Source organism: Cyprinodon tularosa, unplaced genomic scaffold (assembly GCF_016077235.1).
Source record: "Cyprinodon tularosa strain WSP-4 unplaced genomic scaffold, ASM1607723v1 ctg540, whole genome shotgun sequence".
Classification (NCBI taxonomy): domain Eukaryota; kingdom Metazoa; phylum Chordata; class Actinopteri; order Cyprinodontiformes; family Cyprinodontidae; genus Cyprinodon; species Cyprinodon tularosa.
Genome location: NW_024039275.1, coordinates 451777 through 570392, shown reverse-complemented (window position 1 = coordinate 570392; position 118616 = coordinate 451777). Strand labels below are relative to the sequence as shown.

General features: G+C 38.6%; 1 protein-coding gene across 2 annotated transcripts; it reads left to right on the top strand.

The window, feature by feature from the left end:
- The first annotated feature begins 44872 nt into the window (after window positions 1-44872).
- Window positions 44873-114963, top strand: fbxo41 (F-box protein 41). 2 transcript variants are annotated; one of them, XM_038304758.1, is made up of 14 exons: window positions 44873-44991; window positions 65585-66346; window positions 71605-71834; window positions 85050-85257; window positions 91466-91539; window positions 103557-103936; window positions 108140-108378; window positions 108469-108584; window positions 109038-109190; window positions 109841-109936; window positions 110029-110147; window positions 111119-111277; window positions 111456-111571; window positions 112660-114963. In XM_038304758.1, exons 2-14 carry the CDS (start codon window positions 65798-65800, stop codon window positions 112720-112722), a joined length of 2502 nt encoding a protein of 833 aa, XP_038160686.1. In that variant the 5' UTR covers window positions 44873-44991; window positions 65585-65797; the 3' UTR covers window positions 112723-114963. The 2 variants fall into 2 exon arrangements, with proteins under 2 accessions (XP_038160686.1, XP_038160687.1); XM_038304759.1 differs by lacking the exon at window positions 44873-44991 and adding an exon at window positions 45055-45147.
- The last annotated feature ends 3653 nt before the right edge of the window (window positions 114964-118616 follow it).

Sequence of the window (118616 nt, the reverse complement as noted above, 5' to 3'; positions counted from 1 at the left end):
GGATGCCAGAGTACACAGTATGTAGCCGTCTAATATTCTGTAACCTTCCTTTTGATAGTTCAGCCACTTCTATTGTCATCACCTGTTCTATTCAGTAAAAACAAAATTCTAATTTTCTTGGTGTATATCATGGTAAGATGGATCAATAACTCTAATGTTTAACTCTTTCTTTGTGTAAGCTGTCATCCATGTTGAGATGATTGCTAATAATTGCTCCACTCTTAAACTAGTGTCTGTTGTCTCTTTCCAATGACCTGGCTAAAGTGGTTCTGGTGTTTGGAGACAAGCAGCAAAACAAAACATAACCTTCATTTGTTCAGTAGTTGATTTTAACCTTTTGCAGCTGGCTTTAAAGGGCTCATAGAGTGCAAAACCGAGTTTACATTGTCATAGATGAATAACGATAGTTCAGTGGGTAAAATGGACGTACAGAGAAGTTCAAACCCCATCAACACCTCCTTTCTAATGCAAATCTCAAAATTCTAAACTTCCACCATAAAACAGGCAAATTCAAATGAAGCACCGAGTTGACGTCAATTTGGGGACATTGCCTTATTTGTTGCCTGTACTTTTGTCACACCCTGAAATTGACATACAGACCAACCCGCTGAATTACTTGCCCAAAAACATGAATAGAGGTAGAAGACACCAGTTTAGCTGTTTAGCCTACAGTTGGGTTAACTTCTACAAGAATTAGAAAGCAGGCAGTTTCTCTATTGAAAATGAGCCAGAACCACGGGCTGCTGGGCCGCTGACTGAACCGGTGCGACCGAACCCGACCCAGTGACGGCAGCCTGGACAACGGTGACCCCCGTGGCTTCCACCCGCCTGCACGGTAAGGCAGTCCAATATTGTCCAGCCTTTTGAGTTAAGGATGAGGAAAGATAAGGTGGTGAAAAAGCTGTCAGACCAAAAAACTGTCAACTTGAAGAGTAACAGGAAGTGATGTCTTTAGGAAACAGGCAAAACTCAACATACCTGCCAGCGGACCTGGGAAATATATCATCTGTCTGTCAGTCATATGACACATGCCATGTTTTCAGCATATAGAGCTTTAGAAAACCCCTTCTTGAAACTAAAACTCTTTCTTTGCTTTGTATAAAAGTATAACAGACATAAATTGTATCTTTATGGCTAAAAAAAAGAAAGTGTTAAAAAGATAAAATGTTGATAAGATTCCTTGAGGTACCTGTTGTGGTTCAATGTGATACTACTTCATCCATTGAATGGAGGAGAATTTCTATGCCTGAATGGTTTATAAGTCAGATTAAACTGCTTTCACAAACACAGACCTCCAGATACGATTTAAATCACTACTAAGGTCAATAGATAATATTAAAAAGAACTTTTGAACCCTTGAAAACTTAACAGCATTGCAGGAAAATCTGGCTAACTTGAAAGTTAAATGCACACACATTAGTTCCTTTAAAACTTGCACAGCACTCTCAGTGTAAACCACTGAATTGTTGACAGAAATAACTTTGACGGAAGTTTGTGCTTGCATGAAAATGTCCACAGTGCCATTATTTGTTGTAAATATCTAGAAATTTGCTGTCAAATTAGCATTCATCTCAAACAAACAATAAAAAAGTCTCTCGTCCACCTACCTATATTATTACAATTTTTCCATACTTGCCACTGTTAACCCCTTTTACCATTGAATAAATTACTACTGTATGTGACCGTGCATCCTGTAGGACTGTGAGTGATTACTTTAGTGCTTTGACATTTGCAACAGCTGTAATGAGGCATGTCTCTGACAGTCATGTCACCACCAGCAGCCTATGTCTCAGCTGCTCAGTTCAACACTGAGTAGGGAAGCATAGTGTGGCCAAACACTGGCATTCTTTCTAGATAATGATGGCTCACCCAGTGGAGAAGAAGAGGGAATGTGTTGAAGTCTCAGACAACTGTGCGCATGTGTGTTTTAGAAAGGAAGTGAGTGAGCGAGGCCCATCGAGAAGCCTATATGACTTTTTTAGTGTGTGTGTGTATACTCATGCCTGTCATTGCCAAGATGGAATCAGAGACTGGAAGAGGAGGCTGGCTTGGGACATAAAGACTAGGAGTATAAAAATGAGTGGGCCGAACTCGCTCATACAGTCCACCCTCCTGTCAAGCAGGGCGATGATTTGCATGTGCACACCAGCCAGAACAGCAGCCTCAGCGTCTATTCTGCATCTAAATTAACCAGGAAAAAATCAAGCGCCGGCTCTTTGGAGTTCTCTGAAATGTATGCAAAATGTAGCTACTTCAGGAGCAGATTGTTTCCGCCGCCACAACTGTTGTTTCAGTTCCAGCCAAATTACGACAGCTGTGAAGTGGAAGAATTGGTGAAGATTAACTCAGAATGGGCTCATTAAGAAAAAAATCACACACTTTACAGTACCTATAAAAAGGATTTTTTTGCACCTTGAATTTTATCTACATTTTGACATTCTGCGACAACAAGCTTCCTTGTGTTTTATTGATATTTTATGTGCTTGAACAAAGTGGAAGAAAAAAACTGCAAAGTTTTCAAATCTTTTGTTGTAAGAAAAAAAAAATCTGAATTTTATTTATTTTTTCATTTACAGAATATTCTTCCCCCTGAGTCAATACACTGTAAATCAAACTTCTGCTGTGACTATATTGTCTAAAAGTTCTGGACACTTGATAATAAAATTATTACTTATTCTTCTTCAAAAAACAGCTCCAGGTAAGTCAGAATAGCGAAAGGGAATCTGAAAATCTATGTTTGCAAGTCTTGTCATAGTTTCTCTGTGTTTTAGGTCTACAACCGTCCAATCCTGGCGCTGGCTGTATGTTTATAGGGCTGGCACTGTTAAAAACTGAACCTCTATATCATTCTTAAAGTTTTCTCAGCAAAAAGCGAGAACTTTGTTCTTGTACTTGAGGTGGCAAGAACAATTAAAAAGTTGTTTATTCTTTTTAAGTTTTCATATTTCATGAGAAGCTCAGCTGCCAAACTCACAGAAAGCCCCACCCGCTGTGGCTTGTATCACATCAACAAAAGAAGACAACAACAACAGAGGAGGTATTTTTTTTTTAGAATGCAAAATGCTTTATATTAATTAGAAGATGTATCATATAAATGTTTATCATTTCTCACCACCTCTGCCAGCTGATCCTCAAACTATCTATCACATAACTTTGTGGGGGATTGGCGGCTTAGTGGCGTAGCGGTTATGGCATTGCACACGGAACCCAGAGTTTTGGAGTTCAAGCCCCACTTCCACAGACTGCCACTTAGGGTCCCTGAGCAAAGACCCTTAACCCCACACTGCTCCCCGGGCCCCGCACAATGGCAGCCCACTGCTCCCCAAGGGGATGGGTTAATGCAGTGGTTCATTTCATGGCTCTGTACAAACAAACAAAAAACTAATCACTTGAGATTTTTGCATCTGAAGTAAGGGGGTGAGTTCAACCTAAAAACAACAAAGGTTAATCCTCTCTGCTTTCCTACATAATGCCCAGACAATTTTCGAGAACAAGTAGCGAGAACTACAAAGATGGGCCTAAGAGAACAAAATTATTTCATTTTGACTTCAAATTAAATAATCAGGAGCTGATCTCCTTTCTGGTTTTCTCTAATACTGGCACTCAAATGGTTTTGGTTTTCCCTGGCGCAATCCAAATACACAATCCCCATATAAATTGGCAAGAAGCTTATGTGGAAACCTGGAGTTTATCCTGTCATAGAAACTGTCTGCAATCAGCCAAACCTTTTTAAAATCCCCTGCATCTATTTACTCCTGATCATACTGGACCATCTAACATCCCTGAAATATATCATGACCTACAACAAATTTCCAGTAAAGATCTCACCCTCTCTCTGCCTCTGCATCATCCTTATGATTGCACCATATACCTTCTACAGGAGGTGGCACTACTATTAGGTCGACTTTTCAATCTTTCCAAAGATAAACGTAATGCCATAGGAAAGTATGTAAAGGACTTGTTAAATGCTTGTTTTATCTGTCCCTCAACCCTGTATCGATTATAGGGGTTTAAACAAGATAACTATTAAAAACACTTATTTGCTTCCTCTGATAACATCTGTTTTTGAACCTGTTCAAAAGGACACCATCTTTTCAAAGTTGGACCTGAGAAACACCTATCATCTCATCCGTATACAACATATTCTCATTATCAGTTCGTATGAAATCGTACGAAAAGTAATGCACACTATTTCGTACGTTTTGAACGTTTTTCCTCAAAAAACCAGATAAGTGCGCATGCGCAGGCAGACAGTCAAAAAAAGCAGATCCGCGGACGGACGTAAAAATGGGAAAAACACTGCAATAATCACTTCTTCATGTCTCTAACTACGTTGCTTGCTGTTTTATATCTTAGGGTCAGGGTTAGGGTCAGGGTTAGGGCTAATTGTATTTTAAATTCTACGTTCTTCAATGGTGCGTAAGATGCGCATACGACGAAAAAAAAGTCCAAAACGTACAAAATTACGGTGCATAACTTTTCGCACGATTTCATACGAACTCATAATGAGAATACGCTGCCATATAGGGGAAGGACATGAATTGGAAATGGCTTTCAAAACTAATTTAGGACATTTCAAGCTGCATTTGGTCTATGTAACACTCCTGATGTTTTTCAACATCTAGGTAATGATGTGCTAAGAGACTGTTTGAATGTTTTTGTCCTAATCTTTTGAAACAACATGGATGAATATTGTCAGGTAAGATTAGTCCTTGAGAGCCTTTTGGAAAACTGTCTTTTTGTAAAGGCTGAAAGGTGTCACCCCACAGTTCAGTTCACCTTTGAAGTCTCGGCCTTAGAAATCAGGGTTGGAGTTGTTCTCTTCCAAAGGTCCCAGTCAGACAACAAGTTACATCCTTGCGCTTTCTTTTCCAATACATATTCCCCTACTGAGCAGAATTATAATGTCAAGGACAGAAAGCTATTGGCCATAAAACTCTCTTTGGAGGAATGGAGACACAACGGCTAGAGGGCACTGATCTTCCCATCATCTTCTGGACCATAAAAATTTATCACACCTTAAAACAGCTAAATGTTTGAACCACCATCAACATCACAGGTCCCCTTTTGTCTTCCAGATCCAATCTCACTATTAAATATCATCCCAGCTCCAAGAATGTAAAACCTAGGCTCTCTCTCCAGACAGTATTCTTCTAAAAGAATGCCACTACTATTATCCTGCCTTCTACCTTCATCGTTGGCTCTTTTACAAGGCAGCTAGAAAATTCCATCAATCGAGCCTTCTCAGTTAAAGCAGATTCTAGTGGGGGACTTCTTCACAGGTCTTACCATCTCCAAAAATACAAACATTATCATAAGCCTCAATGATAGGTTCTCCAAGTCCTGTCATCTCATAGCTCGCTCTTATCTCCCATCTTAGAAACTGCTAAACTCCCATTTTCCATGTCTTTTGCCTCCATGGCATTCCCACTGATATAGTCTCAGACTGAGGCCACAGGTCACCTCCCTCCACAGTCCTGTCCACCCTCCAGCATTTCCTCACCCGCTGACAGCATGCCACTCAGCGAGACCGCAAACCTTACTTTCTCATGCCGGATCTTATTTCCTAAAATCATAAGTAAGCCAAACCAAACCATAGAACATTCTGTTTTACCTTCCACCAACTTACCTTCATCTCTTCCACAGTGCTGAAAATTCACAAGTGTCTTCTCATTCTGGTTTCCCTTTAGGAATTGTCTTCATTAATTTTATCAAAAGAGAGAATGTTTAATTTGTCTCCCAGCTTGTTGTGCTGATTTAAGGTCAAATTACTTTCCCTAGATCATGACAGTTAAAAAACTTGCTGCCTGTTGTAGAGTAGGGAAGAAGCTTAAAGGAGCAATAAGCAATAATTTGTTATTTTAGATATAACTAAAAAGTAGCGCAGTGGGTAACACTGTAGCCTTGCAGCAAGAAGGTTCCAGGTTTGATTCCCGGGCTGGGGTCTTTCTGAATGGAGTTTGCATGTTCTCCCTGCATGCGTGGGTTCTCTCCAGGTACTCCGGCTTCCTCCCACAGTCCAAAATACATGACTGTTAGGTTAACTGGCTTCTCCAAATTCTACTTAAGTGTAAGTGTGTGCATGAATGGATGTTTGTCCTGTATGCCTCTGTGTTGCCCTGCAATGGACTGATGACCTGTCCAGGATGTACCCCGCCTCTAGCCAATTGACAGCTGGATAAAAAAATAGTAACATGAGGCACACTTTTTAGTGGAAATATGGTGGGACGTCAGACACTTTCTCTATGTGATCCATAAAAACTCAAAAAACAATGGATAAACACAATGTTTATCACCCTGAAACTTAAATAAACTTAAATTTAAAACTTAAATAAATAAAATTTTATCATTTTTGTTTTTATTTATCTTGACTATTCATATTTGTTCCTAATTGAAACTTCGTTTGCATTAAAATAAATCCATTCCTGTCAGTTGCTGCTTGTTATATTAAAGCTTATACAGTATCAATAGACCCTGAAAGCCATCCGCATTCTTACAAGGCTTTGTTTTGGAATTCTCAGAAAATGTAAACACAACATTTTGAATACTGATGCAGTGTAATGATGACTCAGAACAGAAGAGGCAAAGACAGACGGACTGATACAGAAGGTGAAGAAAGCAACATTGCTTTAAAGTTAAAACACCTGTAGTAGAGAAAGAAACCTAGGATATGCAGCAAACGTTTGTTTTGGTCTGTTTACAGCTTGTTTCAGAGGTCCAAGTAAGGAATCCCACCACAATAATTAGTGGCAAGTGCCAGGAGGGGAATCACAGTGTGTTGAATAGAGTTGACCTTGTTATTTTATCAAACAGGCTCAAGGTAGCCAGATCTAAATTGACCAAATGCAAGTTACTTACATTTGATCCATGCTTATCTTCCAAAGTGCCTTTTCCAACTCCTAATGCACAAAAGAAGATAAATTTTAAGTAGGTTCAATCTTTAATTAGCATATCATACAATACATTTGTACTCTATATTACCTTTATAATCATGTATGCCTCATAAATCACAGAAATATATACATTTGTCTATAGCCTATAAGTGTTTTTAGGTATGTATATATTTATACATACAGATCAGATTGTTTTTTGCATAGTATGCAGTTAGGGCTCGTTGACTAAAGAGAAAATGCAATAATCCAGTTAAAATTTGCAATACAGGACAAATATTAAATATCACAGCAGAGGGAAATGCTTTCTTTAAAAAGCACTTCATGTCCTGTGCAGGTCTCCATACATCCTTCTTCTAACAGTGTAGCAGAGCTGTTGCTTCTCACAGCCTCCTTCTTCTCTCCTTAGTTCTCACTGCCCCCCATCTCCCCCAGCTGTTCATAATAGCCAGCTCACCACTTCTCCAACAAGGTGGCTTTTAGCTGGTGATTGACTGTCACTCTCCCCAGCGGTGGGGGCCAGGGGAGAACAACGTCCCTCCCTGTCTGAGTGTATAGGAGCCATGCTGAGGTTACACAGGGGTGTATCAGATACAGTATGTGTTCCCGAGCCTTGAAGAGCTGGTGGTATCAGACAGGAGCTGTCTCTGATCTCAAACCTGCAGAGTGTTTGAAATCTAAAGAGATGTGTCTTTCTCTCTGATTTTTTTTTCTTTTTTTCCTTCTCTCCTGTGATTCTTAATGCTTTAAATGCAGGCTTTCATATGGATGAGTCAGATCAGCACGGCACATTTAAAAATCAAAACAGTTTCCCTCACTGTGGGTCCCCAAGTCCCCTTGTCTTCTGCGGCGAGCAATCACTGCATGAATATGAAATGGGATTCAGCGTTTTTTAGAAATTCATTTGTTGCTAATAGCTATACAAGACTTTCAAAACTGCAAATTTTCAAATAAACATTTTTTAAAGTTACCTTTCCTCTGATTTAAAAAAGGTCATACATCATGTTGTAAAGACTTAGCAGGAGAAACTCTCAGGTAAAAGCAGCAGAAGGGGAAAGAAAAGGAGTGAGTGCTGCTGTTGTTAGTCATCTACGATCCTGTCACTCAGCACTGCTGTGGCATAGGGTCTGCTTCCTGTTAACAAGATATGTTTACAGCATCAGCACAGGGCTCCCACCGTCTGCGGGTTTGCGAGTTTATGCTCCTTGTCACTCCTGAAGATTGACGCGTCCAGATGTCTGTTAACCATTAACTGGTCAGGAACTGCCATCTTGTTGAGGAGACAGATAGTGACAGGGTCCCTGTTCCTCCACAGCACTCCCTGGCTGAGGCGGACCTTCTTTTGTCGGCATGTGGAGGGATGCGGTCGTCTAACCATTAACTGTATTCCTGACACCAGGCCTTACTACTGCGGTGACAAATCACAAAGTCTCTGCAGAACTTTTAGGACGGAGAAATATTAACCCCACCTCAGCTGGGGCTCTTCCTCTATCGGCCTGTAGATAAATGAAGAGATGCTGATCGTTCCATCACCATCAACTTCTCCTTCCTCCCACTCATTCACTCACAGCATTTGTGTCTCTTCAGGCACTTCTGACAGAGTGGTGTCTTGTAAAGGAGGAAGAGATTGGTATGAAGAGAGGTTCATGTGCTGCTTCCTGGCTATGGATAAGAGAATGATAATTTATGGACTCATCACTTTGTAGGTCATAAAAACAGCATTTTTTTAACAAAGAGAAGCCCTCAAAGAAATTACCATTATGAACGAATGCACAAGTGTGATTGAAGTTGAACAATCACTTAAATAGAGCCGACACAATCAAGGGTTTTAATTCATGGAGCAGATCCTCTACATTTGTGTCTCCTGCTTCCATTGAATGTCCTCTACAAGTCTTTTATATTTTATTTATATAGTGCAGCAGGAAATAATTTCCTTAAATGCCTCAAAAAAAAAAAAAAATGTCACGACACAACCGCAAATTCTAGTTTAATGTGACTTGTAATGATAATTTTGAAGTGGAACAAAAATCAATCATCTTTTTAAAATATTTTAGAAATAAAGACTTGAAATTATAAACAAGAATTCAACTTGCTCTGCAACACAAAGGAGAAAACATGCTGACAGGACAGCTCTGCAAACCTGGCCTTCATGGGAGAGTGGAAGGAAGAACGTCTTTGTTAAAAAAAGAAAAAAACATTGCAAAGCTGTTGCAAAAGAAAAATTATATAATATATTAACTCGCTAGAACATGCTCTGCAAATGGACCATTAATGAATCAGAGGCGTATTTATTCAAAAGGCTGACGGTAACTCTTGAGGAGCTTCCTATATCAGGAGGGAACATCCATTCACTGGACAAGAGTTAGTTAGGGACTGTTTAAATCGGACTTTTATGGAAGAGTGGCAAGAAGCAAATCACGGCTGAAAGAATAGCTTCAAAATGTTATTTAATGTTTACCACGAGATGGTTAAGGTACAAAATAAATGTGTGGAAGGTGCTCTGATCAGATGAAACCAAAACAGGAAACTATCACTGCACATTTCCCTGACACCATTCCGACAGGGAAACATCAGTGAAACCATTACGATTTTTAGATGCGTTTATTTAGTATGGAGGGCAAAGCTGGTCAGAAATGATGCAACGATGGATGGAACAACAAACAGAGTAGCTAATCCTGGAAGACAAAACCGTTGGACGCTGCAGTTGAAATACGACAAGAGAATTATATCTGTAACTGCAGCAAAGATAGGAATCTGCAAAATATTGACTCAGAGAGGTTGAATTCAATGTGCACACTCAAACTTCACCCACTAGACAGGACTATCACATCAAATTCCAACAAAATAAACTGAAGTCTGTATTTGTAATGTGACAAATGTGAGAGAAGTTCAAGGGGCATAAATTCTTTCGCCTGCACTGTAATTTACAGTATTTATAACCATTGTAGGTCTCTCTGTGTTTTCACACCAAAATTTTTTATCCCTCCTTCAACCAGATGTTAAAAGGGTAAAAGACTCAGCTGTCGCCTCCATCATTAAATCCGGCACCCCTTCATGAAGTCAGCACACCTCTGTTGCGTCTCGGCGCCTGTTCCGTAATGGCCGCTCAAAGCACAAATGGACTGAGGGGCTTTCATGTGTCCTGAACAGTCTACTCCTCTCATTATGGCCCATAGTGGTCACACATCAAAAGGCCTCATTATTTTCAACAAGGGAGGGAGTGCAAATGCGTGACCAGTTGGAGCTATAAAGTAACTTCCAAGTTCAAATAATACTAAGAAATAGAAAATAGAAGATCAGCACTTTGTACTATTCAAGCAAAAGTCTGCAATGATGAAAGTGTTGTGTATTGTTAAAGAAAAATGATTATTTTTTAGACTTTATTACAGTTAATCTTATGGCATGTGTAAACACTCTCACTTGAACATATTTCTTAATTTTGAACAAGGCTGTGTTAATGATTTAAAACTACTAATGGGTAAGTATTCAAAGCACAGGAGGCCTTAAAATGAGTATCTCCTGGGGGGTGAATAACAGTTAAGCCTGCAGGAGAGATTTCTGCTTGGTTTACAGAAGGTCAAAGGTCTTCCAGAATAAACATCTGAGATGCTGTGATACTGAATAAAATGTAGAATGTTAAAACACTAACATTTAGTTTTTAAGACATTTTTCTAAGTATTAATATCATGTTTTTTAATTGAAAGTTGTACTATCTGTGTGAATATCAGAATCAAATTGAAATTGTTTGAATGAAAATGTTTTGTTTACTATTAGAAAATTGCTCAGGATATATGTTTAATGGGGTAATTGAATATTATAGATTGAATATTATGTTTTATATGTGAGAAAAAGGAATTGTATCTCATGTTCTGTTGATTCTATGTGGTTTAAGGCAGGATTCAATCTTTTGGGGTGGAATGGTGCAAAAGAGCAAGATTGAGCTGTGAAGATAACCTTTCCCTGAACCAAAATACTGAATTTAAGTTTGTTCTTGAGATTTATGGCAGGAAAGGGGCCCTCAACATTCCACATCGATTCTGTTAAACTTTATCTCATGACAGCCAGATGACCTTAGAATCCAGGGGGGGCCCGGCCGTAAATTAGTTTCTCTGAGTGTCCAAAGTAGCTTCCAATTGGTCAAGCTGGACGACCTTATACTAAAGGGAAGGACTTATCTACATTATAAAATTTTGTGCACAGGGGCAAAAATTCAGATAGCTGCCACTTTTTTGCTTTTGCACCAGCTCTCTCCAAAGACGCGTCTTTGCCTCTCTTTTTTTCTATTTTTCTCTATGTCAGGTAATGGAATGTATGTCTCTGTTGTTCTGCAGTTTCTGGTGTAGGTTTGTGCATTGTCTTATTTCTAAAGTGTATGCATTGTCTTATATTGGATTAAACTCTGTAATTCTGTGACGTCAACACGCCTTGCTGATTTTCATATTACCAAACGCAGCTCGCCGAGTGGACCTGGGGAAGGGAAGAATCAGAAGCCAATCTTTTTCCAAAGTTAACTATGTTAGAATATTTTCTTCCTTTACAATTGGGGGCTCGTGCCGGTTCTGGAGTCTCGGCGCGCGGCTGTTTGGTCCTGATTGATCCGTTTCGGCCCGACGCTTCGGTGTGGTAAGACAGTATTTGATTATTTTTTTGTTGTCTGAAGCGCCGTGTGTCGTCGGACCGGGGCTGATTTGCTGTGTGCGGCCTCACAGAATTCAGATGCTGCAGAGGTAGATAAAATCCCTTCTAAAAGAGTCAGTTGTTTAAGGATTTGAATAAATACACATTACAGGGAACTGTGGCTAGTTCAAAACAGAGCCTTTACGTTAACTCTGACTTAAGCTGGGTTTTAAAAAATGTATATTCTTTTTACCCTGAGGAGCAATGCCTGGGCCTCTAAAAAAGTATTTTGGAAATTTGTGTATTGGTTAGTTTTGGCTTGTATCAGCCGGAGATTTCGACTCATCTCCAGTGGACTTATAATTATTTGGGTTAATTGGATCGAGTTGTATCACTCATGGAAAAGGACTAATAGCAGGTTAATTGGACCGAGCTGTATCACTCGTGGAAAATAAAGGACTAATAGCAGGTTGGATCACCTTTCTTTGGCACCCTTAAGCGGGTTGCTTATAGTATAAAGGACTAAAATAAATTATTTGATTTAATACGGGTTCAATCGCTCTCCCCAGCTGAAAAAGAAAAAACCTTTTGTCACTGGGCGGATTGAGTGATCGAATAAACTAAATTGAGGCTTATTTTCGCCTCGAGCTTGACCCAGCTCTGAAGTGTAGGACTGAGAAGTTGAAATGAGAATAAAAGGGATTTGTAAAATTGAAATTGGACAATTAAAAGATGCGTCATACATTCTTTTAGCCGGCTCCTGACGTTTTCTTTTCTTTTTTTTCTGTCTTTTCTTGACTGAACTACAACGTTGTCTGTGTTTCTGTGTTTTGTATGTTTCTTTGTGTTTGTGGCTGTGTGTCTGTCTTCCCCCGTTATACTGTAGCCTATGTCCCACCACGCGCTGCTGTCTATTCGTCTGTCTGTGTCTGAATTGTGCTGAGATTGTGCGGAAGTGATTTGTGTTTCAAGATTGTGTTCTGAAATATTGTTAAATATTTTTGCTGGATGTTGTATTACTAACTTTCTGTTAAAATGTGCTTCTGTGGGACAGCGGTGTCTCCGTTTTGGATGCAAGTTTTGTTTCACAGCGGGGGGACTGATTGACCCCCCTTATTTGCATTTTGGGAGTGCTTCAGTTCTGTGCTATTTCCAGCTCACGCTTTCAGGATTCTTGGATTTTGATGTGAATTGCTTTAGGACTGTGTTTTGTGTTGAAATGAAAAGTACAAAATAACAGATTTACAGATGTTTTTACTTTCTCAGCGGGTGAAATGTGTTGCATCAGTTCCAGGCTTGAGCACTGGAATGATCCAATTGTTTATTATAATACTGTAACATTGACAATCACTTAAATTTCTAGGTTTCCTGACAGGATGGAACACCCTCACTGATTGTAAGAGAACAAAAATGAGAACATATGGATGTTTTTCTGCGTAACAGTGTTTTCTACACTGTTAATGTGGGACATGTTGAAACGCTAATGAATGACTTTGTTTCTTGTAGGACGATCTTCGTGTGCAGCCCATTTTGCATATTACATGACCACATGAACGGTTTTTGGGTTTTCCTACAGGGGGTATAGGTAGCCATTTAATAACAGTGGGCTATCATGAAATACGGTTGTGTGTATAATTTGGAGTTTTTAAAAAGGTTCACTCAAAACTGAACAATATTAGAACTATTGGATAATAATGTCTTTTTATTATTTTTTTTCAACCATGGTGTTATAATAATTGTGTTTAAGACTTTTACAGGATGAATTTTGGTTTGAAATCTGGGGTAACATCCTGCATCTTTCTTACAATGGGGTGTTGATGAGTGCTTGAGTGTGAATGAGAGTGAATGTGTAGGCAGATGGCCTTTGATGGGTTTTAGGATGCTCTATGTAAATATGACCTCAGTTTAGTGTGTAGCTGTGTGATATTTTTCTTATTTTAAACTATTTAGGTACACTGAAGGTTTTGTTTCATAAATATGTTTTTATTACTGCTTTAAGGGACAATTTTAAGGTAATGACGATTTCAAATTTTGGTGTCACAATCTGGTTGAAGCTGAATCTTCTGCTTGTGCAGTGAAATTAATATGAAACGAGAATTCAGCCTTGGCTTAAAGCAGATAGATGTAGTTATTAGGAAATTGTGTTATCCACTTTGACTAACAACACTAACAAACTAACCTAAATTCTAACTAAATAAACTTGGTTTATATTTCATATGGGTGACTGATTGGACATGTTGAAATTTTAGCATAATGGGGGTGAGTTCTTCCATTTTTGTTTTTCCACCTCTAAATTGTTTTTCTTTTGGAAATAAGAAAACACAGGGGGATGTTATAAAGATAAGACATTACAGATGGAACTTTGAAATTTACATAATCTCAGTCTAGTTTGAATACTAGATGGAAGATTTGGAGAAATGGTGGAACATCTTATGATATTTTGGTTTTTCAGCAAATTATTATATAAAAGTGACATAGATTCCAAATTGTTTTCAAAATGAGAATTTTATTATATCAACAGGGGGAGAAGCAGAAGTAGACCCTAATTCCTGGTAAATTTTTGGATATGGTTAATAGTAAATTAGTTAATCAATAATTTTGATTTTTTCGATTCAACAATAGTGAATTATGGATTTCTTTAATGTAGAGTCATATGGCCTTCCTGCTTTACTACAATATGGTGTATGTGATATAGAAGCTTCTACTAAATTAGATTTGATCATCTCAAATTGAACGGCTTCAAATAACATCTATGCCATGTCTATTTACATTTAAAATTGTTGATAGATTTTTGCATCACTGCTGACTTTGATTATATACAGTTGGGTGTAAATTGTTAATTTTGAGGAAAATTTTGGTTAAAACTGCTATGAAATTCAGATAAAATGTAAAGGATTTCTGAAATTTTGAAATAGGACTTTGTCTTGAAGCGTGGGACAATGATAAGGATGTTTGGTATTTAGTAGAACAATATGCAATTCATAATTATTTGACCAAGGGCAATTCCATCACAACTTTTATAAGTATCAGTACTTGGACATTCTAGAGTTTGTTCTAATTCTTTAATGAGTTTGTGAGGTTGTGATTTTAGAATTTGTAGTTGATATTTGGCACAAGCAGAGTGAATGTCATCGAGGTATTGACGTTTATTGATTTTGAACAGTAAGTGTCATTATTTTCTGAATTCTGGCACATCCGATCGTGGACTATTTTAACAAATTTCTATCTATTCTTTTTGCAGTTCAGGATTTGGGGCAGTTGGCCATTTGTGCTATAACAACAACAAATCTAGCGCCACACGGGAGGAGGCATCACAAGATAAATTTTATTTATAGTAGTGAAAGTAACAAAATGTGGCAAATATAAGTTTTGCTTTTTAATTACTTTGTATTATTTTTTCTCTGGCAGTTCTCCTTCCTTCTGACTTGATGGCGATCTTGGGGGAAGGGTCTTTTGAGCTCAGAGATCATGGGAAGATGTATTTGAAGGGATCTTCTTGATTACCGCATCAGGCCGCTGTTGTTGCTGAACAAAGACATGATGATGCTGAACTAGGCCCATCTTCTGCTGGACTGTTGTATGAAAGCCGAACGCTGTTGAGCGATTACGAAGGTCAGTGAAGGCGAACTGTTCTCCTGCTGTACCTGGCAACAGATTTCTCCTTTGACTGTTGCTTTTCATGCCTGGCTGAAAACAAAAGGGACTCAGGCGTTATCTGTGGGAGTCTTCTATGGCTGGAAATCAGCAGTGAGTCGGGACCACAAAGATCATAGACAAACCCGGACGGGGGCTTCAGTAGATGACTGGTCTGCTGGTTTCTATGTCCTGCTCTGTCGACCACGAAAGGCTGACCAAAGTTCATCAAAGCGGGACTGTATCCAGATGTTTCTGCACTGCTGGAATGACTGCTTCTCTAGACACGTTCTGATTCAGCAGATACAGAATTGGGGCATGGCAAGTCGCTCAGCGGTGGTCCTGTTGTGTGTTCTCATGTTTGATCCTGGATTCTCACCTCTTATCATGTGACCTGGGCGCCAAGGCCCACTCCTGGGGTTCCCTTCAGTCTGCAGGTTGGAGACGAAATGGGTGCCAACACAACTTGGTAGTGGTGAATAAGTTCTTTTCTTTAAATTTTTGTAGTGTGTGATGCCATTGTTCTCTTCTTATTTTAGATATAGCACTGAGGCGCCCTGTTTTCTTCACGTCCTGCAGCCCTGCAGTGTAATTCTAGGTGTTGAGGACAACCCCATCTCCTGGGGTCAGAGGTTTTACGATGCAGTTAGGGGTTGGTGTGCACCAACTGTTATGACACTGCATTCCTCCATGATTCACTCTGTTTGTCTCACAAAATGCTAGTGTGTTTTTTTTCCTTTCCTGCCTGAAAAGAATGGGCAGGGACTAACGATTGCAATTACATTCTTTTTTAACTATAGCTGAATTGCATTGTGTGTTACGCTTCATCTACTAAGGAAGATGATCTAAATTTGTATTTGCATAGTACAGTGGCTACCATTCAGTAAAACTAAATTTAAATTTAAATGGAATTTGAAATTAAGGTGTTAAAGTGGATTGGGTGTCTATAGACTGACTTACTGAGCAAATGACACCAAGTTCTGTGTTGATTTCATAAATTTAATCAAACATTAAATTCTTTGCTTGAGGTGTGCAGATTGTAACAGCATCTGGGACACCGTGTTTGAATTGCATCCACCTGTGTTACATGAGGCTAAAGTTAGTGGTGATAGCGGATTTCATAACATTTGTTCTGTTATAGAAACAGGGGGACATGAATGGAATTGATCTGATAGGCAAATTTTTAGTTTGGATCTCTGCATTTACTTTTCGGAAAAAGAGGTTATTGAAGTTAAATCAAAATACATTAAATGTTTTACGGTGTATTACCAGCATTAAAGATGAGCTAACTATTTGGATATGAAATAAGTAAAATGTATAAATTGAATATACTAAACAAAATATTGACTATCAAATAATTTACATAAAATAGTGTTCTTAAACTAAGGAAGGTGATCATTGGATTGTTGTATCTCTATTCATATGTTTTAAAATAAGTTGTTTAACTAAGACATCCAGGAAGGTCTAAACTAAAGATTTACATCATTTAATAAATTTAGCTGTATTGAATCTCTCTCCAAAACTGAAAAGGCATTGATAATTGATAAACAATATAAAAAGGGTAATACATTATTCAATTAAATATTTTATAAATAGGTTTTCAAATGAATAAATGGATCAAAGGTAAAAATGGTTGAAATTTTTGGGATTTAAAATATGATTGGAATAAAGTAGGTCATTTTTGATATTTAGTGACTCATGTAAAGCAGGCTGATCATTCTTTAAGGTTTTAAAAAATAGAAAATATGATGATTGAAATTAAATTGGTCTAAATTGGAAATTTACAAATTAACAGTTATGGAACTGCTTCTAAAATACAGTTAAGTTTTGGGTTTAACATGATAGGAAACTTTCATTTCTCATGTAGGCCTTATATAAAAAGAGGGTCAAAGGATTGATAAAATACAACTCCAAAGTAGCAGATTTATAATACAAAAGGAAGACAGTGAAGCTGTCATAAAGTGTAGGATCAAATTATTAACCAATCAACAGGGTTCTCTCCATATGAGCTCCAGACAGGACGGATGTTTCCAGGACCTGCTACCCGCATTCCAGGATGGAAAGGTAAGCTTGCACATTTATCTCATAAAGATTTCTTCAATGAGTTACAGGTCCTGGCAGCAGAATTTACAAAATACCAGACGTCACAGGAACGTCCAGGCTCGGGATCAGTTCGGGGAATCGACTGGGTGCGCCTGATGGTCATCAAAAGAAAGTGGTCTGAACCTCGCTTCGCCAGACCATACCGAGTCGTGGAGAGTACATCTCAGGCTGTCCGTCTACAAGAGAGAAGGAGACACGTGGTTCCATTGGAGTCAGTGCACATCAGCTGAGGAGCCACGGCGCACGCTGCAGGGCATACAGGAGAATCTACAGTCTCAACCTGCGGTCGAGGAGTGTCTGAGGGCCATCACAGCGCGGAGGAGGATCTGCATTTCCGGGCAGAAGTCTGCCAAAACCACTTCATTTTCCTGAATTACAAGGCTTAAAAGGCCCAGACAGGCACAATAATCCTGTTCCGGTGTCCTTCCATTGAGAAAAGGAGATTGCACCCTCTCCTTAAACTCACTGTTAAATTGGCATAATACTCCAATTTTCAGTGAGCAACGGACACTCAGGTGGAAAACCTGAGGTTTACAACCGAGGAGGAACACGTGAAGGATCCAGCTACAAGATCATCATTAACTTATCTTCTCTTTATTGCGTGTTTTCGTTTTTTGCGAACTCTTCAAGAACATTCGTTTCTTTTTGCGCGTATTTTTGGATCGTTTCCTGACGAAGAATTCATATTCATTTTTGAAAGACTATCGAAGGAGCATAGAGACGAACTCTAACTTCTTATTATTGAATTGTGAAAAAAAAAAAAAAAAAAAAACTATTTTGTAATTTTTATGTGTTTATGTTATTTTGTAATTTTTATGTGTTTATGATGTATTTCTTGATGTTGTTATTGTTTTTTATTGACAAATTGTAGTTTTTGTGGTGAATATTGTCTTTTAAGTCTGCTGAGCATTTTTTAGTAATTTTGAGATATCTTACTTTTATTTTTTATTTTTTATTTCATATTCTGGGCTGATATTCCTATTGTGTGTTTGCTTCTCTTTCAGATAACTGAGTTTTATGATTTTTCATATTTGATAAGTGAAATGTATTTTTAGTTTAGTTTTTACTGGTTAAAATTTTGTGGTTCATCAGGTGAGTATTAAATTGTTGGACAGCGCAAGATACATTTGATAAGTTTAGATTATGGAGTTCAGCTTTAGACACATGGCCTGGCAGGGGACCTAGGAGGTGCTGTTTAAAAAAGGGGACTGTTATAAAATTGGGCTAATGTTTTAGTTTTTAGTATACTAAATAATTTTTTGGTTCCTCTATTAGAAGGCTTAATCATTTTATTTGTGAGGTCTGTATGTCTCAGACCTCAAAACGGGGACTGTTAAAGAAAAATGATTATTTTTTAGACTTTATTACAGTTAATCTTATGGCATGTGTAAACACTCTCACTTGAACATATTTCTTAATTTTGAACAAGGCTGTGTTAATGATTTAAAACTACTAATGGGTAAGTATTCAAAGCACAGGAGGCCTTAAAATGAGTATCTCCTGGGGGGTGAATAACAGTTAAGCCTGCAGGAGAGATTTCTGCTTGGTTTACAGAAGGTCAAAGGTCTTCCAGAATAAACATCTGAGATGCTGTGATACTGAATAAAATGTAGAATGTTAAAACACTAACATTTAGTTTTTAAGACATTTTTCTAAGTATTAATATCATGTTTTTTAATTGAAAGTTGTACTATCTGTGTGAATATCAGAATCAAATTGAAATTGTTTGAATGAAAATGTTTTGTTTACTATTAGAAAATTGCTCAGGATATATGTTTAATGGGGTAATTGAATATTATAGATTGAATATTATGTTTTATATGTGAGAAAAAGGAATTGTATCTCATGTTCTGTTGATTCTATGTGGTTTAAGGCAGGATTCAATCTTTTGGGGTGGAATGGTGCAAAAGAGCAAGATTGAGCTGTGAAGATAACCTTTCCCTGAACCAAAATACTGAATTTAAGTTTGTTCTTGAGATTTATGGCAGGAAAGGGGCCCTCAACATTCCACATCGATTCTGTTAAACTTTATCTCATGACAGCCAGATGACCTTAGAATCCAGGGGGGGCCCGGCCGTAAATTAGTTTCTCTGAGTGTCCAAAGTAGCTTCCAATTGGTCAAGCTGGACGACCTTATACTAAAGGGAAGGACTTATCTACATTATAAAATTTTGTGCACAGGGGCAAAAATTCAGATAGCTGCCACTTTTTTGCTTTTGCACCAGCTCTCTCCAAAGACGCGTCTTTGCCTCTCTTTTCTATTTTTCTCTATGTCAGGTAATGGAATGTATGTCTCTGTTGTTCTGCAGTTTCTGGTGTAGGTTTGTGCATTGTCTTATTTCTAAAGTGTATGCATTGTCTTATATTGGATTAAACTCTGTAATTCTGTGACGTCAACACGCCTTGCTGATTTTCATATTACCAAACGCAGCTCGCCGAGTGGACCTGGGGAAGGGAAGAATCAGAAGCCAATCTTTTTCCAAAGTTAACTATGTTAGAATATTTTCTTCCTTTACAGTATCCTCTATCTTTTTGTGTCATTATCAAATGCAATAGTGACCCCGCCCATGAGAACCCGGCTAAAGTCGCAACGTCTAATTATTCAATAAAGGTCGTCAAAGCTGTCATATCGACAAAAATGTCAAAATTGTGCTATATGAGATTATTGCTGTAAATGATAGATTAAGTACTGAGGTTTATGGATGGCTTGTTTAAAAGTCAATTTCTAACATGATAAATAGCGTATTTTGCGATTTTATACACCTTACATCGTGTTGTTTTTGCTAAAAATTTCCGGAAGTTTGATGCATTCGCGCTGCTTTTTCTATGATCTTTGGGATTATTTTATGTGTACAAACAACGGTTAAATTGGGTGTGGTTTGGTTTAGGCACTGCATTTCTATCGAAAGACTTGTGTTTTCTATCATTAAAAAGTGTACAAACTTGTGTGGTAAAACTCCTCAAGTTAGTCAAATCAGTTCGCTAGTTTGGTTTCAGTCACTGTCTACTCCCTGCTTCCATTCCTCTGCTCGTTGTTTCCCCTGACCCCATCTTATGACTCTCCATGACTTGAGCAAAATGCAAAGTGACATTATGTGATACTATTAAATTACTACTACTACTACTACTACTACGACTACTACTGTTGCGGCGAACGCCCCTTTTGTTTACATCAGCTGTTTAAGCGTGAGCGCGCAGTTTACCTGTGTGCAATCAATCAGTCAATCAAAAGGTGAGACAAACTTCCTAGTTCAAGCAGAGGATCGCAGCATGAAAATAAAAAGCCCCCGTTTACTCGGGCAGTGGAAGAAGCTGTGCAAAATGTGTATTAAGGAAGCAAAGGACTGAACAGACAGCCGGTAAGCTTGCATTTCTGTTGTGAAAAGAATGTATGCGCCGCGCTGATGAGGCGTTGAGACGTGCGGGAAATGTTTGTTTGTAGTTTTAAGCTTATAAATACTCACACGGCACGTCATGAAAATTTTGGCTTGTAAGTCTTGCTTGCTTGCTTTATTTGGTTGGAAAAAATGCTGGTGTAACTTTTTTTTTCAGTGATTTAACATTGCGGTTGAACAATCCAAATTAATGTGTTTGTGAAACTGTTGCACGGGGTAATTTTTGCATCTTTCTTCTGTGTGTGATTAAAATAGACTTCTAACAGTTAAAATGAAATTTCATAGTCTATGTTATGCATATTTAAAACAAACTAAAAATCACTCACTGGTTATTTATTATTGCTATTTAAGAATTCATGTAAACTATGGAGTTAAATAACCTCCATAAATCTGCTTCGGTTAAAATGCGTTAATACGTTTTTTGATGCATTTTTTATGATAATTAAAAACTAAATGGTCTTAATTTAAAGTTAAAAACATAGTCTATTTCCATAAATATATTTAATGTTGCATTTCTCAGAACTATTACAATTTGCTATATGGTAAATGCTTTGTTTGGTTTCATTTCTTTCAAAGGTTTTTCACCTGCTTAATTAAATGATTCTGTAAACCTGTAAACAACACAAGAAGAAGAATAAAAAAGGGAAAAATGAAACAACAGTTTGGTCATTGAGTGGAATCCAGTTTAATGTTCAGCTTAATAACACCCTTCAATGGTGGGAATAGCACAGCAAAGATCAAATCACTTGACAACTACTACTAATAAAATAATAATAATAATAATAATAATAATGAAATAACATGACTACATGATCTGATAGTAACATCATGGTATTGTGTTATGCAACTGCTTACATAATCAGCTTCATCTGGTACCACCTAGACATTCATTTAGTGTAATTTGTATGCTTTTTCGCCATTATCATCATACTAAATAGATCCATTTTTATTAAACATGAACATTTTTATATACATCTGTTGGATATTACTTGAAAAAGCAGAATCTAAACTTGAATTTGGTGTATGACACACTGCCAGGATAATTGTGATTCCAAGATGCATCAGTGTTGAAAGTATTTTTAGTTTAGAATTTTGAGTTCCAAATCTTTACATTGGAATTTCTCAAAAGTCAGTTTTTCTGAACCCGTATGCAGCACAATCTTTGATATGGCCCTACTCTGTGAATTTTAGAGATATAAATCTGAATTTTTCAGAATACATTCTTAACATTGTGTAGAATGGTTTTATACATTAAGTTGAGATTCACCAAAAAATGACTTTAGCTGGGTTTTCATAGGCAGGGTCACGATCATCTTTATTTGTTTCAGCTGAACATTTTAAGCATTTAAGGAACTGAAAACACATGAGCATGAATACGCTGTACAAGATTAACATTTAACCCCAGCACCTCTGAGCAGCATACATCATAAATAGATTTGAACAATCTGACCGTTAAAGTGCACCAACAATGTTGTGATATCCCAGCGACCATCGCATCAGCTCTCAGCTGAATTATGCCTATTTATAGTTTTCAAAGTATTTTACATCATTTACATAAAAAGGTCTAATTTAATATAAGCTGACAACAATTTGACAAGGCAAGATCAAAGGTTAAGCTAACACACAATGGCTGTTAAGTCTATTAGCATGGAAATGAATGCAACACCTTCTAATAGCCTGTTGTCATACCTACAGTGAACAGCCGAAATAAGTTGCAGTGAAAAAAAAGAAAAAAAAAAAAAAAACAAGGGCTGTACTTGATAAGACATACTCGTGTTTCTATGACAACATCCATGGGTCAAGCTAAGAATGCAGAGATTTTGATAATCGTTGTCACTGTGATGCATTAAATGTTTGTGCTTGGACGATGATGCCGTTTGCAGATCACAAGACCACATTCCATTCAGAAATTCAAAATGACTGCAGGGATGTGCAGAACAGAGCTGCATGCAATACTTTCATCCTATCAGTATACTCTGATTTCCAAAAATTAATACAGATTCTTAATTGTGCAGGTATAAGCTTGAAGTCTGCGTACAATACAGATTGCTTTGAAGCCTGCCTCGGGTATATTTTTCTGAGGCACTTTTTCTGCAGCACAGGAAAAAAACATGGTTTTAATATATACATACAACATAGAAAGAGATTAAACCATTTTTATACATTTTAATCCATCAGCATTATAAAATCAACTAACTGTGATATTTCTGTATTATAAAAATTGTACTGTTATATTCCTCCTGAATGTTTTATTGAATTGATTTTATTGGAAAGAATTTAGTTGATTTCTGCACAACTTTTGATGTACTGGATCTGGCTATAAAGTGCTTTTATATTATTGCAATTTGATGCTGGATAAATCAACTGAACTTAATTAAGGATTACACTTTAAACATGAAGTACATTCAACAGGTGACAATTGCTTTAAAAGAAATCCCACCTTTCAGGTTCAAAGAATCTGATAATGAGTGGGAGAAAAAAACACATCCAAGCCAAGCATAGATCCAAATCCACCAAGGAGAAATCCTTCAAACCTACTTCACTCGTGCAAAGTTAAGGATTTAATTTGTTAGTATTTGAATATACTTAAGTCTTAATGATGGAAAATATGCTATGAGAAATTACTCTGGCAGAAAAAATTTAGAGATTTATCGTGTTTGACCACTTGCTTCAGATTTCACATTTTACTAGTTGAACTGCTTTGGTAATACACAGCATACTAACAGTGAACTGGTATTGTTGTGCGGTGAATGTGATAATGACTTTCAAGCTGTTAGCCTGCAGTTTCATCACATTTTATCCCTTTAATGACTATAATTGCCTCTTGAGGTGATGTATTGATATTGGCCGAGCTCCCACAGGCTGTGTGTTATTACATTGTGTTACTCTGAGTGTTAACAGACAGCAAAAAAGCCCATTTGACCTCATGATGAAGCAAGAATTTTCTCTTGCGCTGAGGAAGCCAAACAGGCTGTCATTTTGCACAGTGTGTGGTCCAGGAGTACAGTCAACGTGTTGATTTGTAAAGAAAAATATCTGTTCCACACTAACAGCTAATGAATATTGAAGTCAAGGCTTTCATACAAAGTGAATAAACATTATTTTATGACTATATTGCTAGATATCTTCTCAGTGTTTCATAATGTTATCATTTGTAACCTGGTACTGATAACTGAAATGTATTTTCTTTCTCTAGTGGTAACTGATATATTACTAGTGCCCTCTGCTGTTCACAGCACATAACTTTTTTTAGTAACAGCTCAGTGGGGAGTGAAGTATGTGTTCTCAGTGCAACTTATCGGTGAATTTATGCTGCCTGTTTAGGACTAAATTATGACTACTGACTTTTCTTCCAGGACCTTAAGCAAGAAACACCTGCACAGGTTACATTAGATTCAATGGCTAATAATAATAATAATAATAATAAAAAGCTCAAGATGATAATATGGGAATATAACTTTAGGAACAAGGACAGAACAAACAGAAGCATTTCCTAGCACTGGATTTAATTTAGTGGCGTCCTCATAAAGGGTGCGAATACAACTGTCTATTTCATTTAATTAGTATAATCGGCAGTTACCTTAAATCAGTGTTGTCGTTGTTTAACAGTCTAATGAAGAAGTTCACAGTTCATTGTATGAAAAATTTTTTCTTTGTGAAATCCTCTCCAGAAAGGTATTTTAGGGGGTCCTAAAATATATTTTAAGATCTCCTTAAGTGTGCTGTGGTGTTCAGAGTTCCATCCATCAATTTCTCTTCTAGATCAGGGGGACACCAAAATGGGGTCTGCAGCCTCTAAGGGGTCCTCCAGAACCACATGGGGTGCCCTCAGTGTCTTCCAAAAACACAACTTACCAGTGGGCTGTGTTTGAAATTTTATTTTATTCTTTTGCTCTTCTTTTTGAATATTTTATAGAGCATTTAAGTATTTAGTCAGATTTAAAAATCTGAGTAAATAGCAGTACCTGAAGGAAAATTAAAAATAAACAGAAACAAAAGAGATATATATATATATATAATGTATGAAGCTTAGCTGAATGCTGAACCCTCCAGTTCATGGGTCAATATAGGTGTCCCTTCCTATGATTCACCATAAATGAAGTAGTCCTCAGCCTTAAAAAGGTTTGTCACCCCTTTTCTAAAGTTTGTTTTTCAGGTCACAGGTGGCTGGTTTCCCATCTTCAGAGATCAAACGGCGTGGAACACCTTGGACAGCTCCAGTCCATCATATGGCACATTTAGAGGTCAAACAAATAAAGTAACAGTTATTATGCCTTCTCTATTGCAGCCCCAAAAATCTATTTAAAAGTTCTTCTTCCATATAAGAACGGCACATAAAATTTGAGACTTGACAACCTTTCCTCTCTGGATTTCGAAATAAATAGAGATTGCCATTTGGAAACTTTAACTCCTTAAAAATACTTTATTAAGATATGTCTCCCTGATTTTTATTTTTTATTTTTCACCTATTCTTTAAGTAGTGTATTGTTCTTGTCTTGTGTATAAAGAGCAACACTTGTTATAAAAGTTCAAAATAAAGTACAAAAATAAAGTGGGTATTGATATGAACCTTGACAATGGACAGAAGCATAAAGTGCTTTAGACACCACTGCCTGCAGATGACCCCAAATCTTCACTACTTGAGGCTTTAAACTATTCATCAATCATATTAGAGTCTTTGTCTCTCCACTGAGCAAGAGTGCAGTTCACTTTTAACTTGGTTCTGGTAAGGAAATTACCACTGATGTCTCTACCTCAGTGGTAAATGAAAAAACAAGAAATATAACGGTTGCAGATCATGGTCTACATATTATTTACAAGAATAACAGAAAAAGATAAAACATACCATAATTAGTCTATTTAAAAAGTGAGCCAAGGGTTTTTAAATCAAACTATTGAGACAAATTACATTGATGAAACACATTCTGATGTGTAAAGTTGCATCTGCACACCGCAAATAGTCCAAACGTTTAGTTTTAAAGGTTACTTTCTTCTGAATGTATAGTTATCCTTTTCTTCATGTTGGTCTATCAGAAATCAGAACTCAGAGTAAAATATATTTCCATTTGTGGTTTTAACAATACAAAATGTAAAAAGAAAAAGGTGCTGGATGAATGGATAATATGGAATTTTTGCAATGCACTGCACAAATGAGTTGGTGAAATAAGAACAAGCTATTTCAATTTAAAAAAAGCAATACAACAACAATGATAATGATGATTAATAATAATCTATCTTTTTTTATATTCTGTCTTCTCACAACCAAAATAAAATAAGCCCCAGGCGAAACATTTTCATTGTACAACAATTGCAGACATGTGCTGTGGTTGCTAAGCAAACAGTGACTAATAATATCTACACAGGAGAGGTTTGCATTAGTGCAGCAAGCCAAAGCACAGCATGTCTCAGTCTCTACCAATCTAAAGACAATGAAGGTTCACCACACTGTAATTACCCAACAATAAGTTTGTCAGTCACCTCTCATACATATGAATGAGGGGGGACGGGTAAAGGTGTTCAGTCTAAATTTGCAAGGGTTTTTTTTTTTTTTTGACAAGAAAGCGAAGAAAAACGGCCCAGCATCACATTCATATCAAAATCTCCAAAGAGAAAAAAATGTTTAAGCTTTTGTGTGTCAGTCTTTCTCTGGCATGGCTGGATGAGTGCAGCATGTAGAGGGTGTAGAGGGCTAAGAGAGAGATGTAACCGATTTAGATGTTCAAAATAAAAGATAGAGAGGTCAATAAAGAATTGTGCAGGGATAAGTTTTCAGGTTTGGTTGTGCATTGCAGGAAATTATATGCAGTCATAGCAAAAGTGTCATGGTTTCTGTTTAAGTTTTATCTTTGAGCTTTCATTGGTTTTATTCCCCTTTTGTGTTATTCTACTTATTTTTGATTGCATTTGAGTTCTTATGTGTTTCTTGTGTACCCTCTGTTGTATTCTTGTGTCAGTCTCCTTTCCACTTTCTAGAGTCCTCCTTCCACACCTGCTCCCAATTTGCTGATTAGCCTGGTCTTTGTTTCTGTCTCCTATACAGGTGCTGGTCATAAAATTAGAATATCATGAAAAAGTAGATTGATTTCAGTAATTCCATTTAAAAAGTGAAACTTGTATATTATATTCATACATTACATACAAACTCATATATTTCAGATGTTTATTTTGTTTAATTTTGATGATTACAAATGACAACAAATGAAAATCTCAAATTCATCATATCAGAAAATTAGAATATTGTGAAAAGGTTCAAAATTGATGGCCCCTGGTGCCACACTCTAATCAGCTAATTAACTCAAACCACCTGCAAAAGCCTTTAAATGGTCTTTCAGTCTAGTTCTATAGGCTACACAATCATGGGGAAGACTGCTGACTTGACAGTTGTCCAAAAGACGACCATCGACACCTTGCACAAGGAGGGCAAGACACAAAAGGTCATCGCTAAAGAGGCTGGCTGTTCACAGAGCTCAGTGTCCAAGCACATTAATAGAGAGGCGAAGGGAAGGAAAAGATGTGGTCGAAAAAAGTGTACAAGCAAGAGAGATAACCGCACCCTGGAGAGGATTGTGAAACAAAACCCATTCAAAAATGTGGGGGAGATTCACAAAGAGTGGACTGCAGCTGGAGTGAGTGCTTCAAGAACCACCACACACAGACGTATGAAAGACATGGGTTTCTGCTGTCGCATTCCTTGTGTCAAGCCACTCTTGAACCACAGACAGCGTCAGAAGCGTCTTGCCTGGGCTAAAGAGAAACAGGACTGGACTGCTGGTGAGTGGTCCAAAGTCATGTTCTCTGATGAAAGTAAATTTTGCATTTCCTTTGGAAATCAAGGTCCCAGAGTCTGGAGGAAAAGAAGAGAGGCACTTCATCCACGTTGCTTGAAGTCCAGTGTAAAGTTTCCACAGTCAGTGATGGTTTGGGGTGCCATGTCATCTGCTGGTGTTGGTCCATTGTGTTTTCTGAGGTCCAGGGTCAACGCAGCCACATACCAGGAAGTTTTAGAGCACTTCATGCTTCCTGCAGCTGACCAACTTTTTGGAGATGCAGATTTCATTTTCCAACAGGACTTGGCACCTGCACACAGTGCCAAAGCTAACAGTACCTGGTTGAAGGACCATGGTATCCCTGTTCTTAATTGGCCAGCAAACTCTCCTGACCTTAACCCCATAGAAAATCTATGGGGTATTGTGAAGAAGAAGATGCAATACACCAGACCCAACAATTCAGAAGAGCTAAAAGCCACTATTAGAGCAACCTGGGCTATCATAACACCTGAGCAGTGCCACAGACTGATCGACTCCATGCCACGCCGCATTGCTGCAGTAATACAGGCCAAAGGAGGCCCAACTAAATACTGAGTGCTGTACATGCTCATACTTTTCATGTTCATACTTTTCAGTTGGCCAACATTTCTATAAATCCTTTGTTTTTATTGGTCTTCAGTAATATTCTAATTTTCTGATATGATGAATTTGAGATTTTCATTTGTCGTCATTTGTAATCATCAAAATTAAACAAAATAAACATCTGAAATATATGAGTTTGTATGTAATGTATGAATATAATATACAAGTTTCACTTTTTAAATGGAATTACTGAAATCAATCTACTTTTTCATGATATTCTAATTTTATGACCAGCACCTGTATATACAGACAAAACCATGCAATTTGGATAAAAACAGCAGTACAGCAAAGAGAAATACCTCTCAGAGAAAATATAGCAATACAATAAACAACTAAAATCTCATATTATGTTTACTGATATGACATACTTTCTGATATGAATTATGTAATTTATTTTTAACATTAATAAATTAGGGTCTAAAATAAACTGAATAGCTAAATGAAATGCCATACGACTTGCAATATAACAGCATAACATATTTCAAATAGAAAAACTAATTTGTATGACTTATTAAGTCATACAAATTAGTTTGTGGACATAAAAATGTTTTTAATCCTATTGGCCTAATAAGTACTATTTGAATTCTGTACAAAACTTTGGTCCAACTTGCATTATTCTATATATAAGAGAAAACGGCTATTTACTGACTGAATATAGTTACAATATAGTTACATTTTCCTTAGGTCCTAATAACCCTCAAAAAGCAAACTTTTGTCTTCTTCAATGTCAGGGCAATAAGCCTGACTAATATTAGTTACTACTTAAAGACACAAAGCCAGGATTTCAATCCCATTTAAACTGTTGGATTAGGGCTGACCACAACGGTTACCTACAAACCAGATCCGATTACGGCAGTTCTTTCAGGAGATCTAGGTAGAAGTTCAAACTATTGTGAGAAGCTTGTGATAGGACACCAAAAAGATATGAGCCAAGGAACATAGTTTAAAAGACTATTCTACTCATATGTATGTAAATGTTCTCTGGAAAAACAAACAAACCCAAGAACAACTATGATTGTTCTTGATATAGTCAATAGAAATAGAAATCCAAGACACCATTGCCATGGGCTGTTTAGTGACACAGTGGGAAGCACTGCTCCCTTGCAGCAAGAAGGTTCCGGGTTTGACTCCTGGCCCGGGGTCTTTTTGCATGGAGTTTACATGTTCTCCTTGAGCATGCGTGGGTTCTCTCCGGGTACCTCGGCTTCCTCCAACAGTCCAAAAACATGACTGTTAGGTTAATTGGCTTCTCTAAAATCTCCTTAGATGTGAGTGTGTGCGTGAATGGTTGTCATTTTTGTCTCTGTGTTGCACTGCGATGGACTGGTGACCTGTCCAGGTTGTACCCCGCCTCTCACCAATGGACAGCTGGAGATAGGCACCAGCACCCCTCGTGATCCCACTTGGGATTAAGCGTGTCAGAAGATGGATGGACACCATTGCCATACAGAAGTAAAAAATTGCCAATATATGCCGGATTTTACAAAAAAAAAAAATTCACACTTTGTCAAATTAAAATAATGATTAATTTTTGAGTAACTTTTAAGAAAACATCCACCCAGAAAAATACTCAAGGGCACTCAAGCCAGTTCATCTAAGTAGAATCATTTCATTTTTGTTATAATTGCTGTTAAAAAAAATGTAAGTTTAACCATAATGATGCTAATGATGTCATAGAAGTAGTTTAGTAGAGCATACAGTGATTAATTAGAGGACTTAGTGTAAGAGATTATATAATCATCTGTACAGTAGGCTACTTCAAATCAATATAAGTTTTGTTGTTTGTTTTTTTGTTGTTGTTTTTTTGTAAAATCTATTATATATGTGAAACTCTTGAGTAAAAAAGTAATTTCAAAAAGAAAACAAGGATTCAATTAAGAGCATCCCTGTTTGGAGGGAACATCTTACATGTCCTCACTCCTTTTGTAAATCCACAGGAGTCCATAAGGTTTAGCTCTGGAATCTCCTGGACTCATCACAGCATGCACTAAAAAACTGCTGCTTATTTTAGCCACTAGTTTATTGCATGTTGGTAACAAATAAACTTACCCAGTACAGATCAAAGGACTCACTACATATTAAAAATACAAACGTGCATACTCCCTTCTTTGTGAAACACAGGGACATGGTTTATAACTTGGACATGTGATAAAAAAGGAACTCTAAGAACATACTTACATAAAAATGCTCAGTAATATTTGCATGTCTTATTTCTAAACAAATTTTTTTTTTATTGTTAAAGGTTTTAAATGCACTGTATGAATAAAATGGAATTACATACTTCTTAATGTACTTCTTCTTGACATCTAGATTTGATATTGGGGCCTATACTGCATTTTATATGGTTTGTATTTTTTCAGTGAGCGTTGTAATGCTTCCCTTTGACCAGGAAGTGGTGCTTAAGGGCCTACATAGGATTTCTGTGGATGGGAATGTCCCTCGCCCTTAACTCTGCAGCCATATTTATTATTGCTAACTCTCATTCCAATAAAATACCCCACCTGGAGTTTGTTTTAAACCTTGCCCAAAGCTGTTAACTAAGACCAACAAATAAAGCAGGGTTTTTTTTCAGTAAAGGGGGAGTGGCTTACTAGCGGTTAAGGCATAGAGCTTAAAATCCTGAGGTTATGAGTTTGAGCCCCACTCCTACAGACTGCCACTCTGGTTCTCTGAGCAAGACCCTTAACCCCAGATTGCTCCCTGGATGCCCCTCGATGGCAGCCCACTTCTCCCCAAGGGGATGGGTTAAATTCAGAGGTAATTTTCCCAATGTGAGATCAATAAAGTTCAATTATTATTATTAAGTGTTTTGCACCAAAGTGGATGAAATTGTACATACAGAATGATGTTAGTTTAAAAGAGACAAAAAAAAAAAAAAATAAAACATGTTAAATGAGTTTGGGGCAAAACAAAAACCCAGAGACCGGAAGGAGCGGGAAAATAAACATGATGATTTTCTATAAAATGAAAAAGCGAGATTAAATATAAACTAATCTTTAGAATAAAACAAAGAAACCACCCCCCGGAGTCTGAGAGCAAAAGATGAGAAATTGCTGAACCACTAACCTAATTAATTATTTGAAATTAATTAAATTCAATAATAATATAATAATCTAATATAATTATATAATAATATTGTAACAATCTTGGTTCTGTTGTTTTTCTTTAAGTTTTCTGTTTCAAGTTTAGCCAGGTTTTTCATTGTTTTCTAGCTTTTTTGGTGTGTCTGGATTCATTTAAGTTGCTTAGGTTTTTCTGTCTGTCCTCTGCTGCCTCCTTGTTTTCTTTTCCCTTGGCTTCCTCGTCAGTTCTAATCACACCTGTTCCCTATCAGCTCATTAGCTCTACCTTTATTCAGTCAGCCATAAATACACTCCCTCTGCAGTCCCTCTTTGCTGGTTCCTCGTCTTACCTTTCCTCACCCTGGCTCCTTGATGGTTTTCCCCTGATGTCTCCATGGTTCTGGTTAGTGTTTGATTTTTACGTTGGATTTTTGGATTACTGTTTTTGTTTAACATTTTTAAGTTGGATTTTTGGATACCTGTTTTTTGTTTGCCTGATCTCTCATTAAACCCTCCAAGAACTCACCTCTGCCTCTCAGCTTCTGCTTTTGGGTCCAATCAAAAACCTTTAAACCAAATCTTGACAAATATATAATTATTATAATATAATAATAATAATCCCAAAGGGAAATTAAACGTTGTAGTAACTCATTGGTTATTTTTTACTAGGTGTTGATAGCTGTAGGCTGGAAAGATATTCTGTAGTAGTCTGTCTTGCACCCTATCTGGAAAAGCCTCTGACTGATGACATTATGTTGTTGTTTAAATTTTTTCTGAAGAGGATGCTCACTGCTGTCCATAATATTCTTCACTTAATGAAGGACTCTTTTTTGTGAAATAATCTCCAGACGTTCTGGAGGAGTTCCTAGAACTGAGCTGTCCTTCGTTATTAGGTTGTTGAGCTTTTTAAAGTCATTAGCTATAATACGGATAACTATACAAGAGGCAGGATGAAATAAATCTTAATACAGCCTAATATGAGAAAAGAGAAGAAGGAATCTTGGTCTTCTGGCTTAACATAGATACTGGCTCCCAGTTTGAACATATACAGTATGGGCATGCAATAACTGTACCTCAAAGTGAACATTATACAGCGATATACAGTTCTGTGACATTATAACCCTGCACTTTCACTGCCTATATTTAAGACTAGGTTGGAAACTTGTTTTCATTCTTTGGCCTTTAACATTGACTTTAACAGCAGATTTACCCTGATTGTTTTAAATTGCTTTTTTTGTTCTTTTTAATTGTTTTTATGTCTTATCTATATATTACTATTCCTTCCATACATGTCTGCAGATATATGTTCAGCACTTTATTTCAGCTCTAGCTGTTTTTAGAAGCTTTATGAATAAAAGTAGTAAGTTACTGTTTGGTACGGTACGCTATGGTAAATGGCATGTACTTGTATAGCGCCTTTATTCAAGTCAGGAGACTTGACCAAAGGGCTTTACACTACATTCATTCACCCATTCACACACGCACTCACACACTGATGGTGGCAAGCTATATTGTAGCCACAGCTGCCCTGGGGCTCACTGACAGAAGCGGGGCTGCCGTACACTGGCGCCACCGGGCCCTCTGACCACCATCAGTAGACAATGCAGGTGAAATGTCTTGCCCAAGGACACAACGACACTGAAAGTCGGAGTCGGGGCTTGAACTGTCAATCCTTCAATTTCAGGGCAAACTCCTACATCCAACGACACTGTCTCCCCTACAGTAAACTATAGTACGGTATTGTACAAGCAGTACGGTATGGTATAATGTTGTTCGTTACCGTGCACTACACTATGGTACGGTTCGGTACAGTTCTCTAGGGCAGGGATTCCAAACCAACCTTAATATGCATCGCAGGGGGTACATGAAAACATTTAATATATTACTTACCAGAGAAAGAAATACAATAAAAGAGGGCAAAATAAACCAAGATTTTATCAACCAAAAAGATAAAAAGAAAATGTCCTAATCAACATTTACATGAAAGACTAGAATGGGTATTAGTGCTGTGCACCTGCACTACTGCTCTCAGGGGCAAAGACAAAAGTCACAAGAGAAGAATGCAATAAAGCAGCTGCAGTCAAGGGTAAATGCCTGAAACATCCCATTGTTGGGGACTCAGTTGAGACCAGGTGTCTCATTAACACAGTGAATGATGAAAACAAAGTAAAAATGACATGGTGGATCTGAATATTATTTTGTAATTATAATTTTTTTTCCTGATATATCAAGTTTAGATGTGTGTTTAGGGGGTCTTATTCAGATGAACTCCAATTTGTAGATTTGTAAGTTAATTAGATTTTTTTCAATTTATTTATTAATTTTCCAGGCACCATATTTATATAATTTTTTTATTCTAATTTAAAATAATGAAATGTCGGAGCATTAAATGTTCAAGTGAAGGGAATTAAATAAATATTTTAATTTAATAATCAGTTGTACTTCGTATTTTTGGAAAATAATTAATATGTTTGACCCAGGGCTAGTCATGGTATGATAAATTGGCCAAGTGGGTACACAAGTCAAAAAAGGTTGGAAACCACCGCTCTGGGGTTTAGTACACTATGGTATGGTACGGCACGGTATGGTGCAGTACTCTAAGGTACGGTCCACTATGGTACAGTACGGTACGGTACAGTGCAGTACTCTAAGGTACGGTCCACTATGGTACAGTAAGCTATATAATGGTACGGTACGGTATATTATGTTATGTTAGGTTATGTTATGGTATGGTACGTTTCGGTACGGTGCAGTACACTAAGGTACGGTTCAATTCAGTACTGTAGAGTAGCGGTCCCCAACCTTTTTTGCACCACGGACCGCTATACAGGTGCTGGTCATAAAATTAGAATATCATGAAAAAGTAGATTGATTTCAGTAATTCCATTTAAAAAGTGAAACTTGTATATTATATTCATACATTACATACAAACTCATATATTTCAGATGTTTATTTTGTTTAATTTTGATGATTACAAATGACAACAAATGAAACTCTCAAATTCATCATATCAGAAAATTAGAATATTACTGAAGACCAATAAAAACAAAGGATTTATAGAAATGTTGGCCAACTGAAAAGTATGAACATGAAAAGTATGAGCATGTACAGCACTCAGTATTTAGTTGGGCCTCCTTTGGCCTGTATTACTGCAGCAATGCGGCGTGGCATGGAGTCAATCAGTCTGTGGCACTGCTCAGGTGTTATTATAGCCCAGGTTGCTCTAATAGTGGCTTTTAGCTCTTCTGAATTGTTGGGTCTAGTGTATTGCATCTTCTTCTTCACAATACCCCATAGATTTTCTATGGGGTTAAGGTCAGGAGAGTTTGCTGGCCAATTAAGAACAGGGATACCATGGTCCTTCAACCAGGTACTGGTAGCTTTGGCACTGTGTGCAGGTGCCAAGTCCTGTTGGAAAATGAAATCTGCATCTCCAAAAAGTTGGTCAGCTGCAGGAAGCATGAAGTGCTCTAAAACTTCCTGGTATGTGGCTGCGTTGACCCTGGACCTCAGAAAACACAATGGACCAACACCAGCAGATGACATGGCACCCCAAACCATCACTGACTGTGGAAACTTTACACTGGACTTCAAGCAACGTGGATGAAGTGCATCTCTTCTTTTCCTCCAGACTCTGGGACCTTGATTTCCAAAGGAAATGCAAAATTTACTTTCATCAGAGAACATGACTTTGGACCACTCACCAGCAGTCCAGTCCTGTTTCTCTTTAGCCCAGGCAAGACGCTTCTGACGCTGTCTGTGGTTCAAGAGTGGCTTGACACAAGGAATGCGACAGCAGAAACCCATGTCTTTCATACGTCTGTGTGTGGTGGTTCTTGAAGCACTCACTCCAGCTGCAGTCCACTCTTTGTGAATCTCCCCCACATTTTGAATGGGTTTTGTTTCACAATCCTCTCCAGGGTGCGGTTATCTCTCTTGCTTGTACACTTTTTTCGACCACATCTTTTCCTTCCCTTCGCCTCTCTATTAATGTGCTTGGACACTGAGCTCTGTGAACAGCCAGCCTCTTTAGCGATGACCTTTTGTGTCTTGCCCTCCTTGTTCAAGGTGTCGATGGTCGTCTTTTGGACAACTGTCAAGTCAGCAGTCTTCCCCATGATTGTGTAGCCTATAGAACTAGACTGAAAGACCATTTAAAGGCTTTTGCAGGTGGTTTGAGTTAATTAGCTGATTAGAGTGTGGCACCAGGGGCCATCAATTTTGAACCTTTTCACAATATTCTAATTTTCTGATATGATGAATTTGAGATTTTCATTTGTTGTCATTTGTAATCATCAAAATTAAACAAAATAAACATCTGAAATATATGAGTTTGTATGTAATGTATGAATATAATATACAAGTTTCCCTTTTTAAATGGAATTACTGAAATCAATCTACTTTTTCATGATATTCTAATTTTATGACCAGCACCTGTATGTCAGACAATATTTTCGCGGATCGGGGGGGGATGGACCGGCCGGGGGGGTGGTGGACCGTTTTTTACTTGATCGTGTTCAAATCCCCCCCCCTGCGGACCGGCCGGGCGGGTAAATACGATCAAGTAAAGTGATACGACTGGCATAAAATCAAATACAAACAGCATAAAAATAAAACAAGCCGGTCCCATCGAGGCGTAATCGGAGACAATGACACACGAAGTGTGCTCCTGATGTCCAGTCTGCTCCGTAGCTTTGTTTTGGTCGCTGTAACCACAGAAAATCCCGCTTCACAAAGATAGGATGTTATAGATAGGATAAGTCTTAACCTGTGTCAAGAGGCACAGATGCACCGACTGATGTAATTGGGAGAGAATACCGCAATTTTTTTATATTTTTCAAAATAAAACATCACTCAGACTCTGATCGTCAATAAATTATTCTGTGCGGCCCGGTACCAAATGACCGACGGACCGGTACCGGTCAATGGCCCGGTGGTTGGGGACCGCTGCTCTAGAGCAGTGTTTCTCAACAGGGGGTACTTGTACCCCTAGTGGTCCGCGAGTACATTGAAAGGGGTACATGAAAATATTTAATTTCTTAGGCAGTAACATAAAATAGGGCAAGGATCTATTTTGGTTGGTGAGGACCCAATTGAAAAATTAAACAAGCTTTTATTAATCAAAGAGTAAAATTTTCTTATAAGTTTAAGTTCACCTACAGCTGTGACAAACATCAAAACCAAGCAGAGGAACATGTAGAGAACAGCCTGAGATCAGCTGTTTTTCACACCGAGCTATCGGAGCTCATCAAAGCAGCTCAGGTGTCTCGATGAAAACCAAGTAAAACTAATTAAGTCAGTCTGACTATAATTTTTGTTTTGTATTTTGTATCCAATGCATCAAGTTTTAATGTGGTTATACGGGAGCTACAGTTTTATAAATACAGGTTTACAATATGATTTTATTTAGTATTTATTCCATTCCTTACTAACTTCTGGCATTTTGTGCTTTCCATCTAAAATAAAAAACAACATATTTATGTTGTTTTTTATTTTAGATGGAAAGCACAAAATGCCTGGGAATAACAGTGGGTACGGTGCGCTGCGATACAGTAGGATGCAGTATGGTATGGTATGGTTTGTATAGTACAGTATGACATGGTGTTAGGGATCCAGTTTGTGTGGGTTGTTTGTGTGTTTCGCCTCTCTCCACCACCAGGTGGTGCCCTGTCCTCGTTGAGCCTCCCTGCACACCTGCTGCTTGTTGGTTCATTACTGGAGGAGTATTTGAGCTGTGGGCTGTCACTACCTCGACGCCAGAGTGTTTGCCAGTTTTGGAAAGCCTTCCTTTAAAAATTGGATACCTGGACTTCTCCAACTGGAAGGAATTACTGAGTTTACACTGAGCAGGGGAAAACCTCCACATGATCCGTTCAAGTCCCCATCGGAAAACCAAGTGACAGTCCGCTCCAGTACTCCTCTGGGTCCAACGTAAGTCTAACTGTTCACTCTCCAATGAGTTCCCTCTTCCCTGGATAATCCCACACAGAATGGATTGAAGGATTGACAAGAGCCCCCTCAAATGTGAGTCCCTCTCCAGCATAATTCAAGCTGCAGTCTCATTTCCCATGGTCCCTGAACTTATCTCTGTGATCTCCCCTTCAGACTTTCCAGTTCCGGTTCACCAGTTCACTGAGTTCCAGATCCAACCTCTGTTTACATTACATCAAATAAACCTGTTAAACTTTTCCCCGTGTTCTCTGAGTGGTTTCTCTGCATGTGGGTCAGATTCCTTAAATCAATCATGACACATGGTACAGTACCGTATGGTATGGTATGGTATGGTATAGTATGGTACAGTTCAGTACACTATGGTACGGTTTGGTTCGGTACAATATGGTAAACTATGGTACGGTATGTTATGGTACGGTACGGTAAAATACGGAATGCTATTGTATGCTATGCTATTCAAATACTAGGTTGTAGGGAAGAATATGCAATGTGGATTGTATATGTGTGTTTTAATTGTTCCTTGCTCAAATGTAACAATATATAACTCTTAAAACTATTTTTGTGTCTTCTGCATAGAGCATATAATGGAACTGGAAGCAAGTGATCCACTGCATAACTTCATATGCATGATGTTATATGAAGTATTTGTGTGCATTGTTTCAAAAGGTACACATATTGCTTTGCAAATGTCAACGATGATTTGAGAAATGTTCCAAAGCAGCGAGAAAAATGACATAAGATGTATGACAGTTTAATGTGCAAATTTTGACCAATAAAGCACATCTCATTCAGGCTCACATTTGAACATTATATGCCTTATAGACATGGCAACAGGTAAAAAGTTTGTTTGCTTTCAGTGAGATCTTTCCTGTTGGATATACACTGCCTGGCCAAAAAAAAAGTCGCCACCTGGATTCAACTAAGCAAATAGGTACGAGCCTCCCATTGGATAATTACTGCATGGGCGATTATCTTTCAGCTGGCAACAAGTTATTCAACCCCAACTGGTGCAATGACTTGCTTCTCATTTCCTAAACGACCATGTCGAAAGACACATCCTGTGGTCGTGGAAATACACTCACCGGCCACTATATTAGGTACACCTGTCCAACTGCTCGTTAACACTTAATTTCTAAAAAGCCAGCCAATCACATAGCGGCAACTCAGTGCATTTAGGCATGTAGACATGGTCAAGACAATCTCCTGCAGTTCAAACCAAGCATCAGTATGGGGAAGAAAGGTGATTTGAGTGACTTTGAACGTGGCATGATTGTTGGTGCCAGAAGGGCTGGTCTGAGTATTTCAGAAACTGCTGATCTACTGGGATTTTCACGCACAACCATCTCTAGGGTTTACAGAGAATGGTCCGAAAAAGAAAAAACATCCAGTGAGCGGCAGTTCTGTGGGCGGAAATGCCTTGTTGATGCCAGAGGTCAGAGGAGAATGGCCAGACTGGTTCGAGCTGATAGAAGGGCAACAGTGACTCAAATAACCACCCGTTACAACCAAGGTGGGCAGAAGAGCATCTCTGAACGCACAGTACGTCGCACTTTGAGGCAGATGGGCTACAGCAGCAGAAGACCACACCGGGTGCCACTCCTTTCAGCTAAGAACAGGAAACTGAGGCTACAATTTGCACAAGCTCATCGACATTGGACAATAGAAGATTGGAAAAACTTTGCCTGGTCTGATGAGTCTCGATTTCTGCTGCGACATTCGGATGGTAGGGTCAGAATTTGGCGTCTACAACATGAAAGCATGGATCCATCCTGCCTTGTATCAACGGTTCAGGCTGGTGGTGGGGGTGTCATGGTGTGGGGAATATTTTCTTGGCACTCTTTGGGCCCCTTGGTACCAATTGAGCGTCGTTTCAACGCCACAGCCTACCTGAGTATTGTTGCTGACCATGCCCATCCCTTTATGACCACAATGCACAATGTACCCAACTTCTGATGGCTACTTTCAGCAGGATAATGCGCCATGTCATAAAGCTGGAATCATCTCAGACTGGTTTCTTGAACATGACAATGAGTTCACTGTACTCAAATGGCCTCCACAGTCACCAGATCTCAATCCAATAGAGTATCTTTGGGATGTGGTGGAACGGGAGATTCGCATCATGGATGTGCAGCCGACAAATTTGCGGCAACTGTGTGATGCCATCATGTCAATATGGACCAAACTCCCTGAGGAATGCTCCCAGCACCTTGTTGAATCTATACCACCAAGAATTGAGGCAGTTCTGAAGGCAAAAGGGGGTCCAACCCGTTACTAGCATGGGGTACCTAATAAAGTGGCCGGTGAGTGTATGTTAGTCTGTTTGAGAAGGATCAAATCATTGGCATGCATCAAGCAGAGAAAACATCTAAAGAGATTGCAGAAACTACTAAAATTGGGTTAAAAACTGTCCAACACATTATTAAAAACTGGAAGGATAGTGGGGACCCATCATCTTCAAGGAAGATATGTGGCCAGAAAAAAATCCTGAATGATCGTGAACCGCGATCACTTAAATGTGTGGTGAGATCAAATCGAAGAAAAACAACAGTAGAACTCAGGGCTATGTTTAATGCTGAAAGTAAGAGCATTTCCACACGCACAATGCGAAGGGAACTCAAGGGACTGGGACTGAACAGCTGTGTAGGTGTAAGAAAACCACTAATCAGTGAGGCTAACCGGAAAAAAAGGCTTCAATTTGGTAGGGAGCATAAAGATTGGACTGTGGAGCAATGGAAGAAGGTCATGTGGTCTGATGAGTCCAGATTTACCCTGTTCAAGAGTGATGGGCGAATCAGGGTAAGAAGAGAGGCAGGTGAAGTGATGCACCCACCATGCCTAGTGCCTACTGTACAAGCCTGTGGGGCGGTGTTATGATCTGGGGTTGCTGCAGTTGGTCAGGTCTAGGTTCAGCAACAGTATGTGCTCAAAGAATGAGGTCAACTGACTATCTGAATACTGAATGACCAAGTTATTCCATCAATGGACTTTTTCTTCCCTGATGGCACAGGCATATTCCAAGGATTCATCGGGCTCAAATTGTGAAAGACTGGTTCAGGGAGCATGACACATCATTTTCACACATGGATTGGCCACCACAGTCCAGACCTCAACCCCAATGAGAATCTTTGGGATGAGCTAGAGAGGGCTTTGCGCAGCGGTCAGACTTTACCATCATCAATGCAAGATATTGGTGAAAAATTAATGCCACACTGGATGGAAATAAATCTTTTGACACTGCAGAAGCTTATCGAAACAATGCCACAGCGAATGCGTGCTGTAATCAAAGCTAAAGGCGGTCCAAGTATTAGAGTGAGTGACCTTTTTTTTTTGGTGGCAACTTTTTTTTTGGCCAGTCAGTGTATAATCGGTAGTGAGGACCGAGCTTTACTCATGGCAGCAGCTTTTCATAATTAAAAAAAAATATTTGGACCTAAATGATTTTCTGCTCTTACCCACCTTATTCAATGGCAATGACAAAACACAATCAATTCTCCATTGTATCTATAATACAGCTACAATGGACAATCAATTGTCCATTGTAGCTGTATTATAGACAATGTTTATCTAGAATAAGTGAAATGTGCAATTCAATGGCTCAATGCAAACTGCTGGTTTTCCTTAGAAAATAAAACCCTTTGCCACCATGCCCCTGTTGTAGAAAATATGGTTGTCTTTGTATACTCAACCATGAGGTTTACCCCTGGTTTAAAGAAAATGAAGTCAGTTGATCAACTGCTTCAGAGTGCTTCTTATCCCCTTGTTTGCCAATCCACAAGCTGTCAGGGGGACCAGAAAATGTATCCAAAGTCCGTCGAAGAATCTTCATCTCTATTTTTTTATCAATAATTTCAGATAACCCTTGTAACTCTAACCCTGACAAGCATTTCATTAAAGGAGTGGGATCGTTTCGCCTTGTGTTCAATCCCAGAGGTCTGTGAAAAAAAGTGGTTGAGGCCACTTTCATTGCCCAGGAACCATCTACATGTGCTTTTGACCCATTCACATCAGTCCTGGTCCTACATCACCTCCATTAGTGTTCTGAAGAGCTCCATGGTGAATCAGTCCCTACAATCTGCCGCTATTTTATCTATTTCTTCACTTCTCATTCTTCTCTATGTGTCTCTACAGGTGCTGGTCATAAAATTAGAATATCATGAAAAAGTAGATTGATTTCAGTAATTCCATTTAAAAAGTGAAACTTGTATATTATATTCATACATTACATACAAACTCATATATTTCAGATGTTTATTTTGTTTAATTTTGATGATTACAAATGACAACAAATGAAAATCTCAAATTCATCATATCAGAAAATTAGAATATTGTGAAAAGGTTCAAAATTGATGGCCCCTGGTGCCACACTCTAATCAGCTAATTAACTCAAACCACCTGCAAAAGCCTTTAAATGGTCTTTCAGTCTAGTTCTATAGGCTACACAATCATGGGGAAGACTGCTGACTTGACAGTTGTCCAAAAGACGACCATCGACACCTTGCACAAGGAGGGCAAGACACAAAAGGTCATCGCTAAAGAGGCTGGCTGTTCACAGAGCTCAGTGTCCAAGCACATTAATAGAGAGGCGAAGGGAAGGAAAAGATGTGGTCGAAAAAAGTGTACAAGCAAGAGAGATAACCGCACCCTGGAGAGGATTGTGAAACAAAACCCATTCAAAAATGTGGGGGAGATTCACAAAGAGTGGACTGCAGCTGGAGTGAGTGCTTCAAGAACCACCACACACAGACGTATGAAAGACATGGGTTTCTGCTGTCGCATTCCTTGTGTCAAGCCACTCTTGAACCACAGACAGCGTCAGAAGCGTCTTGCCTGGGCTAAAGAGAAACAGGACTGGACTGCTGGTGAGTGGTCCAAAGTCATGTTCTCTGATGAAAGTAAATTTTGCATTTCCTTTGGAAATCAAGGTCCCAGAGTCTGGAGGAAAAGAAGAGAGGCACTTCATCCACGTTGCTTGAAGTCCAGTGTAAAGTTTCCACAGTCAGTGATGGTTTGGGGTGCCATGTCATCTGCTGGTGTTGGTCCATTGTGTTTTCTGAGGTCCAGGGTCAACGCAGCCACATACCAGGATGTTTTAGAGCACTTCATGCTTCCTGCAGCTGACCAACTTTTTGGAGATGCAGATTTCATTTTCCAACAGGACTTGGCACCTGCACACAGTGCCAAAGCTACCAGTACCTGGTTGAAGGACCATGGTATCCCTGTTCTTAATTGGCCAGCAAACTCTCCTGACCTTAACCCCATAGAAAATCTATGGGGTATTGTGAAGAAGAAGATGCAATACACCAGACCCAACAATTCAGAAGAGCTAAAAGCCACTATTAGAGCAACCTGGGCTATCATAACACCTGAGCAGTGCCACAGACTGATCGACTCCATGCCACGCCGCATTGCTGCAGTAATACAGGCCAAAGGAGGCCCAACTAAATACTGAGTGCTGTACATGCTCATACTTTTCATGTTCATACTTTTCAGTTGGCCAACATTTCTATAAATCCTTTGTTTTTATTGGTCTTCAGTAATATTCTAATTTTCTGATATGATGAATTTGAGATTTTCATTTGTTGTCATTTGTAATCATCAAAATTAAACAAAATAAACATCTGAAATATATGAGTTTGTATGTAATGTATGAATATAATATACAAGTTTCACTTTTTAAATGGAATTACTGAAATCAATCTACTTTTTCATGATATTCTAATTTTATGACCAGCACCTGTATGTGTACATAGCCTTTAAAACCGCATCTTTCCCTGGGGCCTACACTGCCCCGTAGGGCCTACTGGCACTCCCCAGAATTGGTTTCAATCATACATGCTAGGTCACTGAGCCAATTTGGTGATGTGCCCTAGTGATCTTTTCCGGGACTCAAAGTTAATTTGTCATGCTTACAAATCTCAGCTATCTGAGGCCCCCAGCCACCCATCTCCATCATCAACCTGTCCCACTGTCTTCACTATCCACAGTCACAGCATACCTGAAAGATAGAAGGGGAAAGATGTAGGAAAACATTCTCCTTTTTAATGAGTAGAAACATGAGTAATTCATTTTTTAATTTAATATCAATCCAAAGACAAAAAAACATTATAAGTATTACTTTCTCGAGGCAGAATACTTTTCTTTGCAGGGCAGCCACCAATCTTGTTGGGCTTTGTGATCCACAACTCACCTTCAGAAACCCAAACAAGCAAAAGTGTAAAATAAAATGTTCTAACTCCAAATAATTACAAAACTCCAGCAAACATTTTCCCTATCTGAAAAGCTTGTCCATGCCTTTGTCTCCTTCAGAATGGTCTATTGCAATACATTTCTCATTGGAATCGCTGACAGGAACATGACTCTTTCTTTAAAATTTTGATAAGATGTAGATTTAATAATTTTATTATTATTATCAATATAAAATTAAAGACTTCATTATAATTCTTTTTCTGTGTTTTTCCTGTGTCTCATTAATGTGATGTCTGTTTAATTTTGGCCTTTTTTCTATCTTCCTAGTTATGTATCTCTTTGGCATTATCCCTCCTCAAGTATGCATGTTTTTTTTCTTGTTTTCTCTTCTAGTTTTTTTCTCTTTCTAGTTTTACAATTTGTAAAGACTATAAATTTATTATTATCATCTTAGAACACCAGACAACAAGTTTATCATCCCTTAAACAGAAGTTCAAACTGCCTTTATTGCTCAATCTTTATTATATAAGTATAGAAAACCGTCCAGACAACACCAGGCTGTCTTATTTGTAATGTAATGCAATAGAAATTTCAGTCTGCATTTTTCCCTCTATCTGTAGCTGACGTTATGTACAGATGTAATCCATCTATCTTCAAATATCCTCCTTATTAAGGAAAGCTGAATTGCTTTTAAGCACTCTGCTTTCTTACTCTGCCTTTCCTAAAAGCCTAAAAGACTATGGCAAGCTGTTTTATATTATATCTCTTAAAGCAATCTTAAAAGCATGTAATCGTCAATCTACTTTTTTAGGTCAAAGCAAAAAATGTTGCTTCCATTTGTTCTGTCTACATTAAACATTTAAGATATCTGAACTTTAGCCATTTGAAACCAAAAAGCTTTGAGTAGGTTGTAAACCATGTTTCCTTAAGGCTTTATTTATGCTGCAATTTTATTGTTGCTCTAATTTAAATATGCTGGTCTCATCAGTAGTGGGTGGAAATTTGTAATGAACAAAAATTAAGTTTCAAAAACACATTAGTCTATTAGCAATTAATCAACATAAGGAGAATCAAAAGTGAATAATTTACAAAAATAAACATTTCAATACAAACATATATCTTAATTATTCTTATTACTTATTTTTGTGCAGTATATATAATACACAAATAATAATGGGAACACGTAAAAAAACACTAGAACTTCTGTGAAAGCAAACTGTCTACTTAGGAAGCAGCACTGATTGAAAATCAATTTCACATGCTGTCGTGCAAATGGAAAAGACAACAGGTGGAAATTGATGGCAATTAGCAAGACATGCTTAATGAATGGGGTTCTGCAGGTGAGGACCACAGACCTCTTCTCAGTACCTATACTCTGGATCTGTCCTCCCTTGGTCCGAAGAGTATTGTCTCAGTTTTGTTTTTATTTAATTGGAGAAAATTATGGTGTATCCACGTTGCATCCACCTCATATATGGACTGTTGCCATTTGTGGAATAGTAAAAACTAGAACCTTTAAGGATTAACTTTTATTTATTCATTTTTTTCAATTAAAGTTCTTTGGGTGAATGGAGTGTGTTGTTTGATTAAATACAATAATGCTCTGCCTTACTTGGGTCTGGTCCTCCTCTGCAGGCCTACCGCTCTCTGCAGCAGAGAGGGGTTTCGTGACGTCACTGGCGGCTCCAGCGGCTCGTTGATTGGAGTGAGAGAGAGAAAAAAAAATGGAAAGAAGACTGTAAGGTGAGTAAGATGCACGTTTCTTTCTTGCTTTTTTTTTTTTTTATGAAGCCTCGTTTCCTCCTCCATCATTAACACCGCTGAAGGTTTTGTTCCTGCCTCGTGCAGAGGTTTGATTTGCGGCGTCCTGCTCAGCGGACAGGATCGGGAACACGGCAGGTTGTCGCCCTTCCTTTTCCCCCTCTCTCCTCTCTCTCCTCACAGGGGAGCTCAGCTGCTGAGACCAGCATGGGGGTGCATTTAACCTGCCCCCCTCCCGGCCTTCCGTGCTTTCTGTCACCACGGCGGCTGTAGCATCAGTTTAGTGAGTCCCATGGTCCACACCCACATGATCCGCTGCCTTTGATTGATCTATGTGCAGTGCAGATATGAGGGGCGATTATTATTATTAATATTTAACTGCTGGATGCACCAGTGTTTACTGTGAGTCCTTTGCTCAGAGGGGACTGGTCGGCCTGTGTGCTGGACAGGGACCAACTCCTCCTGCTGTATGTAAAATAATCCACCTCTTCTGTACATTGTGTGAAATAACTTTAATTTATCAGATTGTCATTGAATTGCAAACAGTGATTTTTTTTAGCCCAGTATATGCTGAGATGGATCATAAAATAAATGAGGAAATAAAAGACTGCTTGTGATATTCACACTGTAATAATAATAATAATAATAATAATAATAATAATAATACTCTCATGGGACTTCCCACACTGTCCCAAGCTTTGGCTCCTGAGGGCAACACGTTATTGAAAAAAATAAGAATTTTTGGAAACCATCATGTCTCTACAGTGGGCTTTTAAGCCCTCATAGGAAATCATATTTAAAAAAAGGAGAAATGCTGTAAAGTCTTTGACAAATGGACTCAATTTACACAGCTCCTTTCATACTGTATGCCATCCTGGCCAATCAAAGCACTTTACACTATAATCCATTCAAGCCAGTCACTCCTTCAAACCACATATTTATACACAGATAGGGTATAGACAACCAAAAGCAGAAACATTTCCCACTGAGTCACAATCATTGCAGTGCAATTGTATTTAAAATAAAGAATGTATCTGTTAGTTGCAGATTAAACAAGTTTGCAATGCATTAATTGACAATCAATGGAGTTCAGTCATACCCTGCCTTCTAGAATGCATTTTATTTTATCCAGCTCCAGATAATAGATAATCTCCTGTATTTTGATTAATCTGAGGACGGCAAAAAGAGGGCCAAGGGTGCAGACCCTCATTTAAACAATTCACTGGCCTCAGATGGATTGGTTTGTGCTGCTCCATCAAAACTTGTAAATTGCAATGTTGATAGTACAGGAAGTGATTTCTCTCCTCTGACTTTACCAACCATTTAACACCTGGATGTCTTACGATTAGCTACATAAATTGAATTGTGAAGGAGCCTTTAAGATGTACAACAATCATCCAAGCATGTTTAATATAGTTACCTGGTTTTGTTTTGAAAAAAAAAAGAAGCTTTATTTTGTTTGTTTTTTAAACAAGTTGCTGCACTGGATCTGGTGAAGCCTTTTACTGAAGACCCTGTTGTTATTTAACAATCTCCTGAAGAGGATGGTTACTTTTGTCCATAATGTTCTTCATCTTATGAAGAATTCATCTCCATATGTTCTATGTTACTGGAAGAGAGCTGTCCTTCTTTATTTGCTTTTTGAGCTGCTTATAGCCATTTGCTCTGATGCCGTTACTTCAGCAAGTGATGGAAGAATAGATCATATCTCCACAACAGACAGTGGAAGATCTGCAGCATCTTGTTGCAAACACCATAGTACTTAAGCGTCCTTAGGAAGCACTATCTGCTCTGTCCCTTCTTGTAGAAAGCTTCACAATTGTGTCTCCAGTCCAGTTTGTTGTCCAGGTAAACACCGAAGTATTTATACTCCTCCACCTCCACTTCTTCTCCTAATTTGTTATCAGGATTTAGCTTGTTAACTTTTCTTCTAAAATCTACAATAATCTCCCTTGCTTTTTTGATATTCACGATCAGATGATTGTTTCCACACCATGCCAAAAACGGTTCACTAGCTCTTTGTACTCAGTTTCTTTGCCATGTTTCATGCAACCAAAGAATGTAGAGACATCCAGGTATTTCAGCTGGTGACAGAAATCAGTCTGGTACTGGATGTTAGAGGAGTTAAAAGGTATGGTGAGAGTACCGTCCCCTGTGGTGCTCCCGTGCTGCTAACTACTTGACTAGACAGTTAACCCTTCAATCTAACAAACTGTGGTCTATTTGTCAGGTAGTATTTGATCCAGGTGATTATTGATGCCTCCATCTGAGGCTCTGTTTGAATTCATGGGCTGCGTCCTCCGAAGGCCAGATTAAAAGGTCGATTAAGTCATACGTGGCGCTGAGGTCTGGTCGGATTCCAAGGGTCCTCGTTATGCGGCCTACAAATGCGTCCTTCTTTTAGCCCGATTTGAAGGATAGGTCCGATGTATCCAAGCTGTCCTTGGTTATCCCAAGGATAGCTTGGGATAACCAAGCCGGCTTGGTTATCCCAAGGATAGCTTGGGATAACCAAGCCGGCTTGCTTATGAGACCAAGCAAGCCGGCTGCTCCATTATAAGAGGAAATGGTCTTGAAGCGGAGTGGTGAATATTGGAAGTTCAGTTTAATATAATACAAGTATGTGAATAGAGCGTATGGTGGAGAAAGCCGCAGAGAAACAGGTAGACCCGTTTGAATTCACAGCCAAAACTCTTCCGGCCTCCTTATTTTCAAGGACTTTTCAAGAGTAAGTCAGGCTAATTCTTGTTTAAAACAATGATCAGTTAAAGCTGCAGTCTGTAACATTGAGGAGAGAGCAGACTTCAACTGAAAATTTGAAGAAAAACAGGTTTCACACCACTCCCCCACCCTCTCTGCTTCACTCAAGCTCCACCCCTCTCACAGCATCTGCGCGGCTACCGCATGCCACCAGAAAGGGGGGGGGGGATTCAGCGTGTGTGAGCTGTGATTGACACTCCATCAGACGCTCCTCTGGCTGTGATTGGTTGTTTGACTCGTCCCGAATTATTCTTTCCAGATTGAAATACAGGCAGTAGGCGGTACCAATTGAAGCATTTTTTTTTACAGGTTACATATCACATGTACTGCTGTCTGGGCATAGGGACAGTTTTAGCCAATATGACAAAAAAGTGATTTTTAAAAACTTACAGACTCCAGCTTTAATTTGCTCTGTCTAGACTTCCATCTGTCTGATCATCCTTCTGCTGGAAGCCTGTAATCTACTTCAACCCTGACAACAGATCATTCTACTGGAGCTTGCTTTCCATCTTCCTCCTGTACAGTATGCCCACTTGCATTGTCTTATCTTGACATTAAGTTGCTTCTGTATACTCCTCAATAATTCCCTGTCTATCTTCCATTGTTTTGAAGCTGGACAGAGTTGATAGATGCCTGGATATAGAAAAAAAACAAGCTAAAATCTGTCAGTGGCTTGGAAAAGAGAAAAAAAAAAAAAGCCTTTATCAATCTTTGGCATTTATTCGTATGTGATGCCCTTTATCCTGTCTGAATGAGTCTAGCATGTTTTGCAAATGAGAACAGGCAACTGATGTCCTGTCTAGATCTGCTAATATGATAAAGACATACACTCAAAAAAATTGCACCTGTAACTGCAACTCTTTCAGGGGGCTAATTACAAATGGAGAGCACACTTTACAGATTTACAGTTTATTATTATGCTCTCCCAATTATTTTAAGTTATTAAACTTTAATTAACCTGGAAAAAAAATCCCATTGAGTTGAAAAAAAAAACTCTTTTTCAAGGGAGTCCCCGTCAAGAGGCGACAAAGTTGCATAAATGCATTTACCAAAATTAATATACGGTCGTTTGTGGTTGGAACTTATAAAAGATGTGAAAAAGCTTAACATTGTTTAATTATTGCCAGACACTGTAACCTGAATACCTGTCTGTTGCCCAGTTGGATGTAAATATCATGTTGCAGACATTGTCCACTAACAAGACCTGAGTAGTTTTCACTGGAAATTGTGATTTTTGTTTCTAATGGTTTATCCCCAAGACAGAGAAAACCAGAATTAGAAGATCTGGACCACTAAATCACACATTATTTTGTTTTATCGCTGCTTGTCATCAATTGCTTCCTCTTAGAGCAGGGGTCGGCAACCCAAACTGCTCAAAGAGCCATATTGGACCAAATAAACAAAAAATAAATCTGTCTAGAGCCGCAAAAATGTAAAAGTCTTATACATGCCTCGTATGGAAACACGGGCTCTAAGTGTATTAACCAACTATAGAAAATGACTATGTGGGCTTAAATATATAATAAGCATTCACGATTAAATCTTTATCCTGGAGCAAATGTCACATAGCAGCATGAGGTGAGGGACGAGCAGTGAACGCTCTCACCGCATGGTTTAAGTTTTGTTGCATCTCTTATTCCTTGATCTTATAGAAACAAGATCAAGGAATCTTTCTATGGTGGACGTGTTTCTGTTGGGAGGAGTTGATTGAGTCATGAGGAACCAAGCAGGAACTGACACCCATCAGAGCCGAGCTCTCTAACCCTGAAATCCCCCATCCCAGCACTCCTTGGTGTGATTTATAGTTAGGATTTGGGGGAAAAATGCAAGAAAGTTCCCATCTCTGCATCAGAGCTCCACCTGTTGATATCTGTGGACGGTTTTCCATCCTTGCAACAAAACTAGCAGCAGTAGTGGAGTTTGGAGATGTAATCCACTTCTTAAATCTACATTTGCTCTCCTCTAATTTATCCAGAAGTTCTGCAATCACCATTTTTCTCTCCCTCCCAGCTTGGTTGTTGGCTGCATATTTAGCTTGCCTTCCCTGGAAATGCCTTTCCAAATTTTTATTTTTATTTTTTGCCAACCTCTCATTACAAAGCAAAAATGCAGGCAATCGTTCCGCATTGATAATGAAAGAAAATAATTCGGTCCATCCTATGAATCCTCTTTTCTCATCAGCTATCTTCCTTTTTTTCCCCTTTGGGATCCATGGTCCGAGACACTTCAGCAGCCTGGCACTGCACAGCGCTGGTTGCAAGTTATGACCACTGATCTCTATGGCTATGACGCAAATTACTGTTTAAATTTATTTATTATACAAATGTTTACAGCTTTGGAAAACATAATAATTATTATTTTTTTACCTCCTGCACACCATATTAAAACAAAAGAAAAAAAAAAATCGATTTTCTGAAATTTTTGAAAAAGCTCCCGCGGCAACTGCTGACCCCTGTCTTAGAGTTTACTTTGAGGATTTTTTTTGCATAGCTGCCTTTTGTGTCCCCTGACTGACTGTTCCTTGAGTGTGGCATCAGGCTGTGAGACTGTCCACAAGCCATCATGTAAAGATGAGCGATCCGGCTCCTTAGTCAGCCCTTGGTTATTCAAGATCTGAAACTATTCCCATCTTGTAAGAGGTTTTTCATGAAATATGCATCTTTCAAATAACATATTGAATATTCCCCTAATTCAAACTGGCATATTTTATTCATGTAAACAGAACTGCATGCATGTATCTTCCCCAATGCCCTCTGCCAGTCACTACAGTGTTACACCAACACAAGCCCAGGATTAAAGAACACAAGGGCCGAGGAGATGTTTGTTTTTATGCAGATCATAGAAGCTATTTACCGCATTGTTTCAATCCACTGTTCTCTGCTGGCTCTTTTCTCATCTTGATCTGGCTTTAGCACACAGGGCTTAATGTACAGTAGCTAATTAAGAAGCCTGCCGCCTCATTTTAAACACTGAGGCGGCATGTCACCCTGCTCTGAAAGAATGAGGGGATAAATCTGCAACAAAGCATGTGCAGCTTAGAAAAAAAATGTGTGGAATATTGAAATATATACTTCTCTAATAGGTGTAATGTCTTTCTTCATGGAAATTATTCAAGCAGGGACCACGGGCCCTTGAACTTTGCAAATCTTTGATTATGTGGTAATAATAATAATGATAATGGTTTAAAATACAAATGTTGAAAATGTTTACTCATTAAATATTGTCTATTCTCTTTTGTAGTTATTTTTATCAAAGCAAGTATCAAGTTAGAACTTACTATATGTTATAGGTGGTTGACCTCCTGTAGAAGCCAATCACCATCCCCTTAGTTTTGTTGATGTTGATGTGCCGATGGTTCCCTGTCCACCAACAGACAAAAGTCCATGGATATGATATAAAAAGTACAAAATGCTAGAAAAAATATTTAAAACTCCTGAAAAGTTATACAAAAAGTTTCTACCAAACTATTAAAGTGATTGTAAGACAACTAAATCTTTGTACATAATTAATAGTTAATGGTTTACAAGCATTTAGATGATTAAAAGCTTTAAATGTTCTCTTTAGATCACTAAAATACTGATATTGCTTTAGTGTAGAGCTGCATCGATCCAATACATGGATCTGATGTCGACTCCGAATATTGACTAATTATCTGGATTGAATATCTGAGATTCATTCCAATGCACTTTACAGTGAACTGTTATTTATTTCTTTTTGCTGCTTATCTGTTAATAAATAACATAAAGGACATTTATATCTTTGTTGATTTATCCTTTTTTACTAACTTTTATATCAAGGCTAAAGCCTTCACTCAAATGGAAAGATATATGGTTCATCCATTGACCAGTTGAATCGGATCAGATATGGGATATCAGTCGATATACTCTGCCCAGGTATCATATAGTATCGGGAGAAAAAATTATCTCTATGTAATGCATCTCTGTTTTAGCATCCACCGCTCACAGCTTTGTCATCAAATTCTAAATACATAAATAAATAAACGTCTTGTTTTGACAATGTCCCCAAATAAATAGAATTATGGTGGAATAGTTTACATCAAGCCATAGTTTTTGTATATTAGTGTCACCTTGTCAAATTCCAAGCCTGTAAATTCATAGCACCATTTTTTATTACTTAAAAAAATTTGTGAAAAAGAAAAAGCACATCAGGTTAGGAAGTGAGCTGTATCTCGAGAATTTCTATTCGGATCAACTTCCATTCAAAATATAAGAATTAAGTAACAAAAATCCTTCTTCTCCAAGTCCAACATGACTCTGTTAAAAACTCTTAGCTGAACTATTGAAAGTCAATTTACTAAGCTACTTTGTTCACAAGAAGAAGGAATGAAAAATGGTTGAAAACTATAATCAATAAACTGATACAACAATATCATGGTTCATCATGGATTTTATGTTTTGGAACCAAATTTGATCTTGAAGAGGTTAGAATGAATCAGATTAGGTTTAACTAATTTAGAGCAATTGAAATGTATTGAAACAAATTCACAATGCAAATCCAAGAGGTAAATAAACATTATTTGGTAATATTTATTCAAATCGCCTCAATTTAGTAATCAATTACCTTTAGATAAATCATTGTGATTGTTCCTGAGGGAATAGTTAAAGGTAAGACCCACCAAGCTTCTTTAGGTTTGGCTTATGATACAATGAAACTACACATGAGGGCAAAATGTTTTGTATCACCCACTGACAGTTACAGGGATAGTTTTATTGCAGAGATGGCCTCACAAGGTCAAGGACGACAAAATATTTAGATGAGGGTACCATCATCTGAGAGTTTTTATTTTATTTTTTTCTGTTGAATCATAGTTAAAAAGCAATGTATGACTTTCATTTCATTTTCATAGAAATGTGATTTTTTTTTTGTCAGATTCTAGTTATTTCTGTGACCACTGTGAGTTTTTAATTCATTAAACGATTGGTATCAATATTTTTGTCCACATGTGTAGCAGCTATTGTCGACTCTTCTTAAAGGTCTCTGGTCACATTTGGGCAGTCAAATGTATTACATTATCATATCAAGGAACATATAGAAGTTTAGTTAACGTTAAATTAGTCTTAGAACTCTGAGTATAAAGCACAATTTCTGCAAAAGTAAGCAAAAAATTCTGCCTTTTTAAACAGAAGTCTCCAGATATGCAATTGTTATTTGAATATTTTTTCATTAGTTTAGACCCATTTCTTTGTTTTGTTTCAGCTTTGCCTCCAATTTTTTTTGTGTTGGTGCACAAAAATATTGGTACACTTTATTCACGTTTAACACTGCAGCTTTTTTTAATCTGTTGTTCATATAGACAATATAGAACAAAGGAACTAACTAATCTGCCTATAATTGTTTATTTACAGCACAATTCTACAAGAACTTAGTTTGTGACTTTTGGTGCTGAAAGTGTTTAACTGAGCACTTAAAAACTTTCTGGATAAATAAGTATAAAAGAGCTTAAGAAAAAATAAAGTTTAAATTAAAAGTCCATGTGTTTTATTAAGCAGTTACATACTCCTCAGGTGCCAAAGTCCTGTACTTTGTCTTTCTTTTCATTGGCCTTACTCTCTCCAGCATCAAAGACTTCCAGACATTGTAAAATTATTTGTAATAAAGAGAGTTAATCAAACCACAAACAAGCTTTAATATCTTCTAAATTATTAGTTCATCTTGATGTGTTACCTCCTTAGACATCATTGGACATCTGATAATTTCCTGCAGAATTTCAATAACATTTTCTCCCTGAAATGATGACGGATGACAAATCTGTCACAATATATCTTTTAATAAATATGTAATAAAAAAATCTTAAAAAACTGTATACAAAAATAGGGTTCAACTCTTTTTATTTTTTTTAGAATTTTATGTCCAACTGCTGGTCACACTGGTGCGACCAAAGAAATGGTTTTAATCTGCACCATTGAGAAACTGTTCTCATGAGTGATCACACTGGTCCTACTCTAGATCCTTGTATTGCCAATCCAAATGTATGTTTTGAAGATTTTGATAATGATGACATGCAAATCGGCTCTAAAACATCAGTTTTATTTGATACATGCAGAGTGGAACAGTGGGTAGAACTGCTGCTTTGCAGCAAGAATGTCTGATTTCTGGCACAGGGTCTTTCTGCAAGAAGTTTGCATGTTCTCCCTGTGCATGTGTGGGTTCCTTCCGGGTACTCTGGCTTCCTTCCACAGTCCAAAAACATGACTGTTAGGTTAATTGGCTCCTCTAAATTCTCCTTAGGCAGCTGGAGATAGGCATCAGCACCCCTCGCGACCCCAGAAGGGATAAGCATAATGGAAAAATGCATGGATGATTAGCCCTTTGGATCTTGTACTAATTATTTCTGTAATTTTTCACTGGTCTTGTTTCATCTAAATTGCTGGTTTACAATAAAGTTAAACATTTGAAAAGTGTTGCTTTTCAAATGTTTATCTTTGCTTTGTAACTTGAAATAACAAAAAGGACTTTATTAATGCTTTGTGGTCTCAAGAACTGCCCTCTGCAATACATCAAAATAAGAGTTTAGTATTCAGAATTATATTTTACACTTCTTTCAACTAGAAAGTGTTCTGTAGGTCACGTAAAATTAGTAATATGCGGTTTAAAGGTGGGCAAAGAGCTGTAGCTGTCTGACTATCCTGAAGCTTTGTTAAATGATAATCACCCTAAAGATTAGTTGTATCCTCAGTCAAGACAATTGCTCCCAAGTATTTTGTTTCTAATTACTGGCAATGGATTGATAATTTCCCATAATTTAAAGTAAAGTTTATTTCAGCCACCTCAGGGTGGTATAAACATGGATGGTGTATTCATGGTCATGAGGCAGCATATCTGCAGCAGATTTAGGTCTGAACTTTGACTAAGCTAGTCCAGAACCTTAATTTTTTGGTGTCAGCCTGATGCGCTTTAAATAACCTCATTGGTTATCAGTTTTTTTCTTTCTTTCTTTTTCTTGCAACGGTAAATTCTGCCAAGCCTCTTTCTTATTGTTGAATGCAAACCTTACCTGACGCAAGTGAGGTCTGCAGTGCTTAAGATTTTGTTCCTTTTGGTTCTTTTAAAACCTCTTGGATGAGTGACTCATGTGGTCTTGGTGCTGTGTTGTTTAGAGCTGCAAATAACGATTTTTTGTAAATTGATTCATCTGTCAATAATGTTTTTTGATTAATCAATTAATAATCGGATACCCAAAGGTTGCTGTGGAGTACAAAAAGCACTGAGAGTAAGAAAGAAAAAGATTTAATTCTCTCTGCATAGGAGAATGACACAGAACAGCCAAAGACAGTTCCCTGTGTGATTCTGACTAGGTCCTGCCGCACCTCAGCATTATAAAGACTCCTTACACACGAACATTCAGTCTTTCCAAGAGAAACACTTAATGAAAAGACATAAATATACGATCGGATACCCAAAGGTTGCTTAAAGAAGATTTTTTAGGACATTAAACCAGGTGAAACAAAAAAAGTTCCACTTGAGGAGTTCTGTTTAAAGCATAAATGCAAAATTCTGCTCCAAGTGTGTTACTCTGTCAGGTAGAGGCATATTTTAGAGTCTCTACAATCCATTTAACGATTAAACGTTTACTAAATTAGTTGACCATTATTATTTTAATAATTGAATTATCACAATTAATCTGATTAATAGTTTCATCCCTTGTGTTGTTGGGATTGCTACTTTATTTGTGTATGGTGGAGCTGTTTGTAGCCCTTTCCATTCAGGTAGACATGATGGACCCATCCATTCTTGCTTTTTTTGCTTAAATCAGGATATGATTTGTTGCCTTTTAAGATCTTTTCATTTATTTCATGCCATCAGACTATTTTTGTGATTCCCTACAGTAAACATGCCGATAAGCAGCAGACCTGTGTATGTATGAGATCAAACTCCAGTTTATTTAAAAAATACAGTAGCACATCACTGATCATTCTTAGTTTGAAAGTAGTGGGAGAAGTATAATCTCTTTAAAAATGACATTTCACATAGAAGTGACTTTTGTTTTGTTTTTAATACATTAATTATGCTTAATAATGAAAGGGGGCAAACTTTTTTTTAGCACAGTAGTAGAAATATTTGGTGTTTGTTCATCGTTACCTTATAACCATCCTTTTTTGAGCTATGAATGTGTTTTTTTACTTAAAATAATACTTTTTATTCTATCATAATAACAACTTATATGCTATGAGTTATATTGGTTTTTACAAAACAATAAACCTGTAAAAACTCAAAACAGTTGCATATATACTCCTCAGAGTTTATATGCAACTGTACACAGGAGAATATAAATAAGAGAATTTAGAAGACATTTGTTTAGCCATTTCTTAGCCACTGCTGACTGATTGGTTTCAGACATTGACTATGGAAACAAACGCGTATATTTTAGAATTAATTTCAAAATTATTTTATTTGCATCACTGACTGGTTTTTCCCCACCGTACCTCTCTGAGCTTCAACATCCTTATATACCTACTCTCTCTCAGGTCAGCAGGTCAGCTGCTCCTGAGAGAGCTTAAAACCAGCCGTAAGCTCCGAGGGGGCCGCGCTTTCGCCATTTTAGCTCCAAAGCACGACCTGCCTCAGTACATCAGACAGGCCTCCTCTCTGACTGATTTTATTCTGTCATAATCAACTTTTCGCTTTGGCTTTTGACACCTAGCAAGACAGTGGTCTTTATTTTATCCCCTTTATTCCTTTTATCTTTTACCCCAATTAATTCTTTTGATCTTGTTACTTTTACCCATAAAAAAACAACAAAAAACATAAAAGTTGTTTTGTTTTTATCTGTATAGCACTTTGTTCAGCTGTGGTTGTTTAATAAGTGCTTAACAAATAAAATTGCATTGGATTGTGAGGGGCGTCTTTTTCACACTGAAAGTGCCAGCTGAGAAAAAAACCCCGGCTCCATTTGTGGGACAGTGGTCGTGTCGCACCTCTCATAAACACCAGCCACCTCCAGTGTTGCACTGCAACGTGCCAGTTGAGAGCTGCAGCATGTCTCGGTGAAGCTTTTCAGGGGCCTGGCATTCTCACTGAGATGCACCTTGAGTCATGCTCCTTCTCACACCTCCAAACAAAACAAATTTGTGTCAGAGAGAGCTGGCTCACGGAAATAAATCTCACCTGACTGCATGATAGTGCTCTAGAGAGAGAGAGAGAGAGAGAGCTGATGTAGTTTTACAACATTTATTTGAAACCAAAGCCTCAGGCTGTTGGTGAAAAGACAGGGATGCTAAATAAATATAGCTTTTAATGAAACGCTATTTTTATTATTGTGGGTTCGCTTAATATACTTAATATATATGCATACTAATTGGCTTTATAGAACATATTCACTTAAGACTATTAGAGTATTGGTTATAAAAAAAATGCACTGACCTAGACTCAGAAACAGTTGATCTCCCTTTATTATCTCTACTGTATAGAGTAGAGATATTTTTGGTAGGACTATTTTCAACAAAGGTACAAAGGGCTGCCTCTAAATAGGGTTTATTAGAAGAGAATATCATAGACCTCTAAATACAGATCCAAATTATTGCACTTCAACCGTAAACATGAAGGAATCACCCTGCGGGGCTCAGTGGCTTGATCCAAATACTTAAAATCAGAGCTCCTAGCTTCTGTTCTTACCTATAATCCCTTAACCTTTCATGTGTTCAGCTGTAAGAACTCTATCCAGGGTTGGAAAGGAGACCCAGATTATTGTGCTGAAACTTGACAGCCCCTTACAGATGTCATTACATGAGAGAGAAACGCATGAATAGTTCTGGTCAAATTACTCCATTATAAAAACCAAAACATATAAAGGTGAGGATATTAGTGTGTGTCACACAAAGTACATGCACAGTACAAACTGTTTAATAGTTAAACTCCATGAGGTGGACAGTGCTTATAGGGTCGTCATGCAATGGATTGTGGGCAAACATATAGCTGCTAGAGAAGGCCAAGAGCATCAGGAGATTCCTTTTCTATGTCAACACTACTGTATAAATTTAGTGTAAAAATACATCCCTTACATTCAAGCATTAGGCTACTCCACTCTGCATTTGTTTGCGAATCCCTCCACTATCTGCATTTGCAAAAAAAGCTCAGCTATACTTTACGTAACCATTTACAAAATGTTATATATTAACATTCAGGACACAATTGAGCATTTCCTGCTGATAAGCTACAGTATTGCTGAGCTTTTAAGATGACACTGGTCTAAAGACTCAAAAGACTGATGTGGTATTTATTATTTTCATTTAACTTTTCAGGATTCTCTTTTTATGGGATTTTCACACTGAAACATTTTTTTTTTCAATTTCACCAATCCATCCAATCATAGTAAACAAAGTGAAGAAATAAACAAGATATAAAGTGATTTTCTCTTTCAACCTATAGGGTATGACCATGTTATTTTTTTTTACTAACTGATTTAAATCCCATCTAAAGGGTACAAATCCATGTAGCTCATAACACCTTTTCATTATCGGCTGAACAAATGACAAAAATAATGAAGAAACTATTTAGTAAAAAGAAAGTCGATGGAATTTTATGGTGAACTTAACAGAGATCCAGAAGTCTGTGGCACAACTTGACTGACTCCCAAGGTGCATAGAAAGGGACAGAGATGTGGTGAGCAGAAGACAGCAGTGTAATATTAACTTGTCTGCATTTTACTGTGCAGCTCTGGGAGTGAACTATTTTAAGATGTGAAGTTATTTCCTCTCTAAATCTGAAGTGGCTCAGCCCAGAGCGACCTATTTCAGCCTATTTCACCATCATTTGAATGCTGTTTGGTCAGCATTCATGTATAAATTTGTGATTGGTTAGTCAACATGTCTTCTGCAGCATAGGCATGCGATCATTGCAGAGAGTGGGCAAGAATAATTTTTTTTCTTTGCTTAATTAAAGGAGAATTTGTTTTAAAACCACCATAGGGCACTCTGGGTTCATTTGAGAAAAGCATTTCCTTGTGTTTTACATCAGAGTTAGAATAGTTAATGCCTGCATCGTCTACGTCTGTTACATATATCTGTGCAAGAATGATTAAAGCAGTTAGGGAAAATATAAAAAGAGCTGCTGATGCATCATTTGCCACAATATAAAGGAATAAAGTGAATAATACAGCTCTGTAAGGGTTTGGGGTGGTAATATCTGCTGCTGGCAGTTCGGTGAAGGGGTCGGTGTAATTCTGTCTGTTTAATACTTGGGCACAGCTTGCCAGTCGGCTTCCTGATCCAACCTTACCAGACGTCTAATAACAGCCTTGGTGATTTCAGGGGGATTTCCAGTCCATGAATGCTTTGCATCTGTGACTTGTCATTAAACTCCTAATAGGGGCTGTTTTCCTCATTCACAGCTGCTCTATGATGTTGAAAAAAAAAAAAGAAAAAACTTATGAAGGCTCCAGTTTAAGGTTTTGGTTTCCACCCAAATGTAAAATGGGTAAACTTAAGATTAAAAATACTGCATGCTGCACTATTTGGGTAGCAGTTCACAGGCAGACCAACTGAGGTCAGATATATTATGTTGAAACAGTTCTGGGTATTTGTAGGAAAAATTATCCTTTTGGTTCTTTAGTTTATTCATTTCCAAATTAGCCTTTAGGACAAGGGCGTAGGTTTGATCTCAAGTTTGATAGGGACACTATTGGTCTTAAGTTGAATTGGTCTGATGTCAGTTGTGCTTGATGTGAGCATCAGGACGCATTTTGTTTAAAGAGAAAACTGTATTTTTTGCTAAATTTATACAAATCTTATAAGCACTACACACACAAGATGCTGTTTATCAATGTTTGAAGCATGAGTGGCTCGGAATAATATGGGACAACTTAACACTTTGAGAAGGGTTACATTTGAACTTACCAGTGACTAAGACGGAAGGTAAATATGTGCCTTTTTAACCAAATATAGTCTAAATATGTCTGTTGTTTGTGTATTTATTTATTTATTTTGTGTATTTATTTATCTTAGGAACTGACACAGCATTTAAAATATTAACTTCAATATACAAGTTGTGAGAAGAAGCAACTGCTGCAACAACGCTGTATTATAAATTATAAACATGTTATTTACGTAGAATTATTGGTGGTGACATGTCTCTTTGATCCCTATGCAAACCTACGCCCATGCTTTAGAATGAGTCCACCTCGTATTAGAAAGGCTATTGCATATTCAAAAAACGTTGCAATAGGGATGTTCTTCTCTTCTGCAAAGTAAAGCAAAGATTAATTTGTGCAATAAACAAAACATATTGTTAGAAATAAACTTGATAATTCATTTAAACGCCTTTGAAACAGTTCAGTAGTTAAAAAATGTTTGCCCCTTGCAGATTTTCACTCTTGATACGTTTTATAGCTGCATCTTTCAGACCATTAAACAAATCTAACAAATGTTGATATTTGACAAAGACAACATGTATAAGTAGGACTTTTTTTTTATCATTATGGCAAAATCTATTATCATCGTAAAGAACATAGTGGACATTGCTTATAAGCAGTCCGTTACGGTCCCGTATTTCACTGACAAATATGGTTTGATAAATTTTTCGAGTTGCGTAAACTAAGGAAGGCATGGCAGCCAACAGAGGACAGCTCCTCTTTTATACATGTGGACAAAATTGTTGGTAGCTCTTGTTTGATGAAAGGATAAGCCACAATGGTCACAGAAATAACTTAAACGAGGCAAAAGAATACAAGTCAGACATTGCTTACAACCATGCTTAAACAGAATGATTAAATAATAAATCAATTATTGAAATAGGCCTGTACAAAAAAAAAAAAAAATGCTTAGAAAAGCCAGACTTGGATTCCCAAGTCTGACTCGACTCAGGCTCAAGATGTTAAGCTGTGATTACTGGGTTTCACCTCTCTTGCTCATAATGGCTCTATTGCATCCAAGGTGCAACTAATCAATGCTGCTGTGCACTTAAGCAGACTTTGCAGTCGATCTTTGAGTCAACTGAGAAACTAATGGTGAAAAATGAACATAATTTGAGCATAGATAGTTCAAAATCATTTAATTTCTTTACTCTGAAACCAGGAAATGGCTGCATGGTGCTGCAGTGGGAAGCGCTGCTGACTGGCAACAAGAAGCTTCTTGGTTCAAGTCCCAGTCAATTCTTTCTGCATGGGGTTTGCATGTTCTCCCTGTGCATGCTTGGGTTCTCTCCGAGTACTCCAGCTTCCTCCCACAGTCCAAAAACATGACTGTTTGGTTAATTGACTTCTCTAAATTGTCCATAGGAGTGAGTGTGTGTTTGCATGGTTGTGTCTTTTTGTTGGGTGGAGACCGGCCCCACAGCAACTCTAACTGAATAAATGGGAGAAGATGGATTAAACCAGCAAACTGAAAAATAATCCAAATTGTTGGTTTGGGGCTCTAAGCCGCAGCTTATGCCACTTATGCCTTCGGTTGGACTATTGCACTACTTCTAAAACTGCTTGGCATATTCCAGTAGGTTTTGGAAGTTTTTCATGGGTGTAACCCGCATACTTGGCTCTGCAGTTACACCCACTACTGCTTTTTACTGACAAATGTGCAACAATTATGCTATTAAAAAGATACATTCAATGGAATAAAACAAAATAAATTGTCCTTTATTACTCTGAAGTGAGGAATTTAAGTTGTATTAGTACCAGACACAAGCAAGGAAAGAGTTTACAACAGAAAAAAAATACAGTAGTTTTCCAAAATGGCAGACGGATTAAATGACAACTGAGTGTAGTGATTTTGAAAGGTCACAAAATGTACATCGTGTATAAAAAAAGCAATAGATTATCTTTGAAAAGGCAAATAACTGCATATATAATGACCTAAGTTTATAAATACCTAGACTACAATAAAAACACATGGTTTTATACTCAGCAGTTTATTTATATGCTTGTTTTCAACTGGACTCTCTGAACCCGGCTGACTGGATGAACCATTATTCATAGTAATGTAAATAAATGTAAAGCATAAAGATTCTGTAGACACTTGCTCAACATTGTTTTTTTTGTCTCCGGCTTAAAAATGGCTCTGTGACTACTCCTACAGTGCTTAGAGAATGAAATCTATTTATAAAACTTTAACAAGATCACTGATGTCAGGCTAAAGTAATAATTCATACTAGTAGATCTAACTACTGCAGCACCACCTGTCCCAACCATCAGGAAAACAATTCAGTATTATTGCATCAGAAACCGAGGTGGGTAGTAAGTAGTTATATTTACTCAGTTACATTTACTTGAGAAACTTACTTGAGTAGTTTTAAAGCGTTGCACTTTTTACTTTTACATAAGTACAAATATAATAAAGTTTCACTACTCTTATTTGAGTAAAATGTCTGGCTGCTCCCCCCATTGTGTTTTAAACAAATCTGCACCATTAAGAGAAATACTTTCTTCCTTTTTGTAATCATGGCTTAGTAGTTTAATGCTATTTATACTGCAATTTAACCTGTTCTTACATACTATAAGTATTGATTTTCCAAATTTCATAAATCGAAATGTACTTTGAAGAGTGTTCGTTCCACCCAATTTGTTTGTGTGTGTAATCACTGTATGTTATGTTTACTTTTATGCTTTGAACACCAGAAATTGTATATCAATTGATAATTTGTTAAATTTTACATAATTTTGTAAAGTATTAAAGGTATACTATGCAACCGGTGTTGATTTTCCAGCGAGGCTTCCCCCAGAGGTCGAAAGTAAAAGTGCACTGTTGTAAATATGCACAGCAGTGTCCTGGTTTCTCCGTCAAGCCAGGCGCGGTGTTTTGAGCTTAGCAGACAGGCGAATGCAACGAATGACTAACACAGTGAAAGTATGAACATGCACACAGAGAGAGAGAAACCATTCCAATGTTACTTACAATCGCATCAGCAGAAACGCGAGGTCCGCGTCAGCCTTGCAGCCTTCTTTTTATTTTAGCTCTCGCCATTCGGAAAAGCTTGCCCGATGTTCACCCGTGTACGACTCCTCTCTCTGTCCGGAGCCCTTTTCCTCTTTCTTGCCTGCTCCGACATGGGCTTTCGCTGTTTTCACGCTGGTTCCGCCATGATAACTGCACAAAGATCGCCACTGTGCTAGCAACAAGCATGCTTTTAACTGGGGGCGTGTAGCATTTCTCGCCGTAAAGCAAGACCGACTCTCGCGAGACTTCTGAGCCTGTGGGTGCGGGCCGAGGGCTCCTGCAATTGCAAGTGCGGTATTTCCCCCACAGACCACCAGGGCGGCCGAGAATACCTTTGTTCAACCTCAAATGACTCATTTAATCATCCAAAACGTTATGGAACACATTAATTAACTCAAAAATGTTGCATAGTGTGCCTTTAAATTAGTTGTTATGGTCTTGGTTAGTAAGAAGATCATTTGCCTAGTATTTGAGGAGCCTTTTTTACTGTAGTTTGAGTAATGTAAGCTTTGGATACTCTGCCCACCTCTGATCAGAAACTAATAGACTGAAGAAAAGTTTGTTTCCCAAAGTTGAAAAGGTGATCACCTCCCTGCTGGCAATAACTAAACATCCCTTCTAAAAAATCCACTACACCTCCAGCCCATTTCAGAACAAACTGCACATTGTGTAAATACTACAAGCTACAATCCATGAATATATGTTCTTGTGTTACATTTTCAGTTTTTTCTGATGTAATTAAAGTGCTATTAATGTATTTCTGTGTATTGTATGTAAAGGTGGTTTCTCCCAGAAAACAGTTACGATTGCATCAAAATGACGATGTAAACTCTTGATTCAGTTATGGGAGCATAAGGATCAGATCAGGGTATTAACCTTTTGCCTGCACAGGTTTAGGGTCTTGGGGCAGGGTAGGTCAGAGAGGCGGAGAGAGGGGTGTAAGTACAAACCCTAAGCTTTGTTGTTGCTGGGATGTCACAGCAATAGTTACACTTTTAGCTTCTTGCTAATGCAGCTAAGTCTCCAAGCATGAATGTTTACTCCATTGTTGACTTCAGATCTTAGTCTCCAACAGAAATTGATCTCGCTGCTTCCTCTTCACTCTTGTTTGTTCCATCAGCACTTTTGAAAACAGTCTGCATATTCATGCAGCATCAGCTATGGTCACCACGGCAGCCTTAACGACCCGCCCCCTGCCTTCGCTTTTTGTTTGGATTGGTTGAATTGTGTGTTTGACAGATCAGAGATGGGAATGCTAAAAAGTTTGCCACTCTGGAGTGAACACTTTCTTACAGTCTATAAAACGTTAAACATTTTCTCTCAGTGAGGAAAAGGGAGGGCGACAGAAGAGCTACCTGAGACTGTTGTAAGTCAACTAAAAGACACATTTTTTTCAGTTTTTTTTTTGTCTAGATGTTCTTGTTTGACCTTGAAAGCCCAAGACAGATTATGCTGGCATCAGTGAGCATCTCCTTAGCTGATGTTACAAGGAGTGATGTTACAAGTCTCACTAAAACTCATCTCTCCGCTCTATTAAATGTTTAAACTATTATTAAATTTTTTTTTGAATATGAAATAGAATAAACAGTGGCTTCCTGTACGCTGCATGCATCAGTTGTTTTGATGTATTTCTTCACTTGTGGCTGACTTTTTTCCTAAAAGTTGAGGATGGCAGTTTTGCTAATTTAGTAAACTGAAAAAGAGGAAATAACACTAAATAAGATAAGTAAATCCTGAGAGTAGTGCTCTCTGGTGTGAGCTGTGCTGCTGCCATCACACCTTTGTTTAAAGATGTTCGAGCTCTGCCTGTTTTTCAGTATTGTCCTGTTTCTCTGACTGTGACTGGCTGGATGTGCTCTCTTAATCCTCTGACATGGGAGCTGGCTCGGAGCTCGTCTGCCTGGCTGTGTGTTTACTGGATGGGGCCGTTTGTTTACAGTTGCGTTTTGTATCTCCATTTCTTTCTGTATGTCTGCTTCAGTCTCCTTGAACCCCAGTCGGCCTCGGCAGATGGCCGCTCACACCGAGTCTGGTTCTGCTGGAGGTTTCTCCCTGTTAAAAGGGAGTTTTTCCTCTCCACTGTCGCTACAAGCATGCTTAGTGTGAGGTATTGCCTTGGAGTCAATGAATCGATACAATCAACTGGTTTTCCTCAGATAGAGAACTTTGAAGCAATTTGACTGTATGATCTGGTTGAATTGTAAAGTGCCTTGAGATTGTCATTTTAAAATGACGAGAAGGTTAAAAACAATTAAAGGAAATTGTTTACAGGAATTTGTTAGATCCAGTGTAAATGATTTATTTTCTTATATTTAGCAAAAATATTGAAGCACAGAGAAATGAATCATTCTGAAAATTTTCAGCCAGACTCGTTGGTCAGAAAAGGAAAAAATCCAATATTTTTTCATCTGTAAATGCACCCTAATAAAATCTTACCCTGGGGCTTTCTAGCGTTGACTCTTCAAAGTCTATCAGGGCCACTGTGAACACACCAAAGGGTGAGAGGGAGACTTTTGTGTTATATATCATTAGATAGTATAGTTAACAGACTAATCATACTGACTTCAATGTCATGTGTTGCGCTACACATGGAATACAAGCCTAATATTAAAAACAGTTAGTTTGCTGAAACACATCCAGGTAACCTCTTGAAGGCAGAATTTTTCAGCTGCTTTTTCACCAATTCGACATAATGTCCCCAAATCAGATACGAATTGATGTTATGCATCTGACAGCTACTTTCTGTTCCCCGAGTGGTATGAAATAGCAAAGGTATGGTGAAAATGGTGAAGGAGGAATTTTAATTTTCAGGCTCTGACCAGTCCAAACATTGGCCATAAAAATTAGAGCTGAAAATCTTTAGGTTGTTGTCTAATGGCCAATTATTTGATGAAGTTCTTTAACTCTGACTGTTTTTGTTTGTCTCCATTCAGGACCACAGGACCTCCAGAGTAAAGAGACTATCTCCTGTGCAGTCATGTGACTGACCTGGCTCTTTCATTTTAAGGTGGGATCTCCCCTTCGCATGCTGACTAGCCCTGGATGCCCCATTCTCGCCATGAGAGGTCTCACCACCCTGCCCTCATACTGGCGCTGCCACTGTGCCGCATGAGCGCCCCCTTCCCCTCCTGCAGTTACTGCACGGAATGGCCTCTCTGGACCTGCCATACCGCTGTCCTCGCTGCGGGGAGCACAAGCGCTTCCGAAGCCTTTCATCCTTACGAGCCCACTTGGAATACAACCACACATATGAAACCCTTTATGTCCTCTCCAAATCCAACAGTGTATGCGACGCTGCTGCTCTGCTGCCCCTAGTGGCCGAGGGAGCTCTCCTCACACCTGCCAACAACAACGACCCTTTCGAACCGCTTCGGCCTTCAGCTCTAAAGGAGCGGCACTTTCCCTGCAGGGAGCTTCCCTGCGCAGACGACCTCAGCCTGACGCCGGCTAACTCCAACTCTGCAGCCAGGTACATTCCAAATGTGGAGTTCCCCCTCGGGGAGATCTTTATGAAGAAAGCAATGACATCCACAGACCCGGGTACCCATGGAAACCCCAGCACAGCTGTGGCTGTGGCTGCAAATGTGGCAGCTAGTGCCGTAGAGGCAGCTTATGAGGAGGGTCTGGCCAGGCTAAAGGCGCGGGCGTTCGAGCGGCTGGAGCTGGACGAGAGGCTCGAGAAGCTATCAGAGGAGGTAAGTGGGATTGCCACTGCTATCAGAATAAACTTTATCAGCGGGAGATGTATTAAAAGCCTCACTCTGGTGGCCTTGCACTTGATCAGAGTGCAAGTCTGATTTCTGGAGGGGGTAATTGCATAGTGCAGAAGCAATCAAGGAAAATACTTATCCCCTTCCTCCTTAGACTGGACATTAAACCATCAATGAAACTTGTCTTGACACGCTTCTGCTTTTAAAGAACCTTGAGCTCAGCAGCAGAGAGAACTAATGAGATCATTAGAGCCACAGTTATACAGGTGGCAAACTTAGACCAGCTTATGTTACCTGTAAGAGGCATAGACTCGCTAAACCTTTAATCAAAAAGGTGGTTTCATAAATAAATTAAATATGTAAGAAGAATTTAGTTAGCACGCAGCATCAGCTAATGCAGCTAGAAACCATCAATCAGATTTGAAATCTGGGTGTAATGTTAGACTCAAGATTTAAACCTTCAGAGGTACATAAAATTAATATATTACCTAAAGAACATCTCAAGGATGAAAGGATTATCTTGGCAGGATCTTGGAAAAACTATTTCGTGTTTTCATCTTTTATAAAACTGCTACAGTGTCTTCACAAGTGTGGCAAAAAAGTTGATAAGACAGCTGCAGCTAACCCAGAATGCTGCTGCCCACGTCCTCACCAAAACTAAAAAAAGTGGAGCACATCAGCCAGTTTTAGTCCCAGTCACTCAGTGAATATACTTTAAAATAAGTATGTTATTCTATAAATCACTGAATGGCTTAGCTCAAAAACACATTACAGACTTGCTGTCAGTGTATCTACTGGGCATACACTGTATGATTATTAAAATCATTGTACTAAGCTACAGGGCAAACTGTATGATGTAATAGCAGGGTTTAAAAGTTCACAACTGACGATGCATGTTCTTACTGCCCGACACTCTGATGCGATCTAACTGCTCACACTGTATATCCAAAAACCACATGTCGACCTCGGCGCCGAGAGATGGCGCTGGTTGGACTATTGCCTCTTAACCCACTGTACACTAGACGACGCGGGACGCATGATGAAGCTGAAACTCAGCCCGATCCAAAAAAAATCTTGCACGACTGTACAAAAACTAGTACAGTGTATGCCCGCCTTAAAGTCTACTTGCTCTAATCTACTTTACATACCTAGAACCAAAACCAAACATGGAGAAGCAGCTTTTAGTTCTTATGCTCCTAATCTAAGCATAAGAATCTAATCTGAAATAAACTCACAGAAAACTGTAAAAGAGCTGAAACCCTACCTTGCTTTAAATCGAGATTTACTATTAGTATAGCAGGACAGTGTGCAGTTGAGGATTTTATTTTTTCGACTTCCTGTTGTGTTTATCTTTAGTGCACAACCTTGAAAGACTCCGGCTTAAAGCTTTTTGTAATATGTAAACAGCCACAAAGTTAGAATGTATGTGCTAGATCAAGAAACAGTGAAAGAAAAGAGTTGGTGAGATGATTTGCAAATACAAATCTTAAAAGTCTGATTTTGAGTTAGATCCTGTGTGGAATCGTATAGAAGTTTATAGACTTCTATACTTTATAGAAGTATTTTTACACCTTTACAGATCCCCAATGTTGAACACCTCTGATCTAAACGGTTTAATATTAGCTCTATGTTTAGAGTTTCTGACCTACTGGTGGCTGAACTTCTGCCATGGTCTCAAGTGTTCTGTTCTCACTGGCAGCAACCCAGTCTGCTTAACTGGGAGTACGTCGCTAGGGCTGCAGGCTTAACAGAGAGGGCCAGACTTCCCTTTACCACATACCTCCTTCAGCTCCTCTGGGGGAAGCCCAAGGCTCTCCATGACCAACCAGGAGTTGTACTCTCTCCAGTGTGCTCTGGGCTGCCCCCAGGGCCTCCTTCCAACTGGGCATGCCTTGAACTGATGGAGGCATTTAGGTGATGTGTTTTGCAGCCTTTAAATGATTTCTTTCAGACATGTCATCTATTTAGCTTCAGTAATCTCTATCGATCCTGACCAGCTTTCTTTTTTTGTTTCTGTAGAAACACATCCCCAAAACATAATACAGTTTTGATCATAACAGACAAGAGGTTCTTTGTTCAAATCTTTGCTGTGTTCCCTACCAGGCTGGTGGAAACAGGGCTTCTTATGGTTTGCTTTCAATGTTCCCTTTTTTTCCACTCACACATTAAGAGTGGTAGATTTCTGGATTGTTTGACCAATGGTTGTCCTGAAGCCTGTTTCACAAAGCAGGTTTAACAAACTCAGACTCAAATCATCAACTCTGAACCGATCTAGCATAAGGTTGAAACTGAGTTTTTGGTTTCATAAAAGTTGCTGTGAGTTAGTTGAATGAGTAGTTTCACTCAGAGTAAAGCAGGTACGTAACAAGTATGAAAACCTATCATCAGCGGAACACCGATTGAACTAGTCATCATGATGACAACAGAAAGTTACTATTTTACACCACTGGAGCTACAGATTATAAATCAGAAATGATAAAGAAAATTTGAGAAAGTGTTTAAAAGAAAGAGCAACAGCACCACAGCTGCAAAGGAGAGGGATCTGGAGGTGGAGAAGATTGCTTAATATGATTAAGCTTAATATGAAGTGTTCTATGGCAGGCTGTTTTAATATATATAGGCACTCCCCTCTGTTACATTTGTAGATCACTAAAATATAATTCTTAGTGGTCAAAATCATATTCCTAGTCAGAACTGTAATAAGAGATTTTTGAATTACACTATGTCAGCTGATACTAAATTTCAGAAAGTGAAAAAAACAAAATTGTAAAACTTAAATTGTATATACTGTACCTAGAAATGTTTTCACATTTTAAGTGGTCATTTTACTTTTATCAGCTTGACTGAAAATATATTTATGACATCTAAAATACATTTATTTCTGTTCAAATACAAATTATTTTCATTATCAATAGGAATATGGAAATCTGAAATAAAATTTTAAATATTAAGAATGTTCATTTAGGGTATGAAGATTTCTTTGAAATGTTCATTTCAGCAAGGAACAAAATCATTTCAGATATCAAAAGCACCTATTCAGACAAAATAATAAATATCGAAGATGCCATTGGGTGTTTTAATCCCAATAGCATTAAGGGAGAAAACTACTTTACTGCTTGAATGATAGTGGATCAATGCATCTATTTAGATGCAATCACCTCTCAGCAGTTGAAGATGAAGTATAACAACGTTGTTCTAACAGGCAGGACCTGTGCATCATTTTATGGGATTCCTCTTCATTTCGATCCTGTCTTCCATTACACCAGAGCCTCTTTCCCACTGAAATTAGCAGGTTAACGCTTGTTTTTCAAACACGCTTCGACCTGCTAAGAATCAGCATTTGGCTGCCTTCCCATTGGCAAAACGAAGTTGGGTCTAACCCCTAACTGGCAAGCTGTGTGGCTTCTGTCCCTCTGCCGCTGGGTGTCTAGTAACACCATCACCCAGGGTTGGCATTGATGCTGTCACCTATGTGACAGAAATCAGGAAAGTAAACAATAGAGAGCAACATGTAAGTGTGCTTTATTGTTTCGCTCTTTTATCTGTCCGATTCACTCTTACCACTGCTGCGCCATGTATGATTAATATAAAAACAGACTTTTTTGGCGGGTTAGATCAGACGCAATTGTTGTGTTGTGTTGACATCTGTATGTTGCGTTCAATGGTATGGCATAAATTAGCGGGTAAACCCAGGTCACAGCATGCTGATCAGAGCTGAGGCGATTTAAACATGGGTCGTTTGTCAAGTCGTTTGACCCGGGTAGACGCACGTTAGTGAGCTTTTCCCACTGCCACTAAATGTCAGTTGTTCCCAGACTTAAACAGGTTTTTAGGCCAGTTAGAAAGGTTCTCTTAAATACGTGCTAAAGAAGTGTGTGTAATACTCCAAATGTGAGGACTGATATAAGGTCTGATGGATTGTGACCTGAAACGGCTCATAAAGATAATTTTCTGAATATGAAGGTACATCTATACGTGGTCTGAGAACCCTCGCCCTATAAATATTTAATTCACTGCAAACTAATGCCGCTCATTCTTTAATTAGATCCTCATCAAAAGGACCAGCTATGGTTGTGTTTTTTAACACTTAAAGTCTCTAACGTATCTGGTGAATGATTTTCTTTTTATTATTCGCACCAAACTACGACAGAAATGACTGACTAATTCATCAAATAAAACATGTTTGGCTTTAAGGAGAGTGAAGATAGAGGACACTCTGAGTATATTGAGAAAAACCTGCTCCCAACAGTTTAAGCTCTGGGGAGAATGTTACTACAGTAACAAAAACAAAGGTTGCGTGAACTCTTCTCGAAACAGAAAATTTAGATTTTGCCTGATTTCAGGTTTAAAAAACATCCAGTTTTCAATAAAGCTGCTTATTGAAACGGGCCGCTGGTAACAGATTCATCCACCAGCTGCTCCTTTTCCAGAGTTACCAGAAGCTTTTTTGCCAAGTCAGCTCATGAATCCCCTCCTTGCTCAGCTTCTTTCAGTTTAGGTGACATATCAAGTTTTGCTAGATTTGCAATTATACCATCAATTTCTTGTATACTATATCTCTTGTAACTGTATGATGTAATAGCAGGGTTTAAAAGTTCACAACTGACGATGCATGTTCTTACTGCCCGACACTCTGATGCGATCTAACTGCTCACACTGTATATCCAAAAACCACATGTTGACCTCGGCGACGAGAGATGGCACTGATTGGACACGTCAGTGTAGAAAAAGAACTGGACTCATTACTTCTTTGAACATGCGCAGTTCCTAGGGTTCTGGTAAATTGGCTCGTAGATTCTCTTAGCTCTGATTCAACAGCAGGATTTGCCCATGAAACGGGCCGCTGGTAACAAATTCATCCACCAGCTGCTCCTTTTCCAGAGTTACCAGAAGCTTTTTTGCCAAGTCGTCTCATGAATCCCCTCCTTGCTCAGCTTCTTTCAGTTTAGGTGACATATCTGAGTGCTCTATGACATGTTTCAAGCTTGGGGTATTGTATTTTGAATTCGTCCTAAATGAGGTATTTTATGCACATCATATTATTTGGAAACAGATATTTGACTATTTAAGTCAAAGTAATGTCAATAAAAATGTGTAATAGATTCAATATTTGTGAGACATTTATATACTTTTTGTGAACTTGTGGTAATTACTTTGCATTAGTTTGTTTGCATTTTGTAGAGGTCCATTCAGTATAGAGATGACATTATGTATCTCAAATCGTTGGTCTTCTGGTTCTGTAGGTGGAGCAGAAAATAGCGGCCCGTGTAGGCCGTCTTCAAGCAGAGCTGGAGAGGAAGAGCTCTGAGCTGGAGCGGGCCAAGCAGGAGAGCGAGCGGCTGAGCCAGGAGAAACAGGACCTGGAGGACAAGGCCTCCGAGCTGTCTCGGCAGGTGGACGTCTCTGTGGAAATGCTGGCCAACCTCAAACAGGACCTGGTAAACAAAGAGGCGGAGCTAAACCACAAACAGCAGTAAGAGAACTTTTGGCTTCCTAAGATTTATTATACGGCTACAACAAAGTGAGTTTGCTTGGTGCAGTTTTAAGCATAATTCTCAAAATTTTATATGAATTACACCGAATAGAAAAAAAAGTTTTAATAACAGGTGGACAAAGTGGCCCCTTGTGGCAAATGATCATTAACATTAATGCGAGTTCCAAGTTGTGTGGGCGAGCCTCTGATTAACAAATGCAGCTGCTACCTGCTCATTTCAAATGAAGACTAACGCTGACTCCCGCTGCCCAAATTAGTGCACAGACACAAACAAGTGGAACTGTTAATAACCAGGAGCTTGTAATTTACCGACAACACACTTTTCCTCTTGTTACAACACAGCCTATGGAAACACTGTGACTGTATTTATTATTACAACTTTCTTAAAAGCGGCTTATGTGACTCTAGATAATCCTGCAGTGCTTAACTCACAGCTTCCTTCTTCATGGCCACTTAAAACCAATCCACCTTCCACACAAAAATTAAGGTGTTTTTTCCTCATTTGCATATGCATTTGTAAAACAAACACTGCTTGGTGTAGGGTTAATATAGGTCCCAGTAACAATTATGCACAAATATTTATAAAGGTTTTATGATCTGATCAGAAAATGATAAATTGCCAAACAGAAAAACAAAAGGACTTCAGATAAACAACACAAAAATTATGGTTCACTGGGGATCAGAAGGGTCAATGAGAAATTTTAGATATTATAAAACACATATCCGGTTCTACAAGGGACATTAGAGACAGGCAAATAAAAAATATTTCACAATTATCTGCAGTCATTGTGACCATAAAACAAGGCAATAACAACACAATAGAGATTCTGTGCACTTGTAAATAGATTGGGGATATTATTTGGGACATGTAGCGGCACATGACAGTCACTTAAAATTAAACCAAATCAAGAAACACAATGACTGAACTTAAATATTGTGACATGTCTATAAAAAAAAGTGTTGCATCTATCGGTCATATCCTAGTGTTCTACAAGGTCAGGTGCTGATTGGATGGATGGATTAAAGCAGCCGGGCAGGTAGCAGTAAGCTCATCACACACATCCTGCCAGTGTCTTCGTAAAGCTGCCAAGCTGCTTCACGAAAGTAGTGCTCTGTAAATAGACTTGGACATAAATCTGGAATCAGGAAGCAAGTTGAACATGATGTTTTCAGAGCTGTTATTAAAATTAGTCCCAGACGGTTTCCAGACACAGGTATTACTTTTAGTTTGAAGCTGTAAGCTGTGTAAAAATGTTTTCACTGCAGTACCCAATAGGTTCACACATATGACCTAGTTTTTTGATATGTGACTTGAAAAATATTAGGATGAACCACTAATAATAGTGATTCAAATAAAAATACAATAGGCAGTTTCCACGGCTTTAATAGCCTAACCAGACATCCATTAAAAACAGGGAGCCCTGTTACCCTGCCACCCTGGTAAAGGGCTACACTTGGGTGAAAATAAACAACAACAAAAAGCTCAGGGCTGCTGCACTACTCCTGGGAGATTGTCTTTAATAAAACTAAATTTTTTATGCAATCACAATAAATGAAACTCTTAAAATGAAACACGTTAGTTTTCAAAGATGAGCAGACATTTCAGAAAGCACCAGGACAGAACTAAGAAGTGTGTGAAAAGAATTATGACAGCAAGGAGATAAAAACAACTTATTCCTTTGGACATTTATTTAGCATAATTCTGTTTTTTTATGTTTTTGTTGCCAAGTTGTATTCATAATGAGATATCGTCTTTTGATATTTTAGTCATCTATCTTAAATTACTGAAGATGATGTCAAAAAGTCCTCTGGGAAAGTTTCTCAATCCAGTAGTTAGGATGTAATAAATCAAATGGATTAGGTGTGAACATGACCTTTTGTTGCTGTTTCATTAATTTACTATCAAAAGCATGCTCAACTTTCAGCTTTTATTTATGTGTGTTTAAATTCATCTAAAAAATACTTTATTATTTCAAAAGGGAAATTAAATCTTGCCATCTTGTCATCAAACAGGAATCCCAGGGAAGGGAATTTTCCGCAGGTTCAATATTCTAAGATGCCGAGATCTGCATCCCCTGCTTAGTTTCAGAAATAATGTGTTTAGAATGATGGAAGTTTTCCCACATAATCATAAATATTCTGTGTGATTATGTATGAATTTCATTTCCAAAAAGGTAAGAAATGATGGCAAAAGTCCTTCAAATTGTAATGCATCCAACACCGGAGGCAAAAAACCTTGGAATAAAAATAAGCTAGCAGAGCTACTCCAACTTGCAGCCACCTTATTAAGCAACGCAATTCTACTTTTTCAGTTTAAGTACTTTGGTAATTATCTGCATAGGGCGGTGGGGTTGAAGGGATGCAGAGGCTTTATTTCACATCAAAGGGGGACCCATCAAGAGAAATTTGAAACCATTGCTTTAATGTATAGGAAAAAAAAAAACTCTTTAATTTGTTGCTGGGCAGAAGATTAGTGCCTGTATAAAAAAAAAGGTTTCTTAAAAAGAATGAATGATAAGATGTCAAAACTTTGAAACAGTTTATTTTAAGATGAATAGGAGAAATACATTATTGCACATTCTCCCCTGTGTTATTAGACAGACATAGAAAGAGATATTATCACGCACAATACTCAGCTGAAGAACAATTACAGAATGAGACAGAAGAATTTCCCTCTGGGATCGATAAACTGTTCTGATAGCGATGATATTAATCAGGAACATTTTCAGGTTTTAACAGTTAGATGTATTAAGCGGTTCAGTCAATCTGTACAAACACAGCTTCTCACATCACTGCTCTGCATCAGCTTATCTGGAAATAATGGATGGGCTATTCACCAGCACTCAGTAATGGCATAGCTAAATACCATGTAGATAGTAAACAGAAATTTAAATGAACACAACGCATTAGTGCCCGCTGATGATTAATAGCAGCCTCTCATTATCAGTATGAAGTAGCAGTTAGTGGTATCATCTGTTGACTGTTTTCAACTAATTGGTTGGTCTGTAAAAGGGCAGTATTCAAAGTTGTGTGTTTTACAGAACACAATGGGATGGATTCAAATGGTTTTGTTCCTCAATATCATAAACACTGAGATTGGTGTTTGAGAAACATCCATTTTATGATTGACTTGAGCTTTGGTAGTTCCTGGATTATTAATGAAAATGTTAAGCAGTTTCCTCTTATGAATGGTGACAGTTCAATTGAGCTGGTTGAAATCTGGATACTTTTGGGTTTTTCAGGATTCCAAACACACATGTAATATGGTTTTAGAGCCCAATGAACTCATAATGAGCCTCTGGACTAACCCAGGCCTCACTTTATCATTAATTAAATGAATGAGTAGTTAACATGGGGGTTACATGCGTTAACATGAGTAGATATATGTAGATGGGAATTTTAGCCAGGATTTTAATCTTCCAGTGCTGATGTGCTGCTTGGCAAGGCAGTAAATCTCACACTGACCATCTCTAGATGTCTGTATGAGTGGAAAGTGCAATTTACGTTAAGTTTGGTTACCATTTTTTTTAATTCTGGAACCTGGTTTGCCAGGGAATCAGGACATCTAAACAGACTCCACCTTTTCTAAAAATAATGATCAAATGTTAAGTCATAACCATGCAAGAAATGTGCGAAAAGCATAATTATCAAATTTTCAGTGCTACCATTTGTGCATGTGTATGAGCCTGTTTGTTTAAACAGGACTCTGCAATTCATCAGGATTCTTGTTTTTAATGATTGTAGAAATGCTGTGTTTTTTACTAATTCTTCACTGAAGAAGCTGCCATAAGGGGTCTGTAGAAAACCATCAGTTTAATACTTATTCCCATAAAACTTCTCATACTGCTTAAAAAAACAGTTTCCTTTTAAAATAAACATGTCCTTATTTTAGCCAAGATATAAATTAGTTCCTAAATGGAGTTTACAATTTTTTTTTTTTTTATGTTCTGTTGGAAAGAAAATGCACAAGGACAACAGCACACTAAATGTGAAGTTAGTATTTCTAAAAGCTTTCTCATGTTCAAAACTGGGGTTCTCTATTAAAAATTGAAATGTCTTATCTTATGTTTCTTGTTGAAACAGTAAAATAATTAAACTATCTCATTAAAATCCTTCCCTGGTCACACATACACACGTACAGTAATGTGTCTGCCTCTGAGGAAAAGCTGGCATTGAAACAGGCAGCTCATACAGACTCTAAAGTACATCGTTGGTCTGAGGTGGAAAAAGGGCATCACAGTAGGGAGATTTACTGCCAGCTCAATGGCTGGGCAGACAGCAACGAGCTTACTGCCTGCAAATGACTCAGCCCAACACTTCTTGGGTTATTTCAAAGTTTTTCAAGTTCACAAAGGTATTGGTTGCTACAAAGGCTTTCTGAAAACTTCAAGCAGGAGTTATGATTCAGATCAGAGGTGTAGGTTTGTCACCTTTGCATTCAGAACTTCCTCAAACTGCGTTTTTCTTTTAGGAGAACTAAGAATAAAATAACAAGGATTTGATAATTCATCTTGAGATTAAAACCTGGCAATTATGATGAGCAGACACAGTACCCTTAGGTACAGTTGTTCATTTCAGTTCACGCTCCATTACTTTCTCTGTATGCAACAGACGTTTGTATAAATATTTATTCATGGAATCTTTATGCATGACTAACCACTTCAGATATTTTTAATAGTAACTGTAAATACTTTCCTAAAACAATAACAAAAGTGGTTGATTACGGACACGACTCACTTGAGTGTGGCTCTTAACTGGTTTAGTAGCAGCTTAAATACAGAACAGCTGGAATCATTAAAAGACCGAAGCCTGAGGACAAATATAAAACACTAGAATGCTTTGCTTAATTTTCCCTTAAAATTCCCTTTAGACCTTACAAAATTGACAGCAGCCTAAATTCTTTGCAGGCAGAACTAATCACTTAATTGGATGTTATTAGTTCTCTTCCAATGTTATGCTATGGAAGCATTAAAAAGCAAAGCCAGAATAATCTACAGTATTTAGAACATGTTTGAAAGTTAAAATCAAAGGGTAATAAAGCATTTAAACAGTTTTTCTCAATTATCTGCTTTGAATAAGACAAATTTGATTTTGAAAAAGTTGTCTAATTACACTTTGTAAGTAGCAATGCATTTTCTAAAAGATGGATGGGGAAAAAACGCATTGCTGAAACTTATAGAGTATCAGTCTCATGCACAATAAACGCAATACATAACTAATAAGATGTCTTATTTTTATCTCTCCCCTAGGAAGGCTGTTTTAATGTCAGATAGTGATTTTGAACAACCTGCAGTTGATTTGTAAATGTCTTATATATTTATTCATTAGACCCTGTAAGGTGTTGTGTAAGTACTTCACTTCATGTCAGCACCTTGCTTTCCAATACTTCCTATCACTTGAAACCAGTTGAGTCTTTAAGCTTTTGTGTGTCATCATTAGCAGCCATTCTTTCATTGCTTTGGTGTGAGGTGCTTTATACAGTATTTCTATCCGATTTTCATATCTTATTCTGATCATGCACACAGTTTCTTAAATAGCTTGCAACTTTGGGGACTGATGTATTTGTGCAAACACCTCTGGTATTGTAAAAAAAATAGTTTAGACTACCAGTCTAGTATATTTGGATGTATGATGGAACACAAACGTATTATGTTCTTTGTAAAGTACTTTGCAAAAGCACTCATGTCTTTGACCTTTTTCTTATTTTTTGTCACATTACAGCTTTAAAGATAATGCATTTTATCAGGGTTTTATATGATAGACCAACAAAAAGGAAAATGTTTTGGCTGAAATTAGATTTCTCTGCAGGGTGGCAGGGCTCTCCCTTAGTGACAGAGTGAGGAGCTTGGCCTTTCACTAGAAGCTTAGAGTAAAGCTGCTTGTCTACCACATTGAGAGGAGCTGAGGTGGCTCAGATATCTGTTTCAGATGCCCTTGAAGGCCTTCCTTTGGGAGGGCTTCCACCGGGGGGAGGCTGTATGGGATGAAGGAAGTCTGGGATTCACTGCTGCCCCAGCGTACCCAGATAAGGCGTCTGTCAGGGTAGACATGTCCGAGAAAGTCACTTATTAACAGCAGCCTCTAAGAGAAAGAAGCATAGAAACATATCCGAAGGCTTGTGGAAGGAAATTGGACCCGGGGATGTGTTATACAGTATAGAATTGGACTATATAGAAAGGTGAAGGCAGTTTTATAGCCCTAACAGATACACACTCACTTGCAGTAAGGAGAAGTGTTGTTTCACCGTTATGATTACCAGACGGATAGTTGTACTTTCTTTAAGTGGTTTGTAAAAAAAGAGGAATATTGGTTCTGTAAATTTCTTCCTTCCTTCTTTTGGAAGGTTTTTGAATATTTAGAAGGCTTTAGATTATATGCAGTGTTTTTGTAATTATAATGCATATAGTGACATGTACTTACAGTACAGGCTTCATTTAGTATGCCCCTATAAAATCAGGAATATAACTGTTTCTCCATCACATGATGGAGGTGTATTTATGGCTACTGTTAGAGAATTATGGTCTGTGAATAAAAAAATATTGATGTGAACTGTGGTCAGGTCTCCTGTGCCAAGATGAAGGGACTTATGATTACATCTGATAGATAGCTCAAGCTGAAGTGAATGAATTGGCTCGGTCAACAAAGGTCTACATTTAGATGAGGATTTAGAAGCAGGGGACCATTTGTATCTGTGGTTATGTCGAGGTTTTTGGAAGAAAAAGATGAATAGAAAGAAGAATGCAGCCGATAGTCCTTTAGTATTAATTTCAGTCATAATAGGATTTAATCAAAAAAGTTGAAGTGACATAATTCAATTCAATCAATTCAGTTTATTTATATAGCTCCAATTCACAACACATGTCATCTCAAGGCACTTTACAATTCAACCAGACTATACAGTCAAACTGATTCAAAGTTTTCAATCTAAGGAAATCCAGTTGATTACATCGACTCAACATGGATAAGAGTTTTGTTCATTAAAATGTGTTGTGTGGTGTTTGAACCCCCCTATTCAATTTAATTACTTTTGAAAAGAAAGCAAATTGATAAAAAAATTAACTTTATCTGCTGCTGTGACAGTTTCCCTATTAAAGCACATAAAACCACAACTTAGAAGAATATATCCTTTACATCTCAGGGAAATATTTTCAAACCAGTAACCCATATAAAACTTTGTTTTGGGAAATAATAGCAAATATTGCTCCGCTTACTTGGTTTTACTTCTATGTAGTATCTGGAATAGATGATATGTCATTGTTTTAAACCAAGTAGGATGTGGGTGAAATGCAGTCTATGGACTTCACAATATCCCCTCCCCCTGAGTGCTTCTGTACTAGTTAGTTGATCCTTAATTGGTTAATTTAGCTGTAGGTATTTCTACTGTACATATTTGCCTTATGTCTGAAGGGCAGATTATACTTCTGCAACCGCACACATCAAATGTCACTTGGGTCTGTTGGTCTGGAATTTGTAGGGATGCAAAGCAGTTTCCTGCCAAAGCCCAAGGGGGAGCCTATTCGAGAACTCGTGAGAACTTCGACGGATTGTACTTCCAAACCTCCTCGATTAACCTTTTGTCATAGTTGTCCATTGTAGTTGTTCCTCGGTTTTTAAAAAAAGCGCGCCCCAGCACCAAATCGAGAAGGACGACCACACCGACAGCCGGAAAGGCATACCAAGGACCAATCACAGCTGCTTTTTGTCTGCGCACTTCTGCCTGAGGTCTGCGCAGCTTTGCAACCGTCCAACGGGTAGTCAGGTGGTTTTTTTAGATGCACAACAACGGTTGCAGAACCTCTGTGCGGGTGGCGTGGTCGCGCACAGAGACAGATCATACAGAGGCTATGTGGCCTAAATTGGCCTTTATGTGTAGGTTTATATTCCTTCTTATGGCCGTTCTCACCCCATGAGCCAATCCTTAGTCAGAGCCCCAGACTGATGGTGGATTTATATTTATTCAGTTTCCTAAAAGTCCCTTCAACCCAGCTGTCACTGTCACACCAAGTCTCTTGCTGATGGTCCATTGCAGCCTTGTGCACATGTCCTGTTTGGTCCCTGATGTCCTCTCTCAGCTCTTTGGTCTGTCCTTGATGGTTGAGAGGTTGGAGCTGATTATGTTGATTCTGTCGTCTGATGTGCTTTTATACATAACAAACTTAGAAGGGGAGTAATTGATTGTGTGTCCAAAATGGGTGCGGCACTACTCTGTGGGAGCCTGAAGCCGGGTTTGTTTAGAAACAAAACCTCCAAGTGCTTACTGGTGATTAATTCAGTGTTGCTTTCAGCTTCTTGCTTGTCTCACTGGTCATTTTCTGTCTTTACACTCAATGGTGAATAAAATTCCAATTTTTCTTATTCTTCTGTTGTCTTACATTTATTTTCCAATTGTCAATAACTCACCCAAACCAGCGCCAGTTTAGCTCTAGAACTGGCGTAGTGAGAAAATACCCTCAATAGGGTTTTTTTTGGTACCTATGCCAGCCAGTTGAATGGTCTCTGCAGTGTCATCTCAGCTGGGAAGCTCTAGAACTGCTTCTTTTTTTATTTAAAATACTGTCAGACATAACAGGGAGTTAAAACTCTTACTTTTATCTGGAGCTGATTTTTTATAGTTTTAAAATAAAAAATGTTTTTTCACAATACAGACTTTGACTAGAAATGTGACATCTTAATATGATGAAACAATAATCGACAGACTCACCTTAGACTTTAGAGGAAGCAAAGAAAAAGTCAGGTATTCTGTTCACAAATCTATACAAACCACTTCATCCAACAAAAGGATCACTAAACTGGATGGATGGGTGGGTGTGGGTCTAGTGTAATAGTGCTTTGAGTGGTCAGTACGACTGGAAAAGCACAGTATAAATTCAGTCCATTTACCAGTTATCTCCCAGTTATTGGTATGAAATATGAAGGGCTGTGCTACTTGTCGATACTACAAGTTACTTTTTTTACTTACAAGATGTTTACTGTATTTATCGAAGTAAAACATGACATACTCAGAAATGTGAACATTTTCACAGAACCAGGAACCCCTTTTTTTTCCCATGCTGTTCGTTATCTTATCTTTTTGGTGTATCCCAAAACATGTTTCTATGAGTCAATGAGTCAAGATAAGAATCATATTTTTAAATTTAAAATGCCCTGTCTTTAATGTGTATATACTGCTTTGAATACTCCTGTTTATTAAAATACCTAACTGGCATGATTGGTGTAGCTATACTGTAGTTTATAGTGTGCTACTGCGCAAAAACAATCTTTCTCTCTTAGTGTTCACATGATCATCTCAGTCAGAATGTTACAGAATGTTCTATATTCAACCTACGAATGCCTCCAACTGGTAAAACCATTATTTGATTCATTAACTATGAAGTAGGTTGTCATTTTCAGTTAGAGCCAACTCAAGCAATCAGCATGCTGAGCTGAGTGAATCTTTAACATAGCATCCCTTTTGCATTGTTTGGAGGTTATTAACTAGGCCTACATGCAGTGTATGATATTTCAGAGTTTTCCAATATTGTCCTAACACTTATCTTAAACATTAGATGACAGACAGACTAAACTGGAGATCACATGAAGATGAAGAGTTTTATACCTAGTAAGGCATTGCTGGAGAGTAATTTAGTTAAAGCAACACATCTTCGAACAACATTGTAACAGAAGGTGGATAAGGAAGTGCGAGCATGGATGTTTAGGTGTATGATAGAGGTCTACAGGAATCAATCCGAGTATGCCTGTTTGTGAAGAAATTAAGAATGAAAAATGGAGAATGCACCTCCCATCTTTTCCTCAGTTTCACCAACCAACCTCTTGTGTTTTCTGCTTCCACATGGCTGCAGATTTTCATCTGTTGTTTCAGCCCCTGCAGTAGGATTTTTTTTCTCTCTTGTGAGTCATTTTGCTCTTCACCTATAGTAGACGCTATCCACTGCCTCTCAGCTTCTGCCTCCTCACATCATTCTCCCTTGCACAGGGATGAAAAACGAAATACTAGTTTATATCTTCTCCCTTCCTACTTACAATATTTACTTTAACAAGGTCAAACAGCATTTAATTGTTCACAATCTGAACACTTAGTTGTCTTGGGCAGCTAAAGATATGTGGCCCTCCAGGCGATTTATTCTTGCTTCCTATAAGAGGATGAAACAGTCTTGATTTTTCCTGTTATCCTAAGGTGAACCAAATTTCTGGTGCAGCTGAATAATTGATGAAAACAAGTTGCATGAATTTGTTGATGCTAAAACGCAAAATGGTTTCATTTATGGGTTACATACAAAAAACGCCCCCATAATGACTTTTTCTAAGACTCTTGATGCTGCCTTCATAGATTCAAATAAACAGGGTAACACATATGTTTTCCCCAGCCTTTGATTATAGATCTATATCTGATAACTTTTTATATTTACCTTTAAGCTGATCTTCAGATGTAATAAAGTGACATATCATAGAATGTACTGCCTTCTATCTACAGGTTAGAAAAGCAAACGCATTAGCTTATTGTTGTACTCAGCAATCATACTAACAGAAACAGGAAACTGTTGTTAATAACAGTGTAATTCTCAACATATGTTCTTACATGCTAGACTCTGATAAAAGGAAAACATAACTATTTGATAATACTGATGAACGTTGCAAAATCATGTATGAATAAATTGTGCTAAATAAACAAAAGGTTGAAATGGCTTTGGGGTCATGGCAGACGCTGATCCTTATAATGAGCAATCTATCCAGATAATTGAAAGGGAAACACATTATTTTCATCTCATTAAGAAGGTTTTATTTGAATTATATATCAAATCAAATATTTTATAACCAGAGCCTCAAGGTGGGGTACCTATTAATAAAAATTTTTTTGAAATGTGTATATTTTAAGCACCATACAGTACATCTAGTTTAATGTAAGATGGGTCGTTCATTTTAATGGTGTCAGAACTAAAATGTCCAGTTAAAAGCAGTATGGAGAGGCTAGTCAATCCAAGGCAAAGTGTTCCTAGCCTGTCCAGCCAGACTGACTCAAGCCATCTACACAGCATATCCTGGAAAGGAGCACATTTTCAAAGGCAGGGCTAAAATGTAAAAGATATATACATCTGTAGTTGCATAAGTATGGTTATAGATACATGTTGAATTATGGACCCGCCTTCCACATTGTGATTGGTTGGGCATGTTCTAAACTGCAGAATATTAAGCCTTCCCAGAATGACTTATGTCCTGTAAGTGTGGCTGGCCAGTCTAGAGCTCCACAGCTGAGGCCAACAGTCACCAACTGGAACTGCACAGCAATAAGCAACCAATATGGTTTCTGCCCATACTAACAGTAATAAATGAAAGTAGCCTTAATTATTACACTAAAACTACATTGTTGAGATCTGTAGCGGGACTGTTATTTGTGTGGCTTAGTAAAGAATATAGTAGGAATGTTTTGCTGCTGTCGCTACTGCTACCAAGCAAGTCGGGTACATTGAGTGTTAAAGTAGTTTTTTGTGATTACCTGACTGACTAATATGAATTTTGACTTCTAGATTTATTTGGAATTATTTTTGTGATCTAAAAGTGGAATTTAGAAAAAACTTACTTTACGGATGAAAATTTCTTTGTCCCTAATTTGGAGCCAATTGGGAACAGGGCTGATTGATTTTTTTTTTTTTTATCACAATTTATATGATTGTTTTTACCACTTAACGTTCCATCTATATTCTAATAATAAGCCGATTAAAAAATGGCTAATTTTTCCCAAATATTTTTTTATTCATTTTCAAGTAATAACATTTAATAGACATAATAAAAACAACATGTCTCTCACACACACATTTACCATCAGAGACCTGCACCTATCATAGAGAAAAAGTAAAATTTGTATGTAAAGTTATAAGTTACAAGAAAATTCGATTCAAATAATAATAAGGCAAATAAAAAAAAAATATTAAAAAAAAGATAGAAAGGCAGAAATGGTATGGTCTTACTTTACAGATGACATATAATAATCATAATAACCATTTCCATAATAGTACAAAGTCCTTACTTTTACACTTGGATATATGCGTTAGTCTTTCCAGTCTAATGCACTGTGAAATTTCTTTTAGCAATTGTTTTATATAAGGTGCTTCTATGCTCTTCCAGTTTAAAGCAATGGCTCTTCTGGCATGTAACAATCTAAAGTCCAATAGTCTAGTTTTTGTCATTGTTTGTGAGAAACCAGTAGGATGTATTCCCACTACAGAGAGTTTGTCACAAAATGGAATTATGGGATTAAACAAAACAACAATGTCTTTAGGTGCTAGCAATCTTCCAATTCATTAGGTTGGACATAACATTACTTTCTGCACTAAAGATGCTGTTTTTTATTGGTTTTATGTTATATTTTGATTTTGTGATAAACTGATTTATTAGCTGTGGGTCATAATCATTCAAATGACCAGAAATACACATCTATACAACCACATTCTATTTTACTTGACCTGAAAATATTTCACTGCCTAATGCCTAAATAATATACACCTGTATGTTTGAAATATGTGAAACCTCAATGGCCAAATAAAAACCCCCCAAAAGCCCCCAATCTTTTAATTTGCTGAGTCATTGTTTTGTTATGCAGCCTTTACTCCTTCCTGACAGTCAGGCACCTTGGCTAATTCTGGATTCGCTTTTTGTCATAATTGCCTGAAGAAAAGCAAAGTTAACTGTGCCAGACAAAAAGCTATTTTTATCCATGAATGTCCCCATTTCAGAGAAATTCATTATGCGTGCTTTTGAGGAGTGGATTTTGGGATGTTTGATGGTTTGTTGCAGCTACTGTTGGACATCAGCTGCATATAAACAATCCCAACTAAAGACCAACTAACTAACAAACGGATTTCTGACCCATTTTTCATCTTCCAGCAATGCCTCGGACATTTTTAATGACTCCTCTAACTTTCTGTGATGAATTCACTCCAGGAGCCCCTTAGTGCATAAAAGAATTCCACTGGCATGCATAATGTCTAAACAGAAACATAAAGCTAATTAGCAAGCAAAGATTTACAGTTTACTTTAAAATATGGCAGTTTAAAAGATTAGATTATCATAAAATGGAGTGCTGCCAAACTGTTTTTGTTTTTTTCCAGATGTACCTTTTAGTGTAGCAAATCAGGAGCATATCAGTATTGAAAATCAGAATGTAGCTTCATGTTTAATAACTCCCCTCAATGTTTGCAGGGAGGTTGCACAGATTGACCAGTTCCTTCAGGAGACGGCAGCAAGGGAAGCCAACGCCAAGGTGCGTCTGCAGCAGTTCATCGAGGAGCTTCTGGACCGCGCCGACCGTGCAGAGAAACAGCTGCAGATCATCAGCAGCTGCGGCACTACGCCCAACGGCAGCCTGGGACGCTGCAGCCTGCAGGCCTCCAAGGGCACCGGGCGCCAGGTTGGAGTCTTTTCACATAATTGTTGAGGTTGATAGTCTGAACCTTATATTCTAGATATGCATTACGTTTTCCTTCTTTCAGTGCCATTTTATTTGCATTTTTTTTAAAAATTATAAGATAAAAATCCCTTAAAATCTCATCAATCTTCTTAATCATATAGAGTAAGACGATTAATTATTTTTATTTTTATGTACTATACTAATTACAGACATATTTAAATTGTTAGGCCTACAGATAGTCAGAATGCCTCAGCTGAAAGATCAGGGAGATTTCTGGATTAAGTTCCTACAACAGGAGTCCTCAGATGATCCAGCTGATGTTTCCAGAATATTAAGACCTCAAGGTGAAACAGGAAGTATGATTCTGATCTGTTTATCATTCAACACCACATCAGTGAGAACATCGAGCCTCTGCTGCAGTTTATCCTGACCAGAGAGCAAATATATAAAGAGGATCCTCTTTTACTCACATCCAGCTTTTTGCCTCCAGGCTCAGTGTGTGAAATGTGCCACTCCCCCCTTATGCTTTGCCTTATTACACAACAATGGGAGAAAAAAATCTAAAAGCAGGCAATGGTTGTTCTTAAAATGCCACATTTTTAAATTATTATCTAACACCTGTGAAAAAAAAATGACCTGCTCCATATTCTAGAAATGTGTGCGCTGCCATGGAAACTAACTCCTGCTTTCCATCAAGGCTTTAGCAGGATTTTTAATCAGATCTGTCTGAAACCAATTTTTGCTTTTGTATTTAAGTAAGTCTGTGTTAAATGCATTTACCTAAAATTCCTTCAGATACTGCATAGATTATAGATCCCTCCTGTAATGCAGTCTACTCAATGTTTATGATATGCAAAAATTAATACATTAGTTGACTTAGAATTCCTTCTCAATGCAGGTGAGGCATTTTATGTGTTAAATTTATTTACTTGTTTAGGAACATCTAGTTTAAAACTGTACTACATTACATAGTGGTATCTTTTAGCCCCCAAATCTCCTTGACAACATTTAGACACTACTGTATGTAGATGCCAAATCGTTGTATTCAAGCCATTCCAGCAAAAAGCCTCTTCTGCCCTAGCATCACAAATATTAACAGTTAACTAAACCCATCTGGGACTTTAACTGCTTTGATAGCTTTGATAGCTGTGCAAAAGTAGATAATGGTTCCTCTAATAAAAGTTGGGGAATTTGTGATGCATTTGTATTTCTAAAAAAAAAAGCCCATAGAAAATTGTTAGAGGTCATTGCATTAGGAAGTCTTTAAAGTAGCAGGAAATTTATATAAAAACAATCTGGTGGAATCTAGAGGTATATTAATAAATTTTGTCTATATATCTATAAGTACGATAAAGGTCCAAATAGGGATGAAATAATTAATCGGATTCATCGATTATTGAAATAATTGTCAATTAATTAGTAATCAATTTATCCTAAACTATAGAGACTCTTAAACATGCCTGTGGCTGACAGAGCAACCCAGTTATAGCAGTAATTATACCAAAAAAAAGACATTTTAGATGAAAAACATTTTCTTCTGTCAATATGATCTATCAAAAGCTACTCAAGTGGAAAAGTTTGAGTTTCACCTCGTTTAATTTAGTAAAAAATCTTTTTTAAGGAATCTTTTGCTATCTGATTATTAATCGATTAGTCAAAACAATAATTGACGGATTAATTGATTTGCAAAATAATCGTTAGTTGCTGCCCTAAGTCAAAAACTTATTGCAAAATTCATAAATAAACACAGATGTTCTTTAACTGACACAAAATCGATCCTATTTTATGTTCCTCTCGTCTGTAGATCTAGTTACGATTGAAAACCTGTAAGTAGAACTAAAGAGAGGAGAGCATTGCCATTTTCAGCATAAGCAAATGCTCAGGTGTCACATATAAGCCAGTAAATTACATTTTATTCCAAATTGGGCTGGAAAGTTGCACATATGCTTTTACCATGATCACTTCAAACTGTGCTGTGATATTAACTGACCAAAGATGTTGCCTAAATTGGGATGCATTCTGTACGGATGTGAGTTACTTCTCAGTTTCCTGTTTTCATGCATGTGCACTGTTGCCAGACTTTGAAAAATCAGCGTGAAGATTGCAAGTGTGGTGTCACGCACAAACAACTTGGCACCTCATAAGTCTGTGAAGGGTAGCCCGGAGATGTCACCCAGCCAGCCACCTACCTTCACAGCCTCTCTTCATTCCTCCACCCCTCCATCCGGTGTCAGCAGGGTGTCCCTCATCTCCGTGGAGACGGGACTGAAAGCCAAAGACTTATTTGAGAGCTGACACTCGAGTAGACTTGTTTCCGGCCCTGAATTTAATTCCAGGCTGTTTCGAAGGCTTCTCTCAGGAAACTAAGGGAACGCAGCTTGTAGTGTCATGGTTTGGTGAATTTTTTTTTTGGTTTGTTACAGCAGGACCATGAGGGCTAGAAGCCAAAATGTACTTGAATTGGGTCCAGACATTCTCAGATGAATGCATCTATTTCATCCATGTTTTCTAAGGTCTTTTTCTGCTGTGTGTGTCTGTATGAGAGCCTCAGACAGTTTGCCTATTTTCCTGTATCGTCCATTTGCACAGGCGCTTAGTCCTAAAACAGGCTGCATGGGGAAAGCAGTGGAAGGAAAGAGAAGGGAAACTGGTTGTTTGCTTTCCTTCTGAGGCATGACATTACACAAACCTACACCTGGCCCTGCTTCACACACGTGTATGCGCCGTCTCATGCAAACAGTGCTTCATTGATCTGGAATCCTGGAGTCATGTGTGACAAAGTAATGAAAGTAAACTGTCCCCCCCAAAAAAGCGCAAGAGTCTGATTATAAGACCTATGAACAAATAGCATTATCTCCTTTTTTTAAGGGGCCATGTGATGTAATCGATGTTTTTTCCTGGTATTTCAACAGTTTGTGGAAGGTTGTATTTATTAATCTGTTTGTACAGTATATTTCCCCAACAATAACCTACAGTAGCAGCCATTTAAATTGGCCCTTCTTAGTCAAACGCCAGCCGAATGGCAGCCAACCTCCAGCCACTAGAGTGACCCCCTTCTTCTCATGGGCATGCATAATTTTTTACTCTGACTCCACCCTGTCACTGAATTACAGGGTCTGACCAGGAGAAGGCGCTTCTCTTTAGATCTTAATGTCCACAAATCATGACAAAGAATATTTTAGTAGAAAGGTTGATGTTTAAAAAAGGAATCTTAGGGGACCAGCCAAGGAAAGTGGGGAAATTTTGAATGGCTGCTACTGTATGTTAAACAGAGTAATGATGATGCAAGAATGTGATAAATATAAATTAATGAGAATTTTGAGTGTATTTCCTCCTTTTCCAGTTTTAACGTAAGCTTTAAAGAACCAATACAGACTTGCTAAATAACTTCCAAATATATCTACCCCACTGTAAGGGATTATTATTTGAGTTAAAAGCAGATACATCTCCAAATTATCTATGCGGACACAAATCAGCTTGAAGGCCTGATCAGATCAAAAATTGTTTAGTGTAAAAATGTACGACTGAAGATTCTAATCCGATTGGAAAGAAATTTCCTTTTAAAAGAGAGAGGAGATTTTTGCTGATCGCCATTCCAATTGGCATCCATGCACACAGGTATTCAATGCTTTGAAGGAAATTATCCCCACTTTGGATGTGTGCAACATCAAGTTGATGTTTTTCTGGTAAATCATACAGTTCTCTGCATTGCTCAAATGATTAAATCCTTGTTACATACATCATGATCAGATCATGTTATTTAATGTCCATGTAAACAGAGATTTTGAATTTCAAATTATGTATCATATGTGGGAAATTTTTCAAATGTAAACATAGCTACTGAGTGTGTGAACAACATGGTTCATCGAGTTGAATCTAAATAACTAATAAGCCAATTAAATCTTTTAGTATTATGCCTCAAATACAAGCCATTAGCATTACAGGATTGTTAACAATAAAACCAGTCTTGTCATTTATTCCCCTGAAAGAAAACAATGATTTTATCTTGCTATTCTAGATTCAGCATATATAACAATAGAGAGGGTTGGTAAAGCCATAACAAAAAAATAGATAAATAAATCAGAGAAACTTAAGCCCCTTTCCAGACTAAAATCGATTTGGGTATATCTAAAAACTTCTTGGTCGGATCGCTTCCATCCACATGAAGTGGTTGAAAGAAGGACATTTGAAAGCTGGGAAAGTTTCAAGCCTCCGTCTGGATTCATCTTTCTGAAAAACAAACTAGCATTGCTGTTAATGCGAGCCAACTTAGGCCTTCAAACCGTACGACGCATGCAGACACCAATGGCAGACATTGTGTTTCAGCAATGCAGTTTATTGTGGATTCTACATCAACACATTTGGCCAACATAACAGACTCTTATCTCTCTCATGTTAAATTTTATACATCCTTCATCTCCCTTCTTCTGACTCCTTGGTGGCATTGGGAGCCATACATGCCTTCTGTTTAGGCACTGTGCTTCTCTGCACAAAGCCAACTGTTCTTCACTTAACTGATTCACATTCATGTTGATGTGGCTTATATGTAACACCTTTAGTCTTTTGTTTATCTGCTGAATTCTCCTTGATGTTATTTTGCCCTATCCCCCATTTTAAATGTCTCTAAGATAAATAAAGATTAAAAGCTGGTGTTAGACGGCTTGTTTTCATTCCTGAAAAAGCCCAGAGAAAAAGAACAAGGTCTAGCCCGCTGTTTAGAGAGCTTCTTACACCTTTTGTGTTTCCCTGTCCTTATTCAACACCCCACTGACCTAGAAAATGCTAAGTTTGAGTCTTTCTGTACCAGTTACAGCTTCCACACTGAAGTTCGTTCCTGTTACTGTAGATCTTCTGGTCATACTTAAAGGGGAACACCATTTATTTTACATTGGGCCCTTGATTTTACGTTATTACATCATGTTCTACTCACCCATATGAGATTTTTGTCATTTGGAGCCGTTCAACAAAGCGTCATACACACGCCGCTTTGTTTTTAAAAGATATAAATATAAAAAATATAACCGCGGATGTCTGGGGGACAGTGATTCGAAGTTATGAATGCTGGCGTACCATGAATGATAAATTATGAACAGTTCAGTTTGTGCCTTCAAGTCGTTGCCCATAGGAAGACGTTACTTGGATATAACCTGATGGAATATTTTCAGAACAGCTCCAATTGACACAAAACGTATATGGATGAGTAGAACATAATGTAATAACGTAAAATCAAAAATGAAATTCCCCTTTAAGTCTGGTGTGTTTGCTGATAGTAAAATGTTGGATATTTGAGTTTCTTTATCATAGTTGCTCAGTAATGGAAAGTCAACCTAATAATTAACCTATTCAGTCATTTGCTGACAGATTCTTCAGTTTATCTCTCATTAGATGAATAAAGATCAGTCATATCTAACACCTAAAACTAGTCTTTATATTTCTCAAGGCTTCTTTTATGCTATCCACATCTCTATGGCGATGATGTCTCTCTGTGTTCAGCACTTCTGCTTTAGGCTTAGTGAGTTTTTTTCCTTAATGAATTTTTTCCTAATGATATTGCCCTGTCAATTTCACCACTGGTATTATTAATTAATTCAGTCAACATTAGATATCCAACACATGTGCCTTACAGAAGGTTTTATGTAGTTCTGTCATTCTCTTTGTAGAGATACATTTTATTATGTAATTATACATTAGATATTTTACAGTTATAGGCAGAAAGTTGTAAGTTTTATCTTACTACTCCATAAAGCCTGCTGCTACTGATTTTGTATTGTTGAATTCAAGCATAAATCGATATTTAACTTGCTTTCCCAGATTATTATATAAATTTGTTATATGTTGTTGGATCTCATTTAGAAGATGTCCTTATGGTTTTCGTGGTATGCGCCTATGTTATGTATAGTATTAACTAATCTTTGAGTGGAAATTTGTTTAGCTGCTGTGTCCAGTACATTTATGCTGATGTATTTTTAAGTCTGTAATATTGAGGAGAAATGTCTGTTTCATGTTTTGCATGTAGACAACTTCTGAGTAGTTTAAAACAATTTAGGATTACTTACATAGTCCTTATCAGGATCTTCTGTATTTTGCATACATAGTCATACTGTAAATAAAAGCAAAATTTAACATCTTTAAAACTTTGCAGCAGTTGATGTAATCTGTTTTAAGAAGAACTTATTTTGTGTTTGTTCTCAATTTTTATTTTCTCCAGAGAAATTCCAGCCTCTCCGGGAGCACAAGGGGAATGTACCAAGTCTCAGAGAGACACTCCTCTCCCAGCACAGGGTAGGTCAGAGACTCTCACCTTTAGTCTTAGATATAATTCTCTTTACCTAATGCATAGTAATCATCATGGTGAAAGGTGACAGTTTTTCCCCAGCCGCCCCAGGTAAATTGATTATTAAAACCATCCTACCTTGAAATATGATGCCCCCCTTGTGCATTGTTTAAGATGAGCTTCAAATCAGGATCCCAGAAAACGTTTGGTTATCTAACATAACCCCAATTCTTAGAATAATATGAGCGAGGTGTCTCGCTATGGGATGCAGCCTCCTGCAGCCCTGATAGAAGCATTTATCTCAATCTGCCAATCCTGATTGGCCGGTGAAAGTGCCCATCTTATGCCACGCCCCGTAGCTCCGACTACTAAAGCGTGTGCGGATCACGGCACTCCAATTCAACAAGCAAACCTCTTCTCGCCGCCCTGCAAGAAGGGTCGTCTGGCGAGACACCTCGCTCATATTATTCTAAGAACTGGGGTTATGTTAGATAACCAAACGTTCTTTTTCATAATATTCACTCGGTGTCTCGCTATGGGATATGGTAGCTCCCGTATTGCCAGACAGCTTATCGAACAAGAAACCGGCCGATGGGGAAGGTCCACAAGGTCAGTTATGACTCTAGGACCGCACTGGCCACGCACGGTCCAGAAACGTCAAGCATGTAGAACCGGACAAAAGTCAGAGGCGAGGACCAACTCGCCGCTGAACAAATGTCCTGAACGGACACTCCCCGAAATAAAGCCCAGGACGCAGCCATCCCGCGGGTAGAGTGTGCATGCAGACCCGCCGGGGGCTGCAGACCCCTGCTTCCATACGCCAAAGCGATAGCCTCCACCACCCAGTGGGTGAGGCGTTGCTTTGTGATCGGCTGTCCCTTACGGGGCTCCGCCCAGGAGACAAAGAGCTGATCACTCCTCCTGAAGCTCCGCGTCCTGTCCATATAAGAGCGCACGGCTCGAAAAGGCCACAACGTGTGCGCTCGCTGTTCACCGGGGGAGGCGGAGAACGCCGCTAGCTAGATCGGTGAACAAGAACCAACCACTTTAGGAACAAAGGCCGGGTTGGGCTTCAGAACCATACGCGTGTACTCCGGGTCGAACTGGGTACATGCGGGGTTCACAGAAAGCGCATGAATGTCGCTGACCCGTTTCGCATAGGCCAGAGCCAGTAACAGCACTGTCTTGAGAGACAGATGTTTAAGACTGGACCCCAACAATGGCTCAAATGGGGGTCCCTTGAGCCCCTCCAGAACCACCGACAAATCCCACGGAGGCAGCAAAGGTCTGGAGACAGGGAGAAGCCTGCGGGCGCACTTCATAAACCGACAAACCAAAGGGTGTTGGCTCGCCGTTTTGTATCCAAATCCTAAATGGCATGCTGCTATAGCTGCCAGATAAACCTTAACCGTGGAAAAGGCTTTTCCTTTATCAATCAGTTCCTGTAAAAACGACAGAATCGTTGGTACAGAACACTGAAAGGGAACGTAGTCCCGTTCAAGACACTACCGCTCAAACAGTCCCCACTTGGAGCCATATAGGTTCCTAGTGGAGGGAGCCCTGGCGTTTTGGATAGTATTAATTACACTCTGAGGGAGCCCAGCAGTGGTTAAATTAAGCCACTCACGGGCCAGGCCCACAGCTGCAGTCGCTCTGGGTGTGGGTGGAACACTGTCCCCGCGCCCTGCGAGAGCAGGTCCCTGCGCAGCGGCAGCTCCCAAGGCTGGGCGCACAGCATCTGGAATATCTCCGCCAGCCAGTGTTGTGCTGGCCAGTGCGGAGCTATCAGGATCAGCTTGTGATTGAATGCTCTCACTCTGGCGAGAGTGGGGGGTATCAGGGCCAGCGGTGGAAACGCGTAGGGGCATTCAGAGTGCTCAGAGAGAAGAACAGCTTGCAACGAGCGTTTTCCCTGGACGCGAACAGATCTATCTGAGCGCGCCCGTAGCGCGCCCATATCTGCTCCACGACCTGCGGGTGCAGCGTCCATTCCCCGTACACCGGCACGCCTCTGGACAGCAGGTCCACACCCGTGTTTAAGTCTCCCGGGACGTGCGTCGCCCTCAGGGAGAGAAAGTGGGCACTGCTCCAGAGAATCAGGTCGCGCGCCAGATCGTGCAACATACGGGAGCGCAGGCCCCCTTGGCGGTTGATATACGCCACTGTTGTCGTGTTGTCTGTCCTCACCAGGACATGGTGACCCGAGAGGAATGGAAGGAAGTGTCTCAGAGAAAGAAACACCGCCGAAAGTTCGAGATAGTTTATGTGAAGGCGCTGGAGAGCCTGGCTCCAGCGACCCCTCACAGACCTGCCCTCGTGAATGCCGCCCCAGCCTGATAGGCTGGCATCCGTGGTTACCACTTTCCTGGACGAGACGGTGCCCATAGGCACCCCTCGGGTCAGGAAGGACGGGGCTCGCCAACAACGCAGAGCTGTTATACAGTCCGCTGTGACCGTTATCCGCCGTGCGCCATGACGCACGGGGTCCATTCGGAGCAAAGCGACCCAGCGCTGAAAGTCCAGCATGTGAAGGCGGCTGAGGCGAATCACGAGGATGGCTGAGGCCATCAGACCCAGCAACCAAAGGCACAGTCTGAACTGGACAGACTTGTGCAGACGGAAATGTGCAAGGCACGCTCTGAAAGTCGTCACCCTTTCCTCCGACAGGCGAGCTGTGAACGGGACAGAGCGCAGGGATAAACCCAGAAAGCATATCTCCTGCGTTGGAGATAGGTGGCTTTTCTCCATATTTATCACAAAACCCAAATCCATCAGGTGTGCTGTGACAATATGTGTGTGAACCCTGGCTTCCTGTTCTGACTGCGCTAACAGGAGCCAGTTGTCCAAATACGTGGCCAGACGTATCCCCCGGCGTCTGAGCGGAGCTACCGCGGCCTCTGTGCACCGTATGAAAACCCTCGGGCTGAGAGACAGACCGAATGGTAGAACACGGTATTCGTAACACACCCCTTGAAAGGCAAATCGGAGATATTATCTGTGAGGGGGATAAATGGGAATGTGGAAATGCACGTCTTTCAGATCCACGGACGAAAACCAGTCGTTCGGTCTTACTAGACGCAGCAGTGCTGCATGTGTCAGCATCCTGAACTTGTATTTCCGCAGGAATTTGTTCAGGGCCCTCAAGTCCAGAATAGGGCGGATTCCTCTCCCCCCCCTTTTGGGGACGAGGAAGTATCTGGAATAAAACCCTGACAGACTCTGTTCGGGAGATACGACAGAAACCGCTCGTTTGTCTAACAGAGAGAGAATTTCCTCCCGTAAGACTCAAGCTGATTCTCCCTGTGCATGTGAGTGTATTACGCCGGAGAAGCGGGGAGGGACAGTGGCGAATTGAAGCCTGTATCCCCGGGAAATTGTGCGCAACACCCACGGTGGAGCTGCTGCTGCTCTCCAGCTTTCCCATCTGAGAGAAAGCGGGGAAACATATTGCGGCTCCTGTCCCGCGCCCCCCTCTGGTAGAACCGAGAAATGATTCCCGGGCACCACAGGAGGTACGGTGGGGCGCTCCGCTCTCAGCGGGACTGAGCCATCGCGCTCGCTCCTGGACGACGAGGGTTGCCATCACCTTCCCTGGACCGAGACACGTTGGATACGGAGAGACAAATCTGCAATGACCGCCATCTCCTCCCACGCGTCCGGATCTTGCTCCTCAGCGGACGCGCCAAACAACTCCGCTTGGTAGGCAGTGAGGATGGATAGGGCGCTGAGGGCTCTGGCCGAGAGGGCTGCTGCTTTGTATGCCCTTTCGGTCAGCGCAGACTGAAACCGATCGGGCTTGGCTGGCAGCGTCGGGCGCCTGGGGGAAGCCTCAGACAGCTGGCTCGAGCTGCCTGGGCAGAGGTGCGCAGCCACCGGGACTTCCACCGGAGGCATGGAGAGGAGGCCGTGGGCATCCATCGCCTCGCAATCGAGGGATGCTGCGCCCGAAATAGGGCTCCTGTTGCTGTATGGGCAGTTAGTCCATGTTTTGGAGAGCTCAGTCAGCAACTCGGGGAAGACAGGAAGAAGCTGCTTCACCGCATTTCGCGCCAGGGCAAGCCGTTTGCCTTCGTAGCGGGACCGGGTGGGCTCCGCTATTGCGACCGGCAAGGGGATCTCCAGCTTCTCTGCCGCGCGTTTGCACACGTCGAGCAGGTCCACATGGAGGGAGGGAGCTTGTGAGCTCGCTCCCCTGTCTTCCTTGGTGGAAGAGCTCAGCGGTTTCGGCTTCTCAGGCTGCGCTGGGGCCATGAAGGTGTCATCCTCTTCCTCGTCCTCTGATATGAGGAACGAGGTGTCGTCATCCTCCTCCATGGGGCTGACTTCCAGCACGTCTTCCTCGGGAAACGGGGGGGCATGGAGCTGCTCGCACTGGGCACCCCAGTCGTAGTCAGTCTCCGGAGCTTCCCCAGCTGTGTCCACGTCCTCCTCCGCGGCTGCACCTTGGGCGGCGGTGGGGAGGAATGGATCACGGTCCGAGATGCTAACCTGGCGGGCTAGCCTGCGTCTGAGGCTCTTAACCATGAACACTTTGCAGTGCCCACAGGAGCCGGGAATCTCGAGGGCCAACCTGGCGTGGTCGACTCCCAGACAGGTACTGTACTGGTGGGTGTCTTTCCCCGAAATTTTATTCCCGCAGCCACAAAGACGGTAGTCTCCCCTGGCGTGGGAGTTTTTGACGGTTGCCATTTTCCGACGAGCTGGAGTGCTGGTAGGGAAAGGAACCGTAGCTAGCTGGCGTGCTAGCGTGGCGGGGTCGAGAAAGTAGCTGGTGTGCTAAATGCTCGTCCTAGTCGAGCGTCTGCGGAGGGGAGCCGAGAGGGATTCCGCCGTGAAGAGAACGGAAAAGAATACCGGTCCGGTCTGGAGTGAGCGGACAAGGCAGAAGCCAGAGCACAGTGCTAGCGTCCGGCGACGGAAACTAGCAAGGTCCGTCTGTGGGCAGTTAAGCTAGCAAGAAGGCTCCGACGTGAGATAAGCTCTTAGGTGAGAAGAGGTTTTGAATTGGAGTGCCGTGATCCGCACACGCTTTAGTAGTCGGAGCTACGGGGCGTGGCGTAAGACGGGCACTTTCACCGGCCAATCAGGATTGGCAGATTGAGATAAATGCTTCTATCAGGGCTGCAGGAGGCTGCATCCCATAGCGAGACACCGAGTGAATATTATGAAAAAGAACAGAATTGTTTTACATTTATAAATAAAACGAAAAACAGAATTGTTTTACATTTATAAATAATTTTCTTTGGTGTTGCATACCACCAATAGACAAACATACAGTGGACATGAATAAATGTGGAAAACTGTAATGTGGAATAAAAAATGCAAGGTATATAAATTTTACTAACATCTTTAAAGATGTTATATGAAAATATTCCTTTATTCTTCCTCCAGTTGTCTATTTTTTGTCTAACCTTTTGAACAGCACAATCTAAATGTTCTATATTGTAAATGAAAATCGATGCATTTAGAATTTGTGTTTGGTCTTTGTAAACTCATGCATACACATGACTTCAGATAGTCATCTTTGAAAATACATAAGTTTAGAACTTAGGAATATAAGATAGAAAAACAAAACTTTGCATTGATACAAGTTCAGGGATTTATGAATACAACTCGCAAATCTACAAATAAAAGTCAGTATGTGTATGAATGACAAGTTAACACGATTAAATCACAAATTTATGAGTCCAAATTACAGATTTATGCGTAAGATTCATATATTTATGAGTGCAAATTTCAATCTTTCTGCTCCAGACCACTAGAGTTAGAAACCTGTCAGCTGATATAGACCAGAACATAGACATCACCACCAGTTAAAATGTTTGGAGCAGACCCTTAGCATAAACAGAAATGGGAGACCTTCCAGAGAAAGGAAGAAAGCAAAGGTAGGATTTCCTTTGAAGTTTTTTTTAAACTCTTAATCTCGCTTAGGATCCTACTTATGTCTTTACTAACGGTCCACTTCTACACTGCAAAAATGATCTAGAAATAAGTACTAATGTCTTAAATAAGTATATTTACCTTTAATTTGTGTAGGTAAATGAGATGATTTGAATGAGTATTTTTACTCTTAAAATAAGATAATTAGATAATATACACTTGATATAAGACAATGCACTTGTTTTTCTTATTTTAAATGTGAATTGAGGAGGTAGGTGTTTCACTTACCTCCTTATTTCAATGAAAAATGACTTATTTAGATTTCAATTCTTGCAGTATATGAGCTAATGGTCATCTCCTCCTAGCGGTCTGAAGCATTTCCACCATGTGCTGCTAGTTTGCAGCTTTGCCTCACTTGTAGTCATCTTTGCTGCTTGCAGAATTTTCCTTTGCAGGTCTTTTGTGTTTTAGCTTCATTTATGTATTTTGCAGCAGGTTTCGTGTTAGCAACATGCTTCCACTTTGCTGCATTCTTATTTTTTCTGTGATTGCAGCTTTTCTTATCTTGCAGTTGTTGTGTGCCTTGCAGCATCTTTTCTCCGCCTGTCATTTATTTTTTGTGTTTGTCTCCTTTTTGTGTTTGTTAGTCTAATTTTAAAGTTTACAGGACCTTTTGAATGTGCTGTAAAGTTATGTATGTACTCAACATTTGCGCCCCTTGGCCACCGTACCCTTACCACTCATTGGAATATGATACACGTTTATGTTGGTTACCAAACATCACACAATCTCTTGCTTGTTGGTATTATTTAAGAATAAGCACCATTTTGGAAATCCAACCCTGTAGTCGAATCACTGCAGATGTGACAGTGAAAGGTAGATATTGAATGTCTTATCCATGTTTAAAAATTTGCAGTGTCATCTGCATACTGTTAATAACTCAGTGAACATATTTGAAATTTCTTTCATGCTGTAGCCGATTTGAAAGCTTAGATAAATCAGTTTACTCCTAAGTTGACCAGGTTCAAAGTTGCAGGACAGTAATGAAACTCACAGCATCCCAAAATGGTTCTCCATACACTGCATGAAAAGTGAGATTTTCGTCCCCGTAAACCCCCGTAAACTCCCGCAGATCTGCCTGATTTTCGTCAGTTTCCGACAATTTGCAACCCGTGCTTGTCCGCGTTTGTCGTGCCACAAATTGTCGGAAACGGACTCTGACGTATGTGGAGAGCGATCAGCTGTACTAATGGCCCTAATTAGCATATGAATGCAGCAAACCCGCGCGGCTGGCCAGGTCTGGCTTGAATAACCTTCTCAGTATTGGCTGAAACCACTATTCTCAAACAAGTGAAATCGCTCGTGATTGGCAGCAAAACCACACGTGGCCACGCCAGGCTTTAATTTTCTTACTGAGTATTGGACGGAACCGCTTCCTTTTAAACAAGTAAAGTCGCTCGTGATTGGTTGGCATATATATATATATATATATATTTATTCATATATATATTTATTCATTCATATATATATATTCATATATTTATTCATTCATATGCTGTGTATTTATGTTATCCTACACTACTACACAATTATTATGCTACCATCAAGGACATGAATGAATTTATACAGGAAATTAAGATTTGCCAGGAAGCTGTTTATGCAAAGAAAGAGCTTTATTAAAACACACCCAACTATATGCAACGCGTATCCAAACACATGCGTATCTAAAAATTACAACTCCGTGAACGGTCCGTTTGCTTCCTCGGGGTTGGAGGTAACAGGCAGCATTCCCTCCGAGGCAGGTCCGATGTGCAGACGCCTACTGTGCGTGGCCCTGTACTTCGGCATCGCTTCTAACCGGGACTGCAGCTTAACACAGAGTTCAGTGAGATCCGGCCTACGAAATGGCGGCGACCGTACAATCCATACAGAGACACCGCCGACGACGCCATCTTCTTCGTCGGACATGAGGTCGACGGTGGCGGACTTACAGAGTTCCACTTCCTCATCTGATAGCACACTCTGCCTCGCCTTCAGCAGCTGAAAAAAAAACAATGAATCAGCGCACTGCATATGGACACAACACATCTATCAATGCACCTGAAAAATAGTCACCAAATAAAGTCTTACTCTTTCTTCTGGCCCGACTCCGAGCAGATAGCCTGGCGGCCTCCGCACGCAGCGTGCTGGCTAGCAGCGTGTATCTGAAGCTCCTGCATACCGTCTCATAATACGTCTTACAGGCAGCTGGAAAACAATTAAATGAGAGTGGTATGAATAAAAAAAAAAATCAAACGCAAGTCACAGTAACAAGGAAGGAGAAAACATTAAAACAAGTCACTTACACACAATGTCGTCTTTATCAACATCGTGCAAATCCGAGCAAATAGGAGGTCACCGCCTCATTGTGAGGCGACTGTAGTCTGAAAAAAAAAAAAAAGTACAGCTATCGTCGGTATCCATCCGTATCCATGTCCTTTTACCGCATATTCTTTAAACCTTACCCCTGCTCCGGTTCATAGCGCCTGCAATTAGTTTCCGAGTTGTTAAGACGGCATATTGCTTCCTGTGAATCACAAAAAATACACTTTAATAAAGCTTTAGGCTAGGCTGCTTTTAGCTTACCTAGCTAGGCTAGGTTGTCTTTAGCTTGCCTAGCTAAGCTAGGCTGCTTTTAGCATAGCTACCAGTAATCGAACATATATTTACCGCTAGCGTGGCGTTGTTCACCCGTCTTCTCTTCCTCGAGTTCGTATATCCTGCAAAGTTGCTCGACTGCAGAGCCGCCATCTTGTCCTCTATGGACTACAACCTGGAGCGCATCGAATTCTCCAGCTGAGTGAGGCGTTCATTCATGTCGGCAGTATGTTGGGCAAGCTGACGAGACAGTCCGCTGATAGCAATCAGCAGTTTCTTCTCGTCAGTCTGCGGGCTGGCCGAAAGTTGTGGACTAAGAGCAGTTGGAGGCGAGTTGAACGCGAGACGTCGTGCAGCCATTGTTCACGTAACAACAAAATACAAACACGGTAAATGGAGATGAAGTTCTTCTAAGTGTAGTAACACAAACATGTCTGCTAATATGCTGGTCTCGCGAGAAGTCGTAGTGCACAAAAGCTCACACGTGATTGGACGATGGGGCCGAAGGCTCATCAGGCTCCTCCAATCACATACGACGTCATTGTTATACGGAAGGACTCGCGAGAAGAGCTCGCGTCGCTCCATTCTGGAAGGTGGCGGTAATGCACCTATAAATTGTTTGCAATTGCAATTGTTTGTCTCCATAAGATTGAATTTGAGCAGGTGGACATTAGAGATAATAAATGCAACAACAAGTTTTTTAATCAATATTCTATAAATAATATGTACCCAGGAAGAACAAAAAGCACAGCTCTCTAACAAAATTTTAAGAAATCTATGATAGTCAAAATTAGGACAAATTATTTGAAATTCCCAATTCCTCCTAAATATAAAGAATTACAATTTAAAATAATAAATAACATATATCCTTCAAATGAGTTTTTAAGAGAGAGAATTAAGTTTAATGTTGAGAATTGTGGCTTTTGTAAAACTCAATTGGAAACAACTAAACATCTTTTTTATGAATGTAAAGAAGTATTAAACTTATGGGATCAACTTCGAACCTTTCTGTCTTCTAAAACAATAAATTTAGATTTTATTTCCTGGCAAAACATTCAATTCGGTTTATCCATTAAAGAAAAAAAATTTGGAATTTTTAATCAATATTCTAATAATTGTAACAAAGTATTATATCCATAAATGTCGCTATGCAAAATGCTCCCTCTCAATCTCTGCTCTCAAAAATGAACTTTCCCTTTTCAAAAGATGTCTGAGAAAGATGCAGAATTTAAATGCAATTAAATTGTTTGAGTTAATTGAAGAATTTCAGTTGGTAGTCCCCACTGATTAATTTACTTTAAACCCTATTATTATTTTATTTATTTTTATTTATTTTATTTTATACTTTGTTCCAGCCTGTGCATTTAATTTTATTTTTCAAAAGCAGGAGTTGTGATATTTCTTCTTGTATTGAAATATTTGTTATTGACTTGTTGTTTGAGATTGTTATTGTTTTCTTATATATTCAATAACAAAAAAAAAAAAAGTGGAAATCTAAAAAAAAAAATTAACCATTACAGCCAACTGATTCTGATTAAAACTAATTTTTGAAGTAAATTATTTTGTGTATTTTCTTTTACATAACATTTGCATACACAGTAATCTAGCGTACTTTAATTAAATAAATCAATTCAAGCTAAAATGTAAGAGTCTATAATTAGGCTATACTGGGCCTGATCTATTTCTACCATCTATTTGGAGGATATTTATTGCCACACTTTGGGCCACTTAAAACCAATTTAGCATGCTGACCTATGACCTTATGACCACAGTGTACCAATCTTCTGATGGCTACTTCCAACAGGATAATGCGCCATGTTATAAAGTGAATCATCTCAGAATCATTTCTTGAAACTTTTCCACTTAAGTAATTGTGAATTGAGCATATTGACAGACAACATTTTATTTTTTATCTTAAATGCAAATTTAAAAAAAAATAATTACTGCTCTAAATGTATTGCTCTGTCAGCTAAAGATCTGTTTTGGTCTCTATACTTTAATTAAATAAATCAATTCAAGCTAAAATGTAAGAGGCTATACCTGATCTCTTTGTATCAGAGATTTTCTTACCCAAATGCAACCCTGGTTTGCATTTGTATAGCTCACAGCATGTTCATTTACATGTTAAAGCCTCCCCTAGAATTCCATGGGGGGGAGGCATGGGGGGAACACTGCCTAAGAAATTCCACGTCAATTTCTGACAATTTACGGGAGTTTACGGCAAGGCCTGCAAATTGCCGTAAACTGCCGCTAACCTGAAGTTCCACGACAATCTACAGTGCCGTATATTGACGAAAATCCCACTTTTCATGCAGTGATAGTAATTGAAAAGCGCTGTCATGTCTCAATATGAAGCTTGACTTCTGGGTCTCTGGCACCAACTTCACACACATGGCCATGCCGTAGTACTCTGACTAACCCAACTGTCATCCCCTGGTCGTAGTGAATATATTTCCTGTCGTGACGTCAGGCCTTGCCCATTGAATCACTGACAGACACGGACACACTTTGTTGCCAGTAGATGTCTAGGCCTCCTGTCTTGGGTTAATAAAAGCTCTTCCCTGAGGATCAACATGTTCTCCTCTCTTGCTGTTATTAAGCATCACTATGAAAATTTGGAAGCAGTTTTTATGACTTAATAAGTATGACTTTACCAATGAGAGAATTTCTTAGAAAATGAACCTTGAGGCGTGTAGGATTTTTTTAGAATTTGGTGCATTTAATTGAAGAATATAGATTAAATAAGACATTCTGTATCCTTTATTGATTAATTCATTTAGCTTGTACTGTGTGTTTACTCACGGTACAAGCTCCAGTACCGACAGGGTTCGATAATGAGCTACATTAGTTGGTGTTGATTTATATTTCATTTTGAATATTTACTTAAATTTGAATTTTTAGATTTTTTTTTATTTTTATCGCTGAACAGTCATCTTGGGATTGGTTGGTTTTGTTGGTTGAATATTCCGCTTTTATTTTCCGTAACTGCAGTATTTTTCTTTCGTAGCCTTTTTCTGCTGGATGTGTTGATTTGCCTCTTGGAGTTTGCATCATTCATGTGTTTGATGCATGTTTTTCTCTTTACAGCCTGTTTCTTTTGGCGTGCATTTACACCTGTTGGTGTCAATTGAGAGCCCATCCAACATCCCAGATACACTATTTTTAAATGAAACATAAATAATAAATAAATAAATGTTTATTATTATTTTCACTTAACTTCTATTAGAACAGCTGTCTGAATTTTAATTAAAAGCAATAAGATTTGCATTTCCTGGTTGATGAAATCAGTTGTTGTTTTTTCCAGGCCTTTGCCAGGATTTTTGCAAACAGAGTGTTGATTATCTTCATTTCTATATCAAAATTACAATAGTTTCAGTCAAGCTTGATTTTTGTTATCAATTAAGACTAAGTTGAACTCTGATTTTGAGATGATACAGATGTGCTTGTCAAATAAAACTAGAAAATCCTAATGATGATGTTTAAATATCCACTCGTTGTTCTTCTGCAGAGCATCAGGAAGGATAAAGACTGTCTCTCAGGGTTCTGGAGGTTATGGCAGTGATAGCATCGAGATGCATCCCATGGAGGATTGTCCTGAGACGCAGTACTATCACATGCAGTGCCAGATGGGCGAGGGTGGCTACGAGCGCTCCCCTGGATGTGGACCTAAAAATTGGGGACTTCGCAAACAGGCTATTCAAAACTGGCAGCGACGACCATACAGGAACAGCACTGAAGGCGAGGAGGGGGACGTGTCAGACGTTGGTTCCCGGACTACAGAGTCTGAAGTGGAGATGTGGGAGCAAGAGAGGAGAGCAGTGGCTGAGGTTCAGCAGTCTGCAGTACCTTATTCTCACCACAGCAGGGCAGCGTATCGCCCCAACACAGGTAAAAAGCTGCTCTGGGATGATTTACATTCTGTTTGTGTCCTGAATCCCAGAATAAAGGGGCTGGTTTTCCAACTTTGTTTGTAATTAAAAGCAGATTCAACTTTCAGAGAAACAAGCAGAACAGTTGCACCTAAAGTAGACAGAGAGCCTTACATAGGTATTTGCATCCCTTTCTTTGGATTTTACATTTAGTCACAAATACAAGTATCTTTATTTCCCTTAATTTACGTATTAAACCATCTCTGAGCAGTGAGACATTGTGAAGTTGGTGAAAGATTAAACAAGCTTTTCTTTTATTCTTACAAATAATAAGTGCAGTACTTCCTATTTCAATGAGTCCACATGAATTAGGGTGTTTTAGAACTTTTTTTTGCCCATCCTTCATTGCAAAATATTTTGATCTCAATTAATGAAATGTTTTGGGTTTTTTTCCCACTGAGAACTTATTTAGACTGACTGAGTCATTCCATCTCATGAACATGATTTGATTTGATCTGAAACCGTTTGGTTGGATACAATCGAGGTTCAGAAAGTACAAATTCTGTTATAACCATTTGCTTCCAGCCTCAAAACATAGACAGAAAATGATTGCCTGGTAAAGTGAAGGATGAAGGGGAACTAGGCAGGATGTTTACTTTCTGGACCTGGAATGTTTAACTCTAAAATCATTCCCCTGTAGTTCTGGCTGTATTTTTTAAGTCAGTTTTGATTGTAAATTGACTGAACTTTCAGAGAAAATTATTCTAAACATGCAGACCACTCAGAGCTCTGGAGATTAGAACCATGTTTAACAAACAGTAATCAGGGGATGATGAACAGATCAATAGGACATTTGAACATAGGTGTTTGGGTAAAGGGCACATTAACACTGTGCAAGGGTGAGAGCTGGAGTCAGACCCAAAGCTTAAAGACAGCAAGATAACTCTTCTACCTTAAGCCACCATCATCCCATTATCTTTACGGAAATCTCAGTTATAAGTAAGACACTTTTTCAATAAAGTAAGAGATCATTCCCTCTTTGTAAGTTTATTTTAAAAGAAAACAGCTTCAGGAACACAAAGTCAGTGAGTGTAGCTATCGCACCCTCCATGGTTCTTGCAGCACAAAGCAGAACATAGAAGAGAAGCAGATATGGGGAGGTTAAACAAAGTGTCTCCAATGAGGGACAAGGCAATACACCAACACCACATATCTTAACTGCAAAAAGATACAGTTTGCAGCGTCCTGAAACAATTACACTCCTTCACACAAAAATACAAGATCACTAAACTTCAACATACTAATTATTTTGCTATGAAAGAGAATGTATAACCATGCATGACATTTCCTACTAAACTGTCCCTACTGAAAAAACAGCAACCCCACAGCATGATGCTGCCACTTGCTGCAGGTCTTGTTGTTCTTCATATGTTGTTCCCTAGATTACTTTTTGGCAAACTGCAAACAGCTATGACTTTCTTTCAACAGCTGCTTTTTCTCCCACTGTCTGTGCTCGATGAATTTAGGTGGATGGCCATATCTTGGTAGGTTCTCAGCTAATTGTTTTTTTTTTAGATGATGATTCAAATTCTACTTAGTCAGGTATTAAAAGCTTGGAAACTGTTATAACCTTACCCTGATTTAAACATCTCCAAAAATTAAAACCACAGACCTGAGAGCTGTGCTCCTGTGTTTTCACATCCTATTCAGATCTTCGCGAAGCGGCTGGATTTATGCTGAGATTGATTTTGTCAAATTACGTCCAAAGGGACTGTTTAGATTTTCAGTTTAACTAGTCTTAGTTGCAAGAATACAAGAAAATTCATGGGCTGTTCCTATGTTTCTATGAAGATTTTGCTACATACTAGATAACCACTTATTGCTGCACAACAGATTGTGCATTTCTCTGTAACATCATGTGGTGCCAACATCCTTACAAACCCTGCTGCTGCACTCTGCCTTTCCCATCTGCTGTGGACTTATCAGGTGGACCGTAGCAGTCTGGAACTAGAAGAATCTGGGCCACAGCTTAGTGACAAATTCACATGTACAAATTTGTCCTTCTCTGTAGCTGTAAAGTAGTTTTTTTTGTCCCATGTTACATGTTACTGGCACCCCTCTGCTCTGACGCAGTTCTCCTTATTAGGAGAGTCTTAGCCAGAGCTGTTGGTATGTATCTACAAGCACACAGGCATGTTTTTTTATAGTTGGTCGGGCAGTCTTGAGTGTAGGAGGTGTGCGTGTGTGACCGAGAGAAAGAGTCAAATAGTATGTACTGGTTCACAGCCCTGATGGTTTCACACAGATGCAATCCAAGGCCAAAAATGAAGTGAGTCATGGAGGAGACATTTATTAGTAGAGTTAAGGCAGGCTGGGATTGGATACACCATAACAACAGCAATAATTGGATAAAAAGTGGTATGAAATAAAGCAAACTAATTATGTAATCTAAATTGTGGCTCTTTGGTTGGACACTAGCACCACCATGTGACAAGATATAAGCTTCCACTACATGATTCCCAGGATTTTAAGTCTCATCAATGGGTAAGCACAGAATTTACCTATTGGTTTTGTATTAGACTTATGTATTTAAAAACAAACACTTTCAGAGGAACTACTGTAAACGTCAGAGCTCAGTCTAAAGAGGGACAGAACCTGTCTATGTGAATAACAATCCTCTTTTGGTTTGGAATGCCAGAAATCCTTTAAGTACTGTTCCACTCACCTTTAGCTGGATTCTCTAGTGAGAACCTCTTTTTTTTTCCATAAACCAGCATCATAATTAATGTTAAATGACCGATACTGACTGCTATAACTTCACAGAACTTTACCTTAGAAAATCAAAATGACCCTATTGCTAAAGATTGACAGTGATCCTAAACTAGTTTTGAGGCAACATTGGAGACAAAACTGTTGAAAGCAGATGTTTACATGCTCAGTAAGAAAAGACATATCCAGCCTTTTTCATCACCGTCCTCCACTAAATCACACCGAATGTTTGTGTTGGTTAACCTAAACCAATGTGCAGTGATTAGTGCAAGGCTGATGAATTAGGCTGGTAGGTTTTAGGGTCGGTTCTAGGCATATTGGCCATTGAATACACTATTTTCTGTGGTTTACTTTTTATTTTTTATTTTGTTTATGTCTTTGAATTTTGTATGTAAATGTCTTTTGAGCTAAGAAGTTAATTTTCTTTTCATGTGAATAGTGTACAGATTTACATTTCTTGTTCTTTTTGCTCCGTTTTAATCATGATCTCTTTTAGTTGTTACATGAACTATTCATGTTAATAAGAGAAATGAAATAAGTTGTGTCCAACTCCACAAAAACAGATCCCTGAAGAAAAGCTCTTATTGCAGTTCTTAAGGTTACTGGGTCAGGGGAAAACCCCTGACCACATTTAGTGATAATACTTCCTTGGGGGAAATAGAAAATAATAATCATAAAACAAATATATTCTTAATCTTAATAGATGGTCATTATGCATCTTAAACTGAATTGAGCCTAATAACAATAATCAAAAGGTCAAATATATTCTCAAAGATTTTTTTTTTCTTAAACAAGATCAAGATAAATGGTATAGAAAAGCAGAAGAATTTTTTTGTTTGTGTTTTTGGCTCATTTGCATACTGATTGCTGATTGGTTGTTTATTGGAAAGTGAGGGGTAGCAGTTTGGTCTGTGCTGACTGCAAACAGCCAGGACAAAATCATTCATCACAGCATGGTGCGCCGCAGAAACTGAGTGATGTTCCTCAACTTTTAGCAAGTTTGAGTTGGGCGGGCAAGGCATTTATTTTAAGGAGGTGCTGCCCTCTCTTGCCCCAGCATTTAGCCGGCCCTGGTAGGTTAGCATTTATTGTATTACTTTTAAATCATCGGATGACTGACTGAACAATGCTTAGTGGGATGCTCCCAGCTTGGGATGTGACCTATATCCTCAGTGCTTTTGGGTACATTTTACCTGTGAAGTGGAAGAAAAAATTACGCACAATTTTGTTTAGAGCTGTATAGATTCACACAACAAACTTTTTGGAGCTTCATTTGAAAAAAACTTTGAAGAACTGTGTTTCATTTTTCTTCCACTGCACAAATTATGTACTGCTTAATCTTGGCCTAAATCAAGATGCAATACACTTTAGCCTAAGATTGTTATGTGACTAGATTCTTTTTCAGGGCTCCGTAAGTAAATATTAAAGGTCTGACAAGCTGTTGTTGCTGCAGGTCGGTCTGAAGTGGTCTACAGCAAGCCATGCCGTCATGAAAAGAGCCCTTCAAAATCCAACGAGGTGATCAGTCCGGAGATCCTGAAGATGCGCGCAGCCCTTTTCTGCATCTTCACCTACCTGGACACGAAAACCCTCCTGAGAACTGCCGAGGTCTGCCGCAACTGGAGGTTTGTGGCTCGTCACCCAGCTGTGTGGACCAGAGTGCTGCTGGAAAATGCCCGTATTTCTTCCAAGGTGCAGAGTCGACGTTCATTCGTTATGCTTCATTTAAAGCAGAGGCTTGTGGAACAGTGAGTTTAATTGTTGTAAATTGTTGTTTTCTAGTTTCTGACCACATTGTCTCAGTGGTGTACTCAGACGCACTCTCTCATTCTGCAAAACCTTAAACCAAGGCAGCGCGGCAAGAAGGAATCCAAGGAGGACTACCTTAAAAGCACACGGTGAGACACAGCTGTATTTGCTGTTTCTTTCGTAGATTAAAGGTTTACCTCCTCTCAGGTATTTATTTCTGCCCTGTGTGTTGCCGTGACTTGATTAACCCCATTGTTTGCATAACTGCTGGGCTGAGCGATTTTTCTGAACAGCGACTGATGACAATTGATGAATACTGACGTTTCAATGCAGTTCATTATCCCCAGTGTGTCAAATATTAGTTTTTATTTACCGGAAGGAAACCAGCAACATTGAGTCAAGCGGGGTGTTGTTTGTGTGAGGGACATAAATTTCAGTCTGTAATGTTTTGCTCTGAATACGCCTGATGATTACTGTAAAAAGCAGCAGCGGCAGAGCTGCTAGGACGTTGTTGTTAGAAGTGAAGTATGATTAAAAATGACCTTTATTTCTGTGTCTGGCATTTTTTCTTCTTCTGACCTTCTCGTATATTTTTGTAAAAGTGGCTGTCTCGAGGAAGGTTTGGAGGCGTTGTTAAAGGCCACAGGAAGTAACCTGCTGATACTAAAGATTTCACACTGTCCCAACCTGCTGACTGATCGCTCCCTATGGTTGGCCAGCTGCTACTGCCGCGCCCTCCAGGCCGTAACCTACAGGTGAAAAGCCCACAGACGGACCACAAACTATCATTAATCTATTTTACTTTATCCTTTTCATTTTAAATCAGGCTTATGTACAATTAGATTTTGTGATTTTGTTTTATGTGACACTGCTCTTTTGTTATCTAAATGTATTCCACATTCTAATAAATCACAGTTACTATGGTAACAGAAAAAGAGGTTGAGTAAACTCTCTTTGTGAAACAGAAACTCTCATTTCAGGTTTAGAAAACTGAGTTTTTAGTAAACCTGCGTCATGACACAAACCCTTGGACAGCTGCTGAATAAGCAGCCTTCCCTTTGATTTTGTTTACTAAAACAATACATTTCTAAATTTAGATTTTTCTTGCATTGGTCTTATGTAATACTATATTCATCTGATAAACTGAATTTAGGGTTCTCATAAGCTGTAAGCTGTGATCAGCAAAGATAAGTAAATGCTTTAGGACACTGCATTTAGTAAATATGACTTAAGGCTCATTATGCTTGACGCATTGGTTTTTATTTTATTTTATTGTGCCTCTAGTTATACTATTTGATATATGGTTAAGATGTTTATCACTGCGTTTAAACATAAATTTTGTGGCTAGGTAGAAGGACGAACGATGGCCATAACTTTAAATTGTGTATTTTTACATTGTTCCAAGGAGCGCCACAGACCCGGTTGGCCAGGAGGTCATCTGGGCCCTCGGCGCCGGCTGTAGGGACATTATTTCACTGCAGGTGGCGCCACTACATCCATGGTAAAGTAATGTAACAATGAGTAACAACATGTCATATTAAGAGCAAAACTAGTGTAATGAACAAGTTTTCATTAGTGTTTTGTTGCTTTCAGTCAACAACCTGCACGTTTCAGTAACCGATGTCTGCAGACCATTGGAAGATGCTGGCCACATCTCCGTGCTCTAGGTGTGGGTGGAGCTGGATGTGGGATTCAGGGACTGGCCTCACTGGGTACATATTGCACATACAGCCAAATTACTGCATTTTTGTTGCTGTTTTTTTTTTGGGTTACTTTGTTTTTACCTGATGCCATTAAAAGCATTCATATTCTCTGATATTTTCTTCATATTTATCAAGTTAAAGCAAGATAGCATAAAAAAAAAAAAAAAAAAAGCCGTAGCACGCATTTGTTTTTAGACCCTTTTAATCCAAGGTATCTAAATGATATCAAGACGGAAGCATCTGTTGACAGGAGAACATTTGGTTGTGCACTTCACAACTTTGGTCTAAGAAATGTCTTGAGAAGTTTGAAATTTTTGTTATAGAAATATACAATGCAATATCCCTTTATTTATAAAAAATTCTTCTAAAATAACGAAGGTCGTCTAAGTGCTGTACATACAATGAATACAACAGTAAAATTAAAGTAGACAAGCATAACAATTGTTAAAATAGTTCAAATTAAAGTTAATTGAAATAACTCAAACGTAATTAAAGTAGAAGATAAAAATAAAATACATAAATAAAAATAGGATCATGCTCTCAGTATGAAGAAAATGCCTCAGCAAACAGCAATGTTTTAAGAAGGCCTTAAACTCTGAAAGAGAGGAGGCTTGTCTGACGTCCAAGGACAGATTATTCCACAACCAAAAACAACTAGAATAGAAATGAAGAAATGAAACTGATACAATAGCAAACACAGAAAGACACGAATCAAAGTATAACTGAAAAGTCAAAAAGAAAACTTAAACAGAACCAAAAAGGGCAGAATCATGACAGAAGGTTAACCTAAAAAAATGAATAAAAAGGTTGTGAAGTAGCTGTTGAATCACAGAGCAACCATAGGTTTGTGTTATGATTTCTGGAAAATATGGACAATAAAACCCAACTGGATTCATTTGCTGTTCTGAAGTGGCCAACCTGTTCTTCCCTCACACTTTTCATAAATCTCGGCTGTTCTTCTTTCCTTCCCATCGGTTCAGCGAGGAACTGCATGCGTCTCCAGGTGTTGGAGTTGGACCATGTCAGCGAAATCAACCAGGAGGTAGCAGCAGAGGTTTGCAGAGAGGGTCTAAAGGGTCTGGAGATGCTGGTTCTTTCATCTACACCAGTCACCCCTAAAGCCTTGCTTCACTTTAACAGTGAGTGTACAATCATTTTATTTTTATTTTGTGGGGTGGGGCTGATTCATAGTGTAATCTGGTGTCCATTTCTGGACCATGTGGTAATTTATGCCGTTAAACAATTGATCAATTCTCACTAACAAACAAAATAATCAGATACATTTCCTATTTGAAAATTCTCCTTCCAACGACGCAGGTGTTTGCCGCAACCTTAAATCCATCGTTGTGCAGATTGGTATAGACGACTACTTTGAGGACCCCAACAGCCCAGAAGCCAGAAAGCTGTTTGATGAAATGGTGAACAAGCTGCAGGTAAACAGCCTCACTGGGTCTCACAGGGATTCAGGTTCCCCCAAAGTTGCTGCTAACTGAGCATATATATATATATATAACAGAGAAAAGTTCTTGACATAATAAATGGATTATTTTGAGTTAAAGTAAAAAAAAAAAAAGCATCTCATTTAAGTCCTGACTCAATCCTGAAACTTCTTGGTTTGGGATGAGTAGGACGGAATGTGTGAGCTGATTTCATGCCACATGATTGGACATGTTGTTTTGATGGGTCAGACTGACGTGTGTTATGATGAAGTCAGGGGAATGACTTCTCCAAATCCTGCTTTAAACATACTTACCACTAATAATACGTGTGCCGGGTAAATTGGCCTCAAAAAATGATTCCTACTGCCTGAACTTTTCCACATCTCATTGTATTACAACCACAGACCTCAGCTTAAATTATCCTCGATTTTATGGGATACAAAAATACAAAGTAGGGAATAATAGTTAGATGACGGAATGTAAATGATTTTAAATAAATGCTATAAAAAAAGGCTGACAAGTGTGACATTTGTTCTTAACCTCCTTTACTCCAATAACCTTTGAATATCATACAAAAATGGGAAGAGAATGATGCAACTGCATACCTTCCAAGACGCCACCATCCATTGAAACTGACAGACTGGGCAAGGGGAGCCTTAAGTGCTTAGCAACTGTAGAAGAGCCATAGAGATCCATTGTGAGGGTAGGAGAATCTGTTGGCAGGAAAACCATTAGATGTGTATTGCACAAACCTGAGAGTTTGAATTTGTACTTATGTAAGAAGAATAGCCTCTTCTGGTCTCTGCTTAGTGAGACTAAAAAGGAATTACTTTAGACAAACAACTACACATCTAAATTTTTATATTTTTTAGATTTAAAAAAATAGTTAAAAACATTTGTTTTGGCTTTCTGCTTCACAGTAATGTCTGCTTTTTTTAATCTTTCATACAGCATCCTAATGTTAAAGTTTGAATGTGAAAAATAAAACTTTGGCAGTGTTCTGCCCTGTTTACAGAAGCCGTCCCCTAAAGGTGTCCCCTTTCCTTTGTCTCTATCCTGTTTTTTTTTTGTTTTTTTTTCAGGCTCTGAAGAAGAGACCAGGTTTCTCCAAAATCCTCCATGTGAAAGCAGACAGCCTCTGCTAACGTCCTTTATGCAGGTTGCTTAAGGCAGCAACTACAGATTGAGTTGATCGGCTGAACACAGGTAGCTTGGGCCCACCTCCTGGGGGTAGAGTGCATTTGCGGCACAAGAAACAAGAAAGTTTAAATAGATGAATACAGAGCAAGGATGACAAAGGATATTAAAACTAAATACAAATCTGAAACCAAACGGCAGCAGACTGGATAAAAATGGGCTAAATGTTGGTGTGCCTCTGATGAAGAACAACCGGTTTAAACTTAAAGAAATCCAACATTATTTAAACTCGCCTCTCATGCACATTCTCTCTAAATGTGGAGTTTCTCATCCAGCAAACCCAGGTTTGTAGTGGGGCCTGCATTTACCCTTCTGCATTATGCTTGACACAGACTTGCTTCAATACCAACTGCAGGCGAAAGATATGGATCATATGCACTTTCCACAGACGTATATGTTTTCTTCTTACAGCATTATAACAGGGGCTTTATGTTTGGGTGTGATCTAAATAAACAAATGCTTTTCCCATTCTGCCCCAACCCAAAAAAACTAGCAAAATCCACATTTTTAAGCACTTACTGCTTCCTGGCACTGTGAGGGGGGGCCCTGCCCTGTAACACACATTTATCGTGGTACCGTCAGATTTTACCGGCAGTATTGCCCTCTAGTTCCTTCTTTTAGCAAATCCACTTCAACCAATTTGGATTCAGACTTGTCGATCTCTGTTGTCACAAATGGACCTGTTTTCACTGGAGAATGGGATGGAGTATCCTAAGTCGCTGGTGCCATTTGTTGCGACCTTCATCTATATTCCAGTGAGTGTTTCCCTCTCCGTGGTGTGCCAAATAGAAAACGAAGAGGAAAGAGGCAAGTGACTACCAAAAGGCCTGAATTTGCTACAAGCAGAAGTAGCTCAAACTGAATATAAAGTGTTGTGTTTGCTATAAAACAAATTACCCAGGTGTGTACAGGTGTTGAAGTGTTTGTTTTCATACTGAACAGTGCCATTTGCATCACAGGGGCTATTCTTTTTAGATGGGTTCATTATCTGACCTGCTTCAACCCTCTTTTAAAGTTTACTTCCACCCAGTGGTGTAGAGATCTCCTCAACCTGAGGAGATCTGGGGCTTGTCTTTAGCTTCAGATTATGATCTAAGGGATCAGGTCTTTAAATTAGGAAATGTGTATTGCAGAAATATAAATGAGATTAGCAGTACCCTTTGAGGGGAAGACACACTGTTCTGTTCATTCTCTGGTTCTAGTTCCACTCTGCTTTGGTGGAAACATAACCCTACTGGTCTGATGGCTTTGTCTTGATCTGGAAGTTTCTCGATATGTTTACCAGTCCTTAAAAAAGGATTCAGTTGGGTTTTTTTTTCTTTTGACAGAATGTAACCCCCTACTTTGGACCAAAAATGGTTTGTATTTTGGTGCACAGAGTTTTCATTCTCTAACTTTATTGAAGTGCAATATTTCATTATTCACCTTGACTAAAAATGCACAAAATCTGATAGGACTATGCTGACATCAGTCTAAAGGCAGAATATGGCAGTCCTTCCTTTTTTTTTGCAGCATGTTGCTTAGAGGGTTCCTACACAGTCCTCACAAGTATAGAATTTGCAGTTGACAGTCTTGAATTGTATGGGGAAAAAAGGCTCCAAATGTGTAAAAATATTTGCTTTATCATAATTAATTTAAAAAATGTAAATGAAAGAAGTATAAAAGAAAAACATTCAAAATGACTGTTTCATTTTCATGGTCTCTTCATTCAGGCATAACTTTTTGAAAGAAGAGATCAAGCTAGGACTTTTTTAGACTTAAAGGTATAGTAGAGGATGTTCTTTTTCCAGGTGGATAATCTAAATAATTGGTCCCCCTAAATGTCAATAATTCTGATATGTTTATGTAAGACCATCCTTTGTGCTCATCCCCATTTTTACTTACCGGTGGAGTGAAAATGGGGAGAGTAAACTTGTATTGTACCCACGGGGAGCAAAAAGCAGTGATCATCTATCCGAACGGTAAATTCACTGTGCTCGTATAAATATAAAGTCTGCTACATATAAAGTCTACATATATATAAAGTGTACTATATAGTCCCCGCTCTATATAGTGACTGAGGGATTTATGGGTTAAGGTGGATGTTTGTACACATTAAGCTTGTATAAGCGATGCAAACAGCAACATGCACTCTCCTATGCATTTAATAGACGTTCCCTCGGGAGCGGGTACATGGTTGTGCATGTTCTTTTTTTCCTCCACTATACCTTTAATTGGTTCAAATAAGCATAGTAGCACATTGTTCCAAACCTTTGAGCTTCGAAGTCTTGCCACAAAGTAATAGCCAAATTAGCCCAAAGACGTATCTCTAGATAGTAATATTGATGAAACTGTCTCCACAACTGCCGTACCTTAAGTACAATCCAATCAGGGATATTGTCCTAACATAAGATAAAATATTGTTTGATGTATCATTACTGACTTTTTGAGACAAAAAACTTGTCTTGAAATGACATTATCTTTAGATAACGGGACAGGAAAACCGAAGCTTGCCATGGAACCTTATGCTATCTTAAGATTTATTTATTATACAGCTTTATAATGAGAAAATTAGACCAAGATTTTAAGCGTGTAAAACACTGATATTATCATCTAAACAAAGGCCCAAGATCTGATCCTCTTATGACAAGATTAGTTAATTTTAATTAAAAAAAACAAAATGAGCTAAAATCCTGCTACCTTGGGATAGTGAGATAAGAAATTAGTCCTCGAAATAAATTAAGATTGAGATCTTGTTTTTTATGATAGCCTAAATATTTAGATTATAGCTAACAAAATCAAAATCATTTTATTTCAAGATAATGAGCCATTATAATTGTAAAATGTACGAGCAAGTTTGTGGTGTTATCTCTTTATTTGGCAAAGCAGTCAAGAGAATTAGTCTTAATCTATCAAATCTGTTATCATGAGAGAAAAGCCTGATCTAAATGTCCCAACAAAGTTAGCCATGAAACCTTCATGATAACAGTAAAAGCTTGATCTCTTTATATTTGATTTGAATAATTAAACTAAAGAGAACTATGTAAACTTGTTACCTTGAGATCATGGCAAAAACAAAACACAGTGTTAGGATTTTTTTAAGGAACTAAATGGAAACTCACTAAAATGTCTGCTTCCTTACAGTTTTATGCCTGTTATGTGTGACTCTGGTTTAGATGTTGAAATGGATTTAAGCGTTTTAGAACTAATACTCAATCCAAAACACTACAGAATATTTTCTATACATGCTATAAAATTTTTGTACTTCTATGTGATAAATGGAGCAAAAAAGAGAAATCAAGTGAATGTGGAAGTTTGAAACAAATGTGTGGGAACCCTATGCTTAACTTGCACACCGTGATCATGTTGGATTATGTGTCTCGTCATCCTGTTGGAAATGTTCTTTAAGCTGTGACTCCACGGTCTCCCTATTTTCATCCCATCCGGATTGATTGATTGATTGATAACTTCCCTGAAGGATGAAGGTTCGTGATGAAAGGGAGAAACTTCACTGTTTAGAATAAAACTAACAGAAAGCACTTGTTGATTTTGAGTTTCAGACAATCCTGCGTAGGTCATCAGCTACCCTGTACATAATGTTTGAAGATTTAAAAAAAGAAAAAGTTTTAAAAAAATGACCAACATTTGATGTTGTTATAACAAGTTGATGAGTCAGAGTGGAAAAGCTGAAGTTTACAAGTCTTCATTTAGAGTCTAATGAAGGATAACGCATAGAGAATTATATTATGTCTAACAGTAGTGTGAAATTGCAGTTGTGTACTAGATACTTTATATTAAATGTGCATCTGATTCATATAGAAATGGAAATTATTTAAGAAGATGATAATTCAGCTATTTATTTCTATATAAAAAGAGCGCTGTGTACAGTATAATGTTGGCATGTTTGTGTTCATGCATCAATCATTGAGTTGCCTTTTTAACTGTACTGCTACTGTGGCAAAAAAAAAAAAAAAAAATGGCTATTAGATGTTTAAAGAGCTTTGATTGCCTGCAGGTTAATAATATTCTTCATTTGATCCTGTCTGTTGTTGCACTATAGATAAAAAAAAAAGAACTATTTCAGATGTTTATTATAAGAGTGTTTTTAATGTTTTCGGGTATTTAAAAAAATGCACTTTTCTTTCTTGAACACTTATTTTTTTGGCTTTTTTGGTCATCTTGATGGACATATGTTTTTGGGATGTTGGTTTCTTGATCATTGGAATAACAGTAATAATTTGCATATTCTTCAAAAGAACAGGCAACATCTCCCCACATCTCTGTGGACTACATTTAAGTGCTTTCTAGGTTGCCAGTATGACCTTATATTTGTATTTGTTGCCATTCTTGTTTGACTTCTGTCCCGTAAATGTCATATTCAGAAGGACAGTATACTCTCTTTTTTGTGAATACAGACTCACTCCGGATGCGGTGGGGCCTGTAGGCCCTAAAAGCATAAAGGCCAGTCACTCTGGGGGGAAAAAAAATGTATTTTTGGCTTCCATCTCTAATGTCTTGCCTTTCTCATTCAAAGTCTGAAGCATCATCTTTATCTTTTCGTTTACTAAACTGTCCTCTGTTACCAGTTTTATCATGCTGTGCAATAGAAAAAACTGTGTGTGTGCTAATGTGCCCATGTATATATGTTATGTATGAATGATTGTACTCTGCCCATTCATCTAAGTGTGTTTTACACATTATACCTCAACATTTAACAGGGCAATTATTAATGATTATTTTTTTTCTCCAGCTATTTAGTTTGTTTCTTACTGCCATCAATAGGTTATTCATTCAAGTTCCTGCTACAACATGAATTCTGTTGATGAAAACAAAAAAACTTTCCCAAAAAGATCGAAAGCCTTCTACGATGACTGCAATAGATGGATTTTCATTCATTTAATGTCATCAATAAAACTGCTTTAAATAATTTTTTCTCCTTTTGTTATGAAAAGTATATTTTGGTATTTAAAAAATGTGATCAAATTTAGACTGTCAGAGGAAGCCAAGGCTACACCATTCAAAAGATACTGTATTTACATACCATCTGGTGGCAGAACTGTTGAAATTACCGACTTCAAACTTCATCTCCCAGTAGATACTGTAAGATAAAAGGTTCTGAAGAAGTTTACAGCAAAGTTTTGTATAAAAACACCATCCTAAGCTTGAACATGTCAAGGAGCGTTAATCAGTGGTTCATCAGAAAATGGGTGGAGTATGACAACAGCAACTCTACAGAAACATGGCCATCAGCCTAAAGTGGAAGGTCCAGCTAGAAGGGCTTGCATGTGCATTCACTGTCTTCCGATTAGCCTCAACAGAGACACCTAGGCTGCCCTCTTGCACTTATCCTCCAGCTCTTCTTTGGGAGGAGAGGTGTTACCTGGGAAGGCAGGAGACCAAGGCTCTGTTCGAAATTGTCTAATAGGTAAGATGTCTTTGGCCAAAGTTGGTAAGTACTGTCTAAATAGTGATGGTGGTAAGGAAGGGGATAGAAAAAATAGCCTGTATGCCTCCCATCATATGTTACTTACACTAAAAAAATTTTCTTAAAATAAGTGTCTTTTTTCTTGAATTGAGGAAGGAAGTAAGACACTTCGCCAATGAAACAAGAAAACATATTAAAATTAGGGGGAAAAAATGCATTGTCTTTTTTCAAGTGCATAGTATCTAATCATTAAGAGTAAAAATACAAATTCTATTGGCAAGTAATCTTATTTACATTCTTAAATTAAGGGTAAATCATTTAATGTGTTTTTTCTAGATATTTTTTGCAGTGAGCATAGAGATTTCATGAAGTTCGTCCCTGGCACTAAGGAACTGTAGGGAATCCCACAATTTGCAAGCCACCTTATCTTCCTCACAT

Bases quoted from the DNA above. Each gene is read 5' to 3' on its own strand.
- fbxo41 (XM_038304758.1), top strand. From the start codon at position 65,798: ATGGCCTCTCTGGACCTGCCATACCGCTGTCCTCGCTGCGGGGAGCAC. The intron at 85,258-91,465 runs GTTGGAGTCTTT...TATTTTCTCCAG, and splicing joins CCAAGGGCACCGGGCGCCAG to AGAAATTCCAGCCTCTCCGG. The intron at 103,937-108,139 runs GTAAAAAGCTGC...TTGTTGCTGCAG, and splicing joins AGCGTATCGCCCCAACACAG to GTCGGTCTGAAGTGGTCTAC.